Genomic DNA, 126,297 nt, shown 5'->3' with positions numbered 1-126,297 from the left:
CACACACTTGGAGGGGTGGGACTCTGTCTTTAACCTTGTCTCTCCATCAGCCCTGAGGCCAGGCAGTCGAGGCCAGAGAGGTTACGTTACAGAAACAAAACGGTCCCTAATCCCAATGGCTAAGACCCCAGAGCTCGTTTCCCCACTGTGCTCTGTGTCCGTTGTAGGTTGGCTGGGGCTGTGCGTGCACAGACCGCTCTCAAATGGGCACAGACGCTTAAAGCTCCTCCCAGGCTCATCACTGCTCTTGTTTCATTGGCCAAAACAAGTGATATGAGGACACCTAACTCCCCAGGGGCAGGAAAATGCAATTCTACTGTATGTCTGCATATGGTAGGCCTATTTGTAGAACAGCACTATGACAATTTGCCTGCAGTGGCTTAGAGAGATGTGTCTGTTGATTGAAAACCTCAGTGGAAGGAACGAATTAAATGAAGCATGGGACATCCACTTAATAGAATACTGTAAGCCACTGAAATGGTATCGTAGGAGGATGTGGTTGACATAGAAAATGTGGAGCATACATTATGAAGTAGAAAAGTAGCTTATAAAAAGAATGTACCATATGATCTCTCTTTTTTGTGTAAAAAATGCGTATTTATAGAAAAGAACCAAAGGAAATTTACTAGAAGTTCAAGAGAATATATCTGGGTGGGGGGATTACGATCACAGGTGGCCCTCTCCCCTTTTTGGTCTCTGTAGTTTTCTAAATCTTCTATAGCTAATAACTGTGGTAACAAGAAAACAATTTCTTGCTAAACAATGCTGGCTTTAAAAAAATAATAAAAATACACATTCATTATCAAAGATTCAGAAAATTCAGGCATCTTGAATTGACATCTGATAACACCAAGGTGTAGATCCTTCCAGATCTCTTTCCATACACGCGTGCATAGTTAACTGAAAGAGGGTCCTCAGGGGCTAGGGCCCGGGTCACACCCGGCTGATGTCAGTGACATCACAGTCCAGGTGAGCAGAGCCTCGTGCTGGTTCCACTGCCAGAGCGTCTCGTGCAGGCCCTGGATCCCGGGAAGGTTGAAGGATCTGGGCAGGCCCTGCCCAAGCTCTATGTCTGCCGGCCGCAGTGGCTGTCGCATGAAGACCTTTCGGCACCCGGGGCCACGAACACTTACATCTGGGATCGTGCTATTGCGGGGGAGAGGGGGCAGCTCTCACTGTTCAGCTGCTCGCCTGGGAGAGGAGGAAGATGCACGTTTCCCATTCTCTGTTTCTGTTCTTTGAGTTGATTCAGCTCCAGGGAATTTTTCTGGCCAAGGCATTTTTCAAATAACTCTTCACAAACTATTTGGTGCAAATACAGTTGATTTGTGGCTCTGCTGACCTTTGATTTGTTGGCAAGTCCCTGCCTGGGGCCCTGGGGAAATTTCCCTTTGCTTGTTTACCAAGAGTGGTTTAGGAGCTGCAGTGCCAAGAAGGGTTCCCTAGCGCTTCCGCCCCGGGACCTGACCGCGTGGCCCCTGCCCTCAGGGCTCACACCCTGGTCAGAGCTCAGCCTCATATCTCATATGGAGAGGCAGTTGTCCTTTGGACTCGCTGGACCACGTCACTCATAGTCTCCGGCTTTTAACCCCTTTCCAGAAGCCCCCGAGGAGATTCTCAGCGTGCATCTCACCGGATGGCTGCCGCCTGCAGCCCCGCTTCGTCCCCCGTGTCTTCCACACCTGCTCTTTCCTCGCTGGGAGCTGAGCCACACGACTTTGTATTGATTCTGATGGGTCAGCTCATTACAGAGTCTGGGAGCACAGCCAGGGCCTGTGGTGCCCATGGACTCCAGTGGCTTGGGCCTCCTTCTTGGGGGCTGTAGGTGAGGGCTGTGCTGGAGCCATTGCGGCTGGTGGACCAGACGTGGTGCTTTCCTATCAGGATGGAGCTGGAAGGAAACTCCCAGGGACTCCCTTCCTGGGAGGCTCGCTCAAGGCCCAGGGGAGCTTTCGGCCCCAGGACCCTTCCGGGCAGGGACCCATAGTTCTCTTCTTTGCGAAGGAGAAAGCATGGCTGTCTGCTGGAACCTCTGGGGACCTGGAGGCCATAAGGAGTGGACAGAAGCTTCGGGAAGGCGGGAGGGAGCTTCTTAGGGGTCCACCGTGTGGCTGCAGCAGTTTGCTTAAGTCACTGACCACTTTCATCACGGGGACGGACAGTCATGTGGAAAACTGCGCTGTTCTCACTGAAGGAGTGAGGAGAGCTGGGGTCGGAGGGCGCCTTGACGAGGGCTGGACAGCAGGTAGCAAAGACCAAATTGCTCCTGGTGCAGGGGCTGCCGTCCCCTGCACTTTAAGGGAGGCTCCAAACAGCTCCAGAGAACAGAACGGAAAACAAAACAAAACGAAACCCTGTTTAGGACAGCTGATTGTTGACAAAGGTGCAAAGGCAATTCAGTGGAGAAAGGATAGTTTTTTAAACAAATGGTGTTAGAGCAATTGAATGTCCGTGTACAAGCCAAATCAAAACAAAAACTCAAACTCAGATTGTTTTCTGAACTCGTGCCATATACAAAAATAAGTCAAAATGGGCCGCAGACCTTCATGTAAAACCTAAGACTATAAAACTTCTAGTTTCATGTCTACAAAAACACATAGACAACTTTTTGACCTTTAAGACAAAGATTTCTCAGGTACAAAAGCATGATCCATAAAAGAAAATATTGGTAAATTGGACTGCTCTTCGAAAGATGCTATTAAGAGAATGAAAAGATAAGCCATAGACTGAGAGGAAACATTTGCAAAACATGTACCTGCTAAATAACTTGTGTCCAGACAATATAAAGAACTCTTGAAACTCAATAATAAAACAAACAGACCAATAAAGATACTGAATAAGACACGTCACCAAAGAAGATGTATAGATGGCTAATAAGCACATGAAAATATGCTCAACATAATTAGTCGTTAGGAAAATGCAAATTAAAACCACAATGGGATACCGCTACACACCTATTAGAATGACTAAAATGAAAAAGATAGACCATGTCGAGTGTTGGCAAGGAAGTGGAGGAACTGGAACTGCGTCACTGTTGGTGGAATGTACCATCAATAAAATGGTACAACCACTTTGGAAAACAGTTTGGCAGTTTTTAAAAAAGTTAAACACTCACCTGCTATGTGATCCAGCCACTTCACTCCTAGGTATTTACCCCAGAGACGTGAAAGTGTACATCCGTAGGAAGACTTCCACATACATTTCTATACCAGCTTTTATTTGTCATAGACAAACACTGGAAACAACCTGAATGCCCATCACCAGGTGACTGGATAAACAATTTGTAGCATAACCATGTGATGGAATGCCACTAAGCAGGGGAAAGGAATGAACTCCTGGTATGTGCAACATGAATGAATCTCAAATGAGGCTGTGACAGAAGCCCATCTCACAAGAGCACATAATGTATGATAGCATTTATGTAGAACGCTAGAAAATGTAGTCTGATTTCTAGTGCCAGAAAGCAGTGCAACTTTACCTGGAGATAAGGGAGTGGGGAGGAGGAGGAGGCAGGGGTTACCCGGGGGCACGAGGACACCTGGGGGCCATGGATACATCATCCTGATGCAGGGATGGTTTCGTGGGTGTATACAGATGTCAACATTCATCAACTGTACACTTTAAATATGTACGGTTCGTAGTATGTTAATTGTATTTTAGTAAAACTCTTTAGAAGAAAAACAAAAACTGCACAGAAACGTGTTCCCAAAAGAACTAATTCTGGAGGGTTTGATGCGGACCAGCTCTCACTGTGAGTCTTGTGAGCTGGGTCCCAGCCTCACCCCGTCGCCTCTCTGTCCCGCACAGAGTCCAGCAGGAGGGGCCCCTGCCCTGTGTGTCCCCACTGAATGAGGTAGGTCCATCTAAGGCTCAGTGGCACGTGGGGGCTGGTCTGTGGAGAGACTGCAGGGCTGCCGGGCCTTCCGTGGAGCACAGGGCCCTGTCCTGGCTGTTCCCAGGGCCCACTCTTCCAGGTAGGTCCCCTTGTGGCTGGGCTGCTGGACCGCTCTCCTGACCCCCGTCCAGTCCCTGCTCTGCTGTCCAGGGCCTTTTTCTCTGGCCCTTCGTGGACACCTTGGTTGGGGGTGGGGGGGAAGTTCCTGAAGGTGGCAGCCCTTATTATTTCAGGCCCGGCACTGAAATGCCCTGGAGATTTGGTGGAAAGACAAGGAACGTGGGGCACAGGCAGCTTCTTAAATAAGTGCTCCAGGAACAGCTGGAAAATGGGAGGAGCAGGGAAGGGAGAAAGTGACAGCAGCAAAGGAGAAGGCACGAGAAAATACCAGCTTCCCAGTTCTGTCCATTCACCAGAGTACCAGTACTAGTGTTTACTTGGCATTTCTCCTTACTTGATTTTACACCTACCCATTTGTTTTTTTTAACATCCTTATTGGAGTATAATTGCTTTACAATGCTGTGTTAGTTTCTGCTGTATAACAAAGTGAATCAGCTATATGTACACATATAGCCCCATATCCCCTCCCTCTGCGTCTCCCTCCCACCCTCCCTATCCCACCCCTCTAGGTGGTCACAAAGCACCGAGCTGATCTCCCTGTACGATGCAGCTGCTTCCTACTAGCTATCTATTTTACATTTGCCTACCCATTCTTTTAATCTCTTATTTTTTATTCTCATACTTTCTTTTTCATGGAAAGGCATTTTATTTTAAATTTAGCAGTGTGGATATGTCAATCCAGACCTCCCAATCTATACTATACCCTCTCCACCCCCTGCCGCTTCCCTCCTGGTAACTGCAAGTTCATTCTCTAAGTCTGAGTCTGTTTCTGTTTTGTAAATAAGTTCATTTGTATTGGTTTTTTCTTTTCTCTTTTTTTTTTAGATTCTGAATATAAGAGATATCATATGATATTTGTCTTTCCCTGTCTGACTTCCTTCACTTAGTATGATAATCTCCAGGTCCATCCATGTCGCTGCAAGTGGCATTACTTCATTCTTTCTATGGCTAACATTCCATTGTATATCTGTGCCACATCTTCTTTATCCATTTCTCTGTCAATGGACATTTATGTTGCTTCCATGTCTTGGCTATTGCAAATAGAGCTGCAACGAACATTGGCGTGCATGTCTCCTTTCGAACAATGTTTTTCTCTGGATATATGCCAAGAGTGGAATTGCTGGATCATAGGTTAGCTCATTTTTTGGTTTTTTAAGGAACTTCCATACTGTTCTTCACAGTGGTTGTACCAATTTACATTCCCACCAACAGTGGAGGAGGGTTCCAGTTTCTCCACACCCTCTCTAGCATTTACTGTTTGTGGATTTTTTGAGGATGGCCATTCTGACTGGTGTGCGGTGATATCTCATTGCAGCTTTGATTTGCATTTCTCTAATAATTAGTGATGTTGAGCATCTTTTCATGTGCCTCTTGGCCATCTGTATGTCTTCTTTGGAGAAATGTTTGTTTAGGTCTTCTGCCCATTTTTTTTTTTTTGATATTGAGCTGCATGAGATGTCTGTAAATTTTGGAGATTAATCCCTCGTCAGTCGCGTCGTTTGCAAATATTTTCTCCCATTCTGTGGGTTGTCTTTTCGTTGTGTTTACCGTTTCCTTTGCTGTGCAAAAGCTTTTGAGTTTAATTCGGTCCCAGTGGTTTATTTTTGTTTGTTTGTTTATTTATTTATTTTTGGCTGCATTGGGTCTTCATTGCTGCGCGGGCTTTCTCAGTTGTGGTGAGCAGGGGCTACTCTTTGTTGCGGTGAGCGGGCTTCTCATCGCGGTGGCTTCTCTTGTTGTAGAGCATGAACTCTAGGCTCCCGGACTTCAGTAGTTGTGGCACATGGGTTCAGTAGTTGTGGCTCGCGGGTTCTAGAGCACAGGCTCAGTAGTTGTGGCGCACGGGCTCAGTTGCTCTGCGGCATGTGGGATCTTCCCGGACCAGGGCTTGAACCCATGTCCCCTGCATTGGCAGGCGGACTCTTAACCACTGCGCCAGCAGGGAAGCCCCATTATTTTTGTTTTTATTTTCATTACTCTGGGAGATGGATTGAAAAAGATATTGCTGCGATTTATGTCAAAGAGTGTTCTGCCTATGTTTTCCTGTAAGAGTTTTATAGTATCCGGTCTTACATTTAGGTCTTTAATCCATTTGGATTTTATTTTTGTGTCTGTACATGTACCCATTTTTATCTAGAATTTTCCAAGCAGCAGTATCTGTGAGGTCCTGGGTTGATATGTTAGCTACATTTTTTCCAGTACACATGAAAGAGTTATGTAACTAAAGATATTTCTATAGAGATGGAAAGTAGATTAGTGGTTGCCTAGGGCTGGGGAACGGGTGCTGTTGGGAGAAGTAAGGGGATAATAACTAAAGGGTATGGGCTTTCTTTTTAGGATGATGAGAATGTTCTAAATTAGATCATGGTGTTGGTTGTACAGCTCTGTGAATGTACTAAAAAGCTTGAGTTGTATACTTTAAATGTATGGCCTGTGTATTATACCTCATTAAAGCTGTTACAAAGTGAAAAGAAAAGGAAAAGAAAGAAAGCTGGTCTGAGTAACATCCCGAATCTTCCTGCATCTCTCAGTGGGGGCGGGACCACATAGAAATATTTGGCTATAAGAGATTCTGGGTCCCTTCTGCTTCTAACATCTCAGGGCTCCTGTTAAAGTTGCATCTGCAAGGAACCGACTGCCCCATGCTTCCCAGATAAGCAAGTGGCGGCAGCCTGTCTGGGAGCTGAGACAGGCACAGCCCGGTCCCATCCGGGAGTGGGCACTCCGCTGGCAAGAACCTGAGCCTGGCTGTGGGCTGTGGGCAGGGCTTTGCCCCATCACAGTATCAAGGGCTTCACATCAAGCAGTGACTTGAAGCAGCCACAAAACATCCATCACTATTGCACCACCAAGAAAACATCTGGGGTCCAAAGTTGCAGCTGACCCCGCTCGGAGTCGCTTGACCACGAGACCATGGGACACTTCTGTGGGTCCAGGGTTGACAAGGTACCTAAACCAAAGGAGACAAAGAACCTGGAGCCACTTGAAACCCCTCAGGCAAGGCAGGGCTCCTTGGGTGATAGTCATCCAGGTTGCCCAGGACTGCTCCAGTTTTAGCACTGAAAGCCCCACATCCCCAGGAAACACCTCAGTCCTGGGCAAACCAGACAGCTGGTCACCCCAGCTCCTCACAAATCCATGACCCCTGAGGCAAACTTCCAGGTAAAAGGACTCCAGAAATGCTACAAGAATTGGCTTTCACTCTCCTCTGCTCCAATATCCACAATGACTGGAATGTGTCCTGGAGAAGGGAAAGAGGAGGTTTTTTTTGTTTTTGTTTTGTTTTGTTTTGTTTTTGCGGTACGCGGGCCTCTCACTGTTGTGGCCTCTCCTGTTGCGGAGCACAGGCTCCGGATGCGCAGGCTCAGCGGCCATGGCTCACGGGCCCAGCCGCTCCGCGGCATGTGGGATCTTCCCGGACCTGGGCACGAACCCGTGTCCCCCGCATCGGCAGGCGGACTCTCAACCACTGCGCCACCAGGGAAGCCCAAGAGGAGGGTTTTGATACAAGCCCGGCAACCCATTTTCCAGGAACAGAAAACAGCAAGAAGCTGGGCTGTAGGGAATCAGGCCCTTGGCCAGGGCACCTGTGGGGCAGTGGGCACTTGCCTCTCTCAGCTCCTACCCTCCTCCTCCAGGGGATTAACTCTTACTGACTGTGATGGTTAATTTATGTATCAACTTGACTGGGCCACAGGGTGCCCAGATGTTTGGTCAGATAGTATTCTGGGTGGGTCTGTGAGGATGGTTCTGGATGAGAGTAATATTTGAATTGGAGGCTGAGTAAAGCAGATTGCCCTCCCCAGTAAGGGTGGGTTTCATCTAATCAGGCGAAGGCCTAGAAAGAATGAAAAGGCTGACCCTCCCCCTAGTTCTTCCTGCTGGACGGCCTTCTGACTGAAACATTGGCTCTTCCTGGGTTTCAAGCTTACTGGCCTCTGGACAGGAACTACTCCCCTCAGGCCTGTGGACTCAGACTGGGACTAACTCATCAGCTGTTTTGTGTCTCCAGCTTGCCAACTCACCCTACAGATCTTGGGGCTTGTCCACCTCCATAATCATGGGAGCTGATTCTGTATAATAAATCTCTCTCTCTTTCTCTCCCTTTCTCTCCCTCCTACTGGTCCTATTTCTCTGGAGAACCTTTATTATACTGATGAATTCGGCTCTCTCCCTGCACTAATTACTTAATGACCTTCAAATGAAGATGCTGATTTTTAGTAATTTTGAAAGGCTCAGGCTGGTGATGATTTCAATGTCAAAGCAAATAAGCAGTCAGTTTTGTTTGTGGCCTGTTACTGTGCAGACTTAGAGGATTTATAAGTGGCTGTGGAAGGAGGAAGGCTGGAGCATCCGAGTGTATTGTCTGGGGGGACACACACGTCACTGGTCCTCCATGTAGTGCTAGAAATACTGGTGTTATTGAGTTACTTCTGTTCTTGGTCACATGTACATTCTCAGACATTTCAAGACATCCAGTGTCTGTGGGGAGTTGGTAACATGAGCTCCAAGGTCTTGTCTGGCCCTGACACTCCATGATTTTTGAAAACTACTTCCCATTTAGGTAGCACCACTAACCAGCTTGCTTTGAAATGGATAAAAGTACATGTCCCTATCCCACGCAGTCTTTCCTACCCAACGACAGAAACATTTCTTCCCCTCAAAGCTCACTTCACATGTGGGTTTGAGACATTATTTTCAAAGGGCTCCAGACGCTGCCTTGGTGTTGTCAAGGATGCCAGTAGAAAGCTTCTTCGGGACTTACGACTTGGCTCAGCTCTTGGCAGGAGAGGAAAAGCACAATCGAAATTCTCCGAATTAGTTTATGTTCATCTGCTTCGGCTGAGAAGGGAGCTGACTAACTGTAATCCACTCCAATCCGGAATCCTTCGTTCTGTTTTACTTAGCTGCCGAAAGAACAGGCCTCCAAATACAGCTGGTAGCGTTGGCCTGTTGCTACCCAGTCCTTCAGACCCAAGAGCGCAGGTAAGTACCTTCTCTGACCATTAGGTGTCCCTGTTGCACACAACTTGTATTGACCTGGACTCCAGGCGCTTGACAGTGCTCCATCTTTAACCATCTAGCAGTGCCCGGCCTGAGGCCAGTAACCAGTAAACAGTGGACAGTGTTTACAGAATATAGGTAAAGCTCACTACACTTGCGCACTGGCAGTTACAGCTCCTTGTTAGTGGAAGATGTAAGAGCTGTGGGTATCACGAACATCAGGAAAGGCAAATAAAACATATTTTTACATTGTAATTTTAAATTCATAGTAAACTAGTTTGAATATACAGAAAATTGCAGAGACTATTATGAGAAACACTTGAATTGAACTGTAACATCTTGCCATGTTTGTTTCAGTGTTTGTTTTAAAGAAATGAAACATTGCTGATACAGTTGAAGCTCCATTGCTGGCTCTCCAGAGACAATACTATCTTGAATTTGGTGTTTTTCATTCCTGTGTATTTCTATGCCATCACTGTATTTATATGTACTCATAAAGATTATATAGTATCGTTCTGGGTGTTTTCAATTTTTAGGTAAATGTTACCATTCGCACTATGTGTATTGCTTTGCAAGTTGCTTTTACTACCTCAACCATTATTTTTCATTTTGGAGGTTCATTCATGTTGATATAAGTAGCTCTGGCTTATTTACTTGGATCATTTTATTGTATTCAAGTGAATCTCTACAGCAATCAATTTGTAAAATTATTGGCTTTTTTCAGTTTTTTACTCATTGCAGATAAGGCTGCAATGACAATTTTAAAACAACTTTATTCGAGTGTAACTTGCATACCATATAGTTTATCCACTTTAAGTATACAATTTAATGACTGCTAGTAAATTTACCAAGTTGTGCAACTATTTCCACAACCCAGGTTTCAAACATTTCACTATCATCCCAATAAGGCCCCATGCCCATTTACCATTAATTTCCAGTCCCAGGCCAGCCAGGCAACTACTAACTACTTTCTGTGCAATGATTATTCTTACACAGGTCTCTTTGTGCTCACGTGCAAGACAGCTTCTCCCTCGAAGAGTGGAATTGCAAAGGCCGTGGGCACGTGTATTTCAATTCTCAACTTTTGCTTTATCGTGCCTTGTGTGGTTGAATCAATTTACACTCTTACCAGTGGTGTGTAGACTTTTTTTTTTAAATGAAACCATGTGTTTTTTTTTAAATTAATTAATTACTTTTTGGCTGCATTGGGTCTTCGTTGCTGCACGCAAGCTTTCTCTAGTTGCGGTGAGCGGGGGCTACTCTTCATTGCAGTGCATGGGCTTCTCATTGCGGTGGCATCTCTTGTTGCAGAGCACGGGATCTAGGTGCACAGGCTTCAGTAGTTGCAGCGCGTGGGCTCAGTAGTTGTGGCTTGTGGGCTCTAGAGTGCAGGCTCAGTAGTTGTGGCGCACGGGCTCAGTTGCTCCGCGGCATGTGGGATCTTCCTGGACCAGGGCTCGAACCCATGTCCCCTGAATTGGCAGGCAGAGTTTTAACCACTGCATCACCAGGAAAGCCCTAGACTTCTTCTTTGGCCATATTATTTTCTTTAATTTTGTTCCTTTCTTTGCCAATCTGACTTGTGTAGTTATTTTGTTGTTTTAATTTGCATTTTCCTAACTTCTATCTTTTGGTGTTTATTGGCTTTTTGCATTTCCTCTTCTGTAAATTGCCTATTCATATTCTTTGCTCATCTTCTAAAGTACTGTCTTGTCCTATTGATGTGTAGCAGTCTCTTATATATACTGGATAATTATTCTTTTTCAGTTACATGCTTTGGAAATATCTTCTCCCAATCTGTGGCTTATTTCAACTCTAGGGACTTCTGTCGGACAAAAGTTGTAAATTTTTATGTAGTTAAATTTATCAACATTTCCACATCTTATAAGAAATATTTCCCTACCCCGAGGTCACCAAAATATCTTTCTACATTTTCTTCTAAAATTTAAAAAAATTTACATTTCACTTTAGGTCTTTAATCCACCTATAATTGGTTTTTGTATGTGGTGAGGAATTTTTTCCTCCATGTGGATGTCCTTTTCCTCTATCAAACCACATTCCATGTCAAGTTTCTGTTTCTGGGCTCTCTGTTCTGTTTGTCTGCGCCTGTGCCCGTACTCACCATCTCCATCATTACAGCTTTAGAGCAAGTCTTGACATTTGGAATGTTATTAAGCTCTACAAGGGCAGGGATCAGTGACCTTTTTGTTAACTATCATATTCCCAGCATCTAAAGCTATAGCACATAGTAGGTGTTCAATAAGTATTTGTTGAATGAATGAATGAATAAATGGTAGGGCAAGTCTCTTTTCTCATTTTTTCTTTTTTCTTCAGGACTGTCTTAGCTATCTCTGGTCCTTAATTGTTCTGGATAAATGTTCAGATCAGGTTGTCAAGTCCCACAAAAATCCTTACTGGAAATTTTATTAGAATTGCTTTGAATTTATAGATTTATAGATCAGTTCGTGGAGAATTGACATCTTTATAATACTGAGTCTTTCCATTTAGGAACATGGCATATATCTAGATGTATTTAGTTGTCCTTTATTTCCTTTAGTAATAATTTGCAATTTTCTCTGCAAAGGTGTGGGTGCCTATGTTATTGAAATTATTCCTGGACACCTTGTAGTCTTTATTATTATTATAAATGAATTCTTTTCTTTCCATTTTCCCATAATCTCTTCTTGGTGTATTTATGTTTGTATGAATAAATCTTGAATTCCCCGAATACTTTGTTTGCATCTACTGAGATGATTCAGTTTTCCCCTTTCATCTGTTAATGTGCATTTCTTTGATAATTTATTGATGTTGAGCCGTCTTTGCATATGGGAAAAGCCCGTTAATTTTCTCCATTAGGGTGGACCAGTAGAAGTTTCTGTGGTGATGGAAATGTTCTGCTCTAAGAGAGTAGTTACCGCCCATGTGTGGCTATTGGGCATTTGAAACGTGGCTAGTGTGACTGAGGAAGTGAACTTTAAATTTTACTTAATTTGCTTAATTTAATTATAAATTTAAATCACCACACGTGGCTCATGGCTGCTGTCCTGCACAGAGTCCAGCTGCGTGCCCGGTGCTGGCCAACCTGTGATGCTGCTCGGGGTTTATCTCCTGTGTTCTATTCCCTTGAATGGGCTCTTTGGGAAATACGATAAAGACTATTGCTTTTCCTGGGGAAATATAAAAAGGCAGCTGAACCCAAACCATCATGCAGTGAAAAGTCACATGACAGCCAGAGCAGCCACCACCGCAGGTTCTTCTGTTTCGTGTTCCTTCTCACAAGCAGGGGGATTGTGCCCCACCCCGCTTTACCAGACAATGCAGACATCCACACGTTGAGGGCAACTCCTTAACACCAGCTCTTCTTGGGAAAATAATGCGTATGTGTATTCCACTGTTAAGGAGATACATATTCATTAGAGAAGACATAGGAGATACAGAAAAATGACGAGGAAAAAAAAATCAAATCAACCACGTAACATTTTGGTGTATTTCCTTCTCATATGCTTTTAATATATAAGTTTCTGTTGCTGTTGTTTGTTTGCAGATGTACAGTTGAGATCATTCTCCAGATATAATTTAAAATCCTGGTTCTTTCCTATAATATTGTAACATGAGCATTTCTTCCTCTTATTATAAACTTTGTAAACATCATCTGTTAGAACTACATATTTTTTGCAGTGGAGAGACTATAATTTACTTAATTTATTGCACATTATTTATTCCTCTCTTTTGCTATTATGCATATAAATATGTTTGGCATGAAGCCCTTTCACCGTTCCAGAATTTACACCAAGTAGAATTACTAGGCACGAGCAAAGTAACACATGGTTTAAGGTCTCTGACGCCTATTGCCCAACTGCTTTCCAAGAAGGCGTGCAGATCTACCCCGTCATCAGTAATGCAGGGGACCCTGCACTTCATTACCACCACCACCACCCCTTCTCCTGCTCTGCCTGACCGTGATGGGCAGGCGTACTGGTCAGACTGTCCTTTTCTCACTCGACAGCCCTTCTGTTGGCAATCTTACTCCGGGCTTGATCGTCACTGACACGTAGCTGCCTTTCCAGCCTAGAACACACCTTGGGCTTCAACCGCCCCCTGACGGCTCTATTTGGAAGACTCACTGGTGCCTGGGACTCGGCACACTCACATCTGATGTCATGACTCTCCCCCCAAATCCCCTTTATCTGTGTTCCCTGCTCAGCCATCTGCTCTCCCTGCACACCCGCCTCTTTCCGTGCTCTCCACGGTCTACCTGGCTGCCCCTGCCAGAGGCTGGGGGACATCCTTGACCAACTTCCTTCTCCACTTTATACTATCACGTAGCCAGTCCATTCTGCTTCCTACCTGCCCTCTCTTCATCTCCACTGTGATTGTTCCTGTGAATTCTCTCCTGGATTACTTGAATCATTCCCCCCCGCCCCAACTTTCCTAATAAAGAATTTTCAACATATAAAATGTTATGTTGAGACTTCCCTGGTGGCGCAGTGGTTGAGAATCCGCCTGCCAATGCAGGGGAACACGGGCTCAAGACCTGGTCCGGCAAGATCCCACATGCTGCAGAGCTACTGAGCCCGCACTCCACAACTACTGAAGCATGGGCCTAGAGCCCATGCTCTGCAACAAGAGAAGCCCACGCTGGCTGCAACTAGAGAAAGCTGGCGTGCAGCAACGAAGACCCAACGCAGCCAAAAATAAATGAATTAAAAAAAAAAAAGTTATGTTATACAACTATGCAACCTACTACTCAGACTTAATAAATGCTAACATTAGCCATTAAATGCATCACATTTTTAAAAGAATGAGAATACGAGATATAGTTGAAACTGTCTTTATGACTCTAAATCCTGTCACCCGTCTTCTCTCCCCAGGGGTAACCAGTGTTCTACAGCTGGTGGCCTCCCTTCTATTTTTATACTTCCAACATACATATAAGTCTGCAAATACAGGGTATGATGCATTTAAAGTGTTATATAAGTGATACCAAATGCCACATAATCCTTCTGCCTGCAGCTTGGTTTTTTCACTTAACATTATATTTTGAGATGTAGCTCTGTTAGCATGTGTGGCTGCAGTTCATTCTAATTGCTGTATAGATTCCACGGTGTGAACTTACACATCTGTTCCCGTATTGGTGGACATTAAGTTACCGCCCCCCGCCCTTTTTGCATTACAAACCATGTTTTAATCAATGTTCTTACGCTCACCTTCTCTCACATGCAGATGGTGTCCACAGGACACCTCCCTACAAGTAGAATTGCTGACAGAACACATCTGCAACCTCATTAGATTCTGCTACATTGTCCTCTTGCAAGGTTTGAAGGCTTGTTTTCCCACATTCTCACCAAAAATGTACTGACAGCTTTTCCACCGCTGCTGACTTGATGGGTGTGAATCACATTGTACTGCGGTTTTGATTTGCACTTTCCTGTTTAGAAGGGAGGCTTAGTGTCACTCCCCTTGTGCATTTCCTCCTCTGTGAGTTGCCTGCTCATGACCTTTGCCCCCACAGGAGCCTCCTGCCCTCTCCAGTCTATTCTCTGCACTTGCAGCCAGAGCGAAAGCTTCTAGAAAAAGCAGCCCTGACCAGGCATCCACTCTGTTCAACAACCCTCTGCTTCTCAAAGCCGAAGACTCATAAGGTGGCCTCAGACCTGCACCACCCCCTGCGGCCTCCGTTCCGGCCATGGCCTTTCATCTCTCTGGACACCAGCTGCCTGGACTTTTCTTAGTCCCTCAGATGTGCCAGGCTCTTTCCTGCCTCAGGGCATCTGAGGCACAGTTTTCTCCACTCGTGGCCGACCTCCTCTCCCAACTCCTGAAACTCTCCAAGCCCAGAAGAATGTAGGGCTTCAGGGTCCCTTCAGGGAAGCCCCGTGAGCCTGATCAACGTGCTCCCAGCAGCCTCTTGGGTCCCGGGACCCCAGTGGTCTCATTGTCGTGAAGACAAGAGGCTGGATGCACAGGTGCTAGACCTTTCCACTCTCCCTTCCCTCATGCACCTCCCGCCACGTCTGCCCCATCTCCTCAAGCCCCTGTTGGATAAAAATGGGCAAGACTTGGGAGGATAAGATACAGTTTCTATATATATCAAGGCTGTAAGCTGTCATGAGATTTAGAAATGCATATAGGGAATTCCCTGGCGGTCCAGTGATTAGGACTCTGCACTTTTCACTGCCAAGGGCCCGGGTTTGATCCCTGGTTGGGGAACTAAGACCCCACAAGCCATGAGGCGCAGCCAAAAACAAAAAAAAGAAAAGAAAAACGCACACAGTGACGAACGCTCGCACCAGAGCTGTCTGAGGCCCCCACTACTGTGTGTGGTTAAACATCTCCGGACTCCCTTCCTTCCGCCTAACGAAGACCTTTCTCAGAGTGTAATTAAATCTCATGTGCGCTTGAGCCTTCATAAGAGAAAAAACCCAAAGCGTGGTACTGCATTATTAATACTGGACCAAGAGAGCCTGAAAAAGTGTGGCTTTGCTGACCTGCTCAGGTTCCCCCCGACCAGGTTTACTGAGATACTATAACATTGTGTGTTTAAGGTGCACGAGGTGATGATTCGATCTGAATGGATTGCGAAGTGAGCACCACAGTAGGGTTAATTAACACCCCATCATCTCACCTGTTTACTGTGTGTGTGTGTGTGTGTGTGTGTGTGTGTGTGTGTGTGTGTGTGGTGAGAACATTTAGGATCTTCTCCTTTGGCACCTTTCAGGTGTATAACACAGTATTGTAAGCTTCGGTCACCATGCTGTGCATAGAGCCCCAGAACGTATCCGTCTTATTAGCTGGAAGTTTGTGCCCTTCGACCAACATCTCCCCATTTCCCACCTGCGCGGCTGGGCAACCACATTCTACCCTGTTTCTGAGTTCGGCTTTTTCAGATTCCACCCGTTAAGTGGGATCGTCTGGCACTTGTCTTTCTCTGACTTGCCGCAGTCGGCTGGCTCCTTTGGGAATGGCCTTGCTCCCCGCTGGCCGGGAGGAGGTCCCATCCGGGAGCCGTGGGAACTTCCCTGGGAGTTGTCATCCTGGGCGCTTACGGTGGGGGGAGGGGCTTTTGCTGTGACAGCCGCGGGGACGCAGCCCTCCGCGCTCTCTCTGCGGGCTGACGGCTGGGCTGACGGACAGACCCAGCTTTTCTCTCTGGATCTCCCTCTGCGTCTGTGCTGAGGCCACTTTTCCCACGAGCTGCCCCAGCGAATGACACAGGGCGGGGCACAGGGCAGGAGCGCTCGCTCAGACCCCTTGCTGAGGGATCTGAGCTCCTTGGTGGACAAATTCCTTCAAGCACTCCCTTGGCCTGGTGCAGCTGCCGTAGAGGCCCCTGCAGCCTGAGCTCTCCGCCTTCCCCACCCCAACCTCCTTCCTACTCTCTCTCTCTCTCTCTCTCTCTCTCTCTCTCTCTCTCTCTCTCTCTCTCTCTCTCTCTCTCTCTCTCGCGCGCGCGCACACACACACACACACACACACAGGGCGAGGTCTGCATCTCTCCTTTCTCCTTTACCCTGGTGTTTCCCCCAGCACAGCTCACACATCTAACCCATCTTGGTATCCACTTCAGTGGGAAGCTGAAGCAACACAAGTGGTGGCGGGACGGGTCCCAGGAAACGAGATGGGGCTGAAGACTGCCTGGCTCACTGCCCAGGGCGAGGAGGGCACCGTGCTGAGTGGTATGTGGGCCCCTGACACTCCGTGGCAGCCCCGTCACTAAAGATTTCATCAGCGGTGGTCCAAGAAAAAGGTCCCGGTGGTGGAAATTATCCTTCCATCGTGAAGATGGGAAAACAATGTCTACAGGAGTGGAGCTTTTGGTAACTGCTAAGCTGCCGTAAGGCCCCGCAGAGGGATAATAAATACTTATTACTATTATTATGCCCTTAATGAGCAGTTAAAGCCTGGGCGTGAGGCCTCTTGGTAAAGAGGCTTTTATCTCCTGCAGTAGAAGAACTGACACAGCTGAAGAGTGGATTGAGGACCTGATAGACTCAGAACTTCAGAGATGTTTAGATACTCCGTCAGGGCAGGTCTGTCAGGCTGCTAAGGTCTTTGCCTTGGCTGGGAAAACATGACCCATGAGCATGTGATGGGGGCATCTGGAGGGATGCCTCTGAGGATGTTGGCTCTGCAGACCCCCCTGCTCCCCCCTCTCCCAAGCCCTCAGGGCTTGTGGAAGCGGCCCCTCCCCAGTAAGATGGCCCTTCCCCGTGCTGGAAAGACACAGCAGAGGCCACTGTCCTGCAGGGTGGCCGGAGTCCCCTCTGGAGCTGCCCTCATCTCCTCTCCTGGCCGCCAGGCTGACAACTAGGGGTCACTTCCAGCGTAATTTGGCTGGACATGGACTGTTCCTGATCAGGGAGGAGAATGATTCTATTCCAGAGATGTTGGGAGAATCAGCAAGCATGTGTGGGCAGGAGCCAGGGGAGTCTGTCTGGGACTGGATTTTGAGGGGCCTCCTCAAAGAGGCTAGAATATAAGACTGGATAAGCAAGAGTGCATCGATTTGGGGCACTTTATCAGACGTGGCGTTTAACACCCTGGCAAGGCCTCCAGAGGAGGGGCAGACCCCTGCTGAGGTGGCTGTTAGAAGCCTGAAGTGTGGCAGCCAACACTGGGTGAGGTGAAAAGGCCTGAGCTGCCCTAACAGATGGTGAAGGAAGGAACAGAGACTGAGGGGAATGGCCACACTCGAAAGCTCATCCTATGTGAGGCCAAAGACCCCCAAAGAGGTTCCAGACGGGGCCATCAGGAGCACATGGGAGAGAGGGACCCAGCGTCACCAGGAAGCTCGGCCGTGGCTTTCTGCTGCAGCCCAGGGTTGGTGGTAGAAGGGTTGGCACAGAGCAGGGCTCGTTAATATCCCTTTCCCACCCCCATGAAGTAGCAAAGCTGGGTGGCAATGCTTAGCTACCAGGAACTGGAGGCTACAATGATTTTACAGCAAGATGACAGGGGCTTGACCAGCAAGAATCATGGGGATGGTCATTAGAGCATGGTGACCCTTGAGGTCAAGTAGTTGGGGAGCCAGCAGGGGCACTGCTTAACATCTACAGCCAGAGAAAGGCAAGACTGGAAGAGCGGAAAGCCAAGGGAACTCACCCAAATAAAGTCATGATCCTTTCCTCAGTTTCTGGACCAGAGTCTATTTTCAGGACTGGAACCCATTAACTGATGAGTGGCCACGTCCTTAGGAGGAAGGACCCTGTGACACCGTGGCAAGTGCGTACTGTGATGATCCCCCAGCCTCTCCCTGGAGGGACCTGTGGCCGGTTTCTCAGGTGACTGTATACAAGAAGGACAATACCCAGGAATTTGGAGGCTATGACAAAAGCATTCTTTTCTATTCCAATTAGAAAAGAAGACGAGAAACAGTGCATTCACGTTGGATGGACAACAAATTCATTTGCAGTTTTGCCTCGGGGCTATGTTAGCTCTCCTGTCTTCTGTCATGATCTAGTCCAAAGAGAGCTGGATTGCCTGAACTGCCCATGGACATCACACTGACCCATCAGTCACATTGATGATATGCTGATCAGATAGGAGAGCAAGAGGTGACTAGGAAGCAGAGGCCTTGGTAAGACATATGCTCACTAGAGGTGGGAGATAAACCCTGTGAAGATTTAGGGACCAACCACTTCAGTGACGTTTTCAGAGGTCCAGTGGTCAGGGGCATGCCCAGATGTCTCCTTCAAAATAAAAGACAAATGCATTGTCCATCACAGAGAAGAAAACTCAGTACCTGATGGGCGTCTTTGGCTCCTAGTAGCAACACATTCCACACCTCCAGCCCATATGCCCGGTGACATGAAAGTTTGTCAGCTTTGCGTGGGGTTGGGAGCAGGAAACAGTTTTGTAGCCGGCCCAGGCTGCTTGGCCCGTAATATCCATCAGACCCTATGGTGTTGAAGGTGTCAGTGGTGAAAGAAGATGCAGGGTAGAGCTTATGGAGACCCCTCGAGCGGGAGAATCACAACACAGACCCTCGAAATTTGGAACAAGGCCATGCTATCCAGTTCTTTTGGGAAATAGTTCCTGGTATGTTACTGGGCCTTGATCATGGGGTGCCAAGTGCACCCCATGTAGGACTGTCCATTATGGGTCCTATCATATGACTCATCAAGTCATAAAGTTGAATGGACCCACCATCAGTCCATGGTAAGATGGAAATGGTCCATCCAGAATCAAGCCTACGCAGGGCCAGATGGCACAGGTGGGCTGCTTGAGGAGGTAGCCGGAACCCACACCATCACCAGTGTCATTTCCCCAGCTCACACTTATGGCCTTAAGGGGGGGTCCTATATGACCAGGAGGAAAAAACCCAGCCTTGGTTAATGGATGGGCTCATCAGTCTGTGGGTACAAGCTGCAAATGTATGGTGGCTGCATTGCAGCTACACTCAGGGGTGCCTTGCAAGACAGTGGAGAGGGAAAATCTTCCCAAGGAGTGGAAGTGTGAGCTGTGGCCTCCCACTTTAAGTGGAAGGAGAAACGGCCTAAGGTGAGACTGTACATCACCCTGGGCAGTGGCCTGGATGTCTGATCAGGGGCTTGAAATAAAAAGGATTGGAAGATGGGAGACAAGGAGGTGGGGGTTAGACCATGTGACGGACATACGGGGCGGGGCATGAGATGAGAAGTTATCACACATTATGTCCATCAGAAAGCATCACTATGGAAAAGGCACTGAACAACCAAGTAGACAAAATGACTTAGCCAGCTGGCAACGGTCAAACTTTGTTATTGACCCCCTGGAACCGGCATGATGGGTGCACAAATGGAGCGGCCGTGGTGACAATGAAGGAGGCTACATATTAATACATACCTAACGTGGACTCTAAGTCCACTCTCTCTACTTCAGGCCCCTGAGGGCCAATGCTGAGCCCCTGATATGTAGTCTTCCTCAAAGGACAAACGCCAACCTCTTGGGAGCACGTCAGCTACACTTGGCCCCTCCTGTTCTGTTCAGTTCTTCCTCATCAGAGTAGATACCTATTCTTGGTGTGGGTTTGCCTTTCCTGCCCACAGAGCTTCAGCCAGCACCACTGTCTGGGGGCCTCCTGCACGCCTTATCCATGGGCACAGAATCCCACATAGCACACTGTAAGGCCAGGGGATGCTCTTCACAGTGAACGAGGTGCAGGAGCGTGTCCTCGATCATGAGATCTGTTGGTCATATTGCACACTGCAGCGGCCGGGAACGCTGGCCTCGTGGAGCACTGAAGTGGCTAACAGCCCAGCTGCAGCCCTAGCTTAGCAGTAACATTCGGAAAAGGAGAGGGGCCACCCTTCGGAGAGCAGTTCGGGCATGGAGTCAGAAATCTCTATTGTGGGACTGTGTCCCCAGTAAGAGTCCACGGGGCTAGGAAAAAAGTGGCGGAACACAAGTGGTTCCACTCACCAGGACCACCGATGACCCACCGAGGGACTGTGTGCTTCCCTTCCCCAACTTTGGGCCCTGCAGAGTTGCAGGTCCCAGCCCAGGAAGGGGGTGCATTCTTGCTAGAGTGCACAGCAAGTCCCACTGAACTACAAGTACTGCTGTGCACCTTCGCCCTGGTGTCCAGTGCCCAGCACGTGAGGGGTCACGATCACGATCCTGGGGGCTGGGAGGAGTGTGGGGGGGGCCCGGGTGACCCCTGTGGTCACCTCCCGCTTCCCGCCTCAGCATGGATCTTCGTAGACCCTGGCAGCCCCTGGGCTGTGCAGCCTGTGGTCGCGGGCCTCCGAGCCCTCAGGCCAGGAGGCTTGGGTTACACCAGGGACACCCCAAAGACCTGCTGAGGGGAAGGCTGAGGGGAACTGGGAACTGGTAGTGGAAGAGGGAGGGGGTGAGTCTCCGTTGTGGCCCCAGATCGACTGCAGAGAGAGGAGCGGGAGTGTGTCCACCAGCCTCCCTCCTTAGCAAGAGGCCCACGGAAACTGTGGAGGCGCTGCTCCCCAGACCCACGTGAAGAGGTAAGGTAGGTCCGTGAGGCGCGTGGCTGAACTGCGACAGCCGTGAACGTGAGCTGACCAGACGTCCCGCTGCAACCGAGGCCCCAGCCGCTGTCCCGGCGGATCCGTCGCCGCATCTGCGCTGAGGCAGTTTCCAGCCACTGACGGAGCCCAGCGGGTACCAGGACCTGAAGGCATGGGCGCTTCTGACAGGCCGCCACTGCTCAGGGCTCCCCACCGCCCCGGCTGGAGCTTCCTTAGATCTGTGCTGCGGCCCGAGTCTGTGTGCCCAGTCCTTCCTCCCCGCTTCCCAGGGCTCAGGCCATGCCGTGCTCTGCCGCCCTCCCCGCCCCCATCTCTTGTGCATCTCTAATCTCGCCTCGCCTCCGGTCGGCTTCTTGGAGGGTGTGAAATCACAGAGAGGCTCTTTAAAAAAACTTCTTTTTTTTTTTTTTTTGCGGTACGCGGGCCTCTCACTGTTGTGGCCTCTCCCGTTGCGGAGCACAGGCTCCGGACGCGCAGGCTCAGCGGCCATGGCTCACGGGCCCAGCCGCTCCGCGGCATGTGGGATCTTCCCGGACCGGGGCACGAACCCGTGTCCCCTGCATCGGCAGGCGGACTCTCAACCACTGCGCCACCAGGGAAGCCCTAAAAAAACTCTTTTAAAAAAATTATTTATTTTTGGCTGCGTTGGGTCTTCGTTGCTGCACGCGGGCTTTCTCTAGTTGCGGCGAGCTGGGGCTTCTCCTGTTGCAGAGCACGAGCTCTAGAGTGCAGGCTCAGTAGTTGTGGTTCACGGGCTCAGTTGCTCCGCGGCATGTGGGATCTTCCTGGACCCGGGCCCGAACCCGTATCTCCTGCACTGGCAGGCAGATTCGTAACCACTGCGCCGCCAGGGAAGTCCCATAGAGAGGCTGTTTGGATTTAAAAGCTCTACTGCTGGGACATTTCTCAAGGGGTTAAGGGTCTACAAAGAAGTTTAAAAATGTTTAGAACAAAAGGCAGCCTTTAAAACAAAATCAGCTATGAAAACGCAGCATATTGTTCTCATTTTTTTTTATTTGCTCCAGATCGCTGAAGGAATCAGTGTGGATTGGGAACAGCGTGCAGCCTGGCGTTGAGGGGCCGCCGGAGTAGAAGTCCCTCTTGGGGGCTCTCCTGTCTCCCCTGGCTCTGTTGCTGTTTCTCCTGATGAGCCGTGAACTAAACTTGTGCTCACGTTGTGGCAGCTGCTGTGTTTTTCCCGTGAATGATTTGTGAAGAGGGGTAGGGATGGGACTTACTCAAGGATAAATGCCCTAACCCGGCCAACACAGGTGGCGGGTGAAGGCCCACTGTGGGAAGGACTTTGTTCTCAGGCAGTAGAGGTGACGGCTTCACGTGGAGTTTCAAACAGCCCCTTCTGAGATGGAGTTGGAAGTGACAGCATCGAGGTCCTGGCTGCTGGCTGCTCTGCTCGCGTCCAGACCCCTCCGTGGAGTCTTTGCTTCCTCTGCTTGATATCCGTTTCCCGTGATCAGCATCATAGGTGCTTTTGAAGGCTGCTACCACGTTTGTGCTGTCTTTTGGAATTAATCAAAACTTTAATCCTCTGCTCAAAAAGTTTCTTTTGAACTATGGAAATATCAGCCCTGTCAGAAAATATTTCTGAAGGGAAAACTGAAAACAGCTTAAACTCCTCTCTCTAAAGTTTTTTCCGAGTGAGCAATGTTTTAAACTTAAAAACGTTCCCGTGTAATTATGTCTCTGTGTGTATTCGTGCTTTTCTTCTGCTTGACTTCCATTCTGTTTACTCAGCAGTTAGGAGCCGTGCCACACAGGGCTCAGCTGATGGAAGACGTCCTCACGATGTGCTCAGAAAGCGAGAAAGGGGAGCCCAAGGGGAGAAGCCACACGTGTGCTGTGTCCTCCCCAGCACGGCGGTTAAGGGGGAAGGGCATCATCTTTCTGAGATACCCTCCACTCTCCCTTCCTCATTAAAGAAAACATTTAAAGACGTGAGAAACGAACAAAAACGATGTGAGATTTAGGAATCCATCCAACTTAAAATCTGCTGCTGAACAGACCGCACATGAAGAGACAAACGAGGGTAGGGTCAGAGCGACACTTTCCAGCCTTTTGGGAGCAGTGACCCCAGAGCTGTTCACTTGCTCGTTTTCCTCTCCACCCGCCTCAACAATATGACAACCAAGACCGGCTCTGAAGAGACTAACAGCTAATGTTTGGAGCATTTTGTGACACGTCTTGACAAGTGAGGTTCTCCATTATATCACAGAAGCAGAAGCCAGGAAAGTGTCACAGTTTAATCGTTCTTCAGTAAAAGAAATGGTTGCTTTCATTTAGAAATGTATTCTCGGGACTTCCCTGGTGTCCAGTGGTTAAGACTCCTTGCTTCCACTGCAGGGGGCGTGGGTTCGATCCCTCCTTGGGGAATTAAGATCCCGCATGCCCCGAGGCTCAGCCAGAACAAAACAAAACAGAAAAACCCCCCAAACCCCCAAAACTACTAGAAATGTATTCTCTTGAATTTGAGCACATGCTACTAATGGGAGAACCTGAAACCAAAATATGACAAGACCACTCTCAAAGCAACTAGGCAACATATAGAGAAGGCACGTGAGAGGCAGTCCAGGGCTGTGAGAGATCCCGGGGGACAGGCGGGCACAGTGGTAACTGTAACACCGAGTCTGTGTCCCCAGAACCAGAAGAGTGCTTGGCACATAGGACTGCATTTTTTTTTTTTTTTTTTTGTGGTACGCAGGCCTCCCACTGTTGTGGCCTCTCCCGTTGCGGAGCACAGGCTCCGGACGCGCAGGCTCAGCAGCCATGGCTCACGGGCCCAGCCGCTCCGTGGCATGTGGGATCCTCCTGGACCGGGGCAGGAACCCGCGTCCCCTGCATCGGCAGGCGGACTCTCAACCACTGCGCCACCAGGGAAGCCCAGGGCTGCATGTTTTGAATGAATAAAAAGAAATGAAATTTCTAAATCAAGGTTTAACTCTGGAAAGCAGAAGCATCTGATAGTTGTTTGGGATTTGTCAGCATAAAATGTTACATAGTGAGTGTAACCAGAGATGTTAATTTTATATACAAGAGAATTACTAGAATTAAACAAATAGTTTAAGAAAAGGGCAGGCAGAACGGGGAAAGCTAAACATGGGTCGCTCCCTGAAGAGCATCTGTTTGTACTGCAGAATTCAAGCTGCCAGAAGGCCAGAGGCTGTGTCCTTGGGATGCTGACGCTGTGTTCCTTTATGCAACATCCAGCGGTGGCGGCATGGGAGTGAGCACCGCCAGGGCAAGGCAGCTCTTCCCTCCCTCACAAAGAACGAGCCTCTGGAAGGACCTGAGGACTCAAAGTCCTAGGATGGCTCTGATCTCGGTGCACATGTGGCAGAGTTCACCCGGCCACTTTCACAGCGTCCGCACGGTCACGGATCTCATGCTGAGCTCCCCAGAACAGATGACAACGCGAAGCTCCTCAGCACAGGTTGACCTCATCTTGCTTAGCATTAATTCAGTCAATGGTTTGAGAAGAAAACTGACCAGGTGTACTGGTTATCTGATAGACAGTGCTGATAGCTTTCAGAGGAATTCATATATACTCTACTACTATGTACTTGTAAGTAAGATACAAGTTAGTGACCGTATAGATAATTGAAATTCTCACATAGGATGATGTCTGCGCGTCTTTAACTTCAGATGTGACAAGGTCACCTTATAGCTGATAATTACTAAGAGGGCACCTAGCTGGCAACTGGTTTTGTGTTTCTGCTTTTCCCCTTATTTGTCTTTCTCATGGGTGTTTGTTCATCAGCTTTTCCCCACAAGGTATTAAAACAGATGTTTCCTCCCCTAAAGTTTCTTTTAAGATAAATTTATTAGTTTAATACATACTGTTTTAATACAATAAAGTACACTCACATAAATTGTGTAATTTTCATACAAAAATCCCCATTTTTAAATGAGTTTTGACAAATGGATACACCCATGTAACTTTGCCACAATCAAGATGTAAACACATCCATCACCCCGAAGGTTCCCTTGTGCCCTTTTCAGTGAATTCTATCCCACTGCTCTGTTTTCTGTCACTAGAGATTAGCTTTGCTGTTTCTGTAATTTCACAATAATGAAATCATACAGAATGTGCTCCTCTGGCCGGCTCCTCTCACTCCGCAGAATGCATGTGAGACTCGTCTATGTTGTTGTATCAGTATTTGCCCCTTTTTCATCCTGAGTAGTGCTCCAGTGTATACATAGACCGCATCTGTTTATCCCTTCACCTATGATGGGCATGTGGGCTGTTTGCAGGTTTTGGCTATAACGGGTAAACTTGCTGTGTGGAATTCTGTTTTCATTTCCTTGGGCAAGTTACACCCAAACCTTCCATGGCTCATTATTGCCTTATTAAATTAAGCACGCTCTCAATCATCCTCCACAGGATGGTCCAAATTACCTTTCCTGGCTTTTCTTCCCAACCTGTCCTCACCTTTCAGCCGAGCGAGGTCCCCTGCAGATCTCTGCACAGCCCCTGTAGCTTCTAGACTCCACTGGGGCTCACACTGTTTCCCACACCTGGAATGTCTTTCCACCTCTGTCAGATTCCCGCCTACCATGAGTCCCATTTCAAAGGCCTCCCTTTCATAAGTTGTCTCTGACTCAACCATCAGAAGTCATCTCTCCCATCACTGAACTTTGTACCCCTCTGTACAGCACTTGCCTTATAATTATAGTAGATTCTTTTTATTTATGGTAGTTGTGTTCTATGAAGTCTCCACAAACACTGTATTAGTGATACTAAACTCCCATTCCTAGGGAAATACAGGGTTATGTCCCATGAGCCTCTGGTCACAACGTTTTCATCCACCAAGTAATACCTGACCTTGTTTCTATGTGTGTTTCATAGGTACTCTCGACTCATTGACTCTGACCTCCCTGGCAGCACCATGACTCACACCTGAACGAGGCTTACCTGACACACCGTCTCTTCTCCTTAGGCACATCCTGGGCTTCCTGAACTCAGGAACACGAGACAGCACTTCAGCACTATGCTTGGGGGTCATCGTAAACAGCAAAATCACCAATAAAAAGCACAAAAATGCAAAAACTATGGCACTAAATAGACCATAAAAAAGAACAGGTGTTGGGCTTCCCTGGTGGCGCAGTGGTTCAGAGTCTGCCTGCAGGGGACTCGGGTTCGTTCCCCGGTCCGGGAAGATCCCACGTGCTGCAGAGCGGCTGGGCCTGTGAGCCATGGCCGCTGAGCCTGCGCGTCCAGAGCCTGTGCTCCGCAACGGGGGAGGCCACAACAGTGGGAGGCCCGTGTACCACACACACACACAAAAAAGGACAGGTGTTTATAGTAGGAGAGCTGAAACAAAAAGGCAGGGTCCTCACCTTGTCTGTCTGACCTGAGCCTGAGTGTCAGGAAACTCAAAATTTTCATCGGTCTGTGCATGTCCATGAATGACTATAGTGAGTAGACAAATTGACAAATTTTATGGAATTCCAGGAATAACAAGGATTGACTGTACTGATTTCCCTTTTGTAAGCTCTAAGGCAGTGACTGTATCTGCCATGTCATCTAACACAATGCTTGGCCCATGGGAGGAATGTGATATTGAGAAGCATTTGGGGGAAACTGATAGAAAAATAAAGTTATACTAGGTCACCCAATTTCTCAGGTAACTTAAAATTTGTTATGCACCTCCATGTGCCAGGCCCACATGGGGAGCAGGTATATAGTGGTGAACAAAACAAGAGACCCCGTTCTCACTCGCAGGAGTAAGAATAGGAAGGCTAGCAGAAGGAGTAGCAAAAATTGAAATGTAAAATTTCTCCTCAGATGGAAAGAAGATTCCAGAGACTGAGAGCTGATCACTTACTGTAGCTACCTTGGAATAAATAGCAATAAAAATCCATCTGCAAGCCCCTCAGGAGAGCCTGGAGGTAGCTCACTGTAGTGGTTAAAAGCATGACTGGAGTCAGACTGCTCGGTTTTTAATTTTGGTCCCATTAGCTGTGTGACCTTGGGAGAGTTACTTAACCTCTCTGCTTCACTTCTTCTTTTGTAAATGGGAATATCCTATCCTCTACCTCTTTGGGTTGTTACGAGGATCGCATGAGTTAATATTTGTAAAGCATTTGGAACAGTGCCTAATGTAGCAAAAAGCAGGTGTTAATCATATTTTGAAAATTACACAGTGCCCAATTCATCTGCCGAAGAAGCAAACCTTGTCAGATCAACGTGATTACCTTTCAAAGAGAAACAGGGAAGTGCAAGATGAGGTAGATAATGTCCTGGGCATCTCATTATCAAGCCAGGAAAGGTGGTCTTGGGCTCTCAGGTGAACTGTGTAGTCTGAGGACGTGCCGAGTAGAGATGTTCCAAGATGTTATCAGGACTGAGTCACGGTTGGTCCTGAGGCTAAGAATCACCGCCCCATTCTGCTCGTCTCCTGGTGAGTCACATACAAACCTACTGAGAAAATGCTCAGTACGTAAAAAAAGGATTAATTTTGAATGGATGGTTAACACTGAAAGAGAAATTAAAGTTTAAATACTCTAAAACATTAGAAAAAAAAAGGTTCTATAAAAACAGCATAGGGAATTCCCTGGCAGTCAAGTGGTTAGGACTCTGTGCTTTCACTGCAGTGGCCTGGGTTCAATCCTTGGTTGGGGTATGTGGCACAGCCAAAAAAAAACCCCCAAAAAACAAAACAAAAAACCCACAACAGCATAAAGTCAGTAGCCATGAAGTAAAAGCACTGATGGATTAAGAAAACAAAACGTAACAAAAGCAAAAACCGAGTGAGTAACTGGGTAGCACAATTCTAAGGCCAACTGAGTCCATGAAATCACCCTGAAGAGCATAGGCAGAGAGCTGTGTGACAAACGCCACAGGAGGAAACCTCCCACATGCCTCAAACGTGTAGCGAAAAGCACAGGACATACAAGTGCCAGAAAACAAGCATTAAGCCCATTTTCTTTCTTATTTTAATCAATCAATTATTAATTAATTAATTAAGCTTTGGCTGCATTGGGTCTTCGTCGCTGTGTGCGGGCTTCCTCTAGTTGCAGCAAGCAGGGGTTGCTCTTCGTTGTGGTGCACGGGCTTCTCACTGCAGTGCTCTTGTTGCAGAGCACGGGCTCTAGGAGCGTGGGCTTCAGTAGTTGTGCCACGCGGGCTCAGTACTTGTGGCTCACGGGCTGTAGGGCGCAGGCTTAGTAGTTGTGGTGCACAGGCTTAGTTGCTCCGCGGCATCTTCCTGGACCAGGGCTCGAACCCGTGTCCCCTGCATTGGCAGGCGGATTCTTAACTACTGCACCACCAGGGAAGCCCTAAGCCCATTTTCTGAACGAATAAAGATGTCAAAGGTTCTATGTCCAATTATAATTCATAAAGCATGGTAGAGGAAGCTGGGGCCTTAGGAAAGGAAAACAGAGTGTATGAGGAAAGACGGAAGGTCGTTATTCTGTCTAGAGGAGAAAGCTGAAGGGTTACTGAACTGTATTCTTTGAGAACGGAAGGGCATTTTTTCCTCTGTATCCTTGTAGAAACCTGAGAAAATAGAACCCAATGACTCAATATAGCAACAAAATCCTTTTACTTGTGGACTCATGACTATGTAAAAATGCCATGAAAAACGAAAGCTTCATACGACTCAAGGTCTCAAGATTTCTGCACCGTAGCGAACATAGATGTCAGTACATCAGAACATAGATGTGCTCAAAGGAAAAAAATGCCAGTTGGCCGAAGGTTTTCAGCGAGTCCTGCTTATTCTTTCTTTCATTTGTCTTGGAATGTGGAGGCCATTTGTTTCATGTAATGTGAAGTCAGTGCCTTTTTTTTTTTTTTTGGCAGTATGCGGGCCTCTTACTGTTGTGGCCCCTCCCATTGCGGAGCACAGGCTCCAGACGCGCAGGCTCAGCAGCCATGGCTCACGGGCCCAGCTGCTGCGCGGCATGTGGGATCTTCCCGGACCGGGGCACGAACCCGTGTCCCCTGCATCGGCAGGCGGACTCTCAACCACTGTGCCACCAGGGAAGCCCGTCAGTGCCTTTAACTATGGTACATTAATGGTTGTGAACAGTAGAAAAGAGTAAGATTGTGGTTGATAAAGAAATACAGTGACAAGTTTAAAAAACTTTGCTGTGTGTTTTTACCATTTGCTAGTAACGTAATTATGCTCTGGGATACTGAATCTGGTGCTTCAGTGAAAGGGTTTGTGAAATAATTCTATTAAAACCCCAAAAGATAGTCATTATGACTTCAAGCCAATTCGTGTACTAAAATGTACCCTTGTTTCATGGTGCCCATCACACAGGCAGTGTCTTGGTTATACATGCCTGAGTCACAAATATACACCTGGTCCCTGCTCTCTGCTATTGTTCCTTTAGTCGGAAGCCTGTCTTTCCACCCCCTTCTTTCCACCCCCTTCTTGGGAAAGGGGAGGAGTTATTTCACATTTCACTTTCTTCTTTCTTTCCTCTTCTCTAGACCAGTTTTCTCAGGAAAAAGATTCTCTCATGTCCTTCTCTGCTTCAATTGTGAATTAAAAAAAAAATTGATCCTCGTTATGTTTAAGAACAAGCCACGCAAACATCTTTATCGAAGAAAAAGGCAAAATTAAAGCTCTAAAATGAAATCAGATGTAACAGAATCAGGAGACTCAATTTCAAATGTCAAATTTCTGGAATTTTCCAGAATATCCACAAAGCTCTCTAATTCTCCACCCTCTTCCAGAAACGTACATAAGAGATTTGAAACATTTTCACTTAATTTCACTGTTAATTTACTTACCCCAATAGTACTGCACCTTATTTCAGTATTTCAAATGCAAAGCATTCCAGTTAATTGGTGATCTGGCCTGGGAACCTATCACTTATGATATTGGTCCTATGAGAAAATACATATCAAGTTCAAAATGGCTGTACCGATTAACTTGGAATTAAATGTTAGAAATTAACTTGGTCGTCAAGAATCATTACCACCATCACCAGTTATTGACTTCTTGCTGTACATAAGGGCATTTACTGTGAGGACACAAAGCGGGTGTGTAACAATACCTGCCCTGTCAGGATGTAAATGGAGAGGTCAAAGTAGCAATGAATGACAAGTGGGCGGAAAATACAGCAAGTGCCATGAGAAGGTGCAGTTTGGAAAGTTCTCACAACCTTGACCCTTGACCTGGTTAAGTTTTGGCTGCACCAAGTTTAACCTTTGAAAGGTTAAACTTAAGTAGAGACAGGGGAAATGGGATGGACAAAAGTACATTGGGGTGATGTGGGGCGTGCAAGATCTCTTCAGGGAAGTGATTAGGCCAATTTAGCTGGAAGAGTATTCTGTTGCAAAGTAACAAACCATCCTGAAAAGACGACAGAATTGTACAAGTTAAGCCCAGTCAGCAATGGGGAAACAGTAGAGGTTTCTGAAGAGAGCATGGAGATGATGTTCTCTCTTTAATCTAGCTGCAGGTGCAAGGTAAGAGGAAGAAGCCAGAGGCAGAACCAATTAGATCACAGTGCGAAAGGCACTGAGCCTACTAGGAACTAATGGGTGGTTTCACAGGTGGGAGGGAGCTTTTTTCTTTTTTTTTCTTTTTTTGCGGTACGCGGGCCTCCCACTGTTGTGGCCTCCCCAGTTGCGGAGCACAGGCTCCGGACGCGCAGGCTCAGCGGCCATGGCTCACGGGCCCAGCCGGTCCACGGCATGTGGGATCTTCCCGGACCGGGGCACAAACCCGTATCCCCTGCATCGGCAGGTGGACTCTCAACCACTGCGCCACCAGGGAAGCCTTTTTTTTTTTTTTTAATTTTATTTATTTACTTATTTTTGGCTGCTTTTGGGTCTTTGTTGCTGCACGTGGGCTTTTCTCTGGTTACGACGAGAAGGGGCTACTCTTCGTTGTAGTGTGCAGGCTTCTCATTGCGGTGGCTTCTCTTGTTGTGGAGCACGGGCTCTAGGCGTGCAGGCTTCAGTAGTTGTAGCTCGCGGGCTCTAGAGCGCAGGCTCAGTAGTTGTGGCACACGGGCTTAGTTGTTCCGCGGCATGTGGGATCTTCCTGGACCAGGGCTCGAACCCGTGTTTCCTGCATTGGCAGGCGGATTCTTAACGACTGCGCCACCAGGGAAGCCCAACTTTTTTCTTTTTAAACTCTCTGGAAAGCACTGCCACGTTGAAGATACCACAGTATTTATTCACTATGCTATGAGGATCAATAAGCATTTTTGGAATGTAGATTGGTAAGTTGTAATGGTTCTACTATGTAAGTCGTCCTTTGGTATTCACGGGGGATTGGTTCCAGGACAGTCCCCAAGATATTCAAAATCCAAGGATGTTCAAGTACCTTATATAAAAAGGTGTAGTATTTATTATGCTTTAAATGATCTCTAGACTACTTATAATACCTAATACAATGTAAATAGCTGCTGGTGCACAGCAAATTCAAATTTTGCTTTTTGGCAGTTTTTGGAATCTTTTTCTCCCGAGTATTTTTTCCCCAACATTTATTTATTTATTTGGCTGCGTTGGGTCTTAGTTGCGGCACACAGGATCTTCCTTATGGCATGCGGGATCTTTCGTTGCTGTGTGTGGGCTCATTGCGGTGCGTGGGTTTCTCCCTAGTCGTGGCACACGGGCTCCAGAGTGCGTGGGCTCAGTAGCTGCAGCGTGTGGGCTTAGTTGCCTTGCGGCATGTGGGATCTTAGTTCCCAGATCAGGGATCGAACCGTGGCTTTGGAAGGAGGATTCTTAACCACTGGACCACCAGGGAAGTCCCTTCCTGAGTATTTTTGATCTGCGGTTGCTTAAATCTGAAGATGTAGAACCTGCAGATATGGACGGCCGAATGCAGTTGGGATCAGAGGAAAGATGTATTTCTGCCCTCAGAAGAGGGGGGCGGGAAAGAAAGAGGTAAAAGAAGGGGATCTGTAAAGAGAGGCTAGAATGAAGTGGACCTTGGGTCAATTTTAGGCTTAAAACAAATATGCAGATGTGCAAACACTGGACTAAGTCCTTTGAAGAAAGTGTTTATTTTCCTAGAGAAATAATTTGCTAGTCTCCATCATAAAACGTACATTCTTTAGAGAGCTGGACATGCAAGAGAAATATAAACACACTTGATCTCCAGGTCAGCTTTGTAACCTTTGCAAAGCAATCAACCTTTTGACTTTAAAAGAGGGAAAGAATTACAGTGACTGAAATACCAAATTCTGATCGACTGAGATGTCCCTAGACCAATTCAGAGAAATAAATAGTAAACTTACCATTCTGTTCATTAATACTGTTGAGAAAAATGCCTCAAAACCCATTCATACAGAAACATAACCCAGTTTTAGGATAATCCGGTTCCTAGAGAGAAAAGAGGTTGGCTCAGATAGTTCCACATTTAAGCCCCTCAACACCTCTGTGAGGAGGGTTTAACGTTAATATAATTATCTTCCTTTAACAAGGCAAGGAAAGAAAAGCAAAGGACTATCCCAGGGTTACAGAGTAAATCTAGGGAGATGCCCGAATTGGATCCCAACTGTCCTGACTCTTAAGATTTGAGGGGTCTATCTGGGGAATAAGGTGGCACAGTATTAAAAATGCAACTGCTTTCATAACCTTCTTAAATAACTAGGTAAATTAATGAGCTATTGTACTGTAACATGGCAATTCTACTTTTGAACTTGTAATACAGGAAGAAATTTATAGTTGCAAAGACAATGCATTACCAAGCATTTCTAATGACTAACTACACTCCCTTAAAAAACAACAAGAACAACAACAAAAAAACACCAAACAGCCTACTACATATTGGGGGGGGGAAATCCAATTTAACAAATATAAAGCTACAAAATTGTACTTTCTTTAGAGGAAGCCTTTTCTCTCAGTTGCCTAATTATATTTTCAGATGGAAACAATAAAAATTAAAATGCAGCCCTGAGTCATTTCATCTTCAAGTAAAATGGATACAATTATAGCTTCTAAAAACTAGAATCAAAAAAAAAATACGTTCACTTGTCACGGAGAAATATAAGCATTTTGTAATATTATATAGGAAACTATGCGAATACCTGGCACGCAGATATCAAATCTGGAATGGCGTTTGATGCCATTTAATATTATTTCCTAAGGCAACACGGTCAACTTCAATTACTCACAGACTGACGATTATATCTCATACCATTTACTTAAACTTATCATTGTTCACTATAATTTCCCAACAACATTAAACCGCGATAGAGGAAACTGATGAAATGTCAGTTAACCTTGCTATTTATACATGCTTTGATTAAAATATAAGTTAAATAGCTAATATAGTTTTGAGCTATCATAGATATGAGTTTATGTACAATTTCAATTCTCCAATATAAAGTCAATTAATATTACACTGTAGTTTGGCCCTGCTTGTCATTTAAAAAAAATGGAAATTTTAAAAGAAAAATAAATTTTTATATTTTTTCCACAAAAATTCTCAATACAACATGCATCTTTGTATAACATACTAGTTATATAGTAGATACTGGCCAACATTTTGTTAAAAATAAAAGTTTTCCTGAGAAGTCCAGTTTACATGAACCGCTAACTGCCCACCTCCCCTTTCAATATAAAGCATGTCAGCACCCAAGGATGATCAGCAACGAGAAACGAAGTCCATCTTTCCATCTGAGGCTCTTAGTGCCTGCAATTCTATTTTAGTGCAATAATTCCTGAAGGTAGTCTCCAGACCACCAACATATCCAGACCTCACATTCCCTGGCAAAGAATATTTATGTCCTACTAGGTTTAAAAGACCAGTCAGGGCAAGGCAGAGCTGTCTGTAAGTTATGTCATAACAAGGTCAGCAAGGGCCACTCTGCTCTTTTCAAGCTCAGAAAAACTGAGTCATAATTTTTTGAAAACTCAATGTAAAGGTTCTCTTCAAGGGAAGCACCACCATCCTCAGCACTTACACATAATACGAGAGAGCAAATATTAACTAAATGACTACTCAGGCTAAATGGCCCAAGAAATCGCATTTAAAAACCCCAAAAGAAACAAAAGAAAAAGCTATAATAAACTCTGAGAAAAGCAATATTCATTTTTCTGCCTTAGCTTAAACATGATTGCTTTCACTCATTAGTTAAAAAGAAGCCTGCGGAAATTGATACAAAGAATCCAAGCAATGCAGTGGAATGCCGTGATGTCATGAGAAGACTCTAGAGAGTGAGCTTTCTCTGGTTTATATTAACTATCAAAGGTTCTGCTGGGGCATAAATTATCTCCTGTCCCACAGACTTTAAAAACAAGTCACAAAATCCACGTTAGAATAGAAGTGTTTTAATTTTTATAAATAACTTATCTGTTACAAAGATAGTTTTTACCCAGCTAAATCACAAAACCATCAACTCAAGATATCCAAATTACGTTTTATTAATAAAACAAGTAAAAACTGATTTATCAATCTTCACATAGAACTGCAGATGAAGCTGAAAAACAAGGCCTATTTTTAAAACAAAACGCATCAAATGTAAGGGCTTTGAGTTTGTCTAATTAACTAGGATTGTCATAGTTCTTCCCATATACAAGATGCAAAGCCTGGAAGTTAAGGCTTTGACATTCATATAGAATCACCTGTAATAATCCTGTTTATTTAAAAATATTCATTTGCAAACATTTACAGTGGGTGACAGTCTACATTACCTCCTATCTTTTGCTACATTTCAGCACTTCCCTTAGCCCCATTCTAAGCACTGATATATAATTCCATAATTGTTTTTTAAAATGCATACTGTTATTTCTTTTTCTTGATTTCATTTAGTTATATACACTCCTGATCATCTGAATATTTATTTTCCTTATAAAAATATATCATCAGAATAAAGAGATGCTTGAGGTTGCTTCAGTGTTCAAGTTTGCTTGTTTTTCTTTTTTCCAGCTCTTCTTCAGTTGTCCTAAATATGACTAGCCTTGTTTTATAAATATACATGATACTGCCACCAAGTCAGGTTTAGAAACGGATTGCCCCAACAGTAAAGCATTTAAACTTCTCTCCGAAAAAAGGGCTGTAGGTACTGCTGCTGTTGCTGGTTTTGAAACTGTACTTTCCCAATAGTAATCTCTTGTGAGAGTTCTGTGGGACACGAGGCAGATAAAGCAAGCTTAACCTTGTTGCTGTCAGTGGGTTAAAAATATCTTTTGTTTTAAGCTTCCCTGTGGAAGATAAAACACTGTGTTGTGTTACCCACTGCTAAAGTCAGTATATAGTGTGACCTATAGACGTAAGTCTTGTAATATTTTCTGCAATTCACTGTGCAGCATCTGTATGTCTTCACAGAACATCGGCACTCATGAGGGCAAAGTACAGAATAAGTAGAGGAAAGTTATTTTGTGCATAGTTTCATTTCATTAATGCTTTTTTTATTTTAAGGCATTGCTTCTCTCAGGTAAGGCTTAAAAAGGGACATGATCGTGCTTAATCACTAAAATGAAAAAAGAAAATTAGTTAACAAAAGACTATTACACTATACGTATAGAAATACAAGAAAATAATAAGGAAGAAAAGAAATCACTTAAAGCAGACTCGAGAGATCTGTACAGTAGGAAAGGCTTTGGGATATCTCACTCCATGTTTGTACAGACAATGCATGCTGCTTTTCTTTTCATCTTTAGACCCTAGATGCTGGCTTCACAGAGTGGAGACGTTTTCAGGGAAGACAAAGACAAAGCCAAGAGTACCACAGATTTGTGAAGTTCTTCCCCTATCCATTGGCACTATATGGCAGCAAACAGTTTTTAAATAGTTAAACCTTGTTCCTTTTCTTCATGTTTGTAGTGTTTCACCGAAAGCTTTAAAAAAAAAAAGCCATTGTTCTGTTCCTTCCTCCTGTCAAAATTCAGTAGTGACATGAGGGGAAAAGGTACTGGGAACACCTAGGTATTAATATATTGAGAATTATCCTTAATGGGCTACTGGTAACACTGTACATGGTTAGGCAGTGGGCAACCAAGTCTTTCAGCAGATTACCTTCATGTGATGAATTTCAACTGCCCATGACATTAGACTGAGGTATTATTAGCTCTGTGGGCTGACATTTAACATTAGCACAACACCATCTTGTCACACCTTCAATTTGACAAAATCCTATGTAGCAGTGAAACTTTTCCCCTGATGACAGACTAGTTTCTTGAACTTCAGATGTGGTTTTAGGGAAGATATAGGGCCTCTTGGCTCAGAAATGCCTTGGCATCTCACACTGTTCACAACGGATTAAGGCTGGATGGTTCAAAAAAGTACAGGCAGTACAATTCCACTGAGCCCCCTCATCATCTTCTGTGTCTTGAGTCTTTGGTGTTTTGATGGTGGACCTTTGATCTGTAAGGAAGCAAAAATTGCAAAGTCATAAATTACTGGCAACTTTAAACACTATTTGTACTGCACAGCATGAAACAGCTTGTTAAACAAGTGAAGCATCTAGCTGAAACTGACACACACGCTTGATCCTTACAACCTGTCTCTGTCAGGCCGGCACCTCTCCACCGGGGAACAGCAACATGTACATGACATAACCACCTCAATACCTCCTCAAAGGGGAAAAGAGCATCATTTCCCCCAATTTATAGCAGGAGAAAAGGGAAGTCAATTCATATGGTAACTAATAGCCAAGATTACCATAATGTCACCTAACATGGTGAAAAGGTGTCCAACCACAATGTAATACTGCTAGTGCATTTATGTCTGATTAAAGTTTGAGTTTCATTTCTCACTGAAGTAGTATTTATATTTTTGTTTTCTACCAGGAATGGAAGTTTTTGTTAAATGTTCTCTATCTGAACAACACAAATAAAATATAAAGATGAACTAATTTCTAAAATCTTATTTATTTAACTAAATATCGACAATAGACCTTGGAGGAGTAAATCAGTATAAAATTTTACCAGACTTTATTTCTCACTTTATTTTAAAATCATATTTATTATGGAACACGAGAAAGACTATTAGATTAAAGATTAAGAGTTGTGAGAATGGAGTTCTACTCCTGGCTCTGCTACTAACTCCTAATTTCTTTGCTCTGTGATCTTAGATAATAAATCATGTATCCTCTACATCTAATCTTTCTTACCTATAAAATAAAGTCACTGCAGCTTTATGAGGCCAATGTTCTAGAATGTTTGAAGGTACAGAGGTAACTTAAATATAAGGAATAATTATATTCCTCCATGGTTGTATCTAAGATGAAATTACGTTTATGAAACTACTTTTTTGGGAGAGGGAGGTACCATTATAATTTCAGAATAGTATCCCTACAAATTATTGTGGAGACGTTTCAGGTAAAAGGAGCATGCATTGTTGGATCTCTCCAGTCAAGGTTTATAATTTGTGGTTTCCAAACTATGTTAAGATAATGTATATTAATTTGAAAATTCTACCTGCTCCATGGAGTTGATAACTAAATGATACCTTTTCTGCTATTTTAAAAGACAAACTATTGTATATAGTAGATGAAAATATCAAGTTTCTATAACAAATTTAAAATCATTAAGTTATGTTTGGTACTTTGTACCCCTTTAGCAGCACTTTACTGTTTGGCGTTAAACACTTTATTGCAAAATTCCCACTTTAAGCATTGGTCAGAATTTTTTAGGCATCACCACAATTTCTGGCACATGCATGGGCAGTGTGGAAGTACTATTTATACAGTAATTTTCTTTAAATTGAATAACTTTAAAACAAATATCTATTTAAGGTTTACCTAAGTAAAAATATTTGAAAAATCAAGGGTCTGACAGTACTAATTAGTATCCTCTAAGACACATTAAAATAAATACAGTTAAAAAAAAGTTTGACTTTTTACCATCTACAATTATTTCACACTCCATACCTGGGAAACATTTTATAGCATAACTGTTTTAATCTGGGGATAATCCAGTCTACTTACTAGAATTTTGGTCTCACCAAGGTTAGAAAACATTCCTACCTGGCACATTTTCAGTAAAACCTTGTCTTTCCTTTTTGTTTAACTACAAAGGTTTTTTAGGAAGGCAATTCAATCTATATTAACACTTCAATCAATTATTAAGTGCCAGAATCTTCTTCATTATTTAAGTAATATCTAAGGTATCAATAGAGGACCTAAATTTTTTTTAAATGGAAAAATCTCCAATGGTTTTCTTACATCTGCACGATCTCTTTTGGTACTTAGAATTATGACTCTTATTTATGAGTGGTATTTGGAAACTAAGTAACCACCAGAATTGAAAAAAGAGGAAATTAGGTGGCACAGGATGACTTGTGATTGCCACATTTCATTTTAGCTGTTAAAAAACCCTGCATTGGGCTTCCCTGGTGGCGCAGTGCTTGAGAGTCCGCCTGCCGAGGCAGGGGACACGGGTTCGTGCCCCGGTCCGGGAAGATCCCACATGCCGCGGAGCGGCTGGGCCCGTGAGCCATGGCCGCTGAGCCTGCGCGTCCGGAGTCTGTGCTCCGCAACGGGAGAGGCTGCAACAGTGAGAGGCCCGCATACCGCAAAAGCAAACAAACAAACGAACGAACAAAAACCCATAAAAAACCCTGCATTGTCTGTTGGTGGAAATGTAAACTGATACAGCCACTACAGAGAACAGTATGGAGGTTCCTTAAAAACCTAAAAATAGAACTACCATACGACCCAGCAATCCCACTACTGGGCATATACCCTGAGAAAATCATAATTCAAAAAGAGTCATGGGATGGGGCTCTTTGGTGGAGCTAATGGCAGACTCTGGGAGGGCTCACGTCAAGGAGAACTTCCCAGTACTTCTGCTGCCAGTGTCCTTGTCCCCACAGTGAGCCACAGCCACCGCCGACTCTGCAGGAGACCCTCCAACACTAGCAGATAAAGAAACAGAGGCTAAAGACCTGTTAGCAGGAAAGTCAGCACTGGAACTCAGGACTTCTGACTGCAGAGACCACCCACACACTTCCACATCTGTCTCTCTCAAGGCCCAGCCCTGTCTTCCGAAGAGAGATCGGGTGCTGACAGGGTCTTGGTGCTCTGGCCAGATGTCAGGCCTGAGCCTCTGAGGTGGGAGAGCCGAGTTCAGGACACTGGACCACTAGAGGCCTCCCAGCCCCATGTAATATCAAACAGCGAAAGCTCTCCCAGAGATCTCCATCTCAACACTAAGACTCAGCTCCACTCAGTGCTTCACCCAGCAAACTACAGTGCTGGGCACCCTATGCCAAACAACTAGCAAGACAGGAACACAACCCCACCCATTAGAACAAAGGCTGCCTAAAATCATAATAAGGTCACAGACACCCCAAAACACACAACTGGACGTGGTCCTGCCCACCAGAAAGGCAAGATCCAGCCTCATCCACCAGAACACAGGCACCAGTCCGCTCCACCAGGAAGCCTGCACAACCCACTGAACCAACCTTAGCCACTGGGGTCAGACACCAAAAACATGGGAATTACTAACCTGCAGCCTGTGAAAAGGAGACTCCAAACACAGTAAATTAAGCAAGATAAGACAGAGAAACACACAGCAGATGAAGGAGCAAGATAAAAACACACCAGACCAAACAAAGGAAGAGGAAATAGGCAGTCTACCTGAAAAAGAATTCACAGTAATGATAGTAAAGATGATCCCAAATCTTGGAAATAGAATGGAGAAAATACAAGAAACGTTTAACAAGGACTTGGAAGAACTAAAGAGCAAACAAACAATGACATATAACACAATAAATGAAATTTAAAATTCTCTAGAAGTAATCAATGGCAGAATAACTGAGTCAGAAGAATGGATAAGTGACCTGGACGATAAAATACTGGAAATAACTACCACAGAGCAGAATAAAGAAAAAAGAATGAAAAGAATTGAGGAAAGTCTTAGAGACCTCTGAGACAACACTGAACACACCAAAATTCGAATTATAGGGGTTCCAGAAGCAGAAGAGAAAAAGAAAGGGAGTGAGAAAATATCTGAAGAGATTATAGTTGAAAACTTCCCTAATATGGGTAAGGAAATAGTCAATCAAGTCCAGGAAGCACAGACAGTCCCATACAGGATAATCCAAGGAAAAACACGCCAAGACACATATTAATCAAACTATCAAAATTAAAAACAAAGAAAAAATACTAAAAGCAGCAGTGAAAAGTAACAATTAACATACAAGGGAATCCCCACAAGGTTAACAGCTGCTCTTTCAGCAGAAACTCTGCAAGCCAGAAGGGAGTGGCAGGACATATTTAAACTGATGAAAGGGGAAAACCTACAACCAAGATTACTCTACCCAGCAAGGATCTCACCCAGATTCCACAGAGAAATTAAAACCTTTAGAGATAAGCAAAAGCTAAGAGAATTCAGCACCACCAAACCAGCTCTACAACAAATGCTAAAGGAACTTCTCTAGGCAGGAAACACAAGAGAAGGAAAAGACTTACAATAACAAACCCAGAAGAATTAAGAAAATGGTAATAGGAACATACATATCGATAACTACCTTAAATGTAAATGGATTAAATGCTCCAACCAAAAGACACAGACTGGCTGAATGGATACAAAAACAAGACCCATATATATGCTGTCTACAAGAGACCCATTTCAGATCTAAGGACACATACAGACTGAAAATTAGGGGATGGAAAAAGATATTCCATGCAAATGGAAATCAAAAGAAAGCTGGAGTAGCAATTCTCATATCAGACAAAATAGACTTTAAAATAAAGACTATTACAAAAGACAAAGACGGAGACTACATAATGATCAAGGGATCAATCCAAGAAGAAGATTTAACAATTGTAAATATTCATGCACCCAACATAGGAGCACCTTAATACATAAGGCAAATGCTAACAGCCACAAAAGAGGAAATCGACAGTAACACAATCATAGTCGGGGACTTTAACACCTCACTTTCACCGATGGACAGATCATCCAAAATGAAAATAAACAAGGAAACACAAACTTTAAATGATACATTAAACAAGATGGACTTAATTGATATTTATAGGACATTCCATCCAAAAACAGCAGATTACACTTTCTTCTCAAGTGCTCATGGAACATTCTCCAGGATAGATCATATTTTGGGTGACAAGTCAAACCTTGGTAAATTTAAGAAAATTGAAATTTTTTCAAGTATCTTTTCCAACCACAACACTATGAGACTAGATATCAATTACAGGAAAAAATCTGTAAAAAATACAAACACATGGAGGCTAAACAATACACTACTAAATAACGAAGAGATCACTGAAGAAATCAAAGAAGAAAACAAAAAATACCTAGGAACAAATGACAATGAAAACATGATGACCCAAAACCTATGGGATGCAGCAAAAGCAGTTCTAAGAGGGAAGTTTATCGCAATGCAGTGCTACTTCAAGAAACAAGAAACATCTCAAATAAACAACCTAAACTTACACCTAAAGCAATTAGAGAAAGAACAAAAAACCCCCAAAGTTAGTAGAAAGAAAGAAATCATAAAGATCAGATCAGAAATAAATGAAAAAGAAATGAAGGAGACGATAGCAAAGATCAATAAAACTAAAAGCTGGTTCTTAAGAAGATAAACAAAATTGATAAACCATTAGCCAGACTCATCAAGAAAAAAAGGGAGAAGACTCAAATCAATAGAATTAGAAATGAAAAAGGAGAAGTAATAACTGACAATGCAGAAACACAAAGGAGCATGAGAGATTACTACAAGCAACTATATGCCAATAAAATGGACAACCTGGAAGAAATGGACAAATTCTTAGGAAAGCAAAACCTTCCAAGACTGAACCAGGAAGAAACAGAAAATATAAACAGACCAATCACAGGCACTGAAATTGAGACTATGATTAAAAATCTTCCAACAAAAGCCCAGGACCAGATGGCTTCACAGGCGAATTCTATCAAACATTTAGAGAAGAGTTAACACCTATCCTTCTCAAACACTTCCAAAATATAGCAGAGGGAGGAACACTCCCAAACTCATTCCACGAGGCCACCATCACCCTGCTACCAAAACCAGACAAAGATGCCACAAAAATATGAAAACTACAGGCCAGTATAACTGATGAACATAGATGCAAAAATCCTCAACAAAATACTGGCAAACAGAATCCAACAGCACATTAAACGGATCATACACCATGATCAAGTGGGGTTAATCCCAGGAATGCAAGGATTCTTCAATATACACAAATCAATCAACGTGATAAACGATATTAACAAATTAAAGGAGAAAAACCATACGATCATCTCAATAGATGCAGAAAATGCTTTTGACAAAATTCAACACCCATTTATGATAAAAACCCTGCAGAAAGTAGGCATAGAGGGAACTCACCTCAACATAATAAAGGCCATATATGACAAACCCACAGCCAACATCGTTCTCAATGGTGAAAAACTGAAACCATTTCCACTAAGATCAGGAACAAGACAAGGTTGCCCACTCTCACCACTATTATTCAACATAGTTTTGGAAGTTTTAGCCACAGCAATCAGAGAAGAAAAAGAAATAAAAGGAATCCAAATCGGAAAAGAAGAAGTAAAATTGTCATTGTTTGAAGATGACATGATACTATGCATAGAGAATCCTAAAGACGCTATCAGAAAAATACTAGAGCTAATCAATGAATTTGGTAGAGTAGCAGGATACAAAATTAACGCACAGAAATCTCTTGCATTTCTGTACACTAATGATGAAAAATCTGAAAGAGAAATTAAGGAAACACTCCCATTTACCACTGCAACACAAAGAATAAAATACCTAGGAATAAACCTACCTAAGGAGACAAAAGACCTGTATGCAGAAATCTAAGACACTGAAGAAAGAAACTAAAGATGATACAAACAGATGGAGAGTTATACCATGTTCTTGGACTGGAAGAATCAACACTGTGAAAATGACTATACTACCCAAAGCAGTCTACAGATTCAGTGCAATCCCTATCAAACTACATATGGCATTTTTCACAGAACTAGAACAAAAAATTTCACAATTTGTATGAAAACAAAAAAGACCCCGAATAGCCAAAGCAATCTTGAGAAAGAAAAAAGGAGCTGGAGGAATCAGGCTCCCTGACTTCAGACTATACTACAAAGCGACAGTAAACAAGAAAGTATGGTACTGGCACAAAAACAGAAATATAGATCAATGGAACAGGATAGAAAGCCCAGAGATAAACCCACGCACCTATGGTCACCTTATCTCTGATAAAGGAGGCAAGGATATACAATGGAGAAAAGACAGCCTCTTCAATAAGTGGTGCTGGGAAAACTGGACAGCTACCTGTAAAAGAATGAAATTAGAGCACTCCCTAACACCGTACACAAAAATAAACTCAAAATGGATTTAAGACCTAAATGTAAGGCCAGACACTATAAAACTCTTAGAAGAAAACACAGGCAGAACGCTCCATGACATAAACCACAGCAAGATCTGTTTTGACCCACCTCCTAGAGATATGGAAATAAAACCAAAAATAAACAAATGGGACCTAATGAAACTTAAAAGCTTTTGCACAGCAAAGGAAAACATAAACAAGACAAAAAGACAACCCTCAGAATGTGAGAAAATATTTGCAAATGAAGCAACTGACAAAGGATTAATCTCCAAAATATACAAGCAGCTCATGCACCTCAATATCAAAAAAACAAACAACCCAATCCAAAAATGGGCAGAAGACCTCAATAGACATTTCTCCAAAGAAGATATACAGATTGCCAACAAACACATGAAAGGATGCTCAACATCACCAATCATTAGAGAAATACAAATCAAAACTACAATGAGGTATCCCCTCACACTGGTCAGAATGCCATCATCAAAAAACCTACAAACAATAAATGCTGGAGAGGGTGTGGAGAAAAGGAAACCCTCTTGCACTGTTGGTGGGAATGTAAATTGATACAGCCACTATGGAGAACAGTATGGAGGTTCCTCAAAAAACTAAAAATAGAACTACCATACAACCCAACCCAGCAATCCCACTATGGGGCATATACCCTGAGAAAACCGTAATTCAAAAAGAGTCACGTACCACAATGTTCACTGCAGCTCTATTTACAATAGCCAGGACATGGAAGCAACTTAAATGTTCATCGACAGATGAATGGATAAAGATGTGGCACATATATACAATGGAATATTACTCAGCCATAAAAAGAAACGAAATTGGGTTATTTGTAGTGAGGTGGATGGACCTAGAGACTGTCATACAGAACGAAGTTAAGTCAGAAAGAGAAAAACAAATACCGTATGCTAACACATATATATGGAATCTAAAAAAAAAAGAAAAATGGTTATGAAGAACCTAGGGGCAGGACAGGAATAAAGATGCGCAGACATAGAGAATGGACTTGAGGACACGGGGAAGGGGAAGGGGAAGCTGGGGCAAAGTGAGAGAGTGGCATGGGCATATATACGCTACCAAATGTAAAATAGATAGCTAGTGGGAAGCAGCTGCATAGCACAGGGAGATCAGCTCGGTGCTTTGTGACCACCTAGAGGGGTGGGATAGGGAGGGTGGGAGGGAGACACAAAAGGGAGGAGATATGGGGATGTATGTATATATATATAGCTGATTCACTTTGTTATACAGCAGAAACTAACACACCATTGTAAAGCAATTATACTCCAATAAAGATGTTAAAAAAACAAACAAAAAACACCCCTGCATTGTGAAGTAGAACTGATTTCAAGAACTAAGTAAACCTCTATAAGTGAAACTAGTAACTCCCTATTTTAGCTTTAAGGCAAAAATGACTGATTCTTTATTTCTCCCAAAGTAGCCAGTACACAAGCTTCTATCTTTTGTGCAAAGGTTTTTAAGTACTGGAGTTTTTCTTTTCGAACTTTTTATCATGGGAGAACGGTGAAATAAACCCTCAGGCACTTATCCTGCTTCTACAACTCTCAAGACAAATCTTATTTCATCTGTATTCCACCTCCCTCCTAACCTCAACACATAAGTACTGGATTATGTTGAAACAAAACAGGATCTTTTTATATGAAAATTTTAGTTTTTGAAAGACAGTAAAAAAGAGTGTATTAAGGCAACTCATTTAGAGGCTAAAATACTCACTTTGCTTATTTTAGGAAGCTAGGCTATACCACTGTTTTCTTTATTCCTTTATTCAATTAACATCCAAATAGCATCCAATGTCTGAACACTGGCTTCCCCATGTACTATGCCAAATACCCTAATCTCACTTTTGCTCCTTTGTAATAAGAGTTCATTACGTTCCAGCTAACGATGTTTAAAGACATTTAAATTAAAAAATATGAAGATAAAGCTAGGCCTAATTAAATTATACTTGAACAAAAACGAGTGGACAGCACAGGATACTGAAAGAGACTATGAAAATTCTTGTAACAAACTAAAAAACTAGTAACATACTTGTTTCTTTCTTATTCCCATTTTATATGTTTTTTAACGCCTGGAGTAAAAAAACCCAAACAAATGTTCCGACATTTCTTAGTTTGGTGTCTATACAGTCTGTGAATATCAGTGATGTAAAAATGATAATAGGTAATTATTCTAAAAAACCATTTGTCTAAAATTCAGAGTATTTTGATTACAGAGAACTATGCGTAAACTATATAGGACAGAATACTCATGAAAAATAAACTTTCCTAAGGTGTCTTCCTTAACGTTTGTCTAAAATTTCAAAGAAGGCAAGTATCCGCACCTGGTGATCTTTTTTTTTTTGGCCAAGATTTGCTATTTTGGGAGTATATGATGAATCCTTAGGACATGCATATTACTTTTCAAGAGCTAAGTACATTACATTTTTGCACCCCTCCAATTCCCAGCATGTAAGTGAAAATAAATATCTTCCAAATGAATCCATCCAAGAATGCCGAAGTTTGAAGCACTTCTAGAGTGGAAGGTTTTCCAAAACCTTGCTTTTCAAAATGCAACAGTTCTCACGCTTACTGGACACACTAACCTTTGGGTTTTGGTGGCACAGGACCTACAAATCCAATATTGTCATAAAAGTTATGAATAGCGCTGGGATTAAAATGTGGTCCTGAAATACATAAAAAGTAAGTATATCAATGCTTATAGCTCAAAAATATTAAAAAAATTGTTAAAAAAACCAAATATTTTTTTTCTAAAAAATATCACAGTATAAATAGAAGAAATAAATACTTTTTGCACCTCTAATGTCAAATTACATGTCAGGGTTTCAAAAACAGCTGAGATAGGTATAATATAGTACCCATAACAGAGGTCTAAGTGGTAAATTGGGGAAGAAGTCAAATTAATGCCAGTAAGACAGTAACAGAATTAGAACTAGACGCCTGTTCTATGTGACAAGATAACTTAAAATTTAACAATTTAAAATACAATTTTAACATGGTCTTAAGCAACTAAATAGCTTGGCTTCAAGTAAGTATAAAAACCTTGTAGTAATGTAATACAAAGCTTCAGATTTTAAACAAAAGGAACAAGTTCAAGAATTATAGTTTCTAGACTGGCACTAACTTCCTTTTTCTCTCCAAAGTTAAATTATGGCATTTTCAATGAATGTTTCAAGATAAACAGCTTACTTACTAAAATAAAACAAATCATCTTTCAGTTTAATGGATTTTGGCACATACTAAGAAGTATGATTAAGGGCTTATTTTTTGGCTTCTTCCCTTTCCTGTCTTTTCCATTCTATATATTTCTATTATTTCTAAACTTCAGAATTAGGTTTAAGTTATAAATATTCCTTTTAGTTGTCTATGGAACTGAATTGTAAACATTTTTTTGTTTTACAATAAGCAGTTATTGCTTGTCAAGAATAGCTCAAGTATAATAAACTATCATTGTTCTAAAAATATATAAGCCGTGTTTTTATTTTCTTCTCTATTTTAGCAATTAAGAAAGTACCATTAGGGTGGCGATGCCTTCTAAATTATGTTCTTAAAAGCATAATTCTTGAAAGGGAAAAAGGTATATGAGGTACGTACATCTTAATCTTATTAAATATTGTACCAGATTATACTAATACATAACAGCAATACTTTTGACAATACAGCCAGACATACTGATCACTGTCTTCCCTTAACACATGACTAAAGGGGATTTGAAGGCTATACAATGTATCAAATTACTCCTCAACCAAATACACAACTTTGGGGGGGAGTGGAGAGTGAGTGAAAACAAAAATCCAAGTAGCACTATACGCTCCAAAGTCAAATCTGAAACAGTAAGATCACAATTGATAAGTCTGGTTTTAGCCATGGGAAAAGAGTTGGTAAAAATGAATTTCAGCTGAGTATGCATTGAACTTTACCTCTGGCTTGAAAAAGATCAATTTCTTTGGTTAAGCAGTCAATGTCAATCTGGAGTTGTCTATTACAACTTCTCAATTGCTGCATTTCTTCGAGCTGAAAAATAATTCCATGTGAGAAGGATCTACATTGAACTCTTGTGTTATTAGCTTAGAAAGAGTGAAATTTTGCAGGGGGAGGTAAGGACAGAGAAAGAAGTATGAATTAAGAGCATTTCTAGAAAACAAGATCAAGCTTTTATACTTATGACAGATTGCCTATTCTCATGTTCAAGCATAGCAGTCACAACAGTTAGAGAAAGGAAGACTTACTGAAGGTATTTGGGATATGGAATTTGATCTTTTCAGACGCCTTCGAGTTAGATTATTTTCCATTTCATTGACCTCAGATTTTAGTTTATCCAGCTTTTTCTTTTGAATCTCAAGTTCTCTTTGAAGTCGTTCCATTCTGGCCTTCTGATGTACCAAAAGAGCTGCAATACATATTAGTAAATATGAGGACCCACCCAGGTTAGTCAATTAACCTTTAAACAGCCTTGGGAAAACAAAACAATGACTACTTCTGTGACAAGCGAGAGGCTGCCAAGAATCCCAAAGATAAAAATAACACAAAATATTGTGAGTTAAACATTTAAAATTTCAAAATTTTTTACTTGAAAATTATTTTAAGCATACAAATGTCACTCATTTTTTTGGGGGGGGGAGGTTTTAATATGGCCAATGACAGCATTTTTGCCTATAACCGCTCAAAAGGTCTAGTAGAGTCAATTAACCTACTTACTATTTAATTCAAATTTGACCCCTTGAAAGGATAAGCCCCTCTACTCCAAAAAGTCTGACATGTTTGGACTATACATAAGGTATCCTAATATAGACATGTTATAGATATTTTAGAAGGGAACATGAGTTAGGTTAAATCCATTTTGATGTATACAACAACTAAAACTGATTTCAATTCATATGAATGTTAACATTAAATTCCTCAAACTGCAAATTAAAAACAATACCATTCAGATAAATCAAACACATTTTCTTATATTGCAATTACATTTTGTGAAAATATTTTCCTAAGATTTCATACGGAAAGAAAATAAGCAATCAATCTTGTCGCATGAATGATGAATTGCTTGGGAAACCTTATTAAACCATAAAAATTGGTATATGTTCCTGCCATCTCTGGACAATGTGAGCTTCACTTCTCAGGACACTGGACTGGTAGTGAAGATACCTGAATAGACTTCTATTAAAAGGCAGCTTGGGATGATTCTACCATGAGAAAACAGGCAGATTTTGGAAAATACAATAAATAAACTCTAAAAATGAAAAAGTCAAGTCGATTAAACAGATTAGATTAATGCTAAACAGTCATCATCAATCAAACTCAAATTTCCATGAATCTAAAAAATAAGGAAAAGGCTATATACATTCAGGCCATTCAATCTGGTAGTGTATTCTAGAATCAGAATTAGGGTGTGAGGTGCGGGAGGCTAGTTAGGCTCAAGTACTTTAAAATTAACTTTAAACAATACATAATTTTTCCCAACAAAAATTTGACACTAATATAATCCACAGGTATTTCCTCTGTAATTCTTCTTTCTTACTTATTGGAAGAAAAGAGTATTAGGGCATTATGTTTCAAGTTTTAAAAACCATGACAGATTCTTGCTACCCTCTCCCCCATTTTAATATATATTCTAAGAACACAGGGCAGTGTTTTTGGAGGTACACATGTTCCTGGTAGAAAACTCACCATGTCTCTGTACATCCATACCTACCCCAAGCTTGTTCTGTCAGGCTTTTATTAATTTGGTTTATTTTATTTGAATTGCAGACTTTTATCCCTCTATTTCCAAAATATAAGAATTCTGCATTAGGGTTTATTTTATTCTCTTAAAAAAGATGAGGAGCGGGCTGTTAATTTTTGAGTGGGATAATAAGAGGAGAAAGACGGAAGCATGAAGTGGGAATGAAGGGCAAGGCAAAGGAGAACTAGGAGTACGTAATACACTTTCCTTCGTTTCTAAACCCTAACCACCTACCAACATGTCTCAAGTGGCATTAGACATTTGTTCAAATTAATGATTACTTAAAAGCAGTATTTCTTAAAAGTAATGGAGATTTTCTCCCTAAAAGTTTTTTCCTAAATATGTAAAAAAAAAAAACCCACAATTAAAAAAAAATACATTATTTATTTATTTTATTTTTGGCTGCGCTGGGTCTTCATTGCTGCGCACAGGCTTTCTCTAGTAGCCGCGAGCGGGGGCTACTCTTCTAAAACACATTTACTTAGTGGTTCTAATGATATGTGATAATTCATATGTGTGCTGAATTAGAAAATAAGATATACATTTGTTATATTATTTAATATTATATATGGAGAGGGGATAAGAACAGATTTTCTAAGAAATTGAAACCCAACCTATATTACACTCTGAGTGGTCGAAATTCATACCACGAGGGCAGGGAGAGAACCTCAAAGTAAGGAGTTATAACAATTAAATACGAAGAATCAATTATATTAGAGAGGACTTCCATTTAAAGATGATTGAGCATTGCATTTACATAATCTTCTGCCTCCTGAAACCCCAAGAAAATGACAGAGGAATAAAACTGATAGAATCCAACAATGATAAAAAATAGGAAGAAGGCAATAAATGGACGAGAAATTTCAACAAGTTTCTGGAGAATGAAAGTAGATGAAGTGGCATAGGTTTATGGAGGAGAAAGCTGCAGTCTCATAGACAAGTACTGTACTGCAAAGAGGCAGCTAACTTGCCTGCAGAAACCTAAAGAGACTCCAGACTTTGGAGAATGAAGGTAACAACAGAAGGCAGAAGTGAGGAGTGGGCCAGAAAAGGGGGTTAATTGGATGTCTCTTTATGGAACAGCTGATCTCTCCCCATCCTGTGGAAGGGCAGGTAGCTGTATGCTTATTCTTAAGGCTCCTTCAAACACACATTTCTCAAGCTGGTTCCCATACACAAAGAATGCTAGGTGGTGATAGTGGAGTGTTTTCTTGCAGCAGAAGGCTCTTCACTTATTCCTCACAGAGCAAAGTCTGCCAAGTGACGAGTCTCACTTGCTTACCCAGGGCTTTTAGCCCTCATAGTCCTTCATTCTCAAATATGAAGCAATAGCCAAGGATCACCACACATTTGAGTAACATCTGACATGTGAAAGACCTAGATAAAGAGAAAGACTAAACCCAGACTAAGTGAATATAACTGAATAGGGAGATGAGAGAACTCAACTTCTAATGAACACCATTAAGAGAGTTCAGACAATGAGCATCCATAAAACAGCAATCTGCTATGAAAAAGGAATCGGAGAACTAGCTCTTAGAAGTTAAAACATTACTGCTGAAATGAACATTTCATACATGGACTGACAGAAAATTTAAGGAAATCTCAACTACAAAACAGAAGGACAAGGAAATGGGATATACTGAGAATATGACAATGAGAAATAAATAGAAAATTGGTCCAGGACGTTAAATAGCTGATTAAAATAAGTTCTGGAAAGAGGCAATAAGAAACTGGAAATCAGGAGATTTCCTGGTCTGAAGGGAGATGCTAGCCTTCAAACTGAAGGTCCAGTGAATGTAGAAAAATGGACGATTAAAAAAAAAAAGACCTATACCTAGATACATTACTGTGGTCTATATAGAGTAGTTATACATAGAATATATGTGTGTGTGTGTGTGTATATATATATATATATATATACACACACACACACACACACACAAGTATGTATACCTTGATAAAATTAAAATAATATCCAATTATATACAAGTAGTTAAACCATAATAAGGCACAGGTAAAGACTATGCTGCAGCTTCATTTGTAATATTTGCATTGTAATAATATTTTAATTATTCAGCCAAATCACATTAATTTTCCCTATTCTGGAATCCTAAATTATTTAAATCGTAATGGAACTGAAATTACTTTTTGTACTAGTTCAAAGGGCATTAAGTAAATTACTACCATGAGTGAAGTGTGAAGGAAGGAAACAAAGGGAATAAACTACATCAAGAGCTTACATATTATTACTTTGTATTTATAAATCATTTCACACTAAAGGGGAATCTTTTTTTGTTAGATGAGTTCATTTCATTTTTCACTTGGAAAAATTCAGCATTTTAGATTTTTCATGATAAAGTACATTTCTCAATTAAACTGCAATCTCCTTGAGGGTAAACATTTTTGTATCACCTTGTATCTATTTTTAACCCTGAAAATTGTAGGCACTTGATAAATACCTATTAAATGTAAAATAACAACAATAATTTGACTTTTAATGGATAGTAAAATGAAATAGAAATGTCTAGGAAATACTGTTAAAACAAAAATTGGACATTTATTTTAAAGTCTCCTTGAATGTGTACTTCTAATATGTTTTACTTAGCAAAATTTTAATAATTTTAAAATATGGCAAGACTTTTTTAGGTTGCTGACACTGCAGAAAGATGGCTCTTTTATATGCTAGTTCTACTAAGGAAATAAGGGTTATATTTAACATTTCAATCATACAACGATATCTTCAGTTTTCCAAACTTAACTATCTACCTTGTCCTTTTAAATAGACAAAAAAGGAGGAGGAATAACAGGCAGAGAAAAAATACTCAGTACGTTTTAAATCTTCTTTCAGTCAAAATTAAATTTTAATGAATAAAGGTAATTTAGGCATGCAACGCCCCCTGGTGGTTGTTAAAATAACTGACAATTAGTTACTTAAAATACATACTAAGGCTCTTAAAACCGCTTCTATAGGCATACTAGATATTTCACACAGCAATCTCGGAAAACGTAGTCTTTACCGAACTTTGGCCAGCTTCCAATAAACAATGGAGACAATAAATTACTCAACTTTATTTGTAAATAGAAAAACTCACCTGAAGTTTCAGACAGCGCTAGCTTTACTAATTTTAGGCATTCTATAAATGTAAATGACATCTAATTTCTCCAGAAGTTAAAAAAAAAAAATAAGAGAATTGGATGGGCATATTAAAAAAAAGACGCCTTTGCCATTGGAAAATGTACCAGGCATTTATGGATACAAAGATTTTAGGCTTATTTAAAAAAAAAGAGAGCGTGAAGGAGATAAACTTTATCACTGGAAACATAAGACACTTATTTCTACTGTCTTTAAAATTTTTGTCTGTCAGGGCAATTTTAAATGCCCAAGTGTGGTACCATGTGGCCTAAGTCATTGTACCCCAAAAGGCACAATGTCACCTTCTAAAATAAATCAAGATTTCTCTGGACTGTAGCTGTGGACAGCAGGGATGTTTAGATGCTTTATATACCACTGTGTAATTACAATCGCTTATTTGGTGATTGTGTCACAAGATTCAGAGACGGCAATTACTCTTTAAAATAAAGCATGCTGATGTTTTAATCTATTTTGCCACTTTTAAGGACAGCTTGAAATCAGATCTTGCAACAGTGTTGCAACTGGGCCTGTAATCTGGGCAACACATTTTACAACAAAACCAAGAAAATAATGCTTAACCTCTGTAATTATTTTTAAGAAATTTAAATTACTTATATATTAGTATTAATAATAGATGAGTATGGGACCCCTGCTAGACAACTTTTTTGTCATTTATTTCCATATAATTAAGATGCTGCATGTACTCTTACAGCATTATGATACAGATACTGTCTAAAAGCTTTGTTTTAGAGAAAAAGAAAACTGGGGCCTACAGACACCTAAAGAGCCTCAAAGCATACAACTGGATGAACCATAATAGGAATTGGGAATGTTTATAGCTTAGAAAGATTTATACTTTAAAAGGGGATATGGTAGTTATTTTCAAGTTTTTGAAGGGATGCCATATGAAAGAGAAATAAGGCCAGTTCGATATGATTTCAAGGAGTATCACTATAACTAAACAGGAGATACACACAAGATTTCTGTTCTTTTCTCTCAAAATCTTGGAGTGGAGAAGGGCTTTCTAAACATAAACAGAAGGCAGAGGAAAAAAAGATTAAAAAGTTTGAATGTACAAAAATAAAAAAATTTATAAAACAACAAAAAAATTTATTGACCAAGTTAAAAGTAACAACATATTAGAAAAAACAGACTAGGCACAAAACAAGCAAGTTCACAAAATAAATAATACAAATGGCTTAAAAATTAATACATGAAAAGATGCTCAACCTCACTCATATTCAAAGATGCAAATTTAAAAACACCAAAACAATATATTTTTACCTATCAGACAGACAAAGATGTATTTTTTTCAATCACCTACATAGTGATGGGTGGGAGAAAGAAAGAAGAAAAGGACATTCTTATAAATATTACTAAAAATGTTCCCCATGTATAAATATAGGAGTATAAACTGGTAGAATCTCTTTAGAGAGAGTCTCAAAATTAAAACTGGCAACATGCACTGAGGCGGTCATCAGTGTCCTTCACCAAATATTTCTGCCTCTCTGCTTTCCAGGTATGTGGTAGAACGGCGCCTCTCCATTCTCTCTGAATTAGGGGTGGCTATGTGGACTTGTTTTTTCTAAAGAGTAACAAGTGTCGGAGCAGAAGCTTAAGGAGTCAGAGCTGATTTGCTGTATGTCCTTTGCCTTGCCTGAACAATCACGGAAGCACAGAGATGGAGCTTCCCTTAACCTGGGTACCTAAGTGAGGATGATGTAGAAGTGCCCACCAGCTAATCTAATTGGCAAGTGAACTAGAAATAAACCTTTGTTGTTTAAAGACACAGTTTCTTACAGCAGCATAACCAAGCCTAAATGATACATCTATCAAGATTAAAAATGCACATATCCTTTGACACAGCAGTTTTCCACTCCTGGGAATCTCTTCTGCTAACATACTTGGGTGCAGGCAAAATTTGTATGCACAAAATTTTTACTGCAGCAGTTTGTAAAAACAAGACCCTAAGATCTGTCAAAAAAGGACTGATTAGAGATCATGGTACAAAATACTATGCAGTCTTCTTCTTCTTTTTTTTTTTTTGTGGTACACGGGCCCCTCACTGTTGTGGTCTCTCCCGTTGCGGAGCACAGGCTTTGGACGCACAGGCTCAGCGGCCATGGCTCACGGGCCCAGCCGCTCCGCGGCATGTGGGATCTTCCCGGACCGGGGCATGAACCCGTGCCCCCTGCATCGGCAGGCGGACTCTCAACCACTGCGCCACTAGGGAAGCCCTATGCAGTCATTTTTAAAAGAAGCAGATCTGCAATGCCTGACATGGAATACTCTCAAAGAGATAAAAACAAAAACACTGATAAAGACGGAGAGTAAAATACTATGCTTCATTTGTATAAAAAAAGGTATAAATATACATATGCTTCATATACAATTTCAATTTCTAGAAGAACACAAAATGAACTGTTTGTGACCAGCTACTGGTTGTCTCCAGGGAGGGGAACTTTCCATCATAAACCCTTTTTGGTCTGTTTGCATTTAAAAAAAAAATCAAGTATATTTAGAAAAATGTTTTGGTGTAATCCCTATAGAATCCTAGCTGACTTCTTTGTAGAAGGTGACAAGCTGATTCTAAATTATATATGGAATAGCAGGAGACCTCAAAGAGCCAATCTAAAAACAGAACAAAGTAGAATTTACCTGCCCCAATTTCAAAACTTACTACAAAGTAACAATAATCAGTGTAGTAATGGCATAAGGATAGACATACAGATAATAAAAAAAAACCCTGAAAGTCCAGAAATAAACCCATGTGTTTACGGTCAACTCATTTTCTACAAAGGTCCCAAGACCATTCAATGGGAAAAGAAGAGTCTTTTCAACAAATGGTGCTGGACTGCTATATTTAAAATAGAGAACCAACAAGGACCTACTGTATAGCACAGGGAACTCTGTTCAATATTCTGTAACAACCTAAACAGGAAAAGAATTTGAAAAAGAGTAGATACCTTAGTATACCTATACCTATACCTATAGCTATACCTATAGCTGAGTCACTTCGCTGTGCACCTGAAACTAACACAACATTGTTAATCAACTCTACTCCAGTATAGAAAAGAAAAAGAAAAGGCCACCTGTGGTACAGGAGAGAACTTTGCAGCAACAACACAACAGCCCAAATGGTGATGGGACATCTGGACTGCCACATGCACAAGAATGAAACTGGACGCTTATCTCATACCATTACACAGAAATTAACTCAAAATAGATGAAAGACCAACATTTAAGCTCTAAAACAATAAAACTCTCAGGAGAAAACACAGGGGTAAATCCTGATGACCCTGGATTTGGCAAATGATTCTTAGATATGACAGCAAAAATATAAATAATGAAAGGAAAAAGATAACTTGGACTTCAGCAAAATTAACAACTTGTGCTTCAGGGACACTATCAAAGTGACAGGGTAACTCACAGAATGGGAGAAAATAGTTGCAAATCATATAAGGGACTTATATCTAGAATATACAGAGAACTCATACAACTCACTAATAAAAACAAATAACCCAATTAAAGAATAGGCAAAGGAAATAAACAGGCATTTCTCCAAAGAAAATATACAAATGGCCAGTGAGTACATGAAATGATCCTTGACATCATTAGCCATCAGAGAAATGTAAATCAAAACCACAATGAGATACCACTTTACAGCCACTAGGATGGCAAGAATCAAAGAAAAAAGCAGCTGTGGTGAAGGATGTGGAGAAATCAAAACCCTTGTACATTGTTGGTGGGAATACAAAATGGTGCAGCCACTGTGGAAAACAGTTCATTCCTCAAATGGCTAAACACAGAGCTACCACAGGACCCAACAATTCTACTCTTATGTGTATACCTACACATATGTGTATACATATGTCCACACAAAAACTTGTACACAGATGTTCACAGCAGCATTATTCACAATAGGCAAAAGCTGGAAACCACCTAAATGTCCATGAACTGATGAATGAATAAACAAAATGCAGTATATCTATACAATGGCATAATGGGCCATAAAAAGGAATGAAGTCCTAACACGTGTTACAAGGTGGATGAGCTTTTAAAACATTATGCTAGGTGAAAAAAGCTAGTCACAAAAGACTGCATATTATGTAGTTCCTCTTATATGAAATGTCCAGAATATGTAAGTCTACGGCGACAGAAGGTAGATTAGTGACTACTTAGGGCTGAGGGTGGAGGTGATGGGATAGGAGGTGACAGATAAAGGGTACGGAGCTTCTTTTTGAAGTGATGAAAATGTTCTAATATTGGTTGTGGTGATGGTTACACACATGTGACTATACTAAAAATCACTGACTTGTACACTGTAAATGACTGATGAACTTTATCTCAATAAATGTTAAAATAATGACTAAGACTTTTTTAAAGTAAATTAAAAGAATGAAATATTCGTACATGCTAAAATAAAATGATCTTAAGATGTTAAACAAAAAAAGTAGATAATATATCCCCAAAGAGTATGTTTATGTTATACATACTGTAGAGTATGTACATATTATATAATGCCACATATATGTATTTATGTATACCCATATACATATATTGCATTCCCATTAAAAAAAAGTGTGTGAGACAGAGAGAGAGAGTAATTATAAAGGGAAGGAGGATCAAGAACTGCTAATGGAGATTACCTCTGATAATTGAACAGTGGGATGGCTGGGGGAAGGGACAGGTCAGGGGTCAAAAGGAGACATTTTTATTGTATCTTCCCTTTTTTGGGTTAAATTTCTTTTACCATATGGATATGTTATTTTCATTAATACTTGTAGAAAATTCAGTTTAACATAGGAAATAACTTGCTAGTAGGCAGAACTCTTCAGAAATGGAATGTGCTGCCTTAGGAGGCAATTTCTCCCTCAGAAAGCACGCAGTACACAATGGGTTTACGCTTGACAGGGGTCCTGCAGGACCAACTGCTGGATGGGTAAGTGGACTGGATAACGTTTGTTGCAGAGTTCTAGGTGAAACAAGTCTCTTCCAGCCTTGAGATTCATTCCAAATTAAAAAGGTAGGTAGTCTTAAGACCAGGAAGAACCTACGAGAAGTAGGCCAGATTCGAAAGGAAAAAAATTCTTTAAGTGGTTTGAAGTCAAGCTTAACTACTGAGTTAATTTAATGTGACCTCAACGTCAACATAGTGAGTCAACGTTCGAAAAAAGGCATTTCCAATCAGCAGGTGAATCAGAGTCAAAGTGCAAATTTTAAAATTTAAATTAATTTCTAGTTCCTTTTGAAAAGAATATCTAGCCCCCTCAAGTTTTGTCATGATTAGCATTTTTATTAAATCTCATTAAATAGAAAGGTGTTGTGATCTGGAGGGAAGTACTGCTGAAAAAAATGACAAGGAGGGGCTTCCCTGCTGGCGCAGTGGTTGAGAGTCCGTCTGCTGATGCAGGGGACACGGGTTCGTGCCCCAGTCCGGGAAGATCCCACATGCCGCGGAGAGGCTGGGCCCGTGAGCCATGGCCGCTGAGCCTGCTCGTCCGGAGCCTGTGCTCCGCAACAGGAGAGGCCACAACAGTGACAGGCCCGCGTACAGAAAAAAAAAAAAAAAAGACAAGGAATGTGAAAGTCCAAGAAGCTAATTTCCTCTCATACATTTTCTTATTTGTATTTCTATTTTAGGTTTAAAGTCATAGTTGCTGTTTGACAATGTAATGGGACCATAAATATAACTGGAAGAAAAAGTATTAAAGTATCATTAAAAATGCTTATTACTTTAGCTAGATCAATGCCATAGATGCTTTCTGTAGCAATAATGGAGAAGATGAAATCATTTTTGGCAGCAATGTTAGTCTGGTAAGAGCCTCTGGCAACTGTAACAAAACACAGACCACAGGCCACTGCCCCCAATCCCCTACCATGAAAACTGGTTTGAATGAGTGGAGCATTTGTTCTCCACACCTATAGAAGTTTCCAGTGTTACAAAAAGCAAACTTCTATGAATGCGGGGAGGACACCAGAAAGTCTCAGAAGACAGTGAATGATTAAGGACTAAAGTATAATTTACTTCCTTTACAGGGGGTGATGGTGATAGACTTGGTGCTGAGATGAGCAGGGTCCCAAAAGAAGTTTCATTAACTGTCCTCTTTTTTCATTCTATAGCAGAGGGCGTATGAAACAATAGATCTTTAAAAAGAAATTCTCATTTTTGAAATTTTTATTGTAGTATATTTATATTTCAAATGTTAAATGATAAATAAATGAAAAATAATGCGTTTTGTTTACCACATTTATTTAGGCACGTTCTCGCCTCAATTTGAGAAAAGTATTTTCCCATGATTCTAGTACCTGGCTTAACTTGCTCTTCTACTCTGAAACAGTATGATTCAGGAGCTTTACAAAGATCAATTTCACTGCAGGAGGCAGGGATATTTCTTTTCTCTTTATTACCCACACCACACAAATTAGAGTTCAGAAAAGATCCTTACTTAAAGATCAGTATTATTTGGGTCACCTCATTTAGTACTGTGTAAACTGTAAAGCATTACACATGTATAAGTTAACATCGCAAGAGATGCATTTTGCTGGAAAGAACAGTCCTTTGATTTGACTAGAACCAAGTCAATGAAACACTAGATCAAGATTTTGACACTGGATGATACAGAAATCTTGGTCAACACCAGTTCCACGTTAAACAGAGGGAAATGAGATAAGAGGTTGCAGAACAGCACCCACCCCAGTACCGTGTGCACATGCAGATAACACAAGGGTACACAGCCATACGAATGTTAGGAAATTCCTTACATAGGTAGGTACGCTTAAAGAAAGTGATCATGGTTGTTATAGCTGTTTGGAGGTTGTTCAGTAAAGAGAAATAATTTGAGTGGCCCATTCTGGGGAAACCTGTTTTTTTTTGTAGCCTTTGAGCTCTCAAAACAGATCCCTTATTCATTAGCAAAGCTTTTTTTACCTTCAGGTGTCTTTATAAGGTCTTCCGGGACTTCCCTGGTGGTCCAGTGGTTAAGACCCTGCTTCCATGGCAGGGGGCACGGGTTCGATCCCTGGTCGGGAAACTAAGATCCCGCATGCCACGCAGTGCGGCCAAAAATAAAAGAAAAAAATAAAAAGGTGCTTCCTACATCTACCAAGGTTATTACTTTATTGTTTCAAGTTATTTCAAATTATAGCTATATATTATCTATATTGTGATTTCTTTTGTGATAGCTGCCTGTTTTTATTTATTTTTATTGAGTGATCTTCTAGTTCCATGCTTCTCAAACTGAGGCATACACAGCCCCTACAGTGGTGCACCAGGGGTTATATGAAGGTACAAGATAAACCTGAAGCATCTTTCCAGAGGGTTTATTTTGAAAATCTGGAAAGACAGTGCCATGGGCTCTGTTAACTGCCTACGTGAGAGTCCTGACGCTGCTACTTGTCCTTTGGCTAGGTATTTAACCTATCTGTTCCTAAGTATTTTAAGCTGAAAACAGGAATACTACTAGTGCCTATTTTATAGTTGGTTGTGAGAAATAAATGGGCTTTCAGAACAATGCCTAGCACATTATAAGCTTTCAGCAGGTATTAGCTGTTATATATCTTAATATTAGATTATTCATTTCCCCATTGAGCAAATATAAGCAATGATGGAGAGACAGGAAATGCTGGGGGGTGGATTCAGATAGGGAGATCAGGGATAGTCTCACTGAAAAGGTAGACTTCTGAGTAAAGACTTGAAGGGAGTGAGGGAGTTAACTGTGGAGTCAGGGAGAAGAGAATTTCAGACAGAGGGAATAGCAAGTTCAAAGGCCCTAAGGTATGCCTTCTATGTTTAAAGAATAGTAGCATGAAGGCCAGCAGGGCTGGAACAGAGTGAGTGAGGTGGTAACTAAAAGGAAAAGAGATGGGGGAGAGGCAGTGGATGGCTGAATGAAATAGGTAGTGATCATGTGCAGAGGAGTCATATGATCTGACTTATGTTTTAAAACTGTATCCCAGTGGATGCTGAGTTAAAACAAGACCATAAGTAGGCAAGGGTGAAAGCAGGTAGGCTACTGCAATAATTCATCTAAGAGATGACAGTAGCTCAGGCCAGAGTGGTGACAATGAACGGGGGTGGTAAGAAAAAAGAATTCTTGATATACTTTGAAGGTTAGAGTTGACAGGATTTATCGTCAAATTAGATGTGAAATATGAAAGAAGGAAGGAGTCAGTGGTATTTCTGAAGTTTCTGGCCTGATTAAGCTGCCATTAATGGAGATAGGAAGAGTAAGTTCGGGGCAATGTCAGAAGCTGTTTCAGACAGAGTAAACTTGGGATGCCTAGTAAACATTCAAATGGAGATGTTAAGTAGGCAGTTAATTAAACTGCTTGAAATTCAGGAAGTAAGTCCAGGTTAGAGTTACAAATTTGGGAGCTATTAGCATAGAATAATATTTAAAGTTATGAGGCTGGCTGAGATCATCTAGGGAATGGTAAGGACAGAAAAGAGAGAAGGCCCAAGGATTGAACTCTGAGGCTTTGATCTCACTTCTTTGAACAAAGAAGTGGAAGAACAAAGAAGTGAAAGGTCAGAGAGATGAGGGAGAACCACCAAAGAATAAAAGGAGAGGTGGAATCCTAGTGTATTATCCTATAGTAAGTCAAATGAACAAAATGTTTCACAGAGAAGAAGGTGCTTGACAGCGGCAAAGGCTACTGATACAGATCAAGGAAGACAAGGGCTGAAAGACCACTGGGTTTAGTAACGATGCTGTCACTGATGACCTTGACAGGAGCAGTTGTGGCTGACTGCAGTGGGAAAAATCCTGACTAGAGAAGGGTCGAGAGAGAATGGGAGAGAAGTTGGAGTTAGCACATTTAAGCAATACTTTATTTTCACACTCCAGTTAGTATACAAATATCTCACATCTACTTTAAACAAAAATTCCCCTTATCGAGTTATCTTCATAAAATAAATTACTCTCTGGGGGTGGTGGTGGGAGGAGGAGAGACACAGGTGAGGGAGATTAAGAGGTATAAACTTTTGGTTATGAAATTCTGAGTCACAAGCATAAAATGTACAGCATGGGGAATATAGTCAATAATTATGTAATATTTTTGTATGGTGACAGATGACAACTAATCATCGTGATCACTTTGAAATGTACAGAAATATTGAGTCACTATGATGTGTACCAGGAACTAATACAGTGTTGTAGGTCAATTATACTTCAAAAACAAACAAAGAGACATCAGATTTGTGGCTATCAGAGGTGGGGGGGGGGCGGAATTAGATGAAAGCAGTCAAAAGGTACAAACTTCTAGTTATAAGATAAATAAATACTAGGGATGTAATGCACAACACAGTAAAGATAATTAACACTGTTGTACGTTGTAAATGAAAGCTGTTAGGAACAAATCCTAAGAGGGACTTCCCTGGTGTTCCAGTGGTTAAGAATCCGCCTTACAATGCAGGGGATGTGGGTTCGATCCCTGATCGGGGAACTAGGATCCCACATGCCGCGGGGCCACTAAGCCCACGTGCCTTAACTACAGAGCCCACGCGCTCTGGAGCCTGCGCACCACAACTACTGAGCTCACCTGCTATAACTACTAAGCCTGTGTGGTATGGAGCCTGCCGGCCACAACTAGAGAGAAGCCTGCACGCTGCAACAAAGAGCCCAGGCGCCACAAAGAAAGATCTCGCGTGCCGCAACTAAGACACGATGCAGCCAAAAAAATAAATATTAAAAAAAAAATTTTAAAAAAGAGAATAAATCCTAAGAGTTCTCAGTCAGAAGGAAAACATTTTAAAAATCTATTTCTTTAATATTGTATCTATATGAGATGATGGATGTTCAGTAAACCTACTGTGGTAATCATTTCATGATGTACATATGTAAATCAAATTATTATGTTGTACACCTTAAGCTTATACAACGCTATATGTCAATTGTATATCAATAAAACTGGAAGAAAAAAATTACTCTCCATTTAAGAATCAGTAACTATCCAAACACAGGAAATCTACTATTTTGTTGGAAGGAGAGGAGAAGAAAGGACTTTGAGGGAAGAACAGGAATTAAGTATCAGTGGAAAAAAATACTGTTATATTAAAAATAATTTACTGCCAAAACTAAACAAAAATGGTTCCAGTTTAGTCACAGATATATGGAAAATAAAGTCTCAGCACAATTTCTAGTGAAATCAGAATCACCCATGGAGCTTTAAAACACACATGGGCACCCATGCACACGTGCACCCAGGCTTCACCATTAAGAAGCTCTAATTGAGCAAGTGTGGACTGAATCTGGGCATTTTTATGTTTTGAAGGCTTCGTAGGTGATTACGGAATTTGAAAGCACCACAGCCTAGCTTGGGTTGTGAATCACTAGAATATAATTGTTTAAAACATAAAATAAACCAAAACAATCAGGCTCCTCTAAGAAACTCAGCAGTAAAATCACTACTTTTAGAAATTCTAAAAACGACAAGTGGTACTAATAGTAGTAGGAGGCTACATGCTGCATGGGGGTGATACAGTATTTTCCAATCTATAATACTTGGAACAATTCATTGGCGATATAAGGATGACTGAGATACATCCTTACTCTAAAGGACTCCAGCTAATTTACAAAACCTGAGTCAATAGTCAAGACAAACATCCTCTCCTTTTTTATCTGAATGAATTTAACAGTTTCCTACGGAAGATTAAATAACTTAAGGGGTCAGATAAAATGTGATATGATAGAAATTATCTCTAATTGAATTAATATAGATATAATTTAGTATTACACCAATATTAACTAGCCTGTTCCAGAAAAGGACAATCAAGTGAGATAGATTTAAAACTAATGTTTTCATTCACAATTCCGAACAAAGAGAAAGGTTGCACTAACTGATGTTTAAGGGAGACTGAAAGAAATAAGTACCAGGAACAGGATTCAAATTTCTCTTTGAGTTATTCAAGAATTCACAGCAATTTAAATTTTGTTATAAAATAAGACAAGTAATGTTGTATTAGAAAAATGAAGAACAGAGAATTCTTCTGGTCAAAGAAGGCAGATTTACTGTATTAGTTCACTAATCTCTTATTAAAATGTTTTTATGAATTTTTATTTGAAGAAAATTTAAGGGGAAAATCTGCATCACTACAGGTGACAGAGTTACTGAAAAGAAAGTTTTATGAACGTTAAGAAAACAGACAAATCAAGAGTTGATTATTCTGAAGATCTGATAAGGCTACCATTCAAGCTTCAAGTTATAAGATAAAACTGATATTCAAAATTTATATGAACACTCTCAAAGGTTCTTAAGATAGTATTATTTCAGGCAACATTTAAAAGATAAAATAATGGTGATATCCACTTCTGCAGTGAAATCAAATGTACACCAATTAAGCCCAGAATGGAAAATGATCCCATTGCCAATATTATTATTACCTTGTGTGTAGGCAGCATCATCAGATCCCATACTCAACTTCCGTGCTTCACTTATTCTATCCACATGTGCTAAAGCAGGGTCCGTGAGGTGCTGAATATTCTCTGTTTCTACATAATGATCAGGATGGTTCAGCAGATTTGTAAGTTCAAAGGTAGGGGACACCACCCCTGGTGAAACTGCAGGGGGTTTATTGGGAGAAACGGTAATTTTGAAAGTATATTTTGTATTGGGTTGAGTGACCACCACTCGAGGAGAAGTTGCAGAGTTATTGCCTATTGCTCGACTTTTGGGAGGGTGGTGATGAATAAAGGCAGGCCCCATGCTCACTTGCCCGGACATGTTCCTGGAGGCAGCAGATGCTCCAGAGTTTGTGGATATGAAGAGAGTGGGCTGATTCCGCATGACCTGCTCATCTCCTGTGGTGGCATTAGCTGAAATATAGACCTTAGGTTGACTACGGGACATCACCTCATCGGTATTTGGGGGACTGGCAGCTATGTAAACAGTGGGTTGATTTCTGTTTAAGGTCTGGCTGTTAACCGAAGAGGAACTGCTGGAGGTTCGAGGTCCAGAAGAACGCAGTTTCGAAGAACTGCTTCTTTGCGGGGGTTCAAGTTTGATTTCAATCTGGTTTTTCCGAGGTCCTGTTGAAATATTCTGAATGTTATATTGGCTATGGGCAGAAGACTGTGAGCTACCAGACGAATGAATTGTTGGTGGCTGTGGAGTAGTAGGTGAACTGATGGGCATGTAGACGTGAGAGGTCTGGTGGCCTTGCTGATTTGGCTGCTGGGCTGAGGTATGTGGCAGAGGATTAGATGCAGGATATGTAGTCCAGGGACCAGGTTGTGAAGGTTGATAAACTTGTTGAGGGTTCATGGGATTAAACTGAGATACCCAGCCAGAATGCTGTTGTGTCTGTCGAGTTGTACCACTAGGAGTTGTAATGTAGGGCCTAATATAGATAGAATTTCCCTGTGGACTGTTAAGTACAGGTGGAGGTACACCATGTATGTGCAAAGATGTAGGAGTATTACGACCAGTCTGGATATTTGGGGCTAAAGTTACCATAATGGGATTAAATCTTGGAGTTTGTTGAGAAAGGTTAGATGTTCCTTTGCTGCCTAAGTGAAATCCAAGATGTGGTGCTGAATTTGAAGCACCAGATGTACTGGACATTCCAAAAACATTAAAGCCTTGAGGAACTTGAGCTGGTGCTGTCTGTGGCTCCTGCTGAAATAGTTCATTATTGGACTGACCACCTTGAAGTTGTCCATCACTAATGCTGTGCGTTAGAGTCCTACTTCCATTCATTCTATTTCCTTCTCTTCCATGGTGGTAAACATTCTGTGACTGCAAGTCCAAGTTGAGAGAAGTCATGTGATTGCGTAGACCAGAAATTCCAGAATCATCCGAAAAATTCAAGTCTCCTTCACCGTAAAGATACCTTGTACTCTCCTGAGAGAGAACTGCACAGCAGGCATCCAGGTTATTATTATTCTATAAGACGAAATAAAAACAGCTTGTGTTAACAACCAGAAGCCAATGCATATACTCTCATCACTACTTAAATATTACACGATTAACAAGAGATTATTTAATACAATTATAACAGATACACTTGAGCTCTTTTACTTGAGAAGAACTAGTATTTATGCAAATAGTTGAATTAAAAATCCTCACTACTAATGTAATGGAAAAGTTCTCTAACTAGCAATAGCTAAAAGTGAACAAAGTCAGTATTCTGTTTTAGGAGTTATTTTATAGTAAAATGGATTCATGCAAATATAGTAAAATTACAACTTAATTAAAAATGCAGTTTGAATTTTGAACAAAATATAAGCATTCAACTTAAGCATATAATATTGTATAATTAATATTTTGCATATTCATGTGCTATGTAATTCTTTTAAACCAATGACCTTTTAAAAACTATTATTTGTGGTATTTAAATTAAAAAGTTCTAAAATTCATAACAAAGGCATTACAATTCCTTATGTGCTTCCTCTTGTGTTAAAAACAAACAAGCCACATACATATACATATGTAAGATCAAGGTAGCCTCCAGAGTAACTGAGATCACATCTTTGCCTTTAGATAGCATCATATAATTCTACTCCAGAGAAATGAAAAACAAAACAAAACAAAAAAACAATTAGACTGTTTCTAAAGAATTCTCAAAAGAAACTACTTATAAATTATCCGTAAAAATATTTACTGAACACCTACGATATGTACATCATTCTGTTTGAGACTGTGGAAGACTCAAATGATGTATAAAACCAGACTTTTCCCTAGAAGAGCTTGCAACTCAATTAGGGAGACAAACCATGGATTTATGAAAAGGTAACATTATTAAAACATGAATATATGTCAAATAATAAGTGGTATTGAAGTTCAACAGAGAGTTAATACCGTAGGCTACCGCAGAAAGGACTGTGTTAATGAGGGAGGTATAATCTCATGGGTTTCACAGTATATGTAGGACTTGGATAGGAAAAAAGGCATTCCTGGTGAAGGGAATGGCATGCCTAAAGACAGACATAAATGTGATAGTAAGGAAGAGTATGTTCTAAACAAGGTGACTGGAGCAGATCTGGCTGGAGTTAAAGGTTTGTATTGGAAATTTTGTGGAACAAATTGTTAGAAAAGCAGATTGGGGTTAAATAATCGGGGCTTGTTAAAAATGAGTTATACTAGAGTTTGGGCTTTAATACAGGCAATGGGGAGAGCCACTGAACATTCATTAACAGAGAAGTGAAGACACAAAGGGTGTTTGGGGAAGATAAAGAACTCCACTGATACTTAAGATGAAGAGGAAAGGAAAACTTTTTGCCAAGAAGATCGGTTAGAAGATATGAAATAATGACTGATGGTGGAAACAAATTATGAAAGACTACAAATAAACAGTCAACACAATTTGGCTATAAGGGAGAAAGAGAATTCAAAGACAGCTGGAAGACAAAGAGCCTGACAGAAAGGGGACAGTTTTAGACATAAAGAGGATGAATATAGCCAAGTTAAAATGTCTACAGGTGGTTTGACATGAGATAAAATCTTATTAGAGAAAATGGAACTAAAAGGCATCTCGAAGTCTTGTTAAGAAATGGTAGTCCACAGTTTGACCAGATAATACGAAAGAAAAGATTAGTGAGCAACGTTTGACTTTTTTTCTTCCCCAAACGAACACTTCAAATCTCTCATGCTATAAAAATCCTTTTATCCTACACATAACTCTGAATTGATATATACTAGTTTTTCAAAGAAAATTTAAAAATTCATCACAATCTTTATCAATTGATTACTCCTTATCATAGTTAGACCTTATCTTTTGCCAAACCTAACTGATGCTTTTTGCTTCAAGCTAAGTTTATTGCTATTCTTTTTTTTTTTTTTAGTTTATTGCTATTCTTAGTAAATTCTTCTCCCTCCTAAGTCAAAGCTCACAAAGACCTCTTCTTCTCATCTCCTTTGCCGACATTCCCAAATTAAAATGTATATTCCCTACTAAATCCAATCCCACACTTCCTTTTTAAAAGCTGATACTCCCATTTAAAAAGTCTTCTTCTCTAATTCTCTTGAGCTCTCAAAAATCCTTTCAATTCTTTATAATCTCTCATTATTTAATATGTCCTAGTCCCAGCTATGCCATAACTCACGTGCCCTTAGGTTTTTTACTCTCTACAGACATTAGTTTCTTATCAGCAAAACATAAAAGAACTTACAGGGATTTTACAAGGCTACAATAGGATAAAAGGAAACGTACCTTTTATTAAACATTTTATTTTGGAAAATTTTAAACACATATGAAAATAGTAAATATGACAAACTCTCCTATATGCATCATGCATCTTTTAAAATATCAATATATGGCAAATCTTTCTTCATCAAATGTGTAAGCCCCAGCTGCTCCCTTCATCAAGCTAGATCAAGCCTGACATTATTTAATTTCCATCTGTAAATATTTCAGTATGTATCTTAAAACATAACCACAGTGCCATTATCATACCCTAAAATAATCAACACTTAAGATCGCATAATATCCAAATAGTGTTAAAGCCCCTTGATTGTCTCATAAGTATCTTTTTAGTTAGTTTAAATCAGGATCTAAGCAAGGTCCACATATTTCATTTGGTTGATATGCCTCTTAGATTTCTTATAATAATAATTAATCCTCCGCTCTTTCTCAAATTTTCTAAGCCATTTGTTTTTTGAAAAATGATCATTTGTCCAGCAGATTTCCCATCTGGATTAGCTGATTGCACCCTGTGGTATCAATATTTTCTGTATTTCACTGTGAACTAGAAGGTACAACTAGAGGTATGCGCAGGTTCATGTACAAATTGTTAGCAAGACCCTGTATGGGCTTTATTTCATAGTGTATCACACAGGAGGCACAATAATATATCTGCCTGTCTTTTTGTGATCTTAAGGCTGATTGGTAGGTTCTGATGTTGTCACAGCTTGATCCAGCTAATGATTCTTGTGTGTGTGTGTGTGTGTGTGTGTGTGTGTGGTATGCGGGCCTCTCACTGTTGTGTCCTCTCTCGTTGTGGAGCACAGGCTCCGGACGCACAGGCTCAGCGGCCATGGCTCACGGGCCCAGCCGCTCCGCGGCATGTGGAATCCTCCCGGACCGGGGCACGAACCCATGTCCCCTGCATCAGCAGGCGGACTCTCAACTACTGCGCCACCAGGGAAGCGCCAGCTAATGATTTTTATCAGCCAATGATAATCACTGTTTAGAAACTTTATCTCATTAGGGGTTGCAAAATGGTGCTCTTGGTGATATTCCAAATATAAGATTCCTTTCTCATGTATTAGCTGCAATTCTTCCTCATAGAACTTGATCTCTTTAACTATTTACTTACTCTTTGCACAGAAGAGGCAGGATAAATAAGTTCTCTTTACTGGCTTTTAGAATAATGAATTGGTGCCCTAGCAACTTCCAAAGGTGACACTTATTTTCAGTATCATTATAAACTCCTGTATCTTTAACATTTTGATATGTGTCAACTGATTGTGGTCATTATATCCTATCTTCAGCCTAGTGGGAATGACTCCAAGTTGGCTCCTGTGTACATATGACACGAGCCCATTAGTCTTTCATAGCTTCCTTGCTTTCTAATATGACAAGATGTCTAAGATCATCTTGTACACATCTTATCCCAGACCTGGGACCAGCTGTTTCTCAAAGAAGCCCTGGCTACTTTTAGTGGGAAACTGTATAGGACTCCCTTTAAGTGTATCAAAAGAGATGGGATGAGTTTTTAAAAGGTTGAAAAATCACTGCTTTTTTATATATATACAAATGTGCATTCTTTTCAAAACCACAAAAGAGTCTGAATCATTATTTTCAGTTCATCTTTCATTTTTCTCCAAGCTTCTTGCACAGAGACATTACAGATAATATCAAAGTATACACTATAATCATCCTTCTCAAACTCTGATTCATTCACTCTTTCAACCGATATTTACTGAGCATCCCAGTAGGATGTAGAAAGGAATATAATCGCTGCTCTTAAGGATCTCACAGTCCAGTGGAGGAGATTAATGTGTATGCAAATAAATATAATGTACAATGGTAGGTGTTTTAATAGAAATCTGAATAAGGATTATGGGTGGAGAGCACCTGAGAAGGCTTCAATTAAGGATATGGTAAGTAACACAACATATTACTTTGAAAAGAAATAGCAATTTTTATTTATTTATTTATTTATTTTTGCGGTACGCGGGCCTCTCACTGTTGTGGCCTCTCCCGTTGCGGAGCACAGGCTCCGGATGCGCAGGCTCAGCGGCCATGGCTCACGGGCCCAGCCGCTCCGTGGCATGCAGGATCTTCCCGGACTGGGGCACGAACCCGTGTCCCCTGCATCGGCAGGCGGACTCTCAACCACTGCGCCACCAGGGAAGCCCAAGAAATAGCAATTTTAAACTTACAGATTTAATCGTCATATTAAAAGAATTAAAAACTAGTGAAAATTTCAGTTAAAAAAATTAAAGTGTCAACTATGCAATATTTTTACACTATTCTAAGTTATGATTTAATTACCAAATTTTAAAGATATGAATTACATCCACTGATAACATAGCTATCTTAGAGAATCCACAGCACAAGGAAATGATGTGAGTAGTTCCAAAAAGAGGGGGCTGAACAGTAAACAAAGTCAGGAAGAGAACAGAGGATAGATATTTCTGTTCTCCTCCTAAGAACATGTATACAAAGTGGTAGTGTGACATGATTCTTTAGCTACTAATTTTCAATATTCCATATACTTTTTTTTTTTATCTAGAAAAGTTCTGAACCAGTATCTTATAGGGAGGATCCCTCCAGAGAAAAGACAGCCTACCCAACTGAGAAAGGGAGAGTGGCTCTCAAAAGAAAGGCTGTCACCAAATAAGAGGTGTTTATACTACATTTAGAGGTAGCTTATTTGCCGTTACAGTTTAAAAGTAACTCTAAATTTGGGAAAACTTACACCTTAGTTGTATCCCCAGAGGAGCCCTCCCCATTCCTTGCTTGTCACATTTGTGTTATATCAGCTAAAAGGGACATTATTCGAATGATTAGCAACTCAATTTAAAGAGAGTTGGGTGTTGGGAAGCATGCCATACGGAGGTTTGTGTTTGTAAAACCAGATTAACACAGTGAAAGTTGATACTACTGGGGGCCCAAAAGAAATTCTAAATCATCTATTTTCTATTTTTTGGTAAAGTTGAAAACATGTTTACTTATTTTATTTTTTAAAAAACTAGGTAATTCATTTACAAAGATCAAAACAATATTAAAAGATACACGCTGAGAAGTCTCACTCCCATCTGGCCTGTTCCTCCTTGCCCACCATGGGTAACCATCTTTTATTAACTTTGTTTTTAATCCTTCCAGTATTTCCTCATGCAAACAGGGGCAGACGTACATACATGTGAATATTTATTTATAGATGTATTTACATACATCTATATATACTGCTCTACATTTTTTTTTTAACTTAATATATCCTGAAGATCATACTGTAAGAGTTTCTCTCTCCTCCCTCCCTCCCCACCCCCTCCATGTTCTGGACAGTTCTTTCAGTAGCAAATCTTATACAATCTTATTGAAGAACCTATATATAATATTTTTGTAGTTTTCAATGATTCACTGAACATTCTCAGTATAGTCTTATCAGAAAATGCTATTTGAAAAATTAGGAAGAGGTACCTGAGTTCTAGGGGAAGATACCTTCCCCTATCTCTGCTTCTTCCCATACTTTCTTTAGCTTCTGACTCCATTTTTATTACCCTTTTTTCCTCTTTCATTTCGCTGCACATCCGATATCAACAAATATGGACTATTGATTCATTCACCAAATATTCATTATGGGCCTTCCACTATTATTACTGTTATTCGTATTGGTTGCTAACATTTATTGAGCACTCATTATGAATCAGGTATCCTTAGTTGCTTTCCTGCATTATCACATTTAACTCTCTGTGAACTTTCTTTATTCCCATTGTACCCCTGAGGAAAATGGGGGTCAGAGAGGTTAATTCAATTGCTGCTAATAACTGTCAAATCTTGAACTCAAGTCTCTATCAGGAAAATATATACTATTTGTTATTATTTAAATTTTTAAATTTATTTCCCCCTAGCTTTAACTGAGGTATGATTGATAAATAAAAATTGTATATATTTTGGTTGTACATGATGTTTTTTAAAGGTATACAATGTGATGATTTAATATACATATACATTGTGCAATGGTTACTACAATTAACACATCCACCACTTCACATAGTCAACTCTTCTTTCCTTCCTTCCTCCATCCATCCCCCAACTCTCCCACCCTGGCTTCTTTCTTTCTTTTTTGGTGGTAAGCATACTTAAGATCTGTTCTCTTAGCAAATTTCAAATATACAATACAGTATTATTAACTCAAAACATATGCTCTTAAACAATATACCACAGAAAGAGCCAGACGTGTTTGGAGAATTCCAATCAGTTGAGGATGATTATAGCATAGGGTGTGAGGGAGGAGGGACTGGGTAAGAGATCATGCTGCAGAAGAAGGCACGATTTTAGATCACAGACCTAGTATGTCCTAGTCAAGATATATAAACTTTACTCTGAAGGGTATGGGGAACAACCATGAGGTTTTTAAACAGGTAAATATGATAAAACCTGCATTTAAAAAGACATTTCTAGCAGAAGTGAGGAGGATAGATAGGAGCGACCAAAGCTGGGTTAGACTAAAGGTGGGTAGACCAATTAAATGTACAGATAAAAAGATGATAGGGTGTGAACAAAATGTAGTCACTTGATATCAAGTACAGATATTGAGCCTTTAAAGTTTCATATAATTTCAAACTTTAAAAATCATTCATCAAGAATAAATATGTCTGAAACCAAATCACTTTTTTATATCTCCATTCTAACAAGCTGAAAAATAGTTCTTGATAGAAAGGTTTCCAGTTTAATCAAATGAGAAGGTACACTATCACTAACTATTTAGAATTACGGATTTCTAAAATTGTACGTACTAAGAAAAATGTAAAAATTTATTAGATAGTGGTATTAATTGGAAAACTTAAAAATAAACATTTTTCTTCTTTAGAATTGGGACTTCAGGCATTGTCTAGTCAAATTTCCTCATTTTACAAATAAGAAAACTAAAGTACAAAAGAAGGCATATTACTTGTCAAATATGTTTAGGGTGCCCATTTAGGATTAGATCTCAAGTTTCCTGATTCCTTATTTAATGATTTTCTCACTTTCATATGAAGACCTGGAATTTTTAAAAGTTCTGGCAAAATGGGGAAAGGGGGGAGTGAAGCAAGCTCATAGTAAGTGTGGACCATGTATCAATGCTTTATATTGAGATCTCATTTAATCCTCACATCTACTTTACAAGGTAGGTATGATCCATATGACAGATGGGGTACAGAGAGCCTAACAACTTGCTAAAGGCCACATGACTATCAGACACCAAAGCTCATCTCTCCATCATAGCACACTAATGCCAAAGAAGATAAAAGAGTTTTCTTTCAGTGTTTAAAAAAATACCAAGTTTGTATTAATAAATTCAGAAATCATTGAACACTGACCTGTAACATGCACCTGGATACAACAACTTCAGGTACTTCAGGGAATTTTTGTCGCAGGTCATGTAAAACCTGAAAATCAATTTGGTGGCTTCCTTGGGCCATTCGTATATTGCCTGATCAGGACTATTTGTACAGTAGGCAATTCTAGGCCTTAGTGGAAACAGTACTCATCTCTTCTGTCCAAGCATTTTCTGTGAAAGAAAGAAAAAAAACTTTAATGAGAACTGTTATAGAATGAATATTGTTGTGGATTTAAAATTTCAATACAAAAGGGTATGTGCTTTAGTACCTAACATTTAATATAAACTATAAAAATATTATTTAGTCCTATAATGCTTCCCATATAGTTATACTGTCTTGTCAGTTTATAACTACTGGTGGCAAACTTTAAAATGTTCTAATTCCTATGTATTTGTATGCTTTATAATGGCTGTGCCAAAAGGCATTCAAATAAGAAACTGTCAAGGTTGTTTTAAAATGGAAAACTGAGTAACTTTACTGATTTTTTTCTTAATGATCAGAGGACAGTCTAAGGTAAGTAATCTTGTTTATTCTACTTAAAATTTTTAAAGTTTGGATCCTGAAAAAGCTTGGTCCTACAAATAGCTTTGCCTGCTTTGTCTAAAACTGATCTGTGAATCAAAACATTTGATATTTTGCCTTAATTTTCAGATATACTTAATCTTTAAATGTGTAATCAATTCATTCTCAGGGCCTTAGCAGCATTTTATTCCCTCTGTTTCTATAAAATCAGTATTTTAAAAATGCTAATGCTTGGGCCCCAACCCCAGAGGTTCTGATTTAATTGGCTGGGAGCAGCATGAGCGTGTGGATATTTAAAAGCTCCCCGAGTGATTCTAACGTATGGCCCAAGTTGAGAATTACCTAACTTATTTATATTCCTAATATTCCTAATGTAAACCGTGCTTAATCTTGAAAGCCTCTTTGGGATATAAATAGTATAAAGTATATTAAACCTAAATAACATATTAAAATATTTAAAATCATTCCATTTGCATAATAATTAAAATACATTTCATTTTAGTATAAATTTGACAATACGACAATCTCTTTAAAACAAATTTCTTATCTGTAGCATTTCTCTTTTCCATAAGCTTAAATACAAGTCTGTAAACTCTATGAATATAGGAATTAGGTCTCTTTTGTCCATTATTACACACCTAGTGCTTTGTAGACAGTTTTCAGCCTAACAGTAGATATTAAAACACTTTTGAGTAAATTTAGTTATGACAGGCCTCCCGAATCCTCAACACAATAAAAGCTCATTGAGATATCATGTTTGGTAAAGACTCTCAAGCTTTTTATTATCATTTGGTTAATTCTTCCTTAATTCTTTTGTCTGTGTGACTTTAGCTTAGTTACATCTCATAGGTAAAAGCACTGCCAAACCAAGTTATCTGCATTACACATTTCTCAAATCTATTTCTAAAACACACACACACACACACACACAATTTTTAGCACTCAATGTAGTGTTTCTAGAAAAGGGTTGCAGGAGAAAAGAAAAGTACTGGAAATTAGTAAAGATATTTAAACATAACAATAAAGGGCGATAAACAGGCTACAGTACTGCTCATCTTGAGAAAGCCTCCTTGACTTCACTCCAGCTATCAGCTCATTTATCTGCCCATTCCCTCTTTTGGGCTAAACTCCTTGAAAGGGTGGTTTATTCTTTGTCTTCATTTCCTTCCTCTTATCACTTTTAAATCCACCCCAGTCAGGTTTTCATAGTTTTTCTCCACTGAAACTACACTTATCAAAGCTGTCCTGGATCTTCAGGTTGTCTAACTTAACAGTCACTCCTCAGGCCTCATCTCACCAGACCTCTCTGTAGCTTATGAACTAGTCAACCACTCCCTCATTCTTTAAACAATTTCTTCACTTGGCCTCTGAGATTTATACTCTTCTGGATTTCCTCCTACCCACTAGCAGCTCCTTCTCAGTTTCCTTTGTCAGATCCTCTTCCCTTTCGGAACATCTAAATGTTGGTGAGTTATGGAGTTCAGATCTAGGGTTTCTTTTCAATTACACCTACATTCCTCTTCAAGGTAATCTCATCCAAACACACTACTTTAAAGAGAGGCTTTGCAAATCTGTATGTCCAACACCAAGGGAGCTCTCTCTCCCTTGAGTTCCAGACTAATATAACCAGCTGCCTGCCTCACATATCCTTTTGGATATCTAAAATTCACTTCAAACTTACTATGTCCATAATTGAACTCTCAATTTTCCCCCATCCAAACCAAACCTTTCCCAGTCTCTTTCATCTCCGTATATGGTACCACCAATCATTCAGTTGTTCCTTCTCACATGCCATATCTAATCCATTATAAAGTTTGGTTGGTTGTTATCTGCAAAAGAATATTCTGAATCTGACCACTTCTCCCCACCTCTATTACCGCTCTTGTCCAAGCTGCCATCATAGTTCACCTAGACTACTACTGCGAAGGTCTCCTAACTGGTCTCCTCCCTGCCTTAACTCTTTGCTCTACCCCCACCTCCCACTCTATTGAACAGAGTGATCTTTGTGAAAAGTAAATCAGAACAATCATTTCCCCAGCACAAAATCCTAAACAAGGCCCCTGGCTAACTACCACCCCTGGGGCTTTGTCTCCTACCACCATCTTTATTCCCTCAGTTCCAAACTAAGTTCCCTCATACTGGTTACTTTCCAAAGAGAAGCCAATCTCATTCCTCCCTTAGGACTTTTAGACTCCTTGCTCCTTCTGCCTGGAACACTTTTCACTCAGATACTTGCATGGCTTTCTCTCTTACTTCATTAACATATCTGATCAAATGTCACTTCCTCAGAGACTGCTTCCTTGACCAATCTATCTAAAATAATGCCACACTTGTTTCCCTTCCCTCCCTATCACATCCTCATACCTTGCTTTTACTTCATAGCGTTTATCAATATCTGACATACCTACCTACCCACCTGCCTATCCCTAAAGCGTTAGCTCCGCAGGATTACGAACTTTGAAGTTCACTGCTGTATCCCCAGGATCTAAGTCAAAGATGTAACATTTGTTGGATGAAATAAAGGTTTTACTGTATGGTTTCTTCATATTTTTTGCTTCTAACATGCATTTCAAATAACCTAGATTGGAAATTTATATACATAATTTGAGGGAGAGGCAAATAAATAAATTCTCAGTCTAATTCAGGACAACCTTTCTTATTTAAAAGTAGATGAATCATGTAAATAAATTTCAACTTATTCTATTGTTAAAACATATACAGAAATTTCTAAAGTTCTTTGAAAAACTCTTATCACACTTGCTTGCTTTCTAATAAAGACTATCAAGTACACAAACAAGAAAATTGTTCAAACGTACAACTGTATTTTAGGGATTCCACTTCCTGTAATGCCTAAGTAGCTCCTACTGGACGAATTCTCTCATGAGCAACTTCTATAACTAGACAACGCATAAAGAGATTGAAGGCAGAAACAGCAAAGGGGGAGTGGTGGTGCTGGGGGTGGGGAGGTGAAGGAAGTCAGTACGTAGAAGAAGTGGACAGCACAGGGTGATTTTCCATTTTTTAAATGGCTTTTAGCCAGAGAGCAGGCCTCAGTTGGTTTGCTCAGCTAAAACCCAAACAAGTAAATCCATAGTCTTACTCACTTAATGAACCAAAGGATAGGTCATGTTGTGGCATGACCACAACAGCTGAAAATCTAGCCAGTAAATCATAGAAAGGAGAGAAGCACCAAATTCTGTGTATAAATTCTGCACGTATCTCTGATCCCCAAACTACACATATGCGAGAGATTCCAAACAGCCAGGCTAAGGCTAAAATAACAGAACTGACATTTCAGTTTGAAGTTTGAGTTGAGCCAAGTTAACTGCCTACTGAAACAAACAAGTAAGGAAGCAAACCACCAACCAAACATCAATACCCAAACATCAATACTAGAGGAACATAATAGACTCCAGAGTCTCTACAATGTGTCATTCATAATGTCCAAGTTATAAACTAAAATTACTATACATAAGAAACAGGAAAAACTGACCCATTCTCAAGAGAAAGGCAACTAAGGGAGACCAAGCCCAAGATGACCCAGATGCTAGAATTAGCACATAAGGATTTTATAGCAGCTATTTTAACTATGTTCAAGAATGTAAAGGCAAATATACTTGGATTTCTCAGCCAAAAAAAAAAAAAGAAAGAAACTATTAAAAAAATGCAAATTCAAGAAGTGAAAAATGTCTGAAATAAAAAAATTCACTGGCTAGATTTAACCACAGATCAGAAATGACAGAAGAAAGAGTCAGTGAACTTGAAGACAAAGCAACAGAAATCATTCTAACCGGAAGAGTGGAGGAAAAAAAAAATGGTTGAGGTAGGGAGATGAACAGACCCTCAGGGACCTGTGAGAAAGAATCAATAACTCTAATATAATATACCTGTAAGTGGAAATCCAGAAGAAAAGGGGAGGGAGAATGGGGTAGAAAAAAGTATTTAATGAAACAGTGGCTAAAAATTTCCCCAAGTTAGTAAATGATATAAATTTACACATCCAGAAGGTCTTGACTGGCTCCCCGGCCATCTTGGAGGTTGCTCTTGGTTGGGCGCCATCCTGCACCTAAGGCAGGAAGGTGGTGGTCACAAAGAAGACAAAAAAGTTGCCTAAGTCAATCAACTCTAGACTCTAGATCAACTCAAGATTCCAACTCCTTATGAAAAGTGGAAAGTACATGCTGGGGTACATGCAGGCTCTGAAAATAAGACAAGGCAAAGTGAAACCTGTCATCCTCACCTACAACTGCTCAGATTGAGGAAATCTGAAACAGAGTATTATGCCATGTTGGCCAAAACTGGTATCCATCTACAGTGGCAATAATGTTGAATTGGGCACAGCATGTGGGAAATACCAAAGAATATGCACAATGGCTATCAATGATCCAGGTGATTCTGATATCATTAGAAGCATGCCAAAACAGATTAGTGAAAAGTAAATCATGCAAAATTTTTCTATAATAAAACTGGCCAGAGCCTGTTTTAAAAACAACAAACAAACAAAAAGATCTTGATCAAGAAGATCAGCAAACCCTCAACAGGAAAAGCCAAAGAAAACCACAGAGAGGCCTAACAGTCGAAGTGCTGAAAACCAAAGAAAAAAAAAATCTTGAAAGGAGCCGAAGAAACGAAATACAGGGAAACAACAATTCAAATGAATGCCGACTTCTTATCAAAAACAGTGGAGTCCAGAAGATACCGAAATGACAAAATTTAAGTGCTGAAAGGGAAAATAAACAATCAACCCACATCCTGCATCCAGCAAAAGTAAACTTTAAGGACAAGGCAAGATAACTATTTTTAAATATAGCCTTTGTGGGTGAATGAATAAGTTTTACAACTAAACACATTACTGAAACAAACAGGTATTTATTTAATTACGAAAGGAAAACCAAGAAATACCTTACAACTTACTCTGGAAAATTATTTCTAATAATAAACAAAAATATATTTTCTATGGTTAAGATGCAAAATGACTGCTCTTCTGAGAAAATAAAGAAGTCATACTTTATAGGTATGCTTCTAACAGTAGGTGCAAAATTTTGGCACCTAACCTGCCACCAGCTCAAATGATCTAGGAGGAATAATTTCTTAAGGATCCTAAACAGTAGCAGAGTATACACAGTACTACAAAACCCAACCATAAATATACTGGAAAGATTTACAAAATGTGCCATATTCTTTCCTTTCTTAGAGTATGTAAGCAATTTATTTCTGACCTCTCAATATTATGACAGTGCAGAGTACTAAGTATCAGTTAATGGCTCACTCAGACTTCACGTTATGATAATTATCAAGTCTTCATTTTCACTATTGTTTACCATGGTGAATTCTTCCAGGACTGTAAGAGTATAACACAAATAATGGTTTAACTGTACTCACAAGAAGAGACCACAGTCTTCAGATTAAAAAACAACAATAAAGAAAAGCAACAGAACTTATAGGTCTGATCAAAATTTGAGCATTTATGAGGTAACTGGATATTTAAAATTAGACTATCATCACCATCCACAACCCACAAATTTAAGGAGTGCCTAGTATGCAGCAGATACCATGTTGGAGATACAAGTATTAGAGTCTATACCCTTGCTCTCCAGGTCACAGACATTCCTGGATTAAAGGCACATCAAAACAAGCTCATAATTTAGGTTACTATTTTAACGTGTCCACTATTTTATATTCTGTCTGCCTCCTGCTACCAGATCTGCTGCCTGCTATCTCAGTCTACCTTGTTGCTGACACAGCAGTCTTTTTCATCCGTTTCACATCATTCAAAAACAGACTGGAAAGGAGTACATGAGGAAAAACTATAAAGAGCAGCAGCAAGAAAAAGGTAGGGGCCACATCGTGAAGTGCCTTTTGGGCCATTAAAATTTGGAGGTTTTAGCTTCAGGGTAATGGGAAGCCACTGATAGATTTAAGCTCAGAGGCAGGAAAGGTGACATGATCAAGAAAACCTGTATGTATGAAGAATGGCTATAGTACAGAGAAAAGGGGCAAAAGAATATATGAGAAGACCAGTTAGAAAAATGCTGTAGTGTAACCATGAAATAGTTAATAGCTTGTAACTGCAGAGATAGCAATGGACAGTGAGTAGAAGGAAAATCTTCAGGGATATTTAGGAAGTAAAATTTAATAGAACTTTGAGATGGATTAGATACTGGGGTAAAGAAGGAGGTATAAAGGTTGCTTTCTTATTTGCTCAGATGGTGGTCCCATCTATAAACTAGGGAACAACAGAAAAGGTCCAAGAAAACAAAGGGGTAGATTCTAAGTTTAGTTTTGAACATACTGAGTCGAGGGTACCTTTAAAACCTCAAAACAGTGATATCACAGAGGGAGTTGGGATATATGGACCTGGAGCTCAGAGGAGAGGTCTAGGCTGCAGATAAACATTTGAGAGGCATCTATGGTGCTGGCATTAATTAAAATCTGAGCATAGATGAGACAATCCTACCATATAACTTAAGAACAGTCAAAGAAAAATATTCTTGGTTATATTATGTATAAAACATCATACAGTCATTATTAATTTTTTCCCTAAAGGCCAACATTCCTTCCAGCCCAAACACTAAACATTATATACAAAAATTGATTTTAAAATATCTTAATTTTTTGTTCCGGAACTATTTTAAGGATATACCCTATAATGAAAAATTAAATAAAAATTTAAAGAAGAAAACATGTACATAGTTTTTTAAAAGCCAAACAGTACTACAAAGTTTATCGAGAAACCAGCAATTTCCCTGTCTCATGCCTCTCCACTTTTATCCTATTCCATATTCCACTGTCAACACTGAGCTGTTTCTCCACATTATACAAAGATGATTATAGGGCTGTTTCTTGATTTTTCAATTTTATACATTTTCTATGGACTTCCTACTGTGGAAAATGAAGAGTTAGCTTTATAACTTAGTTCCCATCCCATAATATAACCATGCTTCTTCACTCCAATGTCCATCTGCCCAATACTTATTTCACAATTTTTTGCTTAAATCCATATTCAGTATTTATATTACTTTTTCCTGTAAATACTGTTAGCCTACACTTAATCTATTATGAGGGGTGGATTATATTGCCAAGGTCCTTCCCCTACTAGCATTTTGGGAAGAAAAGTGTGTGTGTTGTTAATGAAAAAACTGTAGAATATTAACCATATGTGACCAAAAGCTGGCTTTCCATCAAGTCCAAGAAAACAGCAAAGCTCTCGCAATTCTAACCCCAGGATAAATGGGGAGAAGTGAGAGGGGAGGGGATAGGGGTAAACACTACTATTCTGCTATTGAAATTATAGATTTAGATGAGATGTATTACTTTTAAACAAACCTTGACAAGAGATTAAAAAACAAACAAAACCCCCAAACTATGACTATACCGATATGTAAAAGATTAAAGTTGACTGCTCCTGGCCAGGAGGTACCATACAAAATAAATGATGGAGGAAAGCAAAATTCCCAGAGATCTAACTTTTAAGAAAAAAGGAGTGGACTTCCCTGGTGGTGCAGTGGTTAAGAATCCATCTGACAGGGCTTCCCTGGTGGCACAGTGGTTGAGAGTCCATCTGCTGATGCAGGGGACACGGGTTCGTGCCCCGGTCTGGGAAGATCCCACATGCCACGGAGCGGCTAGGCCTGTGAGCCATGGCCGCTGAGCCTGCGCGTCCGGAGCCCATGCTCCGCAACGGGAGAGGCCAGGGCAGTGAGAGGCCCGCGTACCGCAAAAAAAAAAAAAAAAAAAAAATCCATCTGACAATGCAGGGTATATGGGTTCGATCCCTAGACCAGAAAGATCCCACGTGCCACGGAGCAACTAAGCCTGTGCGCCACAACTACTGAGCCTGTGCTCTAGAGCCTGTGAGCCACAACTACTGAGCCCGCATGCCACAACTACTGAAACCCGTGTGCCTAGAGCCTGTGCTCTGCAACAAGAGAAGCCACCACAGTGAGAAGCCCGTGCACCACAACAAAGAGTAGCCCCCACTCACCACAACTAGAGAAAGCCTGCATGCAGCAACGAAGACCCAATGCAGCCATAAATAAATAATAAATTAATTAATTTATAAAAAGATAAATAAAAACGGAGTAACTGGTAATGTATCTTATATAAACTACTTAGATTTATGTAATTTAAACTTGACAAAGTGTTGGCCTTTATTATTAAAGTCTTATTAAAAAAAAGAAATCAATGAATAAATTAAATGTAACTCTCAGATAAGCTTAAAACTTTCCTAAGCAGTAGAATTTCAAGAAACAATACTCTAACCATCTGTTTCTAAAATTTTCTGGCAAAAGAACATATTAATAGTTAAAAACAGAAATAACACTGCTAAATATTTCACCCTCAATTTCTACATTAGTGGGCATTGTTTCATTTAATAAGATGAGACAATTAAATGGCTGGTTAAGTATAAATTCTAGGATTCTATAATTTGTGCTCATTTATTTATGAAATTTAATCTGTCACTTACTTGCAGTGTCTTCTTGGGCAAATCATTAAACTCCTCTGTGTCTCAGTTTCTTCACCTACAAAATGGTGATGACAGAGTAGCTACCTCACATGATTTTGAGTAATACACATAAGATAATAAAAAGGAACACAGAGCAAGCAAACAAGTAAATAAAATAGCTTATGTAAATGGTAGCCATTAACACTATCATTTCTTCCTTGTAAAATGAAGGAAACTCCAAGAATTTACAGGATTAGTGATAACACAGTGAAAATTAATGGTATTACACTTGCCTGGCCTGTAGCAAAAACTACAAACACTAGTAGTAATAATTATTTATTCTAAATATCATGAATTTCCACAAAGTACAAAGGAACAAAACCTTAGCAAACACAGCTGCAGGCCACTCTGGCTGCAGAATATTGAAGGAGTTGACTGAGCCTTTGAGGCCTTCCTTTCCCATGTATATGGGACAAATAATTTGTTTTAATTAGGTAACTCAGATAAATCTACCTGAAAACCAAATATTAGGTTGCATATAAGTGCCAGATAAGTGATATAAACTGTGCTATAGGTGTTTAAAGGGCTCTCTGGGCTGAGGGAAGGTGTGGGAGGGTCTTGAATCATGGGTACTTAAATAAGGTTAAAGTATGAAGCAAGGCAACCAAATACTGGGCAGGTTCTGGAGACAATGAGTCAGTCACCTGTCTGGCTAAAAGAAGGAGGGACAGGAGGAAAGGGAATTATGAAGAAGGAGTTTGGGGTGGTGAGTATCTACAAGAGAAGACGAGAAAGGCCAATGAAGGCTGCAAGTGTACAGTGGCCTTTATCAAAGAAGAGCTTGAGTTAACACTAACGGTTTAGTATTATTATGTAAACTGGTATACATATTTTATCTTTGCCCAGTTTGTACATGGTTGAGTTTTGCTGGAACAAATTTAATTATTATAACAAAAAAAAATACAGTTCATGTTGAAATATCACAGAGAAATAGGAAGAAATATATAAAACTAAAGTTCATTTCTCAACTGCATTAGGATTCTCCTTTAGCTTGTGGACAAGAAGGTCTTTCCACTTTAACCATATATACCATCCTAAAATTTAACTCTGATTTCCATAGTGACTTCCAGAGACGATAATTTTTTCTATAAACAATGAAATCTTGAGTTGGATAGAACCCTAGGAAATTGTCTTATAAAAGTATATATATTTAAGAGGTAAGAGAAAAGCCTTGCTGCCCAGTAGACTCCTTTTACCAGACTTCCTCTTCCATTCATCTATCCAATTTTACCTCCTAAAACTAACCCTTGACAACAAACAGAAATTTTTACACAAGTAATGTTAGTTTCAAAGTGGAGAGACTACCTTGTTCACCGCTGCTGTACCCTAAACACTTAGAAAGTGTAAGGCAAGTAGTAGATGTTCAAAAAATATTGCTGCAATAAATCTCTAAATACAGATCAGAATACATCTAGATTAAAGCCTACTATAAAAAATGGTAGCTATCCCTCCAAACTAAAGTGTCTGCCTTACCCCTGGCTATGTCAGTGCTGCTGTAATACTTGTTTTGAAACTGTAAATTTGTTTCAATGCAATTGATATGTTAGGGAACAATTTGAACACTAAATGAATTTTGCTGTGATTTTATCTGCCAGAAACACTAGGTGAATGCAGAAAACCATACTCAGCTGAAACAAGCTGCATGTGAATACACAAAATGTGAATGTGAACACACCTCAACCATCTGCCAGCTACCTCAGCTCACTGCATCTTCGTGGAATCAGTCACACCCATCCACAACTTGTGTTCAACTTCCCTTGTGATTTCAGAAAACCCTTCTTCAACCACTTCACAATAGCAAGCTTCCACAACTATGTGGAAACTTCTTTTACAAGGCAAACTTCAGGAGGGTTTAAAAGCAAAATACAATATTTATTTGTATAAATATTGTACAAGTATTTACATATTTCTTAGCCACTTAACATGTGTAAAACTATACTATCATGTTTTTTAAGGTTCCTATCTTTCTAAATGTTCACTGATGACATTTTGAGTGTTGTACCCCAATTCCATGTTTCCCGTAAGTCTTGTAGGGTTTTGTTTTTTTATTTTTTGACTGTATTATTTTCCATAGTATGGTGTTTTTTAGGAACACATATGTCAAATTTTAACAGAACTGTTTGTACTGCAAAGCCCCTGACCTCAACAACGGTTACTCAACTCCCCAGGATGTCTAATTGGAAGGTAGAATGTTTCAACTTACATATTTGGTTGTCAATATGATGTTAACAGTTTCTTATTACTAATTTTAACTTGTGTCTCTCTGTGGACTGGCTGACAGGATCAGACTGTGCAGTGAGTTAGCTATAACTTTTTTAAAGTTAAAGCAAGTTTTGAAACTTTTTGGCCTCAATGAAGATTTCAGAATTAAACTTAAAAAAAAAGTATTACCTTCCTAATTATATACACTATTTAAAATACCTTTTTCATTATTGGTGTAATATGTAAGTATCTCATCAAATGCCAAGTAGGTAATCGTTGATGCACTTCACATCTGATTAACTTTAAAAGAATTTACAAATGCCATTAATTGAATAATGAAAAATCTCAAAATTAACTTCAACAGCAAATTTTTAGAACTGTATTTCTTGGAGCATGATATTACATCTTTATTAAGGCAAAGCAAACTCACTGCCCCCCAAATTCTATAATATCAAGTTATTTTCCTAACATTTAAAATGTAAGAATTATAGCTACGGCAATTAAAAATCTAAAATTCAAATACTATCATCATCTACAATTAAAAACAGGGTAAGTATAATTCACCTGTAGCATAAACTTTAGCATAAAACAGCTGTAATACTGAATCATTTTACATAGATATTTGCAAAAATAAAATAACAGAAACACACCAAGTTAGTCACCTAAATGCTACTTACTTTACCTATCATGTTCAGATTTAGTGTTAGTTAAAAGATTAAAGGGAACAAAGGATTATGTTACCAGAAAATGTATTTCTCAACTTTATAAGCCTACAGTAATTTATTTTCTAAAGAAAAACAGTAAATATTAATAACTGAAGTAACATAATGATCCACATTACCTCCTCTTAAAAAAAAATTTCCCAATTTTCTCATTTAATACACTGCCTCAAGTTCATTGAATGTTGACCATTTCTTATGGTTAAAAGGCTTACCAGTTATAAGTTCCTCTAAAAGGAATGTGCAAGTCAGCCACACTTGGCAATTTATGTATTGTGGTTTTGTGGTGAGTGCTACCATTTTCTAAGGATCAAGAAAAGTGCAATAAATCTAAGGCAGAATGGTTATAATCCATCAAAACATATTATATAACTAACTACCTTGTGTGTATTTTCCAATTCATACCCCATTATTATCTTTCAATACATTAGGGCTTTAAGATGGAAACAAAGTTACTTCTGAGTGAGCCCCTTTTCATGTAATTTTTGGATAATGCATCCTGTATGCAAATATCTTTAAAAGAAAACATGATATAAATATGTGATATGATAATAAGCTCCTATTTATGGGTAAAAGGGAAAAAAAGAGGAGAAAAAGAAATGAAAGCACTTGAAAGAACCAGTTTACATCTTACATCAACCATAAACATTTGGAATGAACTAACAGTCTCAGTGACATGTAAAAATTATAATAATGTGGTTAAAATATTAATCTAGAATGGCATTTTAAGATGAAGATTCAGAGAAAGTTATAAGAAGTTTCACCATCTCCATGTAGTTTCAACCCCTTCCTTGACCCCTGTTTTTTCTGTTCATCTCATCTAACTTTGCCCATCTTCTTTCTACTGTCATGGCCCTTAGCTGACTTCTCCCCAGTGTAGACTGCTGGCCAGATGCTAGGTATGTGTGTGTGTTACGGCACTGAGAGTGTGATGATTAACTTCATGAGTTAGACACAGTATAAATGGACAGTTATTCTTGATCTCCAAAACCTTTAATAACTAACAAAAAGTTATATCAGTAATTTTAAAATCATATACATACACTTGATTGGTAATTGACAACTGTGGTGAATCATGAGACTGCTAAGCCTGCTAATGGAGAAAGTACATAAGGATCTATGTGCAAAGGAAAACATTTAAAAGAAAGATTTCATTACTATAACAGTATTCAGAATCTTCAAAAGAAATTACAGTGTATTTAAAATGAGTGGTTAAAACAGTGAAACAATATTAAATTGAATCAACTCTCTAAAGTAAAGTAATTTTGTTTTTTGTTAAGTTATGTGCCAGTCTTTCAAATCTAACACTACAAAACTGTTGAAAAGATGGCTATTAATCTTGTTATAGTTATGGGGAATGAATTTTATATTAGATGGTCAAGAATAATCTCAAAACTGTACAGAAACTTCTATCTCAGCAGATTTATTACATATAAAGCTATTTCACAATTCTCCAAACAATTATAGATACCCTTAGAGAATACTCAATATTTTTAATTGTATAATATAGTTGAATAAAGAACCAGAAATCTCATTATACAATGCTTATCCATAAATCTAGAGACTTTCATAATAAGAAAATATGAACTGCAAAAATATATGAAAGTGATCATCTACTTCATATTTTGATTTATGAAATGACACATTTTCTAATATATTACTGTTATATATTATATTTGCATATGTACTATATAGTATACATATTTTGCTTACTCAATAAACATTTGTTGAGTGTCTACTAGTCACTCTATATGATAATGGGTGCTGAAAATATTAAAATTAATAAAAGCACAGTTGCCTCCACTCAAGAAATTTACATTTTAGTAGGGGAAGACAATACATCAACAAGTAAATATAATAACTGAACTGTAACTGAGTTGTGCTGCAGTATACATGGGAAACAAAGAAGGGATCCATCAATTCTGAGGGAAGTGGAGGGTTTATGGAAACGATTAATTAAAGAAGGCAACACTGAGACAGCGGAAGCAAGAACTACAATCCTGCAGCCTGTGGAACAAAAACCACCTTCACAGAAAGATGGACAAGATGAAAAGGCAGAGGGCTATGTACCAGATGAAGGAACAAGATAAAACCCCAGAAAAACAACTAAATGAAGTGGAGATAGGCAACCTTCCGGAAAAAGAATTCAGAATAATGATAGTGAAGATGATCCAGGACCTCGGAAAAAGAATGGAGGCAAAGATGGAGAAGATGCAAGAAATGTTTAACAAAGACCTAGAAGAATTAAAGAACAAACACCTAGAAGAATTAAAGAACAAACAAACAGAGATGAACAATACAATAACTGAAATGAAAAATACACTAGAAGGAATCAATAGCAGAATAACTGAGGCAGAAGAACGGATAAGTGACCTGGAAGACAGAATGGTGGAATTCACTGCCATGGAACAGAATAAAGAAAAAAGAATGAAAAGAAATGAAGACAGCCAAAGAGACCTCTGGGACAACATTAAACACAAAAACATTCACATTATAGGGGTCCCAGAAGGAGAAGAGAGAGAGAAAGGACCTGAGAAAATATTTGAAGAGATTATAGTTGAAAACATCCCTAACATGGGAAAGGAAATAGCCACCCAAGTCCAGGAAGCGCAGAGAGTCCCAGGCAGGATAAACCCAAGGAGAAACACACCGAGACACGTAGCAATCAAATTGACAAAAATTAAAGACAAAGAAAAATTATTGAAAGCAACAAGGGAAAAATGACAAATAACATACAAGGGAACTCCCATAAAGTTAACAGCTGATTCCTCAGCAGAAACTCCACAAGCCAGAAGGGAGTGGCATCATATATTTAAAGTGATGAAAGGGAAGAACCTACAACCAAGATTACTCTACTCAGCAAGGATCTCATTCAGATTCAACGGAGAAATCAAAAGCTTTACAGACAAGCAAAAGCTAAGAGAATTCAGCACCACCAAACCAGCTCTACAACAAATGCTAAAGGAACTTCTCTAAGTGGGAAACACAAGAGAAGTAAAGGACCTACAAAAACAAACCCATAACAATTAAGAAAATGGTAATAGGAACATAGATATCGATAATCACCTTAAACATGAATGGATTAAGTGCTCCAACCAAAAGACACAGGCTTGCTGAATGGATACAAAAACAAGACCCATATATATGCTGTCTACAAGAGAACCACTTCAGACCTAGGGACATATACAGACTGAAAGTGAGGGGATGGAAAAAGATATTCCATGCAAATGGAAATCAAAAGAAAGCTGGAGTAGCAATACTCATATCAGATAAATAGACTTTAAAATAAAGAATATTACAAGAGACAAGAGAGGACAATACATAATGATCAAGGGATCAATCCAAAAAGAAGATATAACAATTATAAATATATATGCACCCAACATAGGAGCACCTCAATACATAAGGCAACTGCTAAGAGCTATGAAAGAGGAAATCAACAGTAACACAATAATAGTGGGGGACTTTTAACACCTCATTTACACCAATGGACAGATCATCCAAACAGAAAATTAATAAGGAAACACAAGCTTTCAATGACACAACAGACTAGCTAGATTTAACTGACATTTATAGGACATTCTGTCCAAAAACAGCAGATTACATTTTCTTCTCAAGTGCACAAGGAACATTCTCCAGGATAGATCACGTCTTGGGTCACAGATCAAACCTCAGTAAATTTAAGAAAGTTGAAATCATATCAAGCATCTTTTCTGACCACAACACTATGAGATTAGAAATCAATCACAGGGGAAAAAACCCGAAAAAACATAATCACATGGAGGCTAAACAATATGTTATTAAATAACCAACAAATCACTGAAGAAATCAAAGAGGAAATCAAAAAATACCTAGAGACAAATGACAACAAAAACAATATGATCCAAAACCTATGGGATGCAGCAAAAGCAGTTCTAAGAGGAAAGTTTATAGCAATATAAGCCTACCTCAAGAAACAAGAAAAATCTCAAATAAACAACCTAACCTTACACCTAAAGGAACTAGAGAAAGAAGAAAAAACAAAACCTAAAGTTAGCAGAAGGAAAGAAATCATAAAGATCAGAGCAGAAATAAATGAAATAGAAACAAAGAAAATAATAGCAAAGATCAATAAAACTAAAAGCTGGTTCTTTGAGAAGATAAACAAAATTGATAAACCATTAGCCAGACTCATCAAGAAAAAGAGGGAGATGACTCAAATCAATAGAATTAGAAATGAAACAGGACAAGTAACAACTGACACTGCAGGAATACAAAGGATCATGAGAGATTACTACAAGCAACTAAATGCCAATAAAATGGACAACCTGGAAGAAATGGACAAATTCTTAGAAAAGTACAACCTTCCGAGACTGAACCAGGAAGAAAGAGAAAATATAAACAGACCAATCACAAGCACTGAAATTGAGACTGTGATTAAAAATCTTCCAACAAACAAAAGCCCAGGACCAGATGGCTTCACAAGCAAATTCTATCAAACATTTAGAGAAGAGCTAACACCTATCCTTCTCAAACACTTCCAAAATATAGCAGAGGGAGGAACACTCCCAAACTCATTCTACGAGGCCACCATCACCCTGATACCAAAACCAGACAAAGATACTACAAAAAAAGAAAATTACAGAACAGTACCACTGATGAATATAGATGCAAAAATCCTCAACAAAATACTAGCAAACAGAATCCAACAACACATTAAAACGATCATACACCATGGTCAAGTGGGACTTAATCCCAGGGATGCAAGGGTTCTTCAATACATGCAAATCAATCAATGTGATACACCATATTAAGAAACTGAACAATAAAAACCATATAATCATCTCAATAGATGCAGAAAAAGCTTCTGACAAAATTCAACACCCACGTATGACAAAAACTCTCCAGATGGGCTTCCCTGGTGGCGCAGTAGTTGAGAGTCTGCCTGCCGATGCAGCGGACACGGGTTCGTGCCCCGGTCTGGGAAGATCCCACATGCCGTGCAGCGGCTAGGCCCATGAGCCATGGTCACTAAGCCTGCAGGTCTGGAGCCTGTGTTATGCAATGGGAGAGGCCACAACAGTGAGAGGCCCAAGTATGGCAAAAAAAAAAAAAAAAAAAATCCTCTCCAGGAAGTGGGCATAGAGGGAACCTACCTCAACATAATAAAGGCCATACATAACAAACCCACCACAAACATCATTCTCACTGGTGAAAAACTGAAAGCATTTCCTCTAAGATCAGGAAGAAGACAAGGATGTCCACTCTTGCCACTATTATTCAACATAGTTTTGGAAGTCCGAGTCACAGCAATCAGAGAAGGAAAAGAAAAAAAAGGAATAAAAATTGGAAAAGAAGAAGTAAAACTGTCACTGTTTTCAGATGACATGATACTATACACAGAGAATCCTAAATATGCCACCAGAAAACTACTAGAGCTAAACAATGAATTTGGTAAAGTTGCAGGATACAAAACTAACGCACAGAAGTCTCTCGCATTCCTATACACAAATGATGAAAAATCTGAAAGAGAAATTAAGGAAACACTCCCATTTACTATTGCAACAAAAAGAATAAAATACCTAGGAATAAACCTACCTAAGGAGACAAAAGACAAAAGAAAACTATAAGACTGCTGAAAGAAATTAAAGATGATACCAACAGATGGAGAGATATACCATGTTCATGCATTGGAAGAATCAACATTGTGAAAATGACTCTACTACCCAAAGCAATCTACAGATTCAATGCAATCCCTATCAAATTACCAATGGCATTTTTTACGGAACTCGAACAAAAAATCTTAAAATTTGTATGGAGACACAAAAGACCCTGAATAGCCAAAGCAGTCTTGAGGGAAAAAAATGGAGCTGGAGGAATCTGACTCCCTGACTTCAGACTATACTACAAAGCTACAGTAATTAAGACAATATGGTAGTGGCACAAAAACAGAAATACAGATCAATGGAACAGGATAGAAAGCCCAGATATAAACCCACACACCTATGGTCAACTAATCTATGACAAAGGAGGCAAGGATATACAATGGAGAAAAGACAGTCTCTTCAATAAGTGGTGCTGGGAAAACTGGACAGCTACATGTAAAAGAACGAAATTAGAACACTCCCTAACACCATACACAAAAATAAACTCCAAATGGATTAGAGACCTAAATGTAAGACCGGACACTATAAAACTCTTAGAGGAAAACATAGGAAGAACACTCTTTGACATAAATCACAGCAAGATCTTTTTTGATCCACCTCATAGAGTAATGGAAATAAAAACGAAAATAAACAAACGGGACCTATTGATACTTAAAAGCTTTTGCACAGCCAAGGAAACCATAAACAAGACGAATTGACAACCCTCAGAATGTGAGAAAATATTTGCAAATGAATCAACAAAGGGTTAATCTCCAAAATATATAAACAGCTCATGCAGCTCAATATTAAAAAAAAAAAACAAACAAACCAATCAAAAAATGGGTAAAAGACCTAAATAGACATTTCTCCAAAGAAGACATACAGACGGCCAAGAAGCACATGAAAAGGTGCTCAACATCACTAATTATTAGAGAAATGGAAATCAAAACTACAATGAGGTATCACCTCATACCAGTTAGAATGGGCATCATCAGAAAATCCAGAAACAACAAATGCTGGAGAGGGTGTGGAGAAAAGGGAACCCCCTTGCACTGTTGGTGGGAATGTAAATTGATACAGCCACTATGGAGAACACTATGGAGGTTCCTTAAAAAACTAAAAATAGAACTACCATATGACCCAGCAATCCCACTACTGGGCATATATCTAGAGAAAACCATAATTCAGAAAGACACTTGCACCCCTATGTCCACTGCAGCACTATTTACAATAGCCAGGACATGGAAGCAACCTAAATGCCCGTTGACAGACGACTGGATAAAGAAGATGTGGTGCATATATACAATGGAATATTACTCAGCCATAAAAAGGAACGAAACTGTGTCATTTGTAGAGATGTGGATGGACCTAGAGACTGTCATACAGAGTGAAGTAAGTCAGAAAGAGAAAAAAAAATATCGCATACTAATGCATATATGTGGAACCTAGAAATATGGTACAGATGAACCGGTTTGCAGGGCAGAAATAGAGACACAGATGTAGAGAACAAATGTATGGACACCAAGGGGGGAAAGTAGTGGGGAGGATGGTGGTGGTGGGATGAATTGGGAGATTGGGATTGACATATATACACTTATATGTATAAAATGGATAACTAATAAGAACCTGCTATATAAAAAAATAAATAAAATTCAAAAAAAAGAATGATGACATGAAAAACAAAACGATCACAAGATTATAATTTAAAAAAAATAAAATAAAGAAGGCAACACCTAAGCTGGGTCTTGGAAGATAAAAATGTGTTCGCTAGATTGTCAGGCAAGAGGGAAAGAATATTTCAATCATAAGTAGTTGTCTGGGAAAAGACTTTAAATGCATGGCAAGTTTGGAAAACCACAAGAAGCTGGTTAATGTTGAAGTGCAGGGAGTGAGACTAACAGTGAAAAAGTGTGATAAAGGAAGAGGCTGAAGAAGTAGGGTAGGCACAGGCATATCATAGATGATCTTAATTGCTTTCCTCTGCACCATATGTGCTGAATCCCACAAGTCAGCAAGAACAACATGCCTCTCACTTTCCAGATTCAGATAATTTATCTCTGAAGTTCCAAGCCCTGCCTGGTTCTGTGACATTCCACCAAGTCCCAGAGGTGGGCATGCATTCATTCAGCAACATTCACTCTGTGCCATTTAGCAGTGTATAAGCTGCAGTGGAGATCAGGAGGAAGTGTCTAAAACTTAGGAATTAAGGAGAGGCAGGAGAAACTTCACAAAGAATGTAGTGCTTGAACTTAGCCATTACAGATGAATCATAAAAGTCTTGCAGGATATCACTGACTACTGTTTGTGTTGCGGGAAAGACCATGAAAGAATAAATTTGAAGAATTATAGCTGTAGTGTAGAAGGGTAAGTGAGATAAGGCTAAAAAGGTAGAAAGTTTTCAGTGAAAAATGTACAGATTCTAGATAATGTAAAAGAGCTAAGAAAATTATAGTGGCCTGGAACTTTCTCATAAATATGATCTACTTTTTGGTTCACCTTGATATCTGGGATCCATTCCACAAACATTGCCCACTATAAGCCTGGTAATGTGTTCTAAACATGCAAAGATGAATAAAATATGGTCCCTGCTTCTGAGATTATAAATTAGTAGAATTCAGATTTATATTGGACTTCTTATAGCATATATTTGTTATCTTACTTCATCCTCCCCACATGTGAAGCAGAGAAGACAACAGGTAAACCATTTTTTTTTTCTTTTTAACTGAAGAGAATCATGGAAAGACGTATTAAGAGATATATCTACAGTTCCAACTAAGTCAGTAGCAGAACAGTATTCTAGGCCAGCAGTTCTCAACTGTGGTGTCACTACCCAGTGCTAGCGCAATCAGTTGTAAATGAAATTTGTTGCTGACCATTAAGTACCAGAGCTCTATCTATAACAATATAAAGTATCTAACCTATGGACAAACACATGTGTTTAAAGAGGAGCACATAAGGATGTCACTGGAGTGTATATTACTAAAAGAACAACCTGAATGACCATTGAGGAATGAATAAATAAATTACTGTATAGCAATACTAAAGAACATCATACAACTTTTTTTTAAGTGGAGTAAGATATCCAAGCAATTATATGCAAAGACCTATAAGACATTACTGAATGAAAAAAGATGCAAAACCCATGTATAATGATACTCTTTGTGTTAAAAAAAAAAAAAGGATACAAAAAAATTTTTAGACAGATTATTTTTATATGAATGCACAGGAAATGCTCTGAAAGGGTAACACTAATGAGAGCCGGCTGGGTAAAGGGACACATGGATGGAAGATGGACCAAGGAGATTTAGTCATCTCTGTTATGTCTGAATTTTTTATAAGGATATATATTCATGTATTACTTGTATAATTAAGCATAAACAATTGAGCTTAAAGCAGAATATTTTCCCTATAAAGTTATTTCCTACATATTTCCCCATAACACTACTTGTATTCTGATATGTGGGTAGGAGAGTAAGAGCAGAATAGAAAGAATTTATTTGCAAGTACCTGAACTGAGCCAACTCAATGTACTTTCAAATAACTCAAAGCCTATGTTATCAATGCTGAAACTGTTACCGATACAGTTAGCAACTGCAACAACGCTCAATCATCAGGAGTCTTGACAGACGAGATTTAAACGTCCATACATAAAGGTGGACAAGAGCACTCTCCTCTGAACCTATAGCATAACCACTCTGGTTTAGCCTCACTACAGGTTGGGCTCTGTGATGAACGCTGTTAACCTGTATTATTTCAATTACTTCTTACAACATTCTTGTAAGGATTAAATGAGAAACTGCAGGTAAAACTCTTCACACATAATGCCCAATCACATAACAATAAGTGTTGTCCTTTATAGGTGTTCCTACTGCCTAATCTCTAACCTTATCAATTACTGTACTGCAGTCAGCTTTTCAAAAGCCTCACTGTACTGCAGTCAGCTTTTCAAAAGCCTCACTGACTTAAGTGTGCCAATGCTAAGAAACCTGCAATGGATTCTCATTACCTACTGGACTAAATCCAAACTCCTTCATCAGACATTTGAAAGCATGTGTGACGCAGCTCCATCACCCATCATGTTCCTTCTGTACCCTACTATTCTGTAGGCACATTGGAGTGCTCACAATTTTCAGCATATATTATATACTCTGACTTCCATAACTTAGGAGTACTCTTGTCACTCTCGCTAAACAGTTCTATCTACTCTTCAAGGTTTTGTAGAAATATTACCTTCTCTACAAAGTTGATTCTCTCTGGCACTCTCAAGTACATTGCTTATCTCTATTATGATACTTTTTTTGTATCACTTGTTTGTAAACTGACTGAAAGCAAGTTTTATTTATTTTTACATCCCTACTGTGCCTAGCACAGTGTTTTATACACAATTTGCATTTAATAATGTAGAAAACTTTCACCATTACTCATAGCCCCAGTGATAACCAGTACAACTTGAAATTCTGAAGCAATTCTCTCTAATTTCCCCTTCAATTCACCTACCAGTGGTAATGACCCTATAGTAACTCTGGTAGTAACTCTTTCCAGTCCTAATTCAACACTCAGTGAGATATAATTATTTCCATACCAAACAAATGAAGTGGCACATAATCAGTGACCTAATGCTGACAAGACTGGCTGACATTAAATTCATTATGCATTAACACTGGAGGAAGGAATACAAAGCATAAGCTAGAATATTGGAATCATCTTTTAAAATCACAACTGGGATATAAAATTCCTCTGTTCAATTTTGGGTAATCTCTAACCTAACTGAATTGAACTTTAAAATCAAAGGATGTGTAAGGTCATCTACCCATTTAGTAAATAAAGTCACCTTTTATGGATTAATTATTTCTAAATCTATACAAATTGGTAAAAGCAGTAAATGTCCTTAAAAGCTAAGTGACCTCAGCCCTCTAACCATTCATAAGTGGTTTTTTCTCGGTTAAAATCTAAGGTAGCAAGAAACCTTAGTTTTTAGTTTTGTTGTTAAATTTCACGACATTCCAACTACTAATGACTTTGGTTTCTTTTGAGCAATCAAGTAAAAACATAGCAAATACTAGTTATATACGTACATTTAAAATATAATTAAATTCTTCAGGCAAAAGTATTACATAATACGTTACTTGATTCTATCTAGGAATCTTCTTCCAATTTTTGAAAGCCATATTAACTCTTTATGTGAAGGCTTTCGTAGTGCAGAATAGTTGAGGATCTCAGGACAGAGAACTGGTTTCATTTAATTCTCTAAACTACTTGTACCACATGTGAACCTCTTAAAGGAAGACAGTTTTGTGGTTACTGTTTATTTTCAATGAAGACCAGAGTACTTTTTGGAGATTTACAGGGCTTAACTCAATAGCATGTCAAATTTATTTTTCTTAAATGGTTTTTGCATTAGTTTGCTACTACTAGCAAACAAGTTAAATTAGAAATATTCAGGCAAAGGTACATTAAAGTCAATACTAGCTGCATGTTATCTAGGTGTTAGGGATGTTACCAAACTTTAAAGCAAGATGACCACAAGTTTTGAAAGTAAAGTGTTGGTTATTATAGATTTCATAGTAAGGCAGTTACATGGCTAAGCTTGGCTGGTACCATGGACTTTAGCATACCTGGAAATAGAAAAATTCAAATGGTAGCTGTTCTTGATTGGCCCATTGCCATTTTTGCAGCTTACAAATTTTTAATTAAGTAACTGCAGTGAGCTCATCTCTACTGGATACTTCTTTTCCAGGGCAGGTCCAGGAACTGGGTCTGGAGCCTTGAAAGCAGAAGAGAAACTAGAGTAAACTAGGGGTAGGCAGAACAAGAAACGTGACCAGATAACATTGAGATCTAATAGCAGTGAGGTAGTCCCCAATATCTCTCACATGAAATATTCTTAAGTGGAAAAGAATCTCTTAAATTACAAGTTACCAGAAGATGCTATTTGCATTAGTTCAGTCATTGTCTTAATCTACACAACTCCACTCTGAACTCCTAACTCTAGAAACTAAAACAGTAGCCTTTATGAAATCTCTATTGGCTTTTAGCAATAGACTGTCCAATATGGAACCACAGAGTATAAAAGAACGAGAAAAACAACAATAAATTCACTTTCATTGGTAAAACTGGAATTGTAAAGTCCTCATTTTCAGGTCAGTTTTCTCTTTTGCTATCTTATTTCCAATCATCTTCTAATTGTTCCCCTAAATTCCTACAATCAATTGTCAGAGGTTTCTTAAGAAATGCTTTATATATATCCAAGCAATGAACTGAATTTCAAGTTCCAATTTTTAAAAATACTTTGTAATTCTTAAAGAGGGAGGCAAAGAACAGCTCATAAGATGTGGTTCTTAACCACACTGGAAATTCTTTTTTCCATTACCAAAACAGATTCAATGATTTTTTTTTTTTTTTTTTTTGGTTAGGTCCACATTATTTAAAAAACACACACACACACAAAACTTGCAACTACAAAGGTTACAGAAATGGTAGGCTATTAAAAATGTTAGACTGTTGTACTAATTAGATTACTAGGGCCTGGAAATGATGTCCTTATGTTTGGTGAGCTGATACCCTTAGGAGTCTCTCTCTAAGAAACGAATCAATCCCACAGCAGTCAAAATAAACTGAACCCTCTGCTGCTGTCAAATGATGGCAGATTGTGAGAACTGTAACAGGACAAAAAAGTAGTGAAGACAAGGATTCAAAGAACTTAACTCCCTGCATTTCTAGTGACTAGAAACACAACAAAGCAAAATAAAATGAAAGTAGTTTTTAAGAAAAATGTCAATTTTCCACCTTCTGTGATGGCATGTTGCAGGTGAAAATATTCAGGTGGAGAAAGATCTAGGTTCAAATCTGGTTCCAGTATAAACTAAAACTCTGCAGAAGTTTCCGGTCTATTAAATGGGATACCATCCCCCACCTCACTGGATTGTCATGAGAATTAGCACCTAATGACCTGGCACACAGTAGGTATTCAATACATTTTTCTGCATAATGGAACATTATTTTTTTGTTCTAAACATATGAGTATACTTAAGCTTTCATTTTAATAAATGCTAAAGCAACAGCTGTGTAACAAGCTTTAGGTTTAAATAACTCAACTGTGTCACATCCTAAGAGATATAACTGGTTCATCAACACTGATTTCAGAACAAAGCAAATGTAAGAACGCTCAGTTCTGAGAATTGATGATAAATAAAAATATAACAGTTTACATTTAGGATATAAAGAGAATTAGTGGTAAACAAGTAAGTAGACATGTAATTCTTCCTCCTCCAAGTAAAGGAGAAAATACGTTTGTCAACAGGTTAAAAGGTTATAGATCTGGGATACAGTGCCTTTTAAAAAACAAAAGGAATCAATGTATGATCTAACTAGGTCTTTAAGTCAGGAAATGCTTTAAGGGCAAAGAAAAGCCTTACATTTGAGCAATAATTTTCCTCTTACTGATAGAACAGTGGGTTCCACACAAAATTATTATTTACCAAATATGGTTCAAAGATCAGATTACACCTTCCCTGGCATTACCAAGTAATAGAGCATTATCGCAGGCCACAAGGAATTTTAAAAAGAAAAAGAAAAAGAAATTTCCTTAAAGTTACTCGAAATGTATTCACTGCTACAACTTTATTTCAAATAGTTTTTAAAAGTTAACATGGAAAGAAAGAGTCTTACTCAAAAGAGATTGCAATTTACTTAGAGATGAAAAGATTAAACTAAATTTTGCCAGAAGGCAAAAAAAAAGAAAAAAAAAGTATTTAAAAATGAGGATTCCTATTCATTAACCCATATGGATAGACTTTCAGTTTAAAGACATCAAGAAAAACACTTTTATAGACAAACCATTAATTTTTGTTTTTATTTTATAACTACTATCATATTGAAATCTCATACTCAAATAATGTTTCAGTTGATTCTTTTGGATTTTCCAGATATAAAATGTCATCTACAAATAAATGTGCCTCCTCCCTTTCAATAATTACACCTCCTGTTTTGTTTTTTGGTCTAATTATATTGGCCAGCATTCCCAAGACAATATTATGTAACAGTAATGCTGGCCAGACCTTTTTTGATTCATGACTTTTAAAAAGGAATTTCGTATTTCACTAAATACTAAAATAGGAATTCTAGTATTTTACCATTTCTAGTAACAAAATGCTGGCTTCCGGTCTGAGATATATAAAATCTTGGCTATGTTCATTCGTTCTTGTTTCACTAAGCATTCTTATTAGAAATAAATGTTGATTTCCCTTTTTTTTGATATCCGTCAAGATATTCATAGCCCCCGTGACCTACTAATATGACTTAACTTGATTTATCATTACATTCCTAGAGTGAATATTACTCAGTTATAGTATTATTCTGTTAATGTAATGCTAGATTCCATTTGACAGTTTTATTAAGCATTTTTTGCACCAACTTTTGTGAGACTGATGTGCAATCTTTTATGTTCATATTTTACGTTACGTGGCTTTATAAAAAGAACCAGGAAGCTTACCTTTTCTTCTCTATATTCTGATATACACAGCTAATTATCTAGTGCTTTTTGCAGGAAAGAGTCTCATATCAGCTAAGACCAGCATTTTCATTTGTGGCTCCGGATCCTATCCCTTTCTTTCACATTTCCACAACACCCTTTCTTTTCAATCTCTCACTTCAACCTACGAACCTGTTTAAGTCTTAACCATCTTAAACATATATCCATGAACACATTTATACCACAAAAACTTTCCTTATCAGTTAAGTCTTGTTCAGCAAGTATTTATTCACAAAGCTGTTTATTAAAACTGCTACTCTATTCAAGGAACTGAGAATGAACTGCAGTTCCTGCCCTCTATTCCTAATCTAGTAAGGAGCACAACCATGCATACAAAAAACTGCAATAGCAATGCAAAGAATAAACAAGTTATGCTAGGACATCTCTCTCTCACCATCTGTGCCTTGCCAAACTTCTCTACTGAGTAGTTATGCTTTGGTCTCAAATTTGTTTTAATCTGCCTTCAAGTTTTATCCCTTGGTAAGTTTTATTCAAATCACCAAATCCAATAACCTCTTCAGGAGCCTTACCCACCATTTTGCAAAAACTTTGCGGCTTGTTTCATATTTTTTTAATAAATCCAATTAGATCTTCAAATGTACTGTTAAATCTTGTTTTTTTAAAGGAAATTCATAGAATATTTTATTCTTTAAAAATTTATTCATTTATGGCTGCATTGGGTCTTCACTGCTGCACGCCGGCTTTCTCTAGCTGCAGTGAGCTGGGGCTACTCTTCGTTGCGGTGCGTGGGCTTCCCATTGCAGTGGTTTCTCTTGTGGTGGAGCATGGGCTCTAGGCACACGGGCTTCAGCAGCTGTGGCACACGGGCTCAGTAGTTGTGGCTCGCAGGCTCTAGAGCGCAGGCTCAGTAGTTGTGGCGCACGGGTTTAGCTGCTCTATGGCATGTGGGATCTTCCCGGACCAGGGATTGAACCCGTGTCCTGTGCACTGGCAGACAGATTCTTAACCACTGCGCCACCAGGGAAGTTCCCATAGAATATTTTAAGTTTTACTAGGCACTTTTAATTCACCATATCATTTGATGCTCATGAAAAACCACCCAGTAAGGCTAGGTAATTATTACTCTCATTTGCAAGGTTCAGAAAAATACATCAATTTACTGATTATCAAAACTCCAATAAGCAGCAGAGTTAGGGCCAGAGATGTATTTGTGGCTTTCTAACTCCAGGTCCAGGGTTCCCTCCTCTATATTTTATTAACTTGATTGATTAATTACTAACTTGAATACTTACTGATCATTCTCTTCTTTAAAACTTTTCTGGTCAATATTGCATATTCTTCTAGCGTCCTAGGTTCCTTATTTTGGTACTTCTTAATGTTTGTCAAAAGGATGTATAAGTAAAATCTATGACATTTATTCTCTCACTTCTTGCTCTGGCATCTCATCTACAGTTACAGCATCATCTAGGGAGAAGCTCCTTTAAATTGTAGTTTAACCTTCCTGTTCTACTTGATGAAACGTAAGCATTCAGAATCATAGAATTTGATGTTGAAAGGATCTTAGAGATTATTAAGTCCAACATCTTTATTTAACAGAAGAAAAATATAAAGTTCAACTCACACAAGTCAGTAGCAGAATTTGAATAAAAGTTTAAGCAAAATTTGCCTTTTTAAACTTATGAATCATAAAACAAATATATACATATATAGTAAATAGAAAGCAACTAAAATTTCAAGAGTAATTACTGGCCCCTGTTTCATTTTTGTTAAAGATACTTGTCCATATTTCTAATATGACAATACTAATGTATGAGTCCATTTATCAAAGTAATTTTTTAAAAAAAATCATGGAATGGCAATAAAGTTAAAACCTACTCAATTCTATATATTCGTGCATTAATTATCTATCTTCCAGATTTTTAGAGTGAACTGGGAATCAAAATCACACCACTACCTAGCCTAATGCTTCCTACCTAGGTTGATAATCATGACCTAGTCTACAAGGCAGGAACAGATACCACTAGACTGTTTGCTGAACACCACTTAGAACAGTGCCTGGTACATGTATTAAGCACTGAAAACGTGTCAGCTACCACTGCTTCTCCACCAATTACTACTTCTGAATATATTCATATGATTATAAATATGGCCGTATTAATGATTCAGCCATACAGACAAGTATCCTGTTAGAGGACCAGTACCTCACTCTTCTCCTTTTGGTCTACTGTCCAAGTTTTGTTCTAGTGAGCAGGGCCACAACCCTTTGTTATCTAGGAATACCTTTCCAACAACTCCCAAGCTAGAAGTACTTTAATATCTCAACATCAGAGTCTATAGGCTCTGAAAATTAACAGCTCATTTTAAAAGGAAATTTTCTACTCCAACACTTCTAAACTTTTAAGCTCATTTACCCATGATACAGAATGCATGAGAAATAAAAGGGAATCTCATGTGAAGCAGGAAGATTTTTTTTCCTCTTAATTGTGCTTAAGTTTAAACTTAAACTCTTCCCCAAACTAGCTTCCCCTCTTCAACTTCCCATTTTTATCAGAAATAGCAATTTTCTTGTTAGCCTGAAAACTGAAATTACCTTAAGTTTTCTCTTGCCTTCCTTTACCTTTCTCAACTGCTTCAAATTTCATCCATTTAATAACTAACATTCCTCAAAACACAACTCCTGAGACTCTCCTCACTGGATATTACAGTCAGTACAGTTCACAATCACTTCCACAGTTCTGAAATCTAAAAAGTTCTGAAAAGATTTTTTATGAAGCTTCATGTCAAAACTCATCTGGTAGTGGCAAAAATCTGCTTTGAACTGACGTGAAGCTACTTATAGGCTTTATTTAGCCACTTACTGTAAACATTTCCATTTTTCACTGCAGAGATACTAGTGTTTAACTACTGGGTGATGCCTCAAACCTTGCTGGGCATGTTACATAGTATACAATATATACACATCTTACCTTTCTAAAATTCAAAAAATTATGAATTCCAAAACATAGCTGGCCCCAGGGTTTCAGAAAAGTTATCATGGACCTGTACAATATTGTTCCAAGAATCCTAATTTAGGCACCCTATTCTTAACTTTCTTTTTGATACTTCCCCTTACACCACTCCATGCATTTCAGTCTCCATATTTACCACCAAGTCCTATAGGTTCTTCTTTCCAAACACCACAATTGCCAATTCTACTCCACAACTACTGCTACCACACTATCCCAATCATCCAATTTCTAAACGACCAGACCCATGGTTTACCTCCCTACCATTAAGTTCTTTCCATCAGACCCATCAAGCAGATTAAGAAAGGCTCCTATATAACCACTTAAAATATTTCACTGCTTTGCACAAGAACTTAATAAACTGGAACAGATACATAATAAGAGGGTAAAGATGGTGATTGTGGGATTATAGATGAATTTTTGTTACCTTATCTATAACTGTAAGCTAAGAAGAGGTTCTCTTTTTTTTCAAACTTTATGAAGTTTTAAAAATTTCTAAATTGACGTATTTATTCTGTAATTAAAACAACACAAACAAATGAAAAATATACTAGGCCGCTCCCCTATTTATCACTTCAACTAAAATTCCTCAGTGTGGTTTTCAAGGTCTTCTCCAGTTTGGTTCCACTAGGACTGGTATCACGGACACCCCCCTGGCCAACCCCGGCTTTTCAGTAAAGGCCAGTTTTACTGAAATATAGCTAATTATTTTTTAAAAAGAATGATTTTTAATGAGTAAAATAAATGATCACAAAGAAAATCAATTATACTGAAAAGCACAGTAATCAAGTGTTCTTTAGAACCCATATTTATGATATAATTGCTTCTTTATTAACACTCAACAATAAAATCCAGCAGGGGTCTAATAACAACTATAATTTTGAAGTAGTAATCTACATAAACTGTACTCAGAGAGAGCCACAACAGTAAAGTAATATGAAAATATCTGTGCTTTTTTTCCATTAGTAATAAAGTCACAGGTACTGCTAATACTACTGTGCTTTACTGTTTAAAATCATAATGGAAGGAAATATTAAATTTCAGTTACAGGTTATTCGTTGGTAAAAATATACAGATTTTTTTTTTCAGGGACTCCTTTAAATTCTCTCCTCAGATGCTCTTCAGGGTTATGGAGTCTAGAATTAAACCCTATTAAATCCACCTACTTTTATTTCCCACTAGTCCCCACAGTCAGAGAACTTCAGTCAGGTTTTGTCTGAACATGTTCAACCCTGCTTTCATTCCTGACTATGTTACTGCTCTAGCTTAGGATATCATTTCTCCACCTGCATGCTTATCAAAATCTTAACTATCTCTTGAAAAGCAATTCATGTTCCATCTCCTTTTCGAATTCTTTTTCTACTTCTTCAGCTCACATGGATCTCTCTATTCCTAGAACTCCTAATGTACCTGTGGGTCAATGCTTCATGACCCAACATGTAATTATTTTCTTCGAGTTCCACTTCCGCATCTATTCATCCAAGGTGTAAGATCCCTGGGGACATGGGTGACATGCTTGTATACAGGACACTGCACATATAATATAGGCACATCAAATGTATTCAATAAAGAAACTATTCTCAATAAACCAAGTATCAGAAGACAATTTCTTTGGGAAGTTTAAGTACCAGAAAATACATCAAGAGGACTGAAAATTCCACTAAGCAGCAAAAACAGACTCATAAATTAAGCTTAATATTAATAATTCACCTCAATCAGAACCTAGATAGTCATATTATATTAAAAACTCAGAAACTTATTTACCTGGCAGTAATGAATTCCAAGTAATAAATCAGGAACGGAGTGCTAAAGTAGGCATAAAACAATGATTCATTCAAAAAATATTTGCTAAGCATCTACTACATGCCAGGCACAATTCCAGAGTCCACTGATTCAATGGTAAAAAAACAAAAAACAAAAAACCCAAAAACCCCCCAAAACAATGAAAAACAAAAACGCACACAAGAATTTACTGTTAGGCCTTGGACTAGAACCTGGGGTTCCTGATTCTCATTATGAGGCTCTGGAACAAAAAGCTGTTTCTGTCTTTCAGAATAGGTAAAGTTGGGGTGGAGAAATGTTCTTAGAAGGCAGTAAATCATATAAAACATTATAAAGAAAAAGATTTGGAGCTATTAAAAATATATATATAATCTACATAGTATATAAATATAACATTAAAATCTCTATACATAAAGTCTATAAAGAAATAGATTTGGGGATAAGTTTCAATTGTCTGTAGAATATTTATTGCCTAATGATACTAGATGAATGAGGTATTACTCTACTCACTGATTAATATTTTAATCACAAACACTTCATGAAGTTTTATTCTTCTTCAAAGAGCTCTGCCAAATTGCCTCATTTACTTTATATAAAAATATAAAAACTTAAATACCAATATCACAGAAGTTGGGTGGGTGATAGCAGTCATGGTGGTAAATACTATTCGAAGTAATCTTTTTCATCGGAGGGAAGAGCCCAAAAGAGGAGGATAATGTGAATGCGGGTAGGAAACAAGGAACTGCTCTCCACACATTTCAATCTCTAGTGCTGTTTATGACCAAATAGAAATTACTTTTCTTAAAGGAAAGTTCTTAGACTAATAGCAATGGAATTCAGAGACTGAGTGAGTGAGTAAGGGGGAAGGATAAGTGGGTGGGACTGGAACAAATAAATAGTCTGACAGTGCCATGCTAGTAACCTTAAGTCATCTTATCCAAAACTCAACCCACTGCCTCCCACGCAATAATATAGCTATATGTTAACTACTAATTAACAGAGCACTGATTCTGAAGTTAGAAATCTCAGGGTCTTCAATTCTTTTCCTCACCATATACAATCACTGGCAAAGTTCTACTGATTACTCCCACAAATGTTTCTTGCATTAATCCCCTTTTGTAGTCCCACAACCTCCTGGTTCAGGTATCTTTTACCTGGATAATCAAAGTAACACAATAATCTCTTATCTGATGGCTCATTCCACTCTTAGGCCGTTCTAAGCTATATTTCACAGTGGTAACAAGCTTTCTAGCTCCTAAACATAGCTGGATCATGTCACTTTCCTCCCCAAGAGAGGTAAAAGATTTTGTAGAATTAGACTGTACTGAGTTTTGGTAGAAGGTGATGACATTGACCAAGGGAATAATGGAAAAGAGGTTGGGCAGGAAGAGAGGAGACTTAAAGACCAAGAACTTACAACAAAGGAGTCAGAAAAGTTAGATAAAATGCAGGAAAGAATGGGATCAAGAAAGCCAAATGAAAAAAGGAATAACAATAAAGTTTTAATTTTATTATTTTTATAATAATTTTGTAACAATGAATAGCTAACATTTATTAAGCATTTATGTGTGTGCTAAGCACGGGGCCAAATGATTTATAATGCATTCACTCATTTAATGCTCTCAATAATCATGAGAAGTAGGTACCTCTGTATCAGACTCAGCTGACTACACATTGTTCTCTCCCAGAGAAAATAAGGATTATTTTATATAGCGCCCCGCCCCCCTCTGGCCCCAGCCTTATTCCCCACAATGCCTAAAACAGAGCACCAAACAATTTACATTCTTACTATGTTGGTGTCAACAATACCAGAGGAAAGCCATTTTTCCTATTAATTTCATTAATATGTCATTGACTAGCACAATATATACATGTATATACAGCTATATACATACATACACGTACGTAAACATACACATACAAACACACTAGGGATCTGGAAATAAAATATTATGGCTTTCAAAAATAACTCTTCTCTTGGGGCTTAAATCTGAATTGGAACAGTAATGGCTCAGGGTATTTTTGTCTTGTAAAGCTCAAAGAGGGAAGGTAAATAAAAATGTTTTTAACTGAAGAGAAAAGAGGCTTATACCCCTACCATCTACCTGGAAATAGGGAGGACCTAGTCCTCCTAAAGGCAGATGAAAGTTACTTTCTTTTAAAATGTGTATAGGAAATTTCCTATGAGATACTACTATGGTCTAAACTCTAAGCCCAGCCTACTATTTGCCATGTGTGCTCCATTCCGTACAAGAAGTCTGGGCCAACTTTAGATGATTTTGCATAAATCCACTACCACTCGGAAAAAAGAACAAATAACAAATGGCAAAATGTGTGCTTCACTGACCTTGGGTTAGTAATGTTGCTATGTTTGGGTGCATTCTTCAGGAGTGTAATATTTGTTTGAAAGCATCAGGGTACTACTCAGAAAAGACTTTTTTTTTTTTTTTTTTTGCGGTATGTGGGCCTCTCACTGTTGTGGCCTCTCCCATTGCGGAGCACAGGCTCCGGACACGCAGGCTCAGCGGCCACGGCTCACTGGCCCAGCTGCTCCGCGGCATGTGGGATCTTCCCGGACCGGGGCACGAACCCGTGTCCCCTGCATCGGCAGGCAAACTCTCAACAACTGCGCCACCAGGGAAGCCCCAGAAAAGACATTTGACCAAAACCTATACTCTGGAATCTCAAAAACTCACTTACTTTTAAAAGCAAGCAAATCTTCTAGCTTTAAACTTTAGTAGTATGTGTGTTCACTCATTCATTCACAAATATTTACATAGAGCTTACATGTCAAGGTATTGTACTGATGCTGTAAAAACTTATTTAGTGGGAGAAACTGAAAAATAAACAGAATATTATAATAAAATATGGTAAATCCTGTGATAGGGGAAAAAAAGTCCTGAGATATTTAAATTATAAATAAGAAAAAGCATTAATCAGTTACAACAGAAAATATCATGCCACTTAAAAAAGTATTTTCCAGAATACCTTAATATGAAGAAAACATACCTGAATGGAACTCAGAAGATCTTTTTACCACGTCTGTAAACTGAGGCTTACCCTTTCCCTTTACCAATTTAATTCTGGCTCTAAGTCAGAAATCTAAGTCTCTCCTTGCTAGCTATTTTGCATTCCTATTTTAAATTTTTGTTTTTGATCTGTCTCTTTGGCTATCTGTTTTATCTACAAAAGAAATGTTGCCACAGAAAGCCTTTCAGTCACTTAATAATAGTGTCAAATCCTTTTCACAATATGCATAAAGCTACTTCATTTACAAAGATTTAGGACAAAGCTCTGAAAATTAGTAAAGCACATGTGTCTATACTACTATTATAGCCATCTACTTTTCAAATAAGCATGATTAAATACACATTACAATAAATATATATCCCCCAAATTTGTCTCCCAACCACATAATTTCTGGTGCACTCAATGTGAGATAAACAACAGTGTTGATAAACAGAACCAATCAAAATTTTCACAAAGTTCTTCACGTGCTAGGAGAATCTTGCTTTTTGCTAATAAGCCTTAAACAATGGCACAGTAAAAAGAAAAAGGTTACAGGTATAATTTTTAATAACTATCACTATAATTTCTCAAATATCAACTCAACTGATGACTCTCTAATTTCTATTTCTAGCCTGAATTTCTTGCTTGAATTCCATTTGCATATCAAATTACCTACTTGATAGGTCCAGTTAAGTGTCTAGTAGGCCTTTCAAAGTTAACACATCCAAAAAAAAAAAAAAAACTCTTGATTGCCCAGCCCAAACTTGTTACTTCACTGTCTTCCCCAACTCAGCCAACAACGACTCCATACTTCCCAACTGCTTGGGCCAAAAATCTTGGGAGTCATCCTTGACTTCTCTTTTATGCCTCAGATCCAATTCATCAGCAATTTCTGCCCACCCATGGTTTGTAATATATCCAAAATATGATCTCTTCACACTCTTTCCTGTTGTTACTCTGGTCTAAGCCACCATCAGCTCTCATTTGGATAACTGCAGTAATTTCCAATATGGCTTCCCTGTTGACATCTTTGCCCTGCCCTTATAGTTTATTCCACAAAGAGCTGCCAGAGTGAATCTTTTAACAAGGAAAGTTACCTTCAGTTAACAGTTTAAAGAAGAAAAACCGTATGGTCATATCAAGTGATTCTTAAATTAGGAAGAGACAGGCACCTACAAAAAACCTACAGCTAACATGTACTTAATGGTGACAGACTTCATGCTTTCCCTTAAGATCTGGAATAAGACTAGCTTGTCTGATGTCACCACGCCTACTAAACACAGTATTGGAAGTACCAACCAGAGCAGTAAGGCAAGAAGAGGAAATAAAAGGCATTCAGAATGGAAAGGAAGAAATAAAACTGTCTATTCATAGACACATTAGAAAACCCACAGTCTCCACAAAAAAACTACTAGAATTTATTAGTTTAGCAATGTCTCAGGATAAAGGGTGAACTCACAGAAATCAACCATATTGCTATAAACTAGCAATAAACAACTGGAAACCAAAATTTAAAACACAGTATCATTTACAACTGCTCCAAAAAAAAAAAAACGTATCTAGTTATAAACCTAGCAAAACATGTATAGAATTTGTGTGTTGGAAGCTACAAAATGCAGATGAAAGAAATCAGGCAACCTAACTGTAAGGAGAGATAAACTTGTTTATGGCTTGAAAGACTTAACAAAATAAAAATGTCAATTTTCCCCAAATTGATCTAAGGGTTTAATGCAATTCCTACCAAAATCCCAGCATGATTTTTTTATAGATTCTAAATTTTCCATGGAAAGGAAATGCAATAGTTAAAACAATTCTGAAAAAGAAGAATTAAGTTAGGGAAGTTTTACTACCTGGTTTTAAGACTTACCATACAGCTACAGTTATCAAGACAGTGTGGTAGTAGTACAGAGATAAACACAAAGATCAGTGGATCAGAATAAAGAATCTAGAAACAGACGCTCACAAGCACAGCCATCTGACTTTTGACAAAGGTGCAAAAGCAATTCAATGGAGGAAGGATAATTTTTTTTAACAAGTGGTGTTGGAACAGCTGAACAATCCACAGACAAAAAGTGAACTTCAATCTAAACTTCACACCTTTATGTGAAGATTATGTAAAACTGGATCATAGATCTACATACGCAAGATGTAAAGCTTTTTAGAAAACTTTTAGAAGAAAATAGGAGAATGCCTTTGGAAACCTAAGGTTAAGCAAAGAGCTCTTATTAGACTTGACAACAAAAGGCACAATTCATAAAAGAAAAAAAGATAAATTAGACTTCATCAATTTTTTTTTTCTCCGCAAAAGCCCCCATTAAGAGGATGAAAAGATAAGGCACAGATCAGGAGAAGATATTTGCAAATCACATACTTGACAAAGGGCTTGTGTCCAGAATACATAAAGAACTCACTAAACTCAACAACAAGAAAACAAACAATCCCATCAGAACATAAGCAAAAGACTTGAACAGACACTTCACCACAGAGGATACACAGACAGCAAACAAGCACATGAAAATACATTCAACATCATTAGCTATTAGGGAAATGCAAACTAAAGCCACAAAGAGATGTCACTACATATCTATTAGAATGGCTGAAATAAAAAATATACTGACAATACCAAACGCTGACAAGGATGCAGAGAAATTAGATCTCTCATATACTGCTGATGGGAATGTAAAATGGTTCAGCCACTCTGGAAAAGTGGCAGTTTCTTACAGAGTTAAACATACATTTATCATACAACCCAGCCACTGTATTCCTGGGGATTTATCCTAGAGAGATGAAAAAGTATTTTCACATAAAAACCCGTGGAAAACTGTTCACAGCAGCTTTAGTTTTGGAGCCCCAAACTGGAAACACAAAATTCCTTCAATCAATGGCTGAACAAATTGTGGTACATCCATACAATGGTATACTTCTTAGCATTAAAATGCAATGAACTACTGATACACGAAACAACTTGGATGTATCTCAAGCGCATAACGCTGAGTGAAAAAAAGCCAATCTCAAAATATATAACACAACACATGATTCCATTTTTATAGCAATTCTTGAAGAGTGAAAGGGGGAAAAAAAGGAAAATAGCTCACGTCTTAAAATCCTTCCGTGGCTTCTAATTTCATCCTGAATACTAAAATCCTTTCTACGATCTAAATAGCTACATGGAAAGCACATCAGTAGATGAGAGGATCTCATCCACTCTTCTCCCGCTCTCTTAACTCCAACTGCACTGGTCTTCTTGCTGTTGGAACACGGCAAGCATGCTCCTGCCTCTCTATTTAGAAAGCTCTTTCCCTTTATTACTTCACTCAGGCACCTGCTCAAATGTCATCTAATCAGAGAAGACTTCCGTGTTGCCTCCCAAATAAAATGATGTCTTCTTTCTCTTTCTCTCTCTCTAGGAACCTTAAAACCAACAAACAGAACTCAAACATCTTCCTCACCTGTTACTGCCCCTGGTATGCTCTTGTGCTGATGAATGGCAGGCATTATACTATGCACTCAGGTACTCAAGCCAGGGCATGTGTGATTACTTACATACTTCACACTCAGTATTCTCTTCTCAAATTCATCACCTACTCTTCTCCCTAATTACAGCCTTAACTCACGTCTTTATCAATTCTCAAATAAACGGTTATAAGGCTACCTCCCGCCCCCCCCCCACTCTTTTCTAAATATTCTCTACACTGCAGCCAGAGAAATCTTTCTAGAATGTTAATTTAAACATTCCATCATTTATGGGATGAAGTCAAATCTACTTTACAGAGCATACAAGTATTTTCATGCTCTTTCTTCTCATTTTCCACCTCACTTCCAATTAACCCACCACTGGTACCTAATGCACTGTGGAACTATTCACAGTATTGAATAGGTGTGGACTTTGCTACCTCCATCCTTTATGCATGTTGTTCTCTCTGACTGCAATGGCCTTTCTTCTCCCAACTTGTCCTCCTCTTCCTTGCCTATCTGACACAAACAGATTGTGTCACCCTTCCTATGAAGAATTCCCTCTTATATCCCTCCTTCCCTCACTGAGTCAGACACTCCCTCCTGTAGATTCCTAAAGTGTTTTATGTCTAACCTTGTCACTGCATTTGCTAGTGTTAGTACACTATTGATAGCTTGTATACCTGTCCCTTGAGGGCAAGAACAATATGTTAGTCATCCTTCCAATCCCATCACCTAGCAAAATACCTGGCACACAGCAGGACTCAAAACTAATTCAAAACTACTGGATAGGTGAATTAGGTTGACCAATAAAGAAGGTAGAGATGAGGCATGGTGAAAGAATGAGTCAGGCAAGATTTTTTGGGTTAGCTATTTTGCACAGGTATATCATAGAAGCCATATGAAACAAACTCTATGGAGTTTCTTTCTATTCTTTTGGTCATGTGATACCCTATAGAAACTGAAGTACTGATTCCGTAGCTTGGTTTGGCGAAGATCACCAGTTCACTTTTCCCATGAACCAGTTACCTTCCTCAAAAGAGTACTTCTTGTTCCATTCACAGAGCTACAGCAACGGCTCTGAACAGTCATCCTGTAAATTCATACCATTGTTCATGAGGGGAAAATCTCATGAAGAGAATGAGGATGTCTCACTCAGGCCCAAGCACCACCTCAGCTAGAAAAATCTCAAAAGAGAAAAAGAAAAGTCAAGCCCAACCAATACATGTCAATACATTTTCATATGTAAAAAAGCAGAATTGGCTTTGTGGAAATGGAAATTTTCTATTTTTTGAAACCCCACTTCCACATGTTTATTTTTCCATTTCCTTAGAAAATCATCATAAAGTAGCAAACAGTACTTAGTTAAGTACAGTTCAGGTATATGCTAGTCACAAGGTAAACAGCAAGTTACTCTCAATGCAAACACACAGTACCTGTATTTTCACCAACTTTTGTTTGTCAATGGTCCCTTAGATATCGTGAGTACTTTTTCTCTTCAGTTCTAGTAACTACTTAACTGTGATGCCTACATGCATCTGCTTGAGTTCCAAAGAGTAGACGCCCATGTTTGTCAGGTCACTAACAGTCTTTTAAAAATTAACCAAGCAATTATACCACAATCTGTGCTCAATGAATTAAAATGGAACAAACACTCTGTTCTGAAGCCCTTTTAAAAAGCAAACTTTCTTGCCTATATTGCTATCTTCTTTGTTACTATTTTCTAGTGATAACATAGCACCAATAAAAGCTGATGAACAGAAAATGTTTGTATAAGCATCACTGTATAATACAAACTGTATTATTAGTAGGTTAAAATATTACTTATACAATAGCAATTAATACTAATTAGTACAGCAAAATATTCTACAACAATCACCAGTTCACTCAATGAATTAAGATAAAAAAACTTTTAGGAAAACTCAAAGCAAAAAATCACAGTTAACCCAGTAATGAACATCAGGAAATTCAGCACTGTATCTTTTTTGAATGTGAAATATGGACACAGAAAATAATACTATTAAAATAATTGAAAAAATATTAACTAGCAATTTAAAACAAAAAATTACGAAGGTCACCTTATACAGATAAAGTGGTATATGTTTTATAGTATTATATTTAAGCTCATATATTTTCAGTGTTTTCAAAATCCGATCCATGCCAATTTTCTAATGCTTTTCATAAAAAAACCTAAATCATGGGTTGTGAACTAATTTCAAATTAAAAATGTGGGCTTTTTCACAGGAACAGATAAGAAAAATACAAAGAATTAATAATGTGCATGTTTATTTTGTAATTAAAATAATAATGGTGATGTTTTGTTTATTTCACCCTTGGTCTGAAGAGGTACAGTAAATTAAACAGTATAGAAGTTATTTCCCTTTTATTCTACTTGTTGGGGAAAATGAATTGAACAGGTATTCTGAAAGAAAAACCTAACAAAGCTAAATTCCAAATGTAAGATTACCTCCCATTATTTGAGCTATATGTCTACTAGAAAAAATAATTCACCTTGTTCTGTTTGAAAGATTAATACTTTTTGAAACTGAGCTTCGCTAAATAGAAGCTAATATTGATATAAGAAAGTTACAGGGAAGAAAATCTGCCTCAAAAAGCATAGGATATATCAGACATTTTGACGACTACTTATTGATGTCTACTAAATTCAGGTAAGTACTGTGCTAGGTAACATAAATACAGAGCTAGCTAACATAAGAAATACAGATAATGTAGTTAAAACTACCATGCAAGGTAGGTATTATTATACCTATGTATTTTTCTAAAGACAAGTCCTAGAGTCAAAGAGTTTGAGTGATTAGCCCAAGACCACAAAGCTATAGTTAGTAATAGAACTCACATTTGAACTTGGGCTCATCTGACTTTAAAGACCAGGTCTTTTCTTATCATACATCACAGATTCCCAACACGATAAAATTAAGATGTTTAGTTAAAAGGGAGGAGGTTGACAAGTTGACAAGTTAACAGAGACCAACTCAAACTCAAAAGTAGTATCTTCTTCAGCAGCTGAGAGAATTAAAACTAGATAAACTCCCTTCTACTCCTATTTTCCCAGTTCATATCAGAATGATTGTTTTTGTTGATTTCTCTGATAAACAAAACTTGCCTGGTGTGAGAACTGTGTTCAGCAAGGTCAAATTGCAGATTTCAAGTTTTCATTTGTATTGGCAAGTATTTCCTCCCATTGATAGGGAATGGAAAATCATTCCGCTGAACTGCCATTGGCTCTATACTAATGAAACAAGCAGTATCTGGCCTGCCTGACTGGCAAACCGACAGGAAGCAAACTTGTGATGTGCTCCATTTTGCTAACACTAAAAAGGTTAACATTAAGATATTATGGGTCAAAATAAGTTTTCCTTAATATAAATGTTAGAGGAAAACTTTAAACATTAAAACTCAAAAGAAGAGTATTATTTAATAATTCAGATGAAAGTATAGTTAATAAACCAAAGAATAAAAAGAATTTACTAACTGAAAATTTACTCTTTTTGTGCACTTTTTCCCCCTCAATAATTCACTGTCATTTGTTATTCTCCCAGAACCTGTCTTCTGCACTAGCCAAACAGACAAGTTAAATGGTCAGAATCAACCCCCAGAAACTCTGAAGTTTTTGATGGTAGCACCAATCTCTATACTATACCTCGGAATGTGGCATTGCTTTTGACTTACTATTTTGGCAAGCTTGGGCAGGGGCTGGTTGCAGAGACCATGAATTTTCTTTAACAGAGTAATTCTTTTGAATAATTTTATTAAAAACAATCAGCATTCATATATTTCCACCAAAATCTTTTAAATTCTACACTTCTTTACTCTTGCTTCTCTCTGTCTCTCTCTGCAGGACCATTCCAACCTCTACTTTATTATTTGGCTTCTGAGGCTTGTACCAGGACTGTTTTTTGTTTTTCTTCTAAGGTGAAACAAGAATGCCACTTTCTTTAACAAGGCAATTAAAATACTACAAATTCTTAAAATGCCCTGGTCTATGTTGTACCTGTTTGTGGATAAATCAGACTGACTTTCTTTCTGAAGCCACTCAAACTGACACCCTGTAGTAGTATCCCTTTCCAGTGGTAGGTTATTACAGTTCAAAGCAAACAAACAAACAAAAACCCACAAGAGTATAAAAATATCCAATTGTAGATATTTTTATCTCATTTCTAAAACAGTATTGTGTCATGCCAAGTTTAAAAATGAAGCAATTTGTTTCCATACATCTTCAAGGGGAATTTTTTTAAAAGCCAAGAAATATTTTGCATAAATGACTAAAGATCTTAGAACTTAAGGGAAGTCTTCAGTTTTAGGAAAGCTAAAATTATTATTCATTAGGCAGAGAATAACTTGCTACAGAACAGGAAAAAGCTTCCTGGTACTAAGATTCAAACATCTGAAAAATGGTTACTGTTAAAGTAGGGTAGGGTGGGGTGGGATGTTTTCCCTTTTCCGTGAAAACACCAATATTCCCCACATCACAGGAATGTAAGAAAGTGACTGAGCCATTTAATCCATAATGTCAGTATAAATGTACAGTTTCACTGAAATTGCCTTAAAGAGGTAAGACAAACTTGTCTTTTAAAGGCTGGTTAAGAGCACATAATTATACATGAATTATTTTTTCTAATCTGCTTTTAAACATTTCTATTCACTTTTTCATTTTAATGTCAACAACTTCATAGGAATAGGTTAATAAATATTAATTTAGCTGCAAATAATTTCTTTCTTTTCTTCCTTTTAACTTCTAGGATGTTTTTTCAAACTTTTGGCTAGATTCAAAAAAATAGCATTCAGAAGATTTTGTGTGATATCTGAGTCTGTGCTTAAAACTAGAGATTCAAAGACTTAAGTCCAGTGCAAACACTTTTCAAAACCAGAAGGTGCTTACTACCAAAAAGAGTTGTGATACACAGGAAAACTATCACTAAGAGCCATTCAGCACTGAACGCGCAGTATTCCTTGAGCTCCTTAAGTACAGGCCAGGCACTGAAGATATGGTGAAGTCAAGACTGAAAGGAAAATAAGACACGGTTTGTCCTTGAGACAGTTTAGTGATTTCCCAGGCTAAAAATGAAAAACAAATATTGCAATTTGACTATTCCACTCTTTCTTCATAAAACTTATGCACAATTTGCATTACTTTCTCTTCATAAAAGTTTTCCTTAATAATTTGTGAATTCTCTGAATTACCCCTTTTCACACAATAAAGGTATAAACTAATGACAAAGCGAACATTTATTGAATATGTAAACTGTACTAAATGTTTCACAAGTACTTCCATGAACTGGGATCTTATACGACATTTTTATCTACTTGTCAAAATGCTGAAATCCAGCTCATCAAGATATGTCACAACTTTTCCTCATCATAAAGACTAGGTTTACTCCTCACAGCATATTGACTAGATAACATGTGCAAACGCTCCAGAAAGTATTAGTGACCATAAATTACAGTTGAGTTTTAATTAACCTTATTCTATCAGAGAAGAGTGCTTTAGTTGTTCAAATAAACTGTGTATTAAACAATGTCCCCCACAGTGCTGTGAAAGCTTCTTGGAAAGATTACCAACATCAACTATTTTGTTTTATAACTCCAGATAAGCAACAGACAAAAAAGTTGCAGTTTATTGAGCCCCTTCTATATATCAGATAATTTACACAAAATGTATAATTTGGCATCACAACAACCCTATAGGTATTCTATTCATTTTACAGAGAAGAAAACAAGCTCAGAGAGGCTGAGAAATTGTAGTTGGCCCCAAATCACAAAGCTAGTAAGTGGCAAACCAGGATTCAAACCAGGATATCAGACTCCAAATTTTCTATTGAGCCACAAAGCAGCTTTCTGAAGCACTAACAATAGGAAATCGCTATTAACTAAAACTCTGAAGTACAAACATAATGTTGTTCCCAAGTTATGAAGTATATTTCTAAAAAAAGTTTCTTATTGGAGTATAGTTGATTTACAATGTTGTGTTAGTTTTGAAGTATATTCTTAAAGAAAAATATTTATGTATGGAAGTTTTTGTTTTTGAAATCAAAGATAATATCCACTATGTAGTTTTTAAAAGAGCAAATATGCAATGTCTGTTCCCCAACCTCCTGTTCTGTTTTACTTTTCTCCACAGTACTTTTTTCTCCCAGACACGCTTGATTTTACTCATTTATTATATCTTCCACTACTAAAATGTAAACTATATGACAGAAATTTTGTCTGTGTTATCCACTGCTGCCATCTCCAATATCTCAAAGAACCCTGTGCTCAATAAATATCTGTGAAACGATAGAAACCTTGGCACTTAGTAGGTATTCAATAAATATTAGTTTCTCTTTTACTATGCAGGAAACACTAAAAAGGTTAATGTTAAGATATTAAAGGTCTAAAGAAATTTACTACTCCCTTGATACCAAATTTTGAACTGAAACATTATCAGAAATCCAATAGAATTTCTTGCTCAAGTTTTACATTAAAAATGTTGAGGCAAATCAAAAAGATACATTCGGCAAAGCCTCATTTATAAAGCACTGTCAGGAGATACGGGGGTCTACATGAATTATATTTTGAACAAAGCACTTTTAAGTGGCAAAACTTTAATCAATTTTCACAGAGATCTTTTACTGATATTAATATTCACAATTTTGCTTTGTGGCAATTCTGACTTGGATCTCCTTCTAAAACATCAACTTCTCAGCTGACGCATCTTACTGTGCTTTTAACAGTAGCCCATTCCTTCTGAGGATTAAGAAATTAGAAACTAAGCATACTTTGTAAAATGAGTCAATAAAAATCAAAGTGAAAAGTCTAAGTAAAATGCATAAGTTTAACGCTAGAAGGCTAGTAGTAAATACTACTTAGTACCAAACATTGTGTTTTGAGGGATGGAATACTTAGAAAATGAAGAAAAAGACAGCCATTCTTTTTTTTTTTTTTTTAACATCTTTATTGGGGTATAATTGCTTTACAATGGTGTGTTAGTTTCTGCTTTATAACAAAGTGAATCAGTTATACATATACATATGTTCCCATATGTCTTCCCTCTTGCGTCTCCCTCCCTCTCACCCTCCCTATCCCACCCCTCTAAGCTGTCACAAAGCACCGAGCCAATATCCCTGTGCCATGCGGCTGCTTCCAAGACAGTCATTCTTAATCTCTGACTCTTATCAAGATCACAGGCGAGTTTAGCAGTTAACTAAAGGGAATGTAAAAAGTACAGTACTGGGCTTCCCTGGTGGCGCAGTGGTTGAGTCCGCCTGCCGATGCAGGGGACACGGGTTCGTGCCCCGGTCCGGGAAGATCCCACATGCCGCGGAGCGGCTGGGCCCGTGAGCCATGGCCGCTGAGCCTGCGCGTCCGGAACCTGTGCTCCGCAACGGGAGCGGCCACAACAGTGAGAGGCCCGCGTACCGCAAAAACAAACAAACAAACAAACAAACAAACAAAAAAGTACAGTACTGGCCACCCCTGAGTACTTACTCAGGGATTTTAGCTTTCTGATTAAGTAAGTGTCCTTGATTTCTAGGGTCAGAATCATAAAAAAATGAAATGTTAAAATATTATAAGTATTTTGGAAATATGAGCCAGAGGCAAATAAATATGAACATGCATACGTTTAGATTTCATACAATTTCCAAGTCTCCAAATCCTTACCATCTTAATACAGAGGACTTAAAATAAAATGACATATAGACTGTGAGAGTCTACCGAAAGATTCAGCCCAAACCTCCTTAGAATCGTTCAGCATGATCACCTTCCTGTGCTTGGCACCCACCACTACCCACATTTCCATTTTCCTAGTTGCCTAAAACTGTTCATCTAATCCTCTACTAGCATCTTATCCCCTAGCTTCTCCTCCTTATTACTGTTTTGCCCCATTTTCACATTTGCCTCTGTTATTTCCTCATAATCCTTCTATTTTATAGAGTCCCAATCTTAGATGGACCAAATAAAGATGACATAAGTGAAACAACGGAAAAGTGCTACTACCGTTCTCTCTTGGGTCATAGGAGCATGGCCAAGTAGAGATATAATGAAATTGAAGCTTTTCTGAATTACAGTTTAACTTACAAACTTTGTATGTTGTAAAGATTATTAGGAACTTTTTTTCAAAACATCTATAACAAGGCAAACAGTGCCTTTTAAATAAGTTGATAACCATTAAAAAATACACTTTTAGTCTTGATGAATTTATACAACTAAAATAAATGCTGTTTCAGAAAATTCACACATTCCTCATGGGACTTTTTTGACACGAAACTCACAAAGTTTCATGTAAGTGGTGCCCATCACACCCATTTTGCAAAATGCCATATGTTCATAGATACATATGTAGATTTCATCCTCAACAGTATTTTGAGAAAAGAATTTTCCTTACAGAGAAAACTACAGAAGTAGAATAAATTTTTATTTCTGTCAAGACACAAGACTAATCATATTATGACACTTACCCAAGTATAACGTGTTACTAATACTAAACAAGCAATTCTCAATAATAACGTAACTGGGGATCTGAGTAGTTGTGCCCACTTAACTCTGCAGAGTTTAAAAACCTCCTGATTTCATTAGATGCAATAACTGTATGCAAGTTTTAAACAATATCACTAGCTGAAGGCAAGCGCTTCTTTCCAGTAAAGAGAGGACCAAATATAGGTGTTATTTCAATCAAATCAGATTAAATTAAAACTTATTTTTCAGGAAATTTGTATCAGATGAGACTGATCATTTATCCACTTCTTAACAAGTTACAAAGGCACAGGTTCTACTATGTGACAGTTCACTAAAGAGGGTTGAACCACTTGCATTTCATCAGTGTCCCCTGAGAATACTTTTGAACTCAGAAAAGGTATTCCACGTGCCCAAGAGAAAAATGAAATAACGGAGTATATTCAGTGGATGACTTACTCATCTAATTAACGCATTCAACTTTCAGTTGATCCTTTAAAGATTTAAATCTTAAGCACCCTCTATTAGAAACTGATTAGATTTAAGGGGAAAAAAACCCCAACAGAAGTTCTGAATCACTGGAATTTTTGTTCTATTTCCTGTTAACACACTGATAGTGCCATCATTCAATATATTCCTTCCAGACACGTTTTTTCAAAGCTATTGAATCCTTTTTAAACTTGGCCCTATTTTAATTTGTAACTCATTTATCTGACAATTCTTCCCATTGTTTCTAATTTAAGTGCTCAGCCAAAGCTTACAGTAAGATGAAGAGCGTGTCTGTCTTTATTAGAAAATGCAGTGGTTTCAAAATCTGAAGTTTCAAACTGTCAGGGTTTAAAACCAATCACGACTTCACTGTTCCAAGGAATTCAAAGATACTTTTAAAAAGGTGTCAATACTCTGCTACTGTATGAAGAGTGTGGTAAGCAGCAGTAGTGTAAAAACTGAAAGCAAAATTGTATTCCATGCCCACCAAAATTCCCGGCCAAATCTGAAATTGCATAATGAGCAACGTACTCTTTAAGAGTGAGCTAAAGCACAAACGAATTCCTTTTATAAAATGCGAATCAACCTGACCCTAAAGTTCGACACTTTACAAACTTACCTAAAACAGACAAAATGGATGCAAAAGTATACTGCCTCACTGTTGCCTCAAATACGACCTTAGTGTTCAAGAACTTTCCAATGAAGAGAGGCACTCAAAACAGCCTCGCACTGGAGACCCCGAAACGCATGAACTCCTGCGAAACCCCCGTGAAGCTGCAAATTCCCTCCACTCTCCTGGAAACCCAGCTTATCAGAAACATTTGAAGAATTCCTCCACGACAATTAAGCTGACTTGAAGAATGGAAACCGAACATCGCAAATATACTATATATGGAATGAAACATGGCCAAACGCATAGATACGAAGCCACATGGGCTCCGCCACTCTGCTATACTACCCAGCCCGAGCAGCCTTACAGCATCAGCAACGGGAAGATACACCTGTCACCTGTTCAGCGATACCCAGACCCTTTCAGCCTCCCGGCCCCAACCCCAATCTTAGGGTTTGAGGTTGACAGGACAGAAAGCTAGAACTATCCTCTGAAATCTAAGGGCCACACACTCACAGCGGGGCTGGCTCCCCACTTCCAGAAGGCTGCAGAAAACCCACATCGGAAAAGGAAAGACGCTCTCCCCTCGACCTCCACGTAACTCCCTCGATCTCTCCCCGCAACACCCTCGCCCCTAAGTCATCCCTCCTCGGGCCACGGCTCCCCCAGAGGAGATCTCCGTCCCCCCCGGCCCAGCCCCCCCATATCTCACACATGCCAAAGGGGCGGGCCGGGGGCACCCGTGCAGGCAGGGGCCCTCCCCGCCCCCGGCACCCTCCCCCACCCGGGGCTCTCCCCGGCGCCCGACTCCAATGAATCTCCCCCTCCCCCTACACACTTCTTCCCGGGAGCCCAGGCCGGGCCCGATGCTCCCCACCCCCGCCCGGTCTGGAGGACTTGGGGGGCCTCCCTCTCTGCCTCGCCACTGGGGAAGGAAGGAGGCGGAGGGAGGAAGAGCGAGAGGAAGAAGCGGACGCCCCGCAAGGGCCTCGCGAGTCGGCAGAGTCCCTTCCAGATGAAGGGGGGGTGCGGGGAGCTGAGGGGAGAGCCGGGATTGGGGATCCCGCCGAGGCCCGGCAGCGCTGTCCGCTTACCCTTCGCCGCCGCCGCTTCCCCCTCCTCCTCCTCGGCCGCCGCCGCCGCCGCCTCTCCCACTACGGCAGCCGTCTCCACCGTCGCCGCCGCCGCCTCCACCACCACAGCCGCCGCCAGCGCCGCCGCCGCCTCCGATTCCACCCGGCAGGGGGGACACCTCAGCTCTCCCTCCCTCCCCGCTCAGCCCCTCCGATCGGCCGCCGCCGCCAACTCCCTCCGGCTGCCGCCGCCGCCGCCGCCGCCGCTCGTGGCTGAGGGGGAGGGGAGGGGGTCGGGTTGGGTCGCCCCGCCGGCGGCTGCTGCAGATCAAAAACGATGGCTGGGTGGCGTCGCCTCTCCCCGCTCCTCGGCTCCAGCTCGCTCGGCCTCCCTACCTCCTTCGGCCCCCACCCCCCTCGCGCTTGCTTGCCCTCCCCCCACCCCCCCAGCTCTCGCTCGCTCTCGCCGCGGCTCCGCCAGTCCAGTGCAAATCAAAATACTGTCACACAATATGGCGGCGCGGCCGCCGGCAAACACCGCGAGATCTGTGGGCGCTGCTGAGGCGGCGGCTGTGACTAGGCCTCCCCCAGTCGGGCGGCGGGGGAGCGGCCAGCGGCGGCGGCGGCGGTGGCGGCGGCGCGGAGATGCTCTTTCTCCGCCCTGCACCCCTCCCCCGACTCTCGCAGACTCCACACCCGTCTTGCGAAGGCTGCAGGGAGAACGCTGCCCGGTCGCGCGGACTGGCGCGGGCAGCCGCCGGGGCCGTGCTAGAGGGGGCGCCGAGGCAAACGGCCAGAGGAGGGCCCGATCCTACTTTTTAAGTTTTATCCCGGCCGCCGTTACTTGGAGGGGGTGTGTGTGTGGAGAGAAAGAGCAGGTTTACCCCCCAACGGGGGCCGATAGCAGTTTAGGTCGAAAGGAGAAAAGAACTCAGCTCCCCGCGGCTCGGCCCGTCCGGAAGCGGGCGGCGGGACCAGTGGGGCTGCTGGCCTCGCCGCGCGGGAAGGGGGCTTCGAGCTCCGGGCGGGGGGCGGACCCGATGCCGCGGCACTGCAGCAGCTCCGCGCCTTCCCCGGGCCCGGGCCGCCGAGGGCGGCAGGTGGGCCGCGGCGGGGCGGGGACACACCCCTTTGGAGGCAGGCGGCGCCGAGAGCCGCTGGCTGACTGTGGTCAGAGCGGGAGACCAGAGTCGTCCCGAGAGTGTGCGGGACACGTCCTAGAAGGCTCGGAACTCGCAGCTTCGAGTTTGGAAAAAAATGTTGGGCTCTGAGTCTTCTTGAGCGCTGGAAAGAAAAAACCAGTCTAAATACTGCAAGGGTTTTGTTGTTTCGATTTTATTTAAATTGCACGTTCCTAGAAGTCCTAGAAGCAGAGCCAAAGACACTTTAACTTCGGGCGGGGGGGGCAGGCGAAGCAAAGACTTCTGTTTCTATCTTCTTAAAGAAATATTTGTTTAATTTCCCCCTAAAATGAAACGTGTTTAACACTCACACGTTTCTCACAATGTAAGATATTTATTTAAACATTCTAGCGCTTTAGTGGTGTCCAAAACACTACATTTTTAAAATTTTTGTCCATTTCTCTGCCAGTTTCTTCCTTGAAACAATTCTTACTCCCCAGAAAAATCCTGAAGGACCATTTTTATTTTTCTATTTCCAGTATGAGCGCTGTAGTTACAGCGAGAGCCTTTAAACACACACACACCCACCCAAAACAAAACAAAAATCTCTTAAGAAGTACAGGCTTCTCTACGGTTAAGGTACTTTTGCCAGTTCTTTTCCCCTCACTCATCATTTAAAAATACCTGAAATATTGGGATAGGGCACCAATTCAAAACCTTTACCACGTCAGAAGCCGGAAGTACTTATTATTACTTACTGTATCAGAATTTAAGTATTTTTCTCTCCATTGTCGATATTAAGAGGAGTAAATTAGGATTTAAAAAATGGGAAGACTATAGTTTTAATGTATGCAATGCTTGGTAATAAAAAAAATTACTGAACCTTAATACTTCACAGTAGTCCTTTCTGAGAAACTATTTCCGAACTAAATGTTAAGGTAATTAATGAAATGAGTTTAGAGAAATTGAATCCATTATTAAGTAAATTTCACTTCTCTTTGAAACCACTATAAAATATAGAGCCAAAAATTGCTTTTGAAATGGTAGAATTACATATTTTATACAAAATATTGTTAGAAATTTAATGAAATGTATATATACATATTTTAATAGAAATATAATGCTTTGTAAACTTATGAACACGATAGGTGTGAATAGCTCAAGTCTAAGAACCAGTGGGTGGCAGAGAAGGTATGTATAACAATACATCCTTGCACCAACACTGAAGAGCTTTAACCTGGATCTAATCATGAGAAGCATCAAACAAACCCAAATAGAGGAAAATTCTACAAAATAGCTGGCCCATATTCTTAAAACACGCTCAATGTCATGAAAACAAAACAAAACTGCAGATTAAAGGAAACTAAAGACATAACAACTAAATGCAATATGTGACCCTGAACTACATCTTTACTGGAGGAGGAAAATTTTATACTTTAGCATGTTACTGGGATAATCGATGCAGTTGGAATATGAACTGTAGATTAAAGTACGTTATCCATGTTAAGTTTCCTGAATACATTATGTATGAGAATATTCTTGTTCATCGGAAAACACACTGAAATATTCCCTGTGGCCACCAGGGAAGTCCCCTTGGTTATTTTTAAATTTTAAAATAGTTTAAATATTTTAAAAAACTTGGTGAATATGGGAATTTCTCTACTATTCTTGCAATTTTTCACTGTATGAAATTATTGCAAAATAAGTTTTAAAAAACAAAGAGCTTTAAACTGCAGAGTTCCCTACTTAACCAAGAGAAGGAATGTTGTGAGATGGACAGGTAGAGATAGAGAAATAGATATCCTTTCATAATGGAACTAGCCATCTGTTTCTCAGTGACAGATGAGAGTTTTGGTCATTCAACTTTTCCTTCTTCTCACCTATTTAATCTACTTGAATTTGGAACAGAAATAGGAACGCTTACTATATATTTGGTAAATGTGATATCCATATTTAGTGATCCAATAAATATTCAGTGTCTATTATCCACAAGGCTCTGTGGAGAAAACATGAGGGAACAAAGCAGACTGTGCCTTTCAGATGCTCTCTGTAATGATTAGAGAGAGAAAACAAGATATAATCCCTATACTACATTCAAGAGTCTTTTAGTCTAGTGCTGTGTGGCCACTAGCTACCTGTAGCTATTTACATTTAAATTAATTAAGCAAAATGAAATGTTCAGGCCCCCAGTTGCATTAGCCACATTTCAAGTGCTCATTAACCGTCTTCACAGAAAGTTCTATGATTGAACAGCACTGGTAGTAGAAGAGAATACACTATGTAAATAACACCAATACAAAGTAGATGGTAATAAACACCATAGAAGCTTAGAAGAAGGAGAGTTTACTTTGCAGGGGGTGGCAGTAGAGGAAATGTCAGGGACAGTTTCAAGAAGATTGTGTACAGGCAAGTGGAGATGGAGCAAGAGAATTCCAGGCAAAGACAACATGAACAAAGCGGGAAAGGGAGAGGCATATTCAAGGGATCGCACTTAGTTCTATGTATCCATAGTGCAAGGTACGTAACAGAGTGTAGCGCTGTACAACACCACAAATGCTGAACTGCTGAGCTTGGACTAATTCTCTAAGCAACGGGAAGTTACTAAAGAAGTTGTCTTTTGGACAAGACAAAAAATATGATCAAATAGTTCTTTAGGAAGGATAATCTAGCAGCACATGTATGAAATGGATTAGAGTTGAGGGCATAAAGACTGCATAGCATTGCAATAGCCCAAATGAGACATAATGAATTTATATAAAGCGGTCTATCAGTAAGGATGTAACAAATTCCAATTTAAAATGGCTTAGGGGGCTTCCCTGGTGGTGCAGTGGTTGAGAGTCCGCCTGCCGATGCAGGGGACACAGGTTCGTGCCCCGGTCTGGGAAGATCCCACATGCCGCGGAGCGGCTGGGCCCATGAGCCATGGCCGCTGAGCCTGCGCGTCTGGAGCACAGATTCAAAGTAGAGGGAAAGACTGAAGGTGCAAGAATGAGATGATGACTCTTGAGCGTCTAAGAGAAACTTATAGGAATAATATTGAAGGCACAAGAAGAGTTTAGCTTTTTAGGACAAGGGACATTTTCTGAGACAAAAATAATTAAGAAAGGAAGACTATCCTAAAATATTTGTGTGTGTTTGTGCATGTGTGTGTGCAAATTGAAAGGTGATTCTAAAATTTATGTGGAAATAGAAGGGTCTATAGTAACCAAGACAATTTTGAAGAAGAACAAACTTAAGACTTAACACTACCACGTTTAAAGACTCATTAAAAGTCTCAGTAATTAAGACAGTGTGGTATTGGCACAGAGACAGATGAATACACAAAAGGAACATAACAGAGAATCCAGAAATAGAACTTGATTTATGACAAAGGCACTGCTGCAATTCAGTGAGAAAAGGATATATTTTCAACAAATGGTGCTGGAACAATTGGCCATTCACATGGAAAAAAAGGATACTTGACTCCTACCTCACACCATATACAAAAATTAATTCAAGATGGATCATAGACCTAAATGGGAAGTTTAAAAAAGCTTCTGTTAATCAAAAGACACTATCAGGAAAGTGAATAAGAAAGAGAGAACATATTTCAATACATATATCTGACAATGGACTCACATTCAAAATATATGAGAAAATTTCCATAAATCAAAAAGAAAAACCAAACAACCCAATTTTTAAAATAAGGAAAAACTCTTGAAGAAGTACCCTATAAGATGATTTCCAAATGGCCAATAAGTTCACAGAAAAGTGTTCAACATAATTTCTTATCAGGAAAATGCAAATTACAAACGCAATGACATATCAGTGCCTACCTAACAGAAGGGCTAACGTTAAAAAGTCCAACAGTGCCAAGTGTTAGCAAAGAAAAGTGTAGAGCAACCTGAACTCTCATATACTGCAGATGGGATTGTAAATTGGTTCAACCACATTGGAAAACTCTTTGACAGTGTCTACTAAAGCTAAACATATGCCTACTTTATGACCTAACTATGTTGTTTTATTTTATGTGTCAACTTGGCAGGGCCATGGTGCCCAAACAGCTGGCTGAACATTATTCTGGGTGTTTTTGTGAGGGCGTTTTTGTATGAGATTAACATTTAAATTGGTGGACATTGAATACAGCAGATTGCCCTCCACAATGTAGATGGGCTTCATTCAATCACTGAAGGCTTGAATAGAACAAAGGAACAACTTTTCCCCCACTAGGAGGAATTTCCCCAACTGGATGGCTTCCTGACTTGAACTGGTACATAGGCTCTTCCTGGTTCTCCAGCCTGCAGGCTTTTGAACAGAAACTGCAACACTGGCTCCCCCTGGCTATCCAGCCTGCCAGCTCATCCTGTAGATTTTGGACTTGCCAGCCTACATAATCATGTGAGCCAATTTCCTATAATCTCTCCATCATTCTTTCTCTCTGTATCCTATTGGTTCTGTTTCTCTGGAGAATTCTTATACACCAACAATTTCATTCCTGGGTATACACTCAGGAGAAATAAATGCACGTGTCCATCAAAAAACCGATAAATGGAATATATTATTCAGCAATAAAAAGCAACGAAGCACTGATACATGCTACAACAGCGATGAACTTTGAACACCTTCTGCTAAATGAAAGAAGCGA

General features: G+C 39.4%; 1 protein-coding gene and 1 pseudogene across 3 annotated transcripts; one reads left to right on the top strand and one right to left on the bottom strand.

Annotated features, from left to right (window-relative positions):
* Nucleotides 1-34,338: 34,338 nt before the first annotated feature.
* On the bottom strand, nt 34,339-120,958 carry TAB2 (TGF-beta activated kinase 1 (MAP3K7) binding protein 2). 3 transcript variants are annotated; one of them, XM_060283606.2, is made up of 9 exons: nt 120,574-120,958; nt 95,805-95,953; nt 81,606-81,660; nt 72,596-72,786; nt 63,511-65,011; nt 47,501-47,661; nt 47,192-47,285; nt 45,857-45,937; nt 34,339-36,296 (listed from the first exon to the last, which is right to left on the bottom strand). In XM_060283606.2, exons 4-9 carry the CDS (start codon nt 72,695-72,697, stop codon nt 36,154-36,156), a joined length of 2,082 nt encoding a protein of 693 aa, XP_060139589.1. In that variant the 5' UTR covers nt 72,698-72,786; nt 81,606-81,660; nt 95,805-95,953; nt 120,574-120,958; the 3' UTR covers nt 34,339-36,153. The 3 variants fall into 3 exon arrangements, with proteins under 3 accessions (XP_060139589.1, XP_030709062.1, XP_030709065.1); XM_030853202.3 differs by lacking the exon at nt 81,606-81,660; XM_030853205.3 differs by lacking the exons at nt 81,606-81,660; nt 95,805-95,953.
* On the top strand, nt 76,275-77,577 carry LOC115851306 (large ribosomal subunit protein eL30 pseudogene; annotated as a pseudogene).
* Nucleotides 120,959-126,297: the final 5,339 nt, after the last annotated feature.

This window comes from Globicephala melas, chromosome 14 (assembly GCF_963455315.2).
Source record: "Globicephala melas chromosome 14, mGloMel1.2, whole genome shotgun sequence".
NCBI classification, from domain to species: Eukaryota; Metazoa; Chordata; class Mammalia; order Artiodactyla; family Delphinidae; genus Globicephala; species Globicephala melas.
This window is presented reverse-complemented; position numbering and strand designations above follow the sequence as displayed.

Bases quoted from the DNA above. Each gene is read 5' to 3' on its own strand.
- TAB2 (XM_060283606.2), bottom strand. From the start codon at position 72,697: ATGGCCCAAGGAAGCCACCAAATTGATTTTCAGGTTTTACATGACCTG. The intron at 65,012-72,595 runs GTCAGTGTTCAA...TTCGTCTTATAG, and splicing joins TATCCAGGTGCATGTTACAG to AATAATAATAACCTGGATGC. The intron at 36,297-45,856 runs GTTAGTGTGTCC...GCTTCCTTACAG, and splicing joins TGTGCCACCAAAACCCAAAG to ATCAAAGGTCCACCATCAAA.